The 136,669-nt window shown below is 48.1% G+C and overlaps 10 protein-coding genes and 1 long non-coding RNA gene across 28 annotated transcripts; 6 read left to right on the top strand and 5 right to left on the bottom strand.

Moving 5' to 3' along the window:
• Positions 1-25,310: 25,310 nt before the first annotated feature.
• GP1BA (glycoprotein Ib platelet subunit alpha) lies at positions 25,311-27,927 on the top strand. Its single transcript, XM_090292854.1, has 2 exons — positions 25,311-25,397; positions 25,632-27,927. Exon 2 carries the CDS (start codon positions 25,638-25,640, stop codon positions 27,690-27,692), a length of 2,055 nt encoding a protein of 684 aa, XP_090148980.1. The 5' UTR covers positions 25,311-25,397; positions 25,632-25,637; the 3' UTR covers positions 27,693-27,927.
• A 1,948-nt stretch (positions 27,928-29,875) lies between these two features.
• On the bottom strand, positions 29,876-32,643 carry SLC25A11 (solute carrier family 25 member 11). Its single transcript, XM_090292858.1, has 8 exons — positions 32,411-32,643; positions 31,678-31,830; positions 31,387-31,593; positions 31,120-31,210; positions 30,949-31,039; positions 30,764-30,863; positions 30,632-30,683; positions 29,876-30,496 (listed from the first exon to the last, which is right to left on the bottom strand). Exons 1-8 carry the CDS (start codon positions 32,503-32,505, stop codon positions 30,341-30,343), a joined length of 945 nt encoding a protein of 314 aa, XP_090148984.1. The 5' UTR covers positions 32,506-32,643; the 3' UTR covers positions 29,876-30,340.
• Positions 32,644-32,713: 70 nt separating this feature from the next.
• RNF167 (ring finger protein 167) lies at positions 32,714-37,680 on the top strand. 3 transcript variants are annotated; one of them, XM_090292856.1, is made up of 10 exons: positions 32,714-32,975; positions 33,098-33,600; positions 33,683-33,763; positions 35,031-35,156; positions 35,266-35,353; positions 35,547-35,637; positions 35,843-35,948; positions 36,308-36,401; positions 37,034-37,114; positions 37,191-37,680. In XM_090292856.1, the coding sequence occupies exons 2-10, from the start codon at positions 33,517-33,519 to the stop codon at positions 37,487-37,489; spliced, it is 1,050 nt and encodes a 349-aa protein (XP_090148982.1). In that variant the 5' UTR covers positions 32,714-32,975; positions 33,098-33,516; the 3' UTR covers positions 37,490-37,680. The 3 variants fall into 3 exon arrangements, with proteins under 3 accessions (XP_090148982.1, XP_090148981.1, XP_090148983.1); XM_090292855.1 differs by having other exon boundaries at positions 32,714-32,963; XM_090292857.1 differs by having other exon boundaries at positions 32,723-32,963; positions 35,031-35,104.
• A 643-nt stretch (positions 37,681-38,323) lies between these two features.
• Positions 38,324-41,074, bottom strand: PFN1 (profilin 1). The gene is made up of 3 exons (XM_090292193.1): positions 40,773-41,074; positions 39,134-39,326; positions 38,324-38,532 (listed from the first exon to the last, which is right to left on the bottom strand). Exons 1-3 carry the CDS (start codon positions 40,902-40,904, stop codon positions 38,435-38,437), a joined length of 423 nt encoding a protein of 140 aa, XP_090148319.1. The 5' UTR covers positions 40,905-41,074; the 3' UTR covers positions 38,324-38,434.
• A 1,544-nt stretch (positions 41,075-42,618) lies between these two features.
• On the top strand, positions 42,619-51,014 carry ENO3 (enolase 3). 3 transcript variants are annotated; one of them, XM_090292189.1, is made up of 13 exons: positions 42,619-42,732; positions 44,307-44,393; positions 44,635-44,730; positions 44,900-44,958; positions 45,153-45,222; positions 45,805-45,938; positions 46,947-47,169; positions 47,277-47,474; positions 47,677-47,878; positions 48,299-48,407; positions 48,565-48,623; positions 48,710-49,104; positions 50,494-51,014. In XM_090292189.1, exons 2-12 carry the CDS (start codon positions 44,309-44,311, stop codon positions 48,777-48,779), a joined length of 1,305 nt encoding a protein of 434 aa, XP_090148315.1. In that variant the 5' UTR covers positions 42,619-42,732; positions 44,307-44,308; the 3' UTR covers positions 48,780-49,104; positions 50,494-51,014. The 3 variants fall into 3 exon arrangements, with proteins under 3 accessions (XP_090148315.1, XP_090148313.1, XP_090148314.1); XM_090292187.1 differs by lacking the exon at positions 42,619-42,732 and adding an exon at positions 43,015-43,081; XM_090292188.1 differs by lacking the exon at positions 42,619-42,732 and adding an exon at positions 43,559-43,659.
• On the bottom strand, positions 49,555-53,840 carry SPAG7 (sperm associated antigen 7). 2 transcript variants are annotated; one of them, XM_090292191.1, is made up of 7 exons: positions 53,627-53,840; positions 51,067-51,134; positions 50,753-50,841; positions 50,532-50,616; positions 50,338-50,427; positions 50,081-50,237; positions 49,555-49,969 (listed from the first exon to the last, which is right to left on the bottom strand). In XM_090292191.1, the coding sequence occupies exons 1-7, from the start codon at positions 53,709-53,711 to the stop codon at positions 49,860-49,862; spliced, it is 684 nt and encodes a 227-aa protein (XP_090148317.1). In that variant the 5' UTR covers positions 53,712-53,840; the 3' UTR covers positions 49,555-49,859. The 2 variants fall into 2 exon arrangements, with proteins under 2 accessions (XP_090148317.1, XP_090148316.1); XM_090292190.1 differs by lacking the exon at positions 53,627-53,840 and adding an exon at positions 51,780-52,340.
• On the bottom strand, positions 53,649-69,741 carry CAMTA2 (calmodulin binding transcription activator 2). Of its 11 annotated transcripts, none has more exons than XR_016514190.1 (24): positions 69,661-69,729; positions 68,305-68,393; positions 68,058-68,161; positions 66,939-67,006; positions 66,722-66,857; positions 66,063-66,149; positions 65,666-65,819; positions 65,230-65,364; positions 63,701-64,644; positions 62,946-63,072; positions 61,603-61,737; positions 59,577-59,692; positions 58,756-58,940; positions 58,354-58,432; positions 57,958-58,180; positions 57,458-57,744; positions 56,314-56,510; positions 55,849-56,032; positions 55,572-55,643; positions 55,443-55,463; positions 55,106-55,275; positions 54,863-54,937; positions 54,586-54,761; positions 53,649-53,711 (listed from the first exon to the last, which is right to left on the bottom strand). XR_016514190.1 is itself a non-coding variant. In XM_090292180.1 (23 exons), exons 2-23 carry the CDS (start codon positions 68,333-68,335, stop codon positions 54,698-54,700), a joined length of 3,594 nt encoding a protein of 1,197 aa, XP_090148306.1. In that variant the 5' UTR covers positions 68,336-68,398; positions 69,661-69,741; the 3' UTR covers positions 53,914-54,697. The 11 variants fall into 11 exon arrangements, 9 of the variants coding, with proteins under 9 accessions (XP_090148306.1, XP_090148301.1, XP_090148299.1 ...); XR_016514191.1 differs by having other exon boundaries at positions 53,683-53,741; XM_090292180.1 differs by lacking the exon at positions 53,649-53,711 and having other exon boundaries at positions 53,914-54,761; positions 68,305-68,398; positions 69,661-69,741.
• Positions 69,742-70,129: 388 nt separating this feature from the next.
• On the bottom strand, positions 70,130-77,297 carry INCA1 (inhibitor of CDK, cyclin A1 interacting protein 1). The gene is made up of 7 exons (XM_090292192.1): positions 76,688-77,297; positions 74,318-74,405; positions 72,136-72,249; positions 71,864-71,903; positions 71,396-71,589; positions 70,795-70,960; positions 70,130-70,558 (listed from the first exon to the last, which is right to left on the bottom strand). The coding sequence occupies exons 1-7, from the start codon at positions 76,722-76,724 to the stop codon at positions 70,412-70,414; spliced, it is 786 nt and encodes a 261-aa protein (XP_090148318.1). The 5' UTR covers positions 76,725-77,297; the 3' UTR covers positions 70,130-70,411.
• Positions 76,396-98,170, top strand: KIF1C (kinesin family member 1C). 3 transcript variants are annotated; one of them, XM_090292183.1, is made up of 23 exons: positions 76,396-76,594; positions 78,297-78,417; positions 78,645-78,777; positions 79,191-79,267; positions 79,624-79,803; positions 80,412-80,477; positions 81,085-81,263; positions 81,351-81,462; positions 81,926-82,003; positions 82,152-82,217; positions 82,306-82,381; positions 82,847-82,925; positions 83,132-83,277; positions 84,301-84,470; positions 84,634-84,713; positions 84,840-84,915; positions 89,775-89,854; positions 90,720-90,814; positions 93,803-93,886; positions 94,290-94,476; positions 94,612-94,684; positions 95,336-95,950; positions 96,942-98,170. In XM_090292183.1, the coding sequence occupies exons 3-23, from the start codon at positions 78,672-78,674 to the stop codon at positions 97,623-97,625; spliced, it is 3,309 nt and encodes a 1,102-aa protein (XP_090148309.1). In that variant the 5' UTR covers positions 76,396-76,594; positions 78,297-78,417; positions 78,645-78,671; the 3' UTR covers positions 97,626-98,170. The 3 variants fall into 3 exon arrangements, with proteins under 3 accessions (XP_090148309.1, XP_090148310.1, XP_090148312.1); XM_090292184.1 differs by lacking the exon at positions 78,297-78,417; XM_090292186.1 differs by lacking the exons at positions 76,396-76,594; positions 78,297-78,417 and having other exon boundaries at positions 78,723-78,781.
• A 3,126-nt stretch (positions 98,171-101,296) lies between these two features.
• LOC149997760 (uncharacterized) lies at positions 101,297-107,192 on the top strand. Its single transcript, XR_016514009.1, has 3 exons — positions 101,297-101,395; positions 105,281-105,392; positions 106,780-107,192. It is a non-coding gene; the product is annotated as an uncharacterized LOC149997760 (long non-coding RNA).
• A 16,978-nt stretch (positions 107,193-124,170) lies between these two features.
• On the top strand, positions 124,171-134,982 carry ZFP3 (ZFP3 zinc finger protein). The gene is made up of 2 exons (XM_090291552.1): positions 124,171-124,283; positions 132,678-134,982. The coding sequence occupies exon 2, from the start codon at positions 132,686-132,688 to the stop codon at positions 134,192-134,194; it is 1,509 nt and encodes a 502-aa protein (XP_090147678.1). The 5' UTR covers positions 124,171-124,283; positions 132,678-132,685; the 3' UTR covers positions 134,195-134,982.
• The last annotated feature ends 1,687 nt before the right edge of the window (positions 134,983-136,669 follow it).

The following is a 136,669-nucleotide window of genomic DNA, read 5'->3' on the forward strand; positions in this document are numbered from 1 at the left end:
AGTTTATGTTTAGTATGTACGTGTACAAGGTCTGTCCAGAAAAAGTCTAGCCATTGTTAATATAATAACAGTTTGCAGGACATCGATGTAACCTGGCAGCCGAGGAGAATGGACTGGAATGTGCATGCGTGAACAATGACGACTTCACTGTAGTAGTCGGTGGGGGCGGTAGATACTGTTGAGTGAGCATGTGCACTGTGTGGCCATCACATTCAAAATGACTGAGTGAGTAGAGCAACAAATTTGCACCAATTTTTCATTAAGCTTGAACATTCCTCTGCAGAAACTATTCAGATGAATCAGAAGGCCGCAGCTATGGGCAACTGGTGATTAGCAGCTTCATCACGACAATGAGCCTGCTCATGCATCATGTCTCATGCAGTTTTTTTGTGAAATATCAAATCACTCAGGTGACTCAGGTCCTCTATAGCCCAGATTTGGTGCCCTGTGACCTCTGGCCAAAATCACCTTTGAAAGGGAAGAGATTTCAGACCATTGATGAGATTCCAGAAAATACAGCGGGGCAGCTGATGGCGACTGGGAGAACTGTGTGGGGCCTCAAGGTGCCTACTTTGAAGGGGACTGAGACATCATTGTCCTATGTACAATGTTTCTTGTATCTTATATCTTCTTCAATATATGTCTTTGTTTTTCATATTACATGGCTGGATACCTTCTGGATACAAAAAGCATCAGACTATGTTTACTATTCTGCAACTTTTTGTTGACACTGGCCCATATCAGCACATACAAGTTTTTCTTGTTCTTTTTAACTGCTGCAGTGTTCCCTTGTATGAATGTATCATAGATAATTATCCAGATCCCAATGGATAGACATTTAAGGTGATGACTATCTTGGGTTTTGCAATAACATACTATGCAACAGTGCACATATTTATGCATTTACTTTTGGCATACTTTTGCAAATATAGCCATGGAGTTAATTTCTAGCCGTGAAATTGCTGGGGCCCAGAGTTTATGTTTTTGTTAAATTTTTTATTGATTGATTGATTTTAGAGAGAGAGGAAGGGAGGGAGAGGGAGCAGAAACACACATTTGTTGTTCCACTTATTTATGCATTCATTGGTTGATTCTTGTATGTGCCCTGACTGGGTATCAAACCCATAGCCTTGGCGTGTCAGTACGATGCTCTAACCAACTGAGCTACCTGGCCAGGGCCCTGCATTAAAAAAAAAATTGTTGATACCTTTTTCCAAATTGTTCTTTAAAAAAGCATTCACACCAAGAAAGTATGAGAATGCCTGTGTCCTCCTACCTTCCCCAGCAGAGAACATTATCAAACTTTTCTTTTTTTTAAAGCCTTTATTTATTTTATCTGTTTTTAAATCATAGTTGACACTTAATATTATTTCATATTAGCTTCAGGTGTGCAGCATAGTGGTTAGACATTTCTATAATTTACAAAGTGATCCCCCCAGTAAGTCTAGTACTCACTTTGCACCATAGTTATTACAATATTATCAACTGTATTCCCTGTGCTATTCTTTACATCCCTGTGACTATTTTACAACCACCAATTTGTATTTATTGATTCCTTCACCTTTTTCACCCAGCCTGCAAACCTCCTCCCATCTGGCAATGGTGAGTTGGTCTTCTCTTATCTATGAGTCTGTTTTTGTTTTGTTTTTTCATTTATTCTGTTCTTCAGATTCCACATATATAAATGAAATCATATGGCATTTGCCTTTCTCTGTTTGACTTATTTCACTCAGCACAATACCCTCTAGGTTTATTCATGTCACAAGTGGTAAGATCTCATTCTTTTTTATGGCCAAGTAATATTGCATTGCATATATGTACCACAGCTTTTTTTCCCACTTGTCTACTGAGTGGCACTTAGGTTGCTTTTATATCTGCACTATTGTAAATAATGCTCTAATGAACATAGGGGTGCATAAATCTTTTAAAATTAGCATCTTAGGTTTCTTTGGATAAATACCCAGAAGTGGAATTTGCTGGGTCATAAGGCAGTTTTATTTTTAATTTTTTAGGACTCTCCATACTGTTTTCTATAGTGGCTGCACCAGCCTTCATTCCCACCAACAATGCACAAGGGTTCCCTTTTATTCCACATCCTCGCCAATACTTGTTTGTTGATTTACTTATAATAGCCATATTGACATGTGTGAGGCGATATCTAATTGTGGTTTTAATTTGCATTTCTCTGATGGTTAGTGACATTGATCATCTTTTCATATATCTGTTGGCCATCCCATCTAACACCAAATTTTACCAAACCAATAGGTGAAAACTGCTATCTCATTATTTTGATTTACATGTCTTGCTAAAGGACGTTGAGCTTTCTTTTCAACAGATGTATTGGCCGCATATATGTATCTTTTTTTCTGAAAACTGCTTACTTATATCAATGGAACAAAATAATATTTGTTCCAAGATAATATTTGTTCCAAGATATGAGAATCGGCAATAGAATGTAGATAACATAATACATTAATGTAGAAAACAAGGCTTGATCAAATAAAGGCCTTTGGAACAACTGGAAAACCAATAGTCAGAATAACGAGTTCCCATCTCGCTCCTTCCACTAGGAGGATCAGGTATTTGAATGTAAAAAAGAGCCAAAAAAGTCCTAGAGTAAAACAAGGATGGGTGTATTCATTATCTCAGAGAGAGGAAGGCCTCTCATGTGCCCTGAGGCCCCAAACCAAAGACTATAAAAAAGAAGAAAAAATACAGAAAATGTCTGTAGGGTCAAAAATATAAAACCAAACACAAGTAAATGACAAACTGAGAGAAAATACAGGTAACCCCCATATAACACAGTTGTTAGGTTCCTAACAAATGCCATGTTATGTGAATCCGTGTTATACGAAACAAAGAACTAGTACAAAAAGGGGGGTTAGGTTCCAAAAAAAAAAAATAAAACACTATCATGTTTTTTTAATTAAGAGAAATATCTTTATTAAAGCAATTTTCATCAAAAGTATTACATATAATATGAATTAAGTAATGTTTTCTTCGTCATCACTACTAAGCTCCATTAACTGAATGCGTTTTCTTTTTGACAAGATATCCTCAACCCCTGAACTTTCTTCAGCATTATCTTGATTTCTACACTCTACTTTTTGCAAAAAATCACAATTAAAGTTTTAAAATGTAATTAATACTCCATGGACAAAATGGGTTTAAAATTCCAGTTAATTAAAAAATTCCCCAGGCAAATCTGATACAACATATGCACTCAAATGAAAAATTTGAAATGCGTTCTCTTTTGCTCTTAAAAGCTTTTACCACATTCAATATGGTACGGGGACTTCCCTAATTTTGTGTTATATGGGAGTTTTCCCCAACACTGTAGGCGTATCAGAGCAGAACTGGGGATACATGTACATGCAAACGATGACTGGTCTCATCTATTAATAAAGTGCTCATAAAAAGGTATTCAAAGCTGACAAGATGGTGAAATCATCTTGAGAGAGAGAGAGAGAAAGAGAGAGAGAGAGAGAGAGAGAGAGACAGAAATGGGGGATGGAAGGAAGGGAAGAGAAGGAAGGCAGCTCAGGAGTCCCGTTGGGGATCCTCAGTGCCGCCAGGGAGCTCCCCAACCCGCCGGGGGCAAAGCGTTGCCCTTCCCAGGCCGGGGGCAAAGAAGAAAAAAAGTGTTTCGGTTAATGAGATCTGGAATCGACTTCTCGCTTCAGAACAGAGGAAGACAAGAAAATGAATGGGGAAAGGACGTCTCAAGAGCAGCCAAGAGTCGACAGCACATTCAGGGAAAGTTTCTAAGACGCCCTGGGCTTGGCTCAGAGTGGGAACACGGCGGTGGAGAAGGAAGGGGTGCACTGGGGAGTCAGCACCAGGGAGCCGCTGCTTCTGAGTCCCCGAGAAGATGCTTCCAGTCCCAGGAGAAGTGCTGAACTGCCTCGGGGGCTCCTCAAACAAAAAGAAATTATAAAATGATGCCGTTTAGATCCAGTGGTTCCTACTCCTACTCTCTTATTGACTTTTTACTAATCTTATTTAAAATCTGTTTTGTTAAATATGAGTTAAATAAACTTTTTATTCTGAAGTCTGTAGCACAATGTTTTTTTTTGCTGATGTCAATCAGTTACAGGGAGAGAATTAAAACAGAATCTTCACAAATGTATTTTTTTAGTAGCAATAACTATATGTAGCTCTCTCAGTAGTTTTATCAATGTTTGGGCTCTGCTCAGAAGAAAATGGATTGTTAATTTGTTTGCCTTATATGGAGAGATATCTTGAATGTGTTAATCATTATATTAAAAACAAATCTAGCTGGGGGGAGGGAGGTATATGGGGACTAAAAGGTAATTTTAAAAATACAATAAAGAATAAAAAATAAAAATAAAACAAACTATTAAAAACTGATAAGAAAGGTACATTTTGCACAAAATTGAATTAGGACATTTTCAAATAACTCTCAGTCTTATTGACTTTTAATACTCTTAACTTAGGTATTACATATTTGAAAGTTGCTAAGAGAATAAATCTTAAAAAGTTCTTATCACAAGAAAAAAATTTCTATTACTATGTATGATGATGACGTTAACAAGATTTATCGTGATGATCATTTCACAATATACAAATACAAATATAGAATCATATTGTACACCTGAAATTAAAATGTGGTATGTCAATTATACCTCAAAAACAAAATTTCAAAATAGTATTTATACCGTTAATATTAAAGGTAAGTGGAACTCAATTTTTTTTTTAAGTGAGAATGTAAAATAGACAACCACTTTGGGGAATAAGCAGTTTCTTAGAAAGTTAAGCAGGCATTTCTCCCCTGACCTAGAAATTCCATTACTATGTATGGTATTCCTAGGTATTTATAAAAAAGAAAGGATAATATCTATCCCCAAAAGTTTTACATACAAGCCAGATCAAGGGTTACTTGGTTGGGAGGACTGACCGGGAAGGGGCACAAGGCAATTGAGGAAAATGTTCTCAATCTTGGTAGGGGTGGTGATTACATGGATGGACAAAACGTCTGGAACGGTACACCTAAGAGTTGTGTATTTCTCTGTATATAAATTATTGTTCAATTTAAAAAACTATTAGTTAAAAAATTAAAGTAAGACATAATGTTTAAATGCACAATGGAGGACTACGTATAGGACATAACCTTAAAACTTCCTAAAGGCCATTTTAAGTAATTACAAGGAGCGTTTGCTCTCAGATGCCATGGATTCCACTTTGATGGACTATATCCATAGTTATATACGATAGAATAGAATTCCATTTTTCTTTCACATGTGCATTGTTGCCTTTTCACTCCTTCTAATACAATTGTGGGTGACACACTTTTAACACAGGTAATGTTCTGTGAAATATTTTGCTTGTGACAGCTGGTTTGATCTCTTCCTTGACTTTCCATATTTTCCTTACAAAAATTCCCTTGATACTGTAATGACTCCATTAAAAAAAAACCCTTCCTTTCATATTCTTTGTTGGAATTGAACTATTTAACAAGAATATTCCTCCTGCCAACAATAAGTTAATAAATTAGTGATGGCAAAATATTAGGCACTTAGTTTGTTGTTAATGATTCTACTGTACTCTTTAAACCAAAGCAACATAAGGGCAGATAAATTCACACCTGTTGGGGCTGACGACACTCTTGTACCTTTGAAAGCATCTGAGCTGAATTAGATAGCATGTTGCATATTGATCCAATGCAGTTTTTATTGGAGAAATTTGTTTTTATGATCGCTTGATCCTTTCTATTTAAGGATATGTAAAACAGATTCTTAAGGGAATATGTGATTCAAGTTATATATAATAAAGTATAAAATTAATTTTCCCTCTATGGTTTACATAGAAAAAACAGATTCCTATATTTGATTATGATTCCTTTTATTTTTTAATTTTTATTTTTTAGTCCTCACCCAAGAATATGTTCATTGATCTTAGAGAGAAAGGAAGCTGGGGGCAGGGGTGGCGAAGAGAGGGAGAGAGAAACATTGATGTGAGAAAGAAACATCTTCGGTTGCCTCCCAAACATGCGCCAACCGGGGATTGAGCTGAACATACAACTTAGGTATGTGCCCTGACTGAGAATTGAACCCACAACTTTTTGCTGTATGGGATGATATTTCAACCAACTGAACCACCCGGCCAGGGCTGATGATGATTTCTTTATTCACATCATATAAACACGAGGAAAGGATTTCTTGAGCAAGAATATTTTTTAAAATTTTTTAAGGTTTTATTTATTTATTTTTAGAGAGAGGGGAAGGGAAGGAGAAAGGGAGAGAACATCAATGTGTAGTTGCCTCTTGCACACCCCTAACCAAGGACCTGGCCCACAACTCAGGCATGTGCCCTGACTGGGAATCAAACTGGTGACCCTTCGGTTTGCAGACCTGCACTCAGTCCACTGAGCCACACCAGCCAGGGCTGAGCAAGAATCTGAAACACCCAATTCTCTTCACTTTATCCCAAGACTGGATTTCCTATTAATTTGTTTACTAAAAAGAAGTACTACTTTCCATACACAAAAGGGGGAGGGGGGACTGTCAGTATACAGAAGCAGGAAGAAGCACTGGTAAAGTTAACAGCTGGTGACGAAATGGTGATGAAAGGTCTCTCCTTTCAGTGAGCCCACACTCAAGTAGCTTTACAGGTGAATTCTACCAACTTTTCAAGGAATGGAGTGTCTGTATTTTATACATTTTTCCAGAAAACAGAAGAAGACAAGCCAACTAGTTTTATGAAGTGTTTGTTTGTTTTATTAAGGACAGCACAAGAAAATAAAAATATAGGTCTCATTTGCTTATGAAGATAAACATCAAAATCCTAACTAAAATATGGGCCAATCAAATTTAAAAGTTTCTTGAAAAAGAAGTTGTCCAATCTGATTAAATCAAGCTTGTCTCAGATGTGCAAGGATGATGTGTTACCCCACATTCTCTCTTCCCAACAGAACCCCATCTTGTTGGGAGCAACATGTGCCTGGCCCCAAGAAATGGGTCATAATTAGTCACCCATTTTTGCAGCCAGGAACACCAGGATCTATTTCTGACCAACGACACTAAGACAAATCTGATGGGGGAGGGGGCCTCTGGGAAAGTTTATCCTTCCTTGGCTGGTAAAAGGAGAGTCACTTAAGGTAAAGCAGTTTTGTGCTCCTGCTCCTGCTCTCTCCCTTTCGCCACCAGGTTTATGTCTTTGAATATAGTAACCATCTTGCAACCATGAGGTGACTAACTAGCATGAGGGCAAAAAGCCAGTCTACTGATGACAAAATAGAAAAATAAGCTCCTTCTACTGGATGACACGGTCAAGCTGCTACACCAACCTGAGGTGGCTCATTCCAGAATGCTTGTTAAGGAATTAATACCCCTAGGTTTTAACATACTATTGCTAGTATTCTTTTATGTGCAGCTGACACCATTTCTACCAATGCAAATGTTTTATCATCAGAAAATCTACCAATATTATTAATTACATTAGTGGACTAGAGGAGAAACATCACATGATTCTATGATTTGAAAGAGAAAAAAACAGAGTGCAATGTGTAATTTTAATTTTTAGAAGTTCAGAAAACTAGGTATAGAAACAACTTCTTTAACTTGAAAAAGTCTATATATTAAAAACATACAATCGTGCTGGCCAGGTAGCTCAGTTGGTTAGAGCGTCATCCCCATAAGCCAAGGTTGCAGGTGTGACTCCCCAGTCAGGCACATACAAGAATCAACCAATGAATGCATAAATGAGAGGAACAACATATCCATGTTTCTCTCTCTTTCTCCCTTCCTCTCCCTCTCTCTCTCTAAGATCAATAAAAATAAATAAAAACCCACAATTAGCATATTTAATGATACCCACCCTTAAAGATGGAAGTAAGACAGGATGGCCTCTACTGTCATACTGGGGGACCTGACCAATGTACAGACATAAGAAAATGAAACAAGCAGGATGCAGACAGAAAAAGAAATGATAAACCTGTAATGTTACCTGTGATGAAATGATTACCTTTGTAGAAAAATCTATCAGAAACAATAAGCAAACCATTAGAACCAAAAGGAGAATTAAGGATTTTGCTGGATACACAAAAAACTTAATACTAATAGCTCTCCTTGACACTGGCAATAATCAACTAGAGCTTATAGAACACAAAATATTATTTACAATAGTAACAAAATCAAAGTATTCATAACTTAAGTTAATTAATAATATTTTTTTACATTTATATAAAACTTTTATGGAAAAAATTGAAACTTTTAAAGGACATAAAAGTTCAGTATAAATGGAGAGATGAACTATTTGTTCAGATGGGTCAACTCAATATTATAAAGATGTCAGTTCTCTCTAAAGTAATATATAAGTTAAATTTGGGGGAACTTGATAAACTTATTCTAAAACGTGTGTGACATTATAAAAAGGTACATAAAAAGCCACATCAGTTCTGAAAAAGAAAAGAGGAGTGAGTCACCCTGTGTGATATAAAACATACCACAGAAATCATAGCAAACAAATAAACAACAAAAACAAACATGCAAAAAACACTATTGGTACTTTTCAGTAACTCAAAATAAAAGAAGGAAACTGAATAGAGAGAGCAGAAACAGCCCATGTGCATACAGAACTTGAAATAGGTTAAAGGTAGAATGACATCAGTGGGAACAGATTAGATTAGCAGGTAGGATAAAAGTAACTGCCTCGTTTTATGGAAAAAGAGAAATAAAGCTGTATCCCTACCTCACACCATATACAAAAGTAAACTCCCGATGGAGTCAAGACTTTAAAACAAAAGGTAAAATTATAAAGCTAACAGAAGAAAATCTAGGAGAGTATTTTTGTGATCTTGGGGTGGGATTTTCTTAAGAGACCCAAATCACAAACCATAAAAGGAAGAATTTATGAATTTGAGTGCATTAAGATGAACAATTTCTGCTCAACAAAGTATATCACAGATTCTCCCCACTATTGTATGCCTACTGTTTACATTCCTTCATTTACTCAAAAAATATTCATTAAGCAACATACCAGGCAGTGAAGCAACAGTGAACAAAATGCACAACAGTGAATATGAACCCTGCAGAAACATGGCTGGGCTGGCATTGTTGAGTGAGGGACCAGAGGGAGCACATTCTCCCAAAGTGGCATCTTTTTGGCAAATGTGCAGATAGTATTTTGGCAGGATCATTGTTGAGACAATACTAAAAGACACCAGAGGAAGTGTATAAAAGCAAGGCATGAGACACAGGTGTCTTATTTATTTTTTTATTTACTTTTTAGAGAAAGGAGAAGGGAAGGAGAAAGAGAGGGAGAGATATGGGAGAGAAACCATCAATGGCAAGAGATACATCAATTGGTTGCCTCTTGCACACCCCAACTGGGGAACCTGGGCCACAACCCAGGCATATGCCCTGACTGGGAATCGAATTGTGACTTTTTGGTTTGCAGGCCGGTGCCCAATCCACTGAGCCATACCAGCCAGAGCAGAGGTGTCTTATCTAGTGTGGTTGTTCCTCCCTCAGTCCATGAAGCTGTTTCTACCTCTCAGAGCATGAGCTATGTTTCTGAGTGCTTGCTGTCCCAAAGCTTGCTCTCTAGAGGGGTTGGTGGACATTAAACAATCCATCATAATAGCTTTGGCAAGGTTGTAGAAACTTAGAATAGAGTAAATAATCCAGTCTAGAGAGTTCAATTCCAGGAGGAAACCGATTCACAGCTGGGGACCAAATCCACCACAGCCCCACTGACAGATTGCTCATGCTAAGTTCCTGAGACTTGGGATGGCTGGATTAGCAGCTTTGCCATGCAAACACTGAACAGACACATTCCATTCCACCCGCTGGAACTCAGGATGAGTTCCACAAACACCACTTCTGATTCTAATATTTTTGTCAGATTCTTTTGATTACAAGGAAAAATGAATAAACTTAAATTACCAAAAAACATTTTTCTCAGCCTTCATGGTAATAATTGATTCAGGTAAGAATCATCAACTGATGCTGCAACTTATGCGCCAAAATTTGATTAGGAATAGGATAGTTACATACTATCAAAGTATCTCCTCCCCCCAATTCCTTAGTTACAAAAGGAAATATAAAATCTTGACAGTGGAGAAACATGGTGGATTTCACCTGAATCAAGTTATTAAAGTTAACATCTCTGGTAATGGGTCAGATTAATATAATGTATTTCCTGATATGATACACTAAGAAAGACACACCACTATGTAATATTCCTGCCAGAAAAACATAACCCAAACCCAGATGTGAGAAACATCAGAGAAATTGATGGAAATTCTACATAATTGAGGGATATTTTACATAATTAGTGGACTGTAGTTTTTAAAAGTGTCACAGTCATAAAAAATAAGGAACTAAAGAAAACTAAAGAGATATGGTCCTGGATTGGATCCTGGACAGGGAAAGAATAGCCATAAATGCTATTTCAGGGACAAATGGCAAAAAGGGAACCTAAACTGTGGATTGGATAATAGTATTGCATCAATATTATATTTCCTGACATTAACAACTATACTGCAGTTTTGTAAGAACATGTCCTTGTTTGTAGGAAACACACATTGAAGTATTAGTGGTAAAGGGACATGATGACTCCCACTTACTTTCAAGTGATTCAGGAATAACACTTGAGAGATAAAGTGATAAAGCAAAAGAGACAAAATGTTTATAAATGGTGAGTCTGAGTTGATACATAAAATTAGGATGTTTATTGTCAACTGAAATAAATATACACATTTTTGTTGTTTTTTGTTTACTTTTTCTTTTTTCAACTGAAATAAATGTAGAAGTTTGCAATATAAAGGTAGCAAAATGAACCTGAAAGATTTCTACTCTGAGAAGAAAGAGTAGAAATACTTTTTCCTTCCACCACCACTAAGCACAACTAAAACTCTAAACATATATATCTCTATATCTACCTGTCTTTCTATCTGTGTATATATATATACATATCTATCTATCTGTATGTAAATATATATATATATCAAACATAAGAAGGTGAAAGGTGGAGAGAAGAAGGCTGAAAGGTTAGGGACCTCAAAACCCAGGGAACATCGGGTAATGGTGAGTTACAAGGATTTTCATTTTGTTGTGCACATCCCAGTCTTAGACGTGAAAAAGTCAGCAGGCTGGAAACACCAAGGCACAGGCAAAAAAAGCCTGTTCTCTCAAGCCAAAAGACCAGGAAAGGGATAGCTTAACAAGACAGAAAACTTAGAAAATAACCACTCTATTCCAGCCAAATACCACAGAAAAACTGTGGCCCCACCCACACCCACACCCACAACAATAAAGGCTGAGTGGTGAACCTGGACTTCCACTCTTCTCAGGATATAATGAGGCGCCCCAACATCCTGCCAGGGTGGTTTCCGAGAAGGTCAAGGAAGGAGGGGGGACTTTCACCCCTGCCAGCTGGTAATGAGGCCTCCCACAATGCAGGGTCAGTGGAGACCACGTGGGAGCCCGGATTTCCATCCCAGACTGGCAGTCACAGGCATCCCTCATCACCACCGGCCCCCGGCCCCACCTGCTAGGCTGCTGTCCCTGAGGCCAACCCGAGAGTCAGAACTTGCACTCACCGCAGCAGGAATGAGGCCATCCTGCCCGCGGTAGCAGCGGAGACCATGTGGGAACTTGGAACTCTCACCGCACCCAGCAGTAAGGAGAAGCCCTCACCTCCATCACATATCAACAGAGGCCGCTGTACCCACACGTCAAAAACTGGGGACGTTTACTGTGTGTGGCCATGGAAGCAGCAAGACGGTCAAAACAGGAGACCGGGCAACGCGTGAGCGAGCTGCAGCTGTGTGCCGAGAAGAGCGAGCCGAGCACATCCCGAGCAAGCTGCAGGAGATGAAGAGGCTGGCCCAGGAGAGGGAGGACACGCAGAAGGGCCCGAGTTGTCTGTTGGGACATCTGCCCAGCCTGGTGGCGAGCCCCTGTGCACTGTGGACGTGTGAGGAGGTGGCAGGCCGGGCACGGGGGCTGCCAGCTGTGCTGCCCGGGAGGCCATGCACCGCTCACGCTGTGTCCTCTGCCTCCAGTCTGTTTCTCCCCTGCAACCTCCTGTCTGAGGGCTGGGGCCAGAGGGGTGGGGCTCCAGTGCATGGGGACAGCCAGGGCGCCGTACCCTACCGAACCTACGGTACTGTTTCCTTGGGGGCCACCCACAGGTCTGAGTGGACATGTTCAAGCATCAACTCAGCCAGCCTGCACAGGTGGAAGCCGAACTTGAAGGCGACCTGCAGACTGGTTTTATGAAGGTTTTCCTGAACTTCAGTAGATAACATGCACTGACAAGAAATGACAGTTGGGTGACAGATGAAATGAGAAAGTGACGGCCGAGTCCTGTGGTGCCCTGGGGGCCACTGCAGGGACCTGGTCAGAAGTCACAAGCTTGACACCCCTTTCCTGCCTCCCGTGTTTCTCCTTTTTCTCTGAAAATGTCTTAACAGGAAAGAGTATTTTAGGCCTTTTTGGTTTAAAATAAACACAATTTTAGGGGACTCCTATGAGCCCACGAGGAGGACTGGGAAGTCCCCATTCCCCATTCCCTTGCCCCCCATTCTCCTTGCTCCTACGGGCCCTCGAGTCCGGGAGTTGCCTCTCCCCTCCAGCCCTTCCCCCTTGTTCCCTCAATACACCTGTTGCCTGCTCCCCCAAAATAATAAAGTAAAATAAAATAAACACAATTTTAGCATTAAAAAAATTCATGTCTCCATTGAAGATCATTCATCATAACAGGATTGGGGAATACCTCAAACTGAATGAAAAAAGACAGTCAACAGCTGCCAACACCCAAAGAACAGGGGTGTTAGAATTATCTGAAAACACATTTTCAAGCAACTCTGATAAAAATCCTTTAACAAGAAATGATGAATTGCTTGGAACAAATGAAAAAATAGAAAGCTTCAGCAAAGAAATAGATCTAAAGAAGAACCAAACGGAAATTTTAGAACTGAAAATGTAATAGTTGAAATTAAAGCTCCATGAATGGGCCTGACAACATTATTAATAATAAAACATGTGAGATGGCACAAAGCCATTCTCAAATGAAAAATATAATTTCAGTGGACTTACCAGAAAAGTAAAGAAGGTTGTATTTTCAACTTTTAGTGAACTAAGATTTCAACTCAAGAAGGTAGAAAGAGAACATAAAAATAAGCTCAAAGCATGAGGAGTTATTAAAGGTAAAACAACATTCATCGCCAAATAGAAAAAAAACACAGCAATTGACTAGTACATTTAATAAATCTAGTTCTTTGACTGGTCCAATAAAATAGACCAGTCTTTGGCAAGTCTGATGAAGAAAGAAAGGAAGGGGCAAGGGAAGGAAGATAGAGAAAGAAAAAAGAGAAATACAAATAATAATAGGGGTTATAACTACAGATATGGAGATTTTAACAAATGATAAAAGTATAAATGTTCAAACCTGCAATAATAAATTTGAACAGCCACATTAAAGAAATATTTTAATAGAAATATCAATTACCAAAATTGACTAAACATGAAGAAACAGAGCAATAAGTACAGTAGGAGTAGGAAAGGTATTCAAAAAGCCATTCCCCCCGAAGGCATGAGGTCCAGATGGTTTTATAGGTAAATTCCACCGAACATACATAGAATGGAAAATCCCTATAATATCTACTTTTTCCAGAGAATATAAAAATTTCCAAATTACTTTACAAGACCAGCTTAACTCTGATAACAAAAGAAACAGAAAAAACAAAGCCCCTCAAAACAAGTCAATTGGCCACTCCTATTTTTTTTTCTTTTTTAACTTATGAGGCTCTGTACTTTTTAAAATTAAATTTATTAGGGTGACATTGGTTCATAATAACATTATATAAGTTTCAGGTATGTATCTTTATATTATGACATCTATATATTGTTACATGCCCACTGCCTGAAGTCTCATCCCCTTCTGTCACCATGTATTTGACATCCTTTACCCACTTCATCCTCCCCTTACTCCCCCTTCCCCTCTGGTAACCACTATTCTGTTGTCTGTATGTATGAGTTTGTTTCTGTTTGCTTTGTTTGTTCATTTGTTGCTTTTCATTTTATATCTCACATGAGGGAAATCATTCAGTTCTTGTTCTTTTCCATCTGACTTATTTCACTTAGCATATAATACTCTCAAGTTCCATCCATGTTGTCCCTAATGGCAATATTTTATCTTTTTATGGCTGCATACTATTTCATTGTATATATGTACCACACCTTTATCCAATCATCTGTTGATGGACACCTATGTTGTTTCCATGTCTTGACTATTGTAAATAATGCTGCAGTGAACATAGGGGTGCATATATCTTTACACAAATATTTTCAAAAATCTTGGGTAGGTACTCGAGAGAGATTGCTAGGTGTATGGTAGCTCTACTCTTAATTTTTTGAGGAGCTTCCACACTGTTTTCCCTATATGGCTGCACCAGTTTACATTCCCACCAGCACTGTATGAAGGTTCCTTTTTCTTCACATCCTCTGCAACACTTGTTAACTCTTGTCTTATTGATAACAGCCATTCTAACAGTGTGAGGTGGTTTCTCATTGTGGTTTTGATTTGCATTTCCCTTATAACTAGTGATGCTAAGCATTTAAAAATATATGTTGCTCATATGTATGTCTTCCCTGGAGAAGTGTTTACTTAGATCTTCTGCCCATTTTTAGCTAGATTGTTTTGCTCTTGAGTTGTATGAGTTCTCTATATATTTTGAACATTAGTCCTTTATTGAAGGTATTATTTACAAATATCTTCTCCCATTCAGTTGGTTGCCTTTTTATTTTGTTGACTTTTTGTTATTGTTGTGCAAAAGCTTTTTAGTTTGATATAGTCCCATTCATTTATTTTTGCTTTTATTTCCCTTGCCTTTGGGGTTGAGTTCCCAAAAAACCTACTGAGGTCAATATTCATAAGTTTAATGCCTATGTTTTCTTCTATGTGTTTTATTGTTTCATGTCTTACATTCAAGTCTTTAACCCATTTTGAGTTAATTTTTGTGTGTGGTGTAAAATATCAGTCTAGTTTCATTCTTTTGCACTTGGCTTTCCAGTTTCCCCAACACCATTTATTAAAGAGACTTTCCTTTTTCCATTGTATATTTTTGGCTCTTTTGTTGAAAATTAGCTGTCAATATATGTGTGGGTTTACTTTTGGGCTCTCAGTTCTTTATAAAAATAAAAAATTTTTTTCCACCACTCCACCCACCTTCCTTTGGCAACTATCAGTTTGTTCTCTAATTCTATGTGTTTATTTTCTACATCTATAGGCTTTTAATTCTGTTCCATTGGTCTGTGTGTATTCTGCCAATACCATACTGTTTTTTTTGTTTGTTTGTTTGTTTTTAAGTATATTTTATTGATTATACTGTTACAATAGTTCCAATTTTTTCCCCTTTGCTTTTAAAAAAGAATAATATAGGAAAGGGTGAAGACAGAGAACTTGTATGTATGACCCATCAGCATGGACTGCGGGGCGGTGGAATACCATACTGTTTTGATTGCTGTAGCTTTGTAGTATAGTTTGAAGCCAATACCTCTGGCTTTGGTTTGTTTTTATTTGTTTTTATTTTTGAGTTACTTTGGTTATTCAAGGTCTTTTGTGTTTCTTCAAGACATTTTTTGTTCTACTTTTGATTGCATTAAATCTGTATATTGTTTTAGGTAATATGGCCATTTTAACAGTATTAATTTTTCCAATCCATGAACATGGAGTATCTTTCCACTTCTTCAATTTCTTTCAACAATGTCTTACAGTTTTCTGTGTACAGGTCCTTCATCTTCCTTGTTAAGTTTATTTTTAGGTATTTTATCCTTTTTGTTGAAGCTGTAAATGGGATTTTTAAATTTCTATTTCTGATGTTTCATTGTTAGTGTATAGGAATGAAATACATTTTTGTATATTGATCTTGTATCCTGCAACTTTACAATATAATATTTGCTTATGGTTTCTTTTATTTATTTATTTATTTATTTATTTATTTGGTGGAGTCTTTAAGGTTTTCTTTATATAGAATCATGTTATCTGCAAGTAGCAACAGTTTTCTTCATTCTCATTTTCAACACCTTTTATCTCTTTTTCTTGTCTGATTGCTCCGGCTAGGACTTCCAGTACTATGTTGAATAACAGTGACAAGAGTGTGCATCCTGAAACTTCCAATCAAGATGGAGGCATAGGTAGATATGCTTCACCACAAAAAGAATTATAACTAAACCTCAAAACAAATAACACACAGAACTCTCAGAAAATCAAACTGTATGGAAGTTTAACAAACACGGATATAAAGAAGACACATTCATTCAGACAGGAGGGGCAGAGACAAGGGTATGCGCAGAGAGGCAAGGAGACTTGGTATGGTGCAGAGAGGCAGTGACAGCTGCAAAATAGATAGTGCCACATTCATGTGTGGTGGATAAAAAGCAGGAGGGATACCTTGGGAACAAGTGATCCCAGCCCCAGGCCAGACCACGCAGCCCAGGGTTCCAATGCTGAGAAAATAAATTCCCATAACTACTAGCTGTGAAAACCATTGGGTGTTGGGACAGCAGAAGAAACAGTCTGATTTTCAGGAAACCACTTAAAGTGCCTGCACAGTCTTAGAACATATTCAGAACAACCCGCTCTGGGATTCCGCACAAGGGCAATAGCTGGAAGGGTGTCAGTCACATATGGGGAGTGGGTGAAGTGACTGGAAATGGGGCCAGCCCCAGGAAAACCTCCAGAAGCCAGAGGAAGGCACTGCCCACCCCTCCACAGAGCCACAAAGTGGTGAAGTAGGTTGCCCTGCCCTGATTATTACCTACAGCTCCACTCCACACAATTTAGAGGTGCTTTTCCTACAATAGGCTATGCTACTAAGGCAGGGAGTGAAAACAGCTCTACTTAATACAGAGAAACAAACATAGGGAGGCTGCCAAATTGAGAAGGCAAAGGAATAGAGTCCAAATGAAAGAACAGAACAAAACCCAAGAAAAAGAACTAAATGAAACTGAGATAGCCAATGTATCAGATGCAGAGTTCAAAACACTGGTGATCAGGATGCTCAGAGAAATAATTGAGTACAGTGACAAAATAAAGTAAGAAGTGAAGATTTTACAAAGTGAAATAAAGAAAAATATACAGGGAACCAACAATAATGGGAAGGAAGCTGGAATTCAAATAGTCTTATGGGAACTCCTTTGTAGGAAACTCTCTGCTTTTCTTTTGCTGCTTTTAAGGGTCTCTTTTTATCTTCAACCTTTGGTATTTTAATCATAATGTGTATTGGTGTGGTCCTCTTTGGGTCCAAGTTGTTTGGGACTCTCTGTGCTTCCTAGATTTGTATGTCTATTTCTTTGCCAAATTAGGAAAGTTTTCTTTCATTTTATTTTTTCAAATAAGTTTTCAAATTTTTGCTCTTCCTTTTTTCTCCTGGCACCCCTATGATTCAGATGTTGGTATGTTTACAGTTGTCCAAGAGGTTCCTAATCCTCTCCTTTTTAAAAAATTTCTTCCAATCCTTGTTTCTTCTTTCTGTTCCAGGTGCATGTTTCTTTCTTTCTTTTTGTTCCAAATCATTGATTGGAATCCCAGCTTCCTTCTCATCACTGTTGGTTCCCCATATATTTTTCTTTATTTCACTTTGTATAATCTTCACTTCTTCCTTTATTTTGAGGCCATGCTCAGTCATTTCTCTGAGTGTTTTGAACTCTGATAGGTTGGCTATCTCAGTTTCATTTAAGTCTTTTTCTGGGGTTTTGTTTTTGTCCTTTCATTTGGGCCATGTTTCTTTGCCTCCTCAATTTGGCAGCCTCCCTGTGTTTGTTTCTGTGTATTGGGTAGAGATGCTTTGACCCCATATCTTGGTAGTGTGGCTTAATGTAGTAGGTGTCCTGTAGGGTCTAGTGGCACAGCCACCCCTATCACCCAAGTTGGGTACTCAAGGTATGCCCTCTGTGTGGGCTGAGTACACCCTCCTCTTATAGTTGAGCCTTGGTTGTTATTGGCAGATCAATGGGAGGGTTACCCAGTCCAGTCAGCTGCAAGGACTGGCTGTGACCTCTGACCACCAATCTCTGCCCTCTGTGGAGGATCAGCTATGCAGGGACAGGGTGGTGGTGTTCCAACATGGTCTGTAGTTGTTCACTGGGTGTATTGGCCCTGGGGTTTCCCAGGTGGTGCAGACCAACATCAGCCCCCACCTGTATTTTTCCCAGGGCCACCCTACCTGAGCTATAAAGCAATCTGAGATGGCTGCTACTTGTGCTGGGCTTGGAGATTCCCAGGTGAAGTTCAGCTGTGAATCTAAGCTGGCTGCTAGTAGTGTGGGGCCTAGAGGTCACTGAGACCAGCAGGTGCTTGTTTGATAGGATTTAGGAAGTTGTGAAGTATGAGCCAAAACCAGCCATTCATATGGAAAAGAAGCTTGGGTGGGTCCACATGTTGGGTGGGGTGGAGTCTCTGGGGATCCTCAAGGTGGGTCAAACAGTGTAAGCCAGGTTGATGGAGTCTCAGATATGGCACCAGCTTGCCCACTCTGTGGCAGGAGAGTTTAGAAAAGAGACAATGGCCTCTGCTCACCTTGATGTCAGGCACTTCAGTTTCTCCCTGTGTGCCACTGGTGCCTTTCAAGCTGCTATCCCAGTGCTGGAGCTCAGTAGGTGAGTCCATGTGTAGGTTCTTTAGGAGGAACTGCTTGGGCTCCAGCAGTTTCTTCCACCAACACAATCCCTGCTGGTTTTTGCAGCCAGAAGTTGTGGGACTTATCTTCTTGGCACTGGGAGCCTGGGCTGGGGGGCCTGGTGTAGGACTGTAACTCTTCACTCCTAAGATATCCCTCCAGAATTTTTTTTTAAGATTTTATTTATTTACTTTTTAGATAGAGGGGAAGGGAGAGAGAAAGAGAGGGAGAGAAATATCAATGTGCAAGATATACATTGATTGGTTGCCTCTCACATGCCCCCAACCAGGGACATGACTCGAAACCCAGGCATGTGCTCTGACCGGGAATTGAACTAGCACCTTTCAGTCTGCATGACGACACACAATCTACTGAGCCACACTAGTCAGGGCATTATGGCTTATTTCAAAGTTGTGTTAACCTAGATGCACAGAAACAATGGACGGGTCTGGCTTAAGGCAAAGATAAACATTTTACTAAAATATTATATGTCACCATGACCTGCCCAGTTAGAGATTTATGATCAGATCATTCTGTGAGGTTATTTTCCATAAACCCCCCCCCTTTTTTTTTCTATTCACACGTGGCCCCAGGGTGAGGCCTGGTCCCACCTAGACACCACCATAATTCAAAGCCCTAGTCTTCCCACCATGTCCAGCTCAGGAAAGTGGAAACCCTGAAGCAGATGAGTCAGGGCCCCTTCCACCTAAAGGGCAAAAAAAAAAAAAAAAAAAAAAAGTGAATAAAAAAGAAAACAAACAAAAAAGGCAGATTAAATGAGCCAGAAAGGGGCCTCCACAGATCCCCCTAACTCCCACCTCCACTCATGTGAATGGTGAGAAGACCCCAGTTCCCTTTGCAAAGATGGTCCCTCCAAGCCCAATGTAAGTAGGGGATTTGTGGAGGAGTCCTGGGGTTTGTTCCAGCAAAGGGACCAGCTGAAGTCGGAGGATGAGAAGGCCAAGAAATTTCATCCTGGGAAAGGAGGATTCTCAAGCGAGACTCTGCTCTGAGTCACATGAAAATCTTTGAAAGAGGCAGCCAGGTGTGGACAAAAAATGGGCTCACAATAGAAGTGAGAAGTCCAGTGATGGCAAGGAAGATCTGGTGAAGGTGCAGGGATATGTCTTCATCTCTAGGTGCCACTAGGGAGCAGGTACAGAGAGTCAAGGCTCTGACTGCTGCTCCTGGTGTCCCACTGTGAAGGTCCTCATCCCTGCAGCTCTGGGAGAGAGAACTCCATTCAGGGATACAAGCGGGTCCCTGGCAGTGCAGTGCCATGCAGCAGCTGGCTGGAACCTTTGCTCCAAGGACACAAAGGGTGAGGGGACTGTTAGTCTGCTCGGCCACCATACCACACACATGGGTGACTTAAAACAACAGACATCAGTTCTCACAGTTCTGGAGAATGGAAGTCCCAGGTCAGACTGCATGCCATGGGTTCCTGGTGAGGGCCTCTTCCTGGCCTATGGATGCCACTTTCTCCTATCCTCATAGGGCAGAGGATTAATTTTTGACAGTTTGAATAAAATGTGTCTTGGAGAAGATCTTTATGCATTAGTCTGTTAGCTTCCTCTATTCTAAAGTCCATAAGCTTGGGAAGTTCTAATGAATTATTTCTTCCACTAGGCCCTATTCACATCTCCCTCTCTTCTCCTTCCGGTACGCCTGTTACCTTTATGCTGCTCCTTCTAATATAGTTAGGTAGTTTTCAGAGATTTCTTCATTTTTTAAAAAGAACTTCTAGTTCTCTCTTTTCTCCCTCCTGAGTCATTTATAGGTTTTTATCTTTATGCTCACCAATTCTGTCTTCCATATGGTCTGCTCTAGTTTCAATGCTCTCTAGGATATTCCTCATCTCTTTTATTGAGTTCTTTAGCTCCGGAATTTCTTTTGTTCATTGATTTTATTTCTGAGCTCATTGAACTACTTTTGTGTTTTCCTGTAAATCACTGAATTTCTTTATAACTGCAATCTTGAATTCTCTGTCATTTAAATCACCATCTTCCACGACTTTGGATTTGGTTTCTGGGGAGTTTGTTTTTCTGTGCTCCCAAGTTACCTTGGTTGTTTATGGTATTTAATGGTTTGTTTCTCTGCCTGCACATTGAGGTAGTGAACTTTTTTCTTGTTTAGATACTGTTTGCTCTCAACAATTCAGCAGGTTGGTAGGCAGCGTACTTTCTTTTTGCTGTGGTGCTTAGGGCATCTCAGTTTTCATTATTGGGTGCTGCCAGGGACTGTGGTGGGGCAGGGGAGATAGGTTAGCAATCTTGCAGCTCCACCCCCTTCCAGTAATGGCTGTCATCACTGCTGCATTGTTTTAAGCTTCTTGGTCACCTCTACCTGGCTCTGCCGTGATTCGGAGAAGAGAAAGGAGATGGCCTCATATTACACTCCAGGCCACTGTGTGACGGCTGCACTCTGACTTCTCTGTACCGCTCTCACTGGAGCTGCATTGGGTGCTGAACTGCATCAGCACCCACTGTCCAGTCCTTCCCCCATGCCACTTCCTTTACTTATTTCAATACACCCACCTTCCAATGTTCTGAATCTTGCAGATGCGTTTGTGTGTTGAGCAAGGGATGCTGTATTGAGTTATAGTTGTGGCATGTTGCAAGTTTAACTGGAGAAACAATGGCGTCTTCTTACTCAGCCATGATGTGGATGTCATCCAGGCCACTCCCATTTTCTAACTTAGATGGGAATTTTAAATAAAATGTGAGTGAACCAACCTAAAATTATATTAAAAGAATAATTCATAATGGCCAAGTAGGGTTCATCCCAAGCATTCAAAGATGCATAATTAGAAGGGAAAAAAAGGACATCGACAAGTGAAGAAAGTAAGACACAGGTTCATTTCAGTAGGTGCCAAAGCATATGAATCTCTTCCCTATGACTGTAAACATCCTTCAACTTATAAATCCTTGGAGAAGCAGAACTTGGCTCCTATTACAGAACGTGAAAATATAAGATACTTGCTTTCACTAACCCCCATAGCTCAGTCACAGGCACATGACCAATCAGACTCTCACTAGACTTTGAAGGAACTAGTACCACAAAAGAGTAGCGGTGGTGCCAAGTTCTCTCCCTGCAGCAGGGTGGTTGTGACAACACAGTCCCTGGCTCAGCAGTTGGAGCAATGCAAGCTTCAGTGACCTGGTCTTGCAGCAGGAGCAGAGTTTTGCTCACCAGACTGGTTCTGCAGCCTAGTTCTGGGCACTGTCCTGGCTACACAGTTCCAAGTCTGGTTCTTTAGCCCTCACTGACAAATCTGTGAAGTAGTCAATGTAATTTTAATACATTTCTTTCAGCCTAAATTAAGCAGAACATTTTGTTACTTACAATGAAAAACTCTGATACCAATGGAACAAAAACCAACAGCCTCAGGGCCTTATTCCACATCATAACTTGTCTATATGCAACTTTCCACGTCACTTCCAGCTGTTTGCTGCCTTATTTTCTCCACATTTTTAAAAAGGTTTACCTTTTTTTTAAATTCCTCATTCAAGAGAGAGGAGAAGGGGAGGGGGGAGAGAAAGAGAGAGAGAGAGAGAGAGGAAGAGAGAGAGAGAGAAACATCAATGAGAGAGAGAGAAACATTAATCAGTAGCCTCTGGCACATGCCCCAGCTGAAAATCAAACACACAACCTAGGTATGTGCCCTGACCAGGAATCGAACCAGCAACCTTTCAGTGTATAGGACGATGCTCCAACCAACTGAGCACCTGGCCAAGGATTTTATCCACACTTTCAAATGCTTTTTGCAGCCAGCATGTTATATAAATGGCAAGTCCACAGATTAACTGCATCGGGCTCAAGTGTGAACTCCTTGTTCAGTCACCAGTGGTGAGCAGACAGGGGCTGGCTAATATGGTTGCATGGTGCCCTTCTGGGGGACAGTAGGAAAAACCCTTTAATCATTAGAAGAGGCAGTGGGCCAAAAGACATGGTGGCTGAATGCCTGAAACAGGCACCTAACCTGGTGTTGGGAAGTCCTAAAAGGTTTTCCAAAGGAAGAAATTCTAGGCTGGAATTTTCCATATAAGTTGAGTTACACAGAAGGGGATAAGGGATAAGAAGAGTCCAGGCACAAAAAAGAGAATGGTCTAGAGTGAAGGGTGAAGTGCTGAGAGATGGGACTGGACAGGTAGGCAAGGTTTAGATCACACAGGAGTCTATAGGTCATGTTAAGGATTTTAGACTTCCACCTGAGGGCTATAAAAACCCACTGGTGAGTTTCAAGCAGTGGAAGAACCTGAGCAAATCTGAAGTTCTGAAAGACAACTCTAGTGGAGAATGGGAAGAAGGAAAGTCAAAAGGCTTGGAGACCAGATGGGAGGCTGCTACTGTGAGCCAGTAGAGATATGACACCCTAGACTAGGAATGGTGGCAGTGAGAATTGAAAGAAGTGGGTTTGAGAGAGATTAAGAGGTAAAATCAATGGAACTGGGTGACAGGTTGGATGTGGGGATGAGGAAAGGGAGGCGTTAAGGATGGTCATCAGGGATTTTGTTTGTATTGATTGAATGGCTAGATCAGTGAGTTTTTTCTTTTTCTGTATTTTTTTATTTGTTTTTATTTTTCTTTCTTTTTCTTTTTTGTTTCACTTTGTCTTTTTTTGTTTTTGTCCTTTTGTTTCTTGTTTACTTTTTTGTATCTAAGATGAGCGACTTTTTTTTTTTTTTACTTTTTATTTATTGACGAGAGAGAGAGAAACATCAATTGGTTATTACACTCATTGATGCATTCCCTGGTTGCTTCTTGTATGTGCATTGACCAGAGATTGAACCCTCAACCTTCACATATTGGAACGATGCTCTAACCAACTGAGCTACCCAGCCAGGGCCAGGTAAGTGATTTTCAGCCAGTATGCTGTGGCACACTGGTGTGCTACAAGAATTTTTAAAACATACAATACCTGATTATTTAGTCACTGGCACTGACCTCTTTTTGCTTAGATTGTTAGATGTAAAAAATGACAAAAGCCAACACAACAGTGGTCTGGTGTGAATGCCCTGTCTTGAACCATAAATACATAGGTCATATAATAGAGTTGCATCTTATTGGTCATGTTGCATAGTAAGTTTGTGTCTGATTGGTTAATTCCTTTGTTTTTTAATTAAACAGGTTTCTTTAAAAAAATTTTAATTCATTAATGTTTATTTATTTTTAGAGAGAGGGGATAGGAGAAAGGGAGAGAAACATCACTGTGTGGTTGCCTCTCACTCGCACCCCCAACTGGGGACTTGACCTGCAACCTAGTCATATGTCCTGACTGGGAATCGAACCAGCGACACTTGGTTCGCAGGCCGACACTCAATCCACTGAGCCACAGCAGCCAGGGCTCTGATTGGTTAATTCTTGTTGCCAAAAATCCTTACATAAAAGCATAGGCACCTGATTTTTTAAAAAGTGGCTTTGAGCCCTGGCTGGTGGGGCTCAGTGGATCGAGTGCCAGCCTACAAATCAAAAGGTCACTGATTCAATTTCCAGTCAGGGCACATGCCTGGGTTGCAGGCCAGGTCCCTGGTTGGGGGCTTGCAAGAATCAACTAATCGATGTCTCTCTCACGCAGATCAATGTTTCTCTCCCTCTCTTTCTCCCTCCCTTCCCCTCGCTCTAAAAAGCAAATAAATAACATCTTAAAAAAAGAAAAAGTTGATTTGGAACAAAAAAGGGTAGGTACTTTTTGTTGTTGTTGTTAATCAATCAAAATTATGCCTATTTTTTGTCAAATCGGCAAAAAATATATTTTTGGTGCAGATTTTTAGTAATTAGTTTATGTGTGCCATGAGATGAGAAAGGTTGAAAGCTGCTGGGCTAGACAAATGAATGGATGAGGGTACCATTCACCAGGCTAGACAACACAGGAGGATAAGCTACTTGCAGAGATGATGAGCTCAGTTTTGAAAACATTGTTTTAATGTCTTTGGGACATCCAAGAAGTCCAAAAGGCAGTGGGACATATGTGTTTGGGTCTCAGGAGAGGGATCTGGGCTAAAGTTTTGAGAGTCACTGGCGTACAGGTGGTAGGTCAATGCAAGGGATGGATGAGAATAATCCCGTGTTTGTGCAGCATTAGAAAAGAACAGGGCCAAAGAACCAAAGTCTGGGGACAGGTTAATTTCCCTGAAGTGCAGAGGAAGAGGAGTCCACAGAGATCTAGAAGGGCCAGTCAGAAAAGTAAGAGGAAAATTAGTGTTATGAGTCCCAAGGTAGGGGTGGCCACAAGCGTGCAGGCTGCAGAAATCAAGTAAGATCAAAACAGAGAAGTACCAGTGGACGCAGAGGGGTGGGGGCGGGGGCACTGGCAACCTTGGTAAGAATTGAATTAATGGAAAGGGGGAGTGGGACAAGAAACCAGCTGAGAATTGAGTCGGGTGGGAAGGCAGAGGGAGGTGAGGGTTAAACTTAGGCAACTCTAAGAATGCAGCTGTGAAGGGGAAGTGAGAGTGGCAGCTGGCGAGGTTTCTAAAAGCTGGATGATGGTGGTGGTTGGGGGAGCTCTCCCCAGTGGGAGAGTAGAGCCAAAAGGAGGGCTTGGGGGAAAGTTGTGGAAGGGGGTGATAAGGGCCTGTGTCAGGAGGGAGACTGTTCACTGGGTCACAGGAGTCCCTATCAGGCTGGCGTTTCCTTCCCATCCCCTTCCTCCCCTGCCCAGGCCCTCCCTGGAGCTAGAAGAAGGACGAGTCACACCCTGGAAGAAGCTCTGTGCCTTCTGTGCCTTCGGAGGTTTTTCTGCCTGCCTGTAAGCTGGGGCTGAGGCTGGGAGAGGAGGGGCGTCTGAGGGAGGGAAGAGGGCCAAGGACTCGGAGCTAGCAGTTTAGGCTTTGGGGGGCAAGGGTGGGAGAGGAGAGTGGAGAAGATAGGAGGCGTGGGGGCCAAGTTTCTGGAAAGGATCCTGGAGGCTTCAGCAAGGGCTAGGGCCTGGGGGAATAATGCAGGGCCAGTGGGTGTTCACTCACACCCCCCTCGCCCACAGGTCCCCATGCCTCTCCTCCTCTTGCTGCTCCTGCTGCCAAGCCCTTCACACCCCCATTCCATCTGTGAGGTCTCCCAAGTGGCCAGCCAGGTGGAAGTGAACTGTGATAATCGGGGGCTGAAGGCTCTGCCTCTAGATTTGCCGGCAGCCACAGCCATCCTCCGCCTGGGTGAAAACCCCCTGGGCACGCTCTCCATGGCGCCCCTGGTGTCTCTGACTCGCCTCACTCAGCTGCATGTGGGGGACAGCCAGCTGACCAGCCTGCAGGCTGACGGGGTGCTGACACTGCTGGAGACCCTGGAAATACCCCACAACCTGTTGGTAAGCCTGCCCCCACTAGGAGAAGCACTGCCAGCACTCACTACCCTGGACGTCTCCCGCAACAAGCTGAACTCATTGTCTCCTGATGCCCTGGTTGGCCTGAGACAACTCCATGAGCTCTACCTGCGTGGCAATAAGCTGAAGACTCTGCCCTCCCGGCTTCTGGCACCCACACCCCAGCTCAGGAAGCTCGATCTGGCTGACAACCAGTTGAGGGAGCTGCCCCCTGGGCTCCTGGATGGGTTGGAGGAGCTTGACACCCTCTACCTCCAAGGGAACTGGCTGCGCACCATACCAAGGGGCTTCTTTGGGAACCTCCTCCTGCCTTTTGCTTTTCTTCATAGCAACCCCTGGTTCTGCGACTGCGACATTCTGTATTTCAGTCACTGGCTGCGAGACAATGAAAACAATGTCTACTTATGGAAGAAGGATGTGGATGTCAAGGCCATGACCCCCAATGTGAAAAGTGTGCAATGTGTCAATGTGCCCAGTACACCAGTCTCTGCCTACTCAAGCACAGACTGCCTCCCTTTCACCACTGAGGCTGACCCTGAGACTGACCCAGACTACTCTACCTATGAAGACAGGAGTGACATGGTGCACACCACAAGGGCTGTGGTCACCAACACCAAAGCCCATACAACCCACCGGCGCCTATCTTACTCAGAATCTACTGCTTCCCTACACAGCCAAATGCCCTTCTTACCTCCAACCCAAGGGTTCACTATGAAAGAGACTACATTCCCAACCACCAGAGAATCCATCACAGTCTCCAAAATTCCAGAGCCCACTACTAAACCCACCCCAACCCGGACCACTCCAAAGGCCACCCCAACCCCGACCACCCCAGAACCTACCACAACCCCACCCACCCCAGAACCCACCACAACCCCGACCACCCCAGAACCCACCCTGACCCCAACCACCCCAGAACCCTCCACAACCCCACCTACCCCAGAACCCTCCACAACCCCACCCACCCCAGAACCCACCACAACCCCGACCACCCCAGAACCCTCCACAACCCCGACCACCCCAGAACCCACCCTGACCCCAACCACCCCAGAACCCTCCACAACCCCGACCACCCCAGAACCTACCACAACCCCAACCACCCCAGAACCCACCCTGACCCCAGCCACCCCAGAACCCACCACAACCCAGTCCACCTCAGATCCCACAATCCAGACCATCTCAGAACCAACCATATCTTCGACCACCACAGAAGCTACTTCACTCCCTACATTAGAATCCACAACAATCATCTCTGAATTTGCCGACCGTGCAAAGGTCAGTGGGGTGGCTCAAGGCAATGTAGATAGCTCCAGAAATGACCCTTTTCTCAACCCTGACTTTTGCTGTCTCCTCTCCCTGGGCTTCTACATCTTGAGTCTTCTCTGGCTCCTGTTTGCCTCTGTGGTCCTCATCTTGCTGCTGATCTGGGTCCGGCACATGAAACCACAGGCCCTGGACTTTGGCCAGTCTGTTGCCCTGGCCCCAGCCAAGCACACCACACACGTGGAGCTGCAGAGGGGAAGGCAAGTGGCTGTACCCCGGGCCTGGCTGCTTTTCCTTCAAGGGACACTCCCAACTTTCCGCTCCAGCCTCTTTCTGTGGGTCCGGCCTAATGGCCGCATGGGGCCTCTGGTGGCAGGACGGTGGCCCTCAGCCCTGAGTCTGGGCCGTGGTCAGGACCTGCTGGGTACAGTGGGCATTAGGTACTCTGGCCACAGCCTCTGAGGGTGGGTGATTTGGGGATTTTAGAGGCTCTCATGGGCTTTTTTATTGGGATCTAGCTGGGGTGGGGTGGGAGTAAAAAGCACAAGGTCAAGGGAGGTCTTAATCACTACTTTTCCTTTCTCAGAAGCCTCCTCTTCACACCACAGAAACACTCAGACCCAGCAAATCAGGAGAGGTAGTGAGATGGAGTTGGGGGGGTCACAGAAAAAAGCTCCCAGTGCTGCACTGGGTGGCAGTGGGGGTGTTGCTCAGACCACTAGGTTTATCACTTCTGGGAAGTTTTAGGAAAAAGCAAAACAGCATAGAACATGGCCTCTGTATTTACCTGGGTATTAAAAATTTGAAGCAATTTATCAAGATGTGAGCCAATTGTCTCTGGGTGGTATAGATATGGTTTTCCTTTCCTCTGCTTGGCATTTTCTAGTTTTCTACCATCTTACTATTTGTGTAATAAAAAATAATTTCAAAAACAAAAATTAGGTTCTTTTGGAGAAGGAAGAGTGGCTGGGACACCTGTCCCTAGCATTCCCAAGGCTCCAACTACTCCCATTCTAGTTGCACTACCCACCCCAAAATCTCTAGTCTTAGCATGCACTTAATCTGCACAGTGTGCCCACCTCTCCCCTCCAGGGGTGATGACACTCCAGGCCATCCCAAGCACCAGCTCCAGATCAAGAGCCGGAAGTTCTCTTGAGGTCAATAACACTATGGAGGCCTGTCTATGGCCCACAGTACTTGGGAGGGTGCCTGCTTGCACCTGCAGCCTCAGAAATGCAGCTTTCCTGCTCTGTTCAGGTGAGTGATGAGTGGGACAGAGGGTGTGGTTACTGAACGGTCTGGGTTTCCTCTTCTCAAGCTAGGATGCATGCAAATAGAACCCACTCCTCTCACCTGGTGCCAGTTTCCCACTCTCCCCACAATCCAATAGGGCTCTCTCCCACCCTGTCTCCAGCCCAAACCAAGGCTTGGGGCCCAGAGAATGGAAAGGCTGAGGTTTTTCAGTTCCATGGAGAACCCCTCCCCCAGATGGTACTGGAAGAATCCTCCTAACTTGAAAACCTGACTCCATTTCTCCTGCTTTGAACTCTCCTTGGACAGAGGACAAACTCTTGAGCTTCACAATCAGGGACTTCTGTGCACTGACCCACAGAGCACTCTGGCTTCATCTCTAACAAACGCTTCACCACCTGTGCTCCAGCTATGCAAACATCACACAGATCACCTGCTCCCCAACCCTTCTCCTCTAAGCCTTCGCTCTCCTGTCAGCCAGGAGTAACTCCCTGCCCACTGCACCCCCTTCCCCAGCTAGTTGGCTACCATGCACAGGATTGCCCCCCAAAGCCAGATGCTCGAAGTTACCCAGCAACTGTATACTGCTACACTCCCTGTTCCCCAACTGCTCCTGTGTCATCTCCCCCTCGGCATTTAGACATTCTTAAGTACGAGGCTCAGGCCTCAGGTGCCCAAAGAGGCCACTATGGCCCATGCCAGCACGAACCCAGAGCAGGTAAGGGCCCAGCAGGGATGCCAGGTTGCTGAGCTCCACCTCTTCTACCAGGAACCCCTCCTACCTGCTGTCTTCCTGTCCCCAGGCCTGGCTCAGACTTCCGGCCTCCTACTGCCCAACCCTCGCTCCAGTTGACCTTCCCATGCCTTTTTATGCCCCAAGGTTTTTAGGCTCCTTGAGGGCAGGGGCTGGGAATCACACAAAGATGAGGCAGTCACTCTCCCCAACCTAACCCCCAGACCAAGTCTGACGATAATGTTTCCTCAAACCTCCAGGCTTAAGGGGCCTGACTCCTGTGTCACTTCCTCAAGCTCTGCCTACCCACCCCTGCAGGTCAACCTTCTCTTCTCACTCTTTATTCCCTCCCTCTTTAGGCCACAGCAGTCACCAGACACCAGAGGCTTTTCCTGGGGATTACGTGAGATGTCTTGTACTGACTTGTGCATCTGTCGTGTTCTTGGGGGAGTAGCTGGGAAGCAAGGCACAGGGTCTGGATTTAGGTTTTCCTGACCCCATCAGCTGCTAAAAGACTGATTTATATAGTATTTGCATAAAACTAAGAGGTGCTTTTTCTTTAATAATTTTTCTTAAAAAGTCCAGTTTTTGTCCTCAAGGGTCATGGCTTCTTCGTCCAGTCTCCTCCCCCTCCAGCTCTTACAACTCTTCAGATTTGGGGTAATGTTATCAATCCAATTTATTAATTATGTCTACAGTGAGGTGGAGGGAGAAAAGCCACATCCTCCCACTGCAGACCCTGTGACCATCCTGACAGCTTCTGCCCTCTCTGGTCTCCTTGGCTCTGCTTTGGTTTCCCTACTGAGAGGAGGGCATCTTCTGCTGTCCTGTGTGCCCTGAAACTTAACACCCAAGAGGAGGCTGGAAATTCTCAGAGAGTTTCTCAGCTCCCCCCAAGGCACAGCCAGGGACAGAGAGGCCATTGAGGATCAGGACAAGCAGGCTAAGGTGCAGCAGGGGTAGGACAGACCAAAGTCCTTTACCACTGAGGAAGGAACCACACTGTGGAAGGAAAATAAATACAGGAGCCCAGGGCAGTAGTCCAGGCTCCCAAGGGGGACACTGACTGTAGGAGTAGCAGGTGAGTGGGAGCCCCAGCACACTGGCTCCAGGCTCCTCGCCTGCCTCAGCCACTGAGGAAAAGACGCTTGTAGGCCTTGTTCATCTGCTCCAGGAAGATGAAGGTGAGCACGGTGTGGGGGCCCAAGCGGGCGTAGTAAGGTGTAAAGCCCTTCCACAGGCTGAAGAAGCCTTCGTAGCGAATGACCTTCATCAGCACATCCTAGACAGGCAGGTGGGCAGGACATTGGGACTAGGACCTGACCTCTGGGGCCCTGGGCCTCATACACCCCCCACCCTCATTGTTTTCCCAGGACATCCAATCCTCCAGCCCAAGTCCGCAGCCCTGCTTCCTCACCAGCCCGTTTTTGTATTCTGGCTTCCCGTCAATCATCCGCATGTTCTGGATCCTAAAGGAGAGGAGGTAGAGGAATGAGAGACATAAAGGGGGCCCTCCCATCTTTCTCCAGGCCCAGCCCTACAGACTCACCGGGTCTTGACAATGTCCACGGGCATGGAGGCAGCAGTAGTCACCAGGCCACTGATCATGCTGGCACAGAAGTGGCATAGGATGTTGTCAGAGAAATAGCCTGGGGGACGCAGAACAGGGCGTGGCAATAAGCTCAGAGCTGGCCAGGCCAGGCTGGGAGCTGAGGGCCCAGCTCTGGGTCTCACCTGAGTCCAGTAAGAACTGCTTGGATTGAGAGTAAGAGGCAAGCTGGGCAGCATTGACGACGACTGCCCGAGCCATTGTAGGGATGCAGCCCTGGGTGGGGAGTACGAGAAGAGTCAGAAATGCCTGAGACCTGACCTCAGGTTCCCCAATTCTCCAGCCCCTTCACTTACTCTCCATAGTGTGGGGACCCCTTCCTCCCGGGCAATTCGAATCAGGGCATTAAACACGTTTTTGTAGCCACGGCGCTGGTCAGCTGGAAGCCTAGTGAAAATGCAGGGGGAGGCCAAGCTCAGGACAGACCATCCTGCCCCACAGAAACAAAGAAAGGGAGGCCAGAACAGATAAATGCTCTGTTCTAGATCTAAGATGAAAAAGTTAGTCCTTAAGTCTAGATTCCAAGGAATGGGGCTGGAAGCAGGCTCAGACCTGGAACTCACCGGCCATCAGCAGTCATGCGGATAAGAGCCACCTCGGCTGGTGTTCCTACAAAGGCACCAGTTGCACCTGCAGTCATGCCAATCAGGGCCTTCAACAGAAAGCCAGGAGGTGTACCATCAGCCCCAGTCAGGCGTTCAAATAGCACAGTATAGATGCCAAGGCGAGTGGTGGTGTAAGTGGCCTGGCGTAGTAGACCAGCTGACAGCCTGGAGAGTGAAGGGATCAGTGTATCAGGCCAAGGTCTGGAGCTGCCAACCCACACCCTAACCCCCATCCTGTGGCCCCAATACCCGGTGTAAATGCCCCTCAGCCCTTCTGCCTTAAGGATACTGGTGAGGGCATGGAAGCTGGTTTTGTATTCTCGTGTCTTGGCTCCTTCCCCGCTCAGCTGCATCCGGTTCTTCACCAGGTCCAGAGGTTGCACAAAAACGGTAGCTCCCATCCTGGGGGAAGACAGGGGTACAGTCAAGGGCCAGGGCTCCCATCCTGGGGGAAGACAGGGGTACAGTCAAGGGCCAGGTGTCCCAGCTCTACCAATGCCCCCTGAAGCCTGCCATGCAATTGACTGATATTCAGGAGGTTGGTGGGCATGTATGTCTCTCTGTGAACGGGTCTAAAAAGTCCAATGGTCCAGGAAAAACCTTGCAATTAAAGTGCTGCATGTAGCTCCAAGGGGAGTGGTCAAGCAGTGTACTGGGACTGCATGCAGGCCAACCCATTCATGACCGGGAGGAGCCATACAATGACCTGGAACTCTATACAGCCCGGCAAAACAAAGCAATGAGTTGGGAAATTCAGATAGTCGCCCAGCGGGAGACATGCAATGATCCTGCATGCGACCTAGCAGGGCCCCAGCAACGGGTAAAAATATTCTGGAAGCCCATCAAGGACCTCGAAATACACTGAGGACGGCGCTGACCCCGTGCCGGCTCGATACACTGCAACAGACCCTAAGATGAACTGGGCCCGGTTCCTTGCACCCATCCCTTCCTCCTTTTTCCCATCCCTGGGGCCTGAGCTTACCCGGCCAGGCCCCCAAACAGGAACTTGACCGACTTAGGGGAGGTACGGGGTTTTCCGTCCATCCCGGCGGCCCCGGGACTTGCCGTCGCCGCCATCACTACTCGATGGCCCTCGACACACGGTACCGTGCGCGCGCGGCCCCGCTCGCGCCCAAGGTGACACCTCGCGCGCAACAGGGGCGAGGGCGCGCGCGCACACCCCCGCGGCGCCCCGGTCCAGAGCCAGCTGGAAGCTGCCGCACGCGCAGGCGCGCAGCGCAAAGGTGGCCGGGAGTAAGGCGGAGCTGAAGGGGGAGCTCAAGGATGGGTGCGCGAAGGGGTGTAGCAGATTTAGGAAGTCAGCCCATAGGCGCAGTTTTTACCGAATTGAAATCGCGGGAAAATGGAGAGATTTGAAGATCTCGCGAGATCGAGTTAAGCTAGGCTAGCCCAGAGTGAGGAGGTCTCTCGCGATAGAAAACAGCAAAATTTTAGCGCGTGGGAGGGAAGTGTGGTGAGAACTCTCGCGAGACTTGAAAGTACCGCGGCGGTGGTGGCGGCCAGAGGAAGAAGAGGTTTGTAAACTGGTCAGTTCCAGGGTCCGAGCTGTAAAAGGAAACTGCTAGGTCGTCTTCTCGCACTTCGGTGCTCCCTGAATCTCCGTAGGCATCCCCTCCATCTCTAACTTTTATTTTAAACGTCCTTTTAGAACCGGAAGTCCATCTTCAGCGTCCAATGCTGGAAGCGGCCTGACATTCTTTACCGGAAACCCTTTCCCGAGACCTAGGAAGACAGCCCACCTTTCCGGAAGTCCCACCTCCTTGAGTCCCCCCTCCACCCTTCCGGAAGTTTTTCTGTCACCTGTGTTTACCTCTTCCTTTTCCCGTTTTATCCCTATACCAGGAAAGGAAAGGATACGTTTAGTGTCTCCCTCTTAGGTCCTCTAAACGGGTTCGGTATCACATACCCCCAGCCGTGGTTCTTTTCCCCGTGTCCCCATGTAGCTGGAAAGTGGGACCTGGGGGTGGTTGAACCCCTGGGATTCTGGAGGGGCGGAGAGGGAGCAGGACTCCGCTTCTGCTCCTGCTACCAGAACGCGGCCTCCTCAGACTCTTCCCTCCCGCTGCCATGCACCCTACGGCCTTCCCGCTTCCTGTAGTTGTGGCCACTGTACTATGGGGAGCTGCCCCCATCCGGGGGCTCATTCGAGCGGTGAGTCTAAGGGGCAGGTGAGGAAAGGACGCTGAAGGGGGAGGTTACAGACTAAGAGGGACATGGAATCTTTTATCCGCAGACCTCGGACCACAATACCAGCATGGATTTTGCGGACCTCCCAGCTCTCTTTGGGGCTGCCTTGAGCCAAGAGGGACTTCAGGTGATTTTGCTTTTTCCTGTTTCCCTAAATCTTCCATCCTGGGTAGGGGTTGAGAAGCCATGCCCTTGGATGAAGCTAGAGGTAGGAAAAGAGTCAAGTTAGGAAGTGCATTAGCACATCTAGTGTGGAATCCAGAATGTAGAGGAAGAAAAAGTCTACCCCTAGAACTCTGAGCCCTATGAGGGAGACTGAAAGTGGACCAAGATAAAAGGCAGGAGGAAATGGTTCTTATTAGTAGGGTCTTGGATCAGTTACTGGTTTATATGACCTTGGACAAGTTAATTAACTCTCGGAGCCTTAGTTTGTTTTACTGTAGCATGGGATAATGATAGAAGTTGTCTCAGGGTTATTGTGAGGATTAAATTAGGTAAACAATTTTATAGTATTTCGTCACAGACTGCCACAGAGCAAGAACTGGGACATAGATATCAGTATAGTTGTTTGTAAGGAGGGTAATTGGAAAATTAAAGGGAGGTGTTAAGAAACGAAATACTACTGAGTAAATTTTAAAGATTTTATTGGCTTTATTTAATGATTTATGAATTGGGCAATATCCCATGTAGCAGATAGACAGGAACTCCAAAGAGCTGTACAAACGGAAATACTTTCATAAGCAGGAGGGAGCAGGACAAGAGAATTATACTAGCAAAGAGCTGGTTGATTGTGGCAGTCACTTTTCTTTAGGGAATAGCAGGGGGTCTGTCAGGCAGATTACCTCACTAATGGTGACCAGGTAATTCCATAATGACTTAAGATTCCATTCCTGGGAGAGGCTAAAACTGTAATGAGGTGTTAGGTCTCAGCTTGGTGACATGGGGCTTAGCACAAGTGACTCCATTTTGGGCATGTTGTCTCATTTTTTAACAGAGGGGAGTATGTTCTGTGTGAATATGTACTGGGGAAGGGAGTATGAAACACAACTTAAGATAAAGTGACATGGATGAGTGGAGAATCTAATGTACAGTCATTTAGAAACTGGAAAGCAGAGTTTGAATTAGCTTAAGAGTATGGTGTATGGGTTAGCTCCTCTGGGACAGGGAGAGGGATAATGGGAGGGTCTGGTAAAGGAATGTTGGATATAATTTCATCTTTATAGAAGGCTAAAGAGGTAGACTTCTGACTTGGGTGGATGCTCAAACCGCAGGAATGAGAAGGAAGTGGAGGATAGAGAACATACAGTATGTGGGGGCCAGTATACCTAGTGGGCACTGTGGGGAGCAGGACCTAGGGAGGTGAAATCCAACTGTTTTTTACTTTTCTTCCTCAGGGCTTCCTTGTGGAGGCTCACCCAGCCAATGCCTGCAGCCCCATTGCCCCACCACCCCCAGCCCCGGTCAACGGGTCAGTCTTTATTGCACTGCTTCGAAGATTCGACTGCAACTTTGACCTCAAGGTTGCTTAATGTGGAGTGGAGCTGGGAAGCTGAGGGTTAAAAAAAAGCACCAGGAATGAAGGGAGGCAAGGCCCATAATAGCTCCTTATCCCCTGCTTTGTTTCCCTAGGTCCTGAATGCTCAGAGGGCTGGGTATGGTGCAGCTGTAGTACACAATGTGAATTCCAATGAACTTCTGAACATGGTGTGGAATAGTGGTAAGGCTGGGGGATCTCTGAACAACTGGGTTTTCAGTAGAGCTCAGAATAAGAGATGGTGGGTGGATTAAAGGCTTAGGGAAAAGAAGTCAATCCTTTGGGTGTGATGGCACAACAAAACCAAATGCCACTGTTACCAAAGGATTGGAGTCTAGAGGGTTGAGTCCCCACTGTAATACCCTGATCCCTGCAGAGGAAATCCAGCAGCAGATCTGGATCCCGTCTGTGTTTATTGGGGAGAGGAGCTCAGAGTACCTGCGTGCCCTCTTTGTCTACGAGAAGGGGTAAGTGTTTCCCTCCTTCCCAATCTTCTTCAGCACTTGCCATACCAATCTGGAGCCCAAGCCTCAGGCTCTTCATACTCTGCCTCTTGACTTTCTTTCCATCCCTTTCCATTGATGGGCCTTACCCAGAGCTAGTTACTTGGTCACTCTTCCTTTGTCACTTTGCTTTTTCTGCCCCTCTTGATACTGGTCTTTCTTTTCCTAGGGCTCGGGTGCTTCTGGTCCCGGACAATAGCTTCCCATTGGGTTATTACCTTATCCCTTTCACAGGGATTGTGGGACTGCTGGTTTTGGCCATGGGAGCAGTGATGGTGAGTAGCTCAGGAAGCATAATGGGAAGAGCTGAGGCCTTTAAAACCAGACTGGGCCCTGGCTGGTATGGCTCAGTGGATTGAGCACCAGCCTGTGAACTAAAGAGTTGCTGGTTTGATTCCCAGTCAGGGCACATACCTGGGTTGTGGCCCAGGTCCCCAGTTGGGGGCGTGCAAGAGGCAACCACACATTCATGTTTCCCTGTTATTCCCTCCCTTCCCCTCTCTAAAAACAAAATCTTTTAAAAAATAAAATAAAACCAGACTGAATCTGGGGTTTAGAGGTGAGGATGGTTTGTACTGGATTGTCCAGTTTTGCTCCTTATGGCTGATCTGACCCATCCACTGTGTTTCCCCAGATAGTTCGTTGTATCCAGCACCGGAAACGGCTCCAGCGGAATCGACTGACTAAAGAGCAACTGAAACAGATTCCAACGCATGACTATCAGAAGGGTGAGGGAGGGTAGGAGGGTAGAAGGCCTTTCCCATAGCTTACATGGCTCTGAAGGAGTTTGAGCCCAGGAGGTAAGGGGCAAAGAAAGATGATAGGGAGATGTCAGCCTGAGATGCCAGCTTTCCTTTTTACCTGTATGAGGACAGGGCAAGAACAGAAGATGGGAAGCAAAGATGATTAAATGGAGTATTTGGGGGGAAAGATGAAGGACCAGCCTTTCTTTATCAGGGAGGTAGAACAAAAATGGAAGGCGTAGGGAGGATTTAGTCTTAAGAAACTGGTGAGGAGGGGCCCCTAGGTCCTTAGGCCTAGGAGTCTCCAGTGCCCATAAAAGGCAATAGCAGAAGCCCTGCCCCCATTTCCGCTCCTCCCACTATCTCCATCCTCATACCTCCCCCCCCCAAAAAAACCCACTTCCCTTGTTACCTCTTGCTTTTCTTTGTCCTTTCTAACCCCCAATTCTTCATGTTCTACCCTGACCTTAGCCTGCAAGGCTGTCTTAGCTCTTCCACTGGCTCTATGGAACCAGGGAAAATAACTTGCAAGGTATAGCCCCCCACAGGCCTCCCAGAGTGAGTTCTTGTGCGCCTGGTCTAAGGTGGCTCAGTAAAGACACTTTTCCCTCCTGCAGGAGACCAGTATGATGTCTGTGCCATCTGCCTGGATGAGTATGTGGATGGTGACAAGCTGAGGGTACTCCCCTGTGCTCATGGTGAGGCCCTCAGTTCCTGTGCCCACGTCCCCACTCCACCAGCAGGTACCAGGTATTTCACCTTTCCTCTCTGCAGCCTATCACAGCCGCTGTGTGGACCCCTGGCTCACTCAGACCCGGAAGACCTGCCCTATCTGCAAGCAACCTGTCCATCGAGGTCCTGGGGACGAGGAGGAAGAAGAATCTCAGGGGCAAGATGGTGATGAGGAAGGGGAACCAAGGGACCATCCTGCCTCAGAGCGGACCCCACTTCTAGGCTCTAGCCCCACAGTTCCCACCTCTTTTGGCTCCTTAGCCCCAGCCCCCATTGTTTTTCCTGGGTCTTCGACAGATCCCCCACCCTCTCCTCCCTCTTCATCTGCCATCCTCATCTAATACTCTCATAATTTCCTCCATCCCCGGTGACATATTTTGCAGTCTTTCTCCTTCTAGTTTTCTATGTGGAGGGTTAGGGGGAATTTCTTTCCTTGGTTTCTCCCTTACCCAGCCCCATCCTTTTGAGGGGTTTGGTGCAAAGGGCCTGGGTCTTATTGGGTTAATAAAATTGTTTTTGTTGACTAAAGAAAGATCATTCTCATACAAGTGGACCTCTTATTACCCATTTGGAAAGTTCCTGCCCACCCCCTTTTTTTTGCCATAAAGGGGCAAGGGACTACTGAGACTAACCTGTAGTCATGAGGATAACCCGAGCAGGCATTTGTTATGAGTCAGAGAGGGGAGCCCCACCTACAGGATGACTCAACTGGCCATGCCTTGCCCACAGGCCTGGCCCATTCTCTGGTCTCTATGGTTGATGGCTCTATTCCATTACCCACTAATTCAGCTAGCATGCTGAGGACCTAGGGCTAGAAATGAAAAAGGGCAGGCCAAATAGGCTTGAGGCAGGTACTCAGGTTATGGAAGCAAGCTCCAATTCCTAGACTTAATAGTGCTTTTAGCTCTTCCTGCTCCTAACCCCAAGCAAGGATAGACAGACAAAAGTAACAGTGACTGTCCTCCATCATAACGCCCAGGCTAAAACCACACAGCACCTTGTTAGTAGAATCTTTTTTATTCAGAAAAAAAAAAAAAAAAAAAAAAAAAAAAAACCAAAAAACAAACAAAAAACCAGCAATGACAAAAAAAATTTTCCAACCACACACAGGAGGGGTATGGGTAGGGGGAGGTGTCTGTCCATCCAGCCCCGATCCCCAGCCCATGTGGTTTTGGCAGCAACAAAGGAGTGTAGGGTAATGGCCCAAAAAATAAAAATGGTGTATGTGTGTATGGGAAGGAGAGGGGTGCAAAAGCAGTGGGGGATGGGGGAAGGGAAAGACGAGGTCAGTACTGGGAACGCCGCAGATGGGAGGCCATTTCATAACATTTCTTGTTGATCATACCACCATGGACACCTTCTTTGCCCATCAGCAGGACTAGCGCTGGAGGAAAGAGAAATGAGGCTAGGACCCAGGTGTCACAATACCACCCCTGCCAGCTGTTCAGCAGCTGTCCAGCCCTGGGGGCTGTAACCCAACCTCATCTCCCTCCCCCCCACACACAGGCAGGCTGTCAGTCACCCATGAAACAATAGGGCTTTTCAAAAGGGAAAAAAATCAAGCTAAGAGACTGGAAGCAGAACACTAAAATTTAGGAATCAAAGACTTAGAGACTGTTGATTCATGTGTTCAGCCTAGAAATGGATGTGGATGAGCCTGCCAACTCCCAAGTTTTAAGAAAAGGGCTCAAAAGACAGCTAAGTGCTTACTACAACCAAAACTCTACCTCCTCCCAGAAACACAAGTTTCTCATTTGGACGGGCTCAAGGCAGAAATAATCTTAAGGTAACACAGTTCAACTTTTTTATACTGCAAGATGAGGAACTGAGATAGAACTGGAGGGACTATCCAATGTCCCAGCATTCAGCTGGCTGGGCATAGAAAGCTGGTCTGATCCCTTTGTATTGGGGAACCACACAGAAAGATTCATAGATGCCCATTAGGGATCTTGAAGCTACATCAAGGGCAAGATTCAGAAACTCACTCTTGGCAGTCATGGTGACAGTTATGTTGAAGGTGGGAGCTCCCCCGGTGCTCTTGGTACGAAGATCCATGGTAAATTCCCCATCCTGTAGCAGTGAGTCCCGGATCACAGAACATTTCTGGCCCCCAAGTGTCAGCCCATTCACGAAAAAACTTGACCGGTCTTTGCCAACTAGGACAGCAACCTCGGCTGGCTGTAAGGGAAACCAAGCACTCATAAAGTTAGTACACCACGGTTCCCACCTTCTCCAAGGACACACTTGCTTTTCACTTCTCAGGGGAGCTAGAATCCCGTGGAGAGGAAAGGTGTGTATTATTCGGTCCTTTGTACCTATCCATGAAATTTGAGAAATCCTTACGACCGTTGAAAGTTAGTACACAAAAAGGTCAGGATCCTCAAACCTAGAGAGTGGTAATCAGCAGAGATGACATAGTCTTCTGGAGATTTAGATCCCGTTTAAGAGGGACAGCAAACCCAAGAAATAGGGGGCCAAAAGCAAGTGAGGAGAGTGGAGTGGAATTGAGTGGGGAGCCTTTGGATGCTCAGAACTCTCCTTCAGGAAAGCAGAAGCTAAGAGGGGAAGGGAGGGGCGGGCAAAGCAAGAGAAGCAACTTTGCCCTTATTTGGTCAAAGGATCTGAAGGAGTTGTTAGGGGCCCGGACGCCTGGGTCTCCAAGTAACCTAGAGTTTAGGTCTAGGTATCTATGCCCCAAGATGAGGAAGCAGATCCCTGAGGGCTTTCAGAAAAACTGAAAAACTTTTGAAAGGGGACCGCAGCTAGACCCAGGACGCCAGATCCTGGGTCCAGACACCCCAGGGAACCTTCCCACCCCTCCCCCTTACACCCCAAATCCCCACATCCGGTCCCCTCCCGCCCGGAAATCCCCTTCCCCCCCTTTCGAACTTCCGCTCCCCCTCCCCACTTCCGGGCAGTGTGGACCCAGGAGGTAGTGATGGGGACAGCAGTATAGTTGCTTCTTATTTCTTATACTATCCTATAACTTCTCACAAAGTTCCCCTGCTCCAGGCCCCGCAGGATGGCGGGAAGGGAGGGCGAGGAGACTTCCGGGATTGGTCTCACAGGAATGTTGAATCCACCGTGCAGACTTGGGGGGGTGGGTAAGGCCGCCTCTCCTTCCCCAAGAGTTGGGAGGGGCAGGTAGCCCACACAGGACCGGCATAGAACCCGGGCCACGGTCTCTCCCTCATAAGGAGGAACAATGGTGGAGGAGGCACAAGTTGGAGGCCGGAAGTGGAGCTGGGGGTCCAGGGGTCCTCCAATCCCTTCTCAATCACAATTCCTGATTGAAACTGCAGCGCGTGCCCGCCCCGCCCTGAACGAAGCGGAAGTGGACCGCCGCACCGGGCAGCGCGCCCCTCCCCGTCCTGTGCCCCGGATGTAACGCCCCGTCGCGGAAAGCGGGGCAGCAGGCTGGATGGAAGCCTCCGCCTGAGGCGCAGGACTTAGGGGTCAATTGAGGGACCCTCTTTCGTGCAACCGCCATTCGCGCCACTCCCAGGGCAAGGACCAGGTCACGGCCTTTCGCTGTCCTCCCCAGACCGCACCCGCCCCCACCCAAGTCTCTTCCTCAGTGTCCAAGTTCGGCCAGTCCCTGGGACCGCGAAGGCCTCGCATTACCGTGATGTTGACGAAGGTTTTCCCGGGGACGGCGGCCCAGACAGAGGGCGAATCCTTATAGCCCACGATGGCCGCGTCCTGACAGGTCCCGTCCGCCATGAGGTTGTCGATGTAGGCGTTCCACCCGGCCATGGCGCTGCTACTGGGGCTGCTCTCGGCGCTGCTGCTGGGACCACGGGCTGGGCTCGGGCTGGCGGGCGGGGGTAGACGGAGAGCTCGGGGCACGCGCTGCCGTCCGGACCGCGGCTCTGCTAGCTGTGCAGCAGCCCTCGCACCGCCACTTCCTGCTCCTCCCCCCCTTCTAGATTTTTATTTGCAAAGGGCGGTAGGGGCGGGGCCTGCTCCCCATTCTCTCCCTACCGCCCCCCTCGCCTGCCCAGATACCTAACTTTGCAAATGCAATTTAAAAAATCCCTCCCCCTATTACAAAATTTGCAAAGTTCAATGGAAAGCAATGTAAAAGGATGAAAAGGGGGGAAGCAGGGAGAAGTTAGGGTTAGGGCTCGCCCCACTTCGCATTGACTATAAACTGCAATTTGATATAAGGGAAGGAAGTAAGCCAGAGGAAGAAAAGTGAAAGGAGGAATTAAAGTGTTCGGGGAACTCAGGGTTAAAGGGAACGACTCCCCCTTCCCCCACCTCCGCTGGAGGGAAGGAACGGCGGGCGGCGGCGCGTGCGCCCGCGCCTGCGCCGGGACCCGGAGGGAAAGCGCGTGGGGCGGTTGGGTCCGGTGGCCGGCTTCGCGAGCGCGCGCCGTGGCGCGCCAGACTGGACCGATTTAGAACCTCAGTGAAGAAAGGCAGCCGGGGACGTGTCGCCCGCCGGGCGGAAGGGGCGGGGGCTAGAGCGAGGCATGCGAGTTGCCGTTTCTTCATTCTTGATTTTATTTAAACAAGACAAGGGAGCAAAGGGCAATCTGACATAATACCCCGACCGGTTTCAGAATCGAAGGCGTCCACTGGGGACATTTCTGTCTGTCCCTACTATCTGGCCGGGTGACACAAGTTAGACTTAATGGAGCACACCCCACTCCAGAGGACTATCGCTAGCTGGATCAGCCCCAGTACCTGGCCTCACCCACGTTTCAGCCCCGCCCGTTCCCCGACCAGCACCGCTGTGCCCCTTGGCGCATCTCTGCATAAGTCACTCAACGCTGTACTAGACTGGCGGGTGCGCGGGCGGGCCTATTTTTTCAAAGCGGAAGAATACTAAGAACTTCAAGATTTGCAACTTTTTCAAGAAGGGGAAAGTCTCTTCCACTTTGGGCCCGTTGTTTTTATTTTATTTTATTTTTCAGTAAAACATGCCAACAACTTGTGTGCGAGTGGGTCGCCCGCCGCCAACTGGAAGGGAGTGGGGCAGGACCTGGCGGCCAGTTTAGGTTAACTAGCCGCATTCTAGCTGCTTGGACCGCTTCCGGTCCCTCGCGGGAGGGGAGTCTCCTGGGCGGGAAAGGGCTTCACCTCTCTCATCCTCCCGAGCTGGTTCCTCCGCGGCCACTCCACACTTCCACACTCTATGGGCACTCGACGCCCCCCGAACCCGTGTTCCTCGACAGCCGCCGGGGCTGAGTCACTGGCCCGCCGGGGCGGGGCAGCACTGGGGCACGTGGCGGCGCTCCCCGCCCGCCAGCTCCTGACCTCTGGCCTGCCGCACCCCCTACCCCAGGGTGGAAAATTCCCGGGAGGGAGGGCCTGAGATAAGAGGGGAGGGGCGAGACAGGGGGAGGGATCCTGGGCTGGGGGCTGGAAGATTAACCGTACGGGGCAAGCGGAGCGGGGAGGGGAGCCGAGGAGAGGACCGCGGGAGTGAGTCATTCGGCGGGCGCCGGTCCACCACCGGCAGGAGGAGCTCCCTGACCCAAGCCCGCCGGCCGACCTGCCCAAGCCTTGGCGTACCTCCTCTGCAGCAAAACTCGGGGCGGACCCCGCACTCCCCCCAGAGCTGGCAAGGCAGACAGTTGAGTGCAGAGACCCACTTCCCTGCAGGGGTGCTAGAGGACCACGAGACTGGCCCCAGGCTTTCAGACACTCACTAAAGGCCACCCCCTCCTCCTGTCCATTCATTTTTCACTCCTGACTCAACATCATTCGCTGACGGGCTGGGGCCGCGCCCTGAAACGCCCGCAGTCGGTGGGAAAGGGTCTCCTGACTGACAGTCAGTGCTGTCCCAGCGCTATCAGTAAGCAGCCGCGCCTGCTCCGAGAGCCAATCTAAATTGGTCTCCCTGCCCCCTCCCCCCCCCATTGCTGGCCCGGGAGGGCAGGATGGGGTGGAGCCCGGAGAGACCGCTATGAGGACCCTGAGAGGTGAGACCCTCTCGCTTCTGAATGAGGGGTTCAATTTTAGACTTAAGAGCTTGCCCAGAACCCCCGGCTCCTTCCCCCACCGAGGGCAGAGACAACCCCTGCCTGCCATGTGAGCTGAGCATGTGTGGATGTCAATCCAGCAGCCCCTCTTCCAGGCCCCCTCCCCAGCCTTGCAGGGCTCAAATTACTCCTGGCCTTTCCTAAATGGCACTAGTTCCTCTTTAACCTTTGCAAAAGGGGAATATAATCCTGGGGAGGGGAGAGACCTTCCCCCATTTTGAAGTCCCTTCCCTGCTCCTCCCCAGGGGTGGAATTAAAAGTAGGGGCTTTTTATTGGGGGGACGGAGAGAAAGGACAGGCAGTCATTGACGTTTGGGAAGGGGGCTTTAGGCTGTAGTGGGCACTTGGCTGCCAGTCGGGTGTGGAGGGGGAGGGTAGAGAGGGAGGAGAGAGGCGGGGCTGGCTGGGGGACTGGATGGCTGGAAATAAATGCCCAGCCTGAGAGGAGGTGAGCTGACATTGTCCCAGCTGCCACCTAGACTCCGAGCTCACCCAAAGACCCCAGCCAAGATATCCAGGTCTGGTGAACCTTGCAGCTCCAGGAGATGGGAGTGGTAAAGGGTGAGGGTGGTGATGGCTTGGAGAAAATAAGGGAGATGTCAGCTTTTTCCCCCCTCCTGGGACTGGGGGTGCTTAAGCCTGGAGGAGTTGGAGCAAACAGGATGGAGTGAGTACCCAAGGATAGGGAAATGAGGCTGTAAAGAGAGGCAGACAGAGGTGGATAGAGAAGGGTAGTTAACAACTGGATCCAGGTGGAGAATTTGGGGCCCCCAGGGACCTGAAAAAGACCGAGGAGCAGGAAAATGAAAACCAGAATAATGGCAGAAGATTTGAGGGCTAGGAAGCCATGGAGAACAGATTGCTTGACTAGAAGGGTGGAGGGAGAAGGCATAAATGCACCTTTTTGGGAGAAGACATTCAAGGAGTGGTGGAATCACCGGTTATAAAGGAGAGGCTCCTGGATTCTTAGGATGGGATGAGGGGTGGAATAGGAGCTGTTCTGAGTGGGGGAGGGGGCTGTGCCTGCCTCTTTGGTCTATGACCTTTCTGTGGGATATTTTTAGCTCCAGCACCTGCCTTCTTGGGGTGGGGAAGACTCTTAAAGGGCAAGGGATTTGGGGTTCCTTAAGGGATCAACCATCCACACTCGGCCTCTGTCCTGCAGCCATGGCCATGCAGAAAATCATTGCCCGGGAAATCCTGGACTCCAGGGGCAACCCCACGGTGGAGGTGGACCTGTACACAGCTAAGGGTAACACAGACTCATTGAATTGGTTACCTTGGAAGACCCCAATGCCATCTAGCCTTTGCCCCCCAACTGCCCCACATCCTCACCAGAGCTCTTCCCAGGCTTTCCTCTTTCAGCCTGGCTCCCCTGCTGGGAAAAGCACTGGTCTGTCTGCACTGTCTCTGCCACTGGGCTCAGAGAGGAGGCCTCGGTCCTTTGGGGGTGGGTGGAACTCTTTGTGATCCCTCAGTTCTTCTCATCCCAGGCCGATTCCGAGCAGCTGTTCCCAGTGGAGCTTCTACAGGTATCTATGAAGCTCTGGAACTAAGAGATGGGGACAAATCTCGATACCTGGGCAAAGGTGAGGAAGACCAACACTGGAAAAGCCTGTGAGGGGTGGTTTCAGGACGTGAGCCTACAATGTCTACTTGGGGTAGAGGACTGGAACCCAAAGCTCTTGCAGAGCTGGGGTCTACAGGAAGAGACCTGATTGAATCGGAGATCTGAACCCCCTCCTCCGTCCTCTCTAGGTGTCCTGAAGGCTGTGGAACACATTAACAAGACTCTGGGTCCCTCTCTGCTGGAAAAGGCAAGTTGGAAGAGCCTGCCACTCCTACCCCTGCCTCACCCCCACCACCCCTGCCACCTCCTCCCAAGCAGCCCCTGCTTGGGAGAGACTAATCATCTGTCTCTCCAAAATACCTGCACTTCTTTCTCCTGCACATGCCCTGACTCTTGAGAAATCTGACTTCTGCTCTTCCCTCCTCAAACCTACCCTTTCAGAAACTAAGCGTTGTGGATCAAGAAAAAGTTGACAAATTTATGATTGAGCTGGATGGGACTGAGAATAAATGTGAGTGAAAAAGTAGGGATAGGTGAAGGTATGGGAAGCTGGGTAGGTGGGGAGAGACCATGGGGTTGAGGTCTGGTTAGGATTATTACTGTGTCCCACATTTTGGGGCACACTGTAGCTGGATGGACTTTTATTCATTCCACAGGCATTTCCTGATGCCTGCCCTCTGCCAGGCCTGGACTGGCTGTGGGCACAGATGTGAAGCTGACACATTCCCTTAGGGTGGGGGCGCCCTGAGCACCTCGGGCCACTGGGAAGAGAAATCTGTTAACAACTCTTAATGGCCAGTGGTTTGGAGTTCTGGATTCTTCCCAGGGTGTCCAGAGGGGACTTTTTTTTTTTTTTTTTGGTGAGAATGAGAGAAGAGAATGAAACATCAGTTTGTTGATCCACTTATTTATGCATTCATTTGTTGATTCTTGTGTGTGCCCTGGCCACGGAGAGAACCTGCAACTTTGGCATATTGGGATAACGCTCTAACCAACTGACCTACCTGGTCAGGGCCAGAGGGGACATTTGAGGAGATGACCCTAAACCCTGGGAGAGAAGCTCTCACCCTTTCTTTGTGCTTGTTTCCTTCAGCCAAGTTTGGGGCCAATGCTATCCTGGGAGTGTCCCTGGCTGTGTGCAAGGCTGGAGCAGCTGAGAAGGGGGTCCCGCTCTACCGACACATTGCAGATCTTGCTGGGAACCCAGACCTGGTCCTCCCAGTCCCTGTGAGTACAGATGCCCTGCCAGATCTCCCAATGACAGAATTGCCCCATCCAGCGAGAAGTACATATGCAGCCCCCTGAAAGTTCACCTGCCATACCCAGCTCCAAAGATACGGTTTCCTGAAATGGAACCTCTCCTGCAATTTTGCTGCTCCTTCTTTCCCACAATCCAAACCTTCCCTTAAGCCTCTGCTTCTTCCCCTTGACGTAACGGAGTTCCTTCACATTCCAACCCTCGGCTCAATAACTCCAGCTTCTTTTTCTGCCTTCTACCCCAACCCCCAAATCAGATAGAGAGCTTCTTCATGGCAAGGATCTTGGCATTTTTTTTGTATCTTCTTTAATCCTTATAAAACCAAATTCCCTCTTTATGGAAACCTTTGAATCTAATGTCAATAATAATGTTACAGACAAAGCCTGAACCTATGAACAGCTTTATACAATAAAAGTCTATTTCTCAAAAAAAAAAAAAAGTATTTTACAATTTATTGTTACTTACTAGGCAGACTGTATAAGAGCAAGAGCTCTGGAGATAAGCTTTTGGGTTCAAATCCTGGCTTTGCCTATGTGTGAATTGTGTGATCTTAGGCGAGTTATTTAACCTCTCTCTGCCTCAGTTTCCTCATTTGTAGAATGGGGGATACTAATAGCACCTAGTTCATAGGGTTGTTTTGAGAATGAAATGAGCTAATAGAATCTGTGTAAAAGCACTTAGAGCAGTGCCTGGCCTATAGTAAGCACCATATCAGTGCTAGCTATTGTGTAGCAGGCACAGGCTAAGAACTTTACATTCAGTTTCTCTAATTTTCAGCATAAGATCCTGCAGGGAAATAGGTGGTACATATTCCCATTAGAGAAATGAGGAAAGAGGCTCTGAGGAATAAAATTACTCATTCTAGATAACTCAGCTAGTAAGTAGGGAAGCAAAGATTCCACCTCGACACCTCCTCCCCAACTCTTCTTGATCCCTCATACCTTGGCCCAGGTCTGAACACCCACTCCTCCTCTCAGGCCTTCAATGTGATCAATGGGGGCTCCCATGCTGGAAACAAGCTAGCCATGCAGGAGTTCATGATTCTGCCTGTGGGAGCCAGCTCCTTCAAGGAAGCCATGCGCATCGGCGCCGAGGTCTACCACCACCTCAAGGGGGTCATCAAGGCCAAGTATGGGAAGGATGCCACCAATGTGGGTGATGAGGGCGGCTTTGCACCCAACATCCTGGAGAACAATGAGGGTCAGTGCGAGCAGTCTGAGGGGCAGAACTCCTGGGTCCTCACAGAGGAAGGGGCTGTGGAGATGGGGTGCACCAGAGCCTCAGGTCTTCTCTTGAACTTCTCCTAGCCCTGGAGCTGCTTAAGACGGCCATCCAGGCAGCTGGCTACCCAGACAAGGTGGTGATTGGTATGGATGTGGCAGCGTCTGAGTTCTACCGCAATGGGAAGTATGATCTTGACTTCAAGTCACCTGATGACCCCTCACGGTACATCACTGGGGAAAAGCTGGGGGAGCTGTACAAGAGCTTCATTAAGAACTATCCAGGTAAGACCTCCTCAGGTGTCCCAGTGTACCTTCCCGAGTACCTGGCAACTGCCCAGCACACAGACTTCAGAGCCTCCATTGCCACCAGCTTGGTCCTTCCAAGCCTTAGCACCATTGCAATCTCCATCCAAACCCTTCTGACTTGTCATTCCTTCATGAGGCCCTTGGACCTTTAACCCAATTCTGCCCCATCCCCCACCAGTGGTCTCCATCGAAGACCCCTTTGACCAGGATGATTGGGCCACTTGGACCTCGTTCCTCTCGGGGGTGGACATCCAGATCGTGGGAGATGACCTCACAGTCACCAACCCTAAGAGAATTGCCCAGGCCGTTGAGAAGAAGGCCTGCAATTGCTTGCTTCTAAAGGTCAACCAGATTGGCTCGGTGACCGAGTCCATCCAGGCGTGAGTGCCTCCTGGCCCTGGGGTGCACCATAGCCTTCCTCCACCCATTTCTGCCTATTCCAGCTGCAGCCCTGCCTTCAGACTCCGAGTCTACCTTTCCTTTGGCTCCTATCCCATCGCACACTCCTGATCTCAAGCCTTTGACTAACTCTTGGCTTGACCCCAAGGCTTTGCAATTGTGACATGCCATCCCACTCCCACCTTGTACCATTCTTTTCTTCCTGATTCTGCCCTTCTTCCCACCAGCATCTCCTGAACCCAAGTTCAAGATCAGGAATCTCTCCTTCTCTTCTACTTTCCAAGAACTTTAGTCATCACCTCCCCGCAAAGGGCCTACTCCCCACAACAGAAAAGCCCCATTCAGCCCCTGGCTTTCTGAGGAGGTCCCGTTAGGTCTTAACGGGTGTCCTCTCTACCCAGCTGCAAACTGGCTCAGTCTAATGGCTGGGGAGTGATGGTGAGCCACCGCTCTGGGGAGACTGAGGACACATTCATTGCTGACCTCGTGGTGGGGCTCTGCACCGGACAGGTACTCATGGCTCCCTGTTGTGTTAGAACGAGTTTTCTTGGGGTCCCTAGCCTCCTGCCTCTGAGTTGCATGACACCGCAGGCTGCTTCCTCAGGGCCAGGCCCAATCCCTCCTCCCCAGCCTCATGCAACCCTTAGAATCTCTCTCCCAATCTCAGATCAAGACTGGTGCCCCCTGCCGCTCAGAGCGTCTGGCCAAATACAACCAGCTCATGAGGTACAGTGGGTGCAGTGGGCCTGGGTGTGGGGAGCTGAGGGCCGTTGGGTAAGAAGGGCGCAGCTCTGATTTGGTCTGCCTTCTAGGATTGAGGAGGCGCTTGGGGACAAGGCCATCTTTGCTGGACGCAAGTTCCGTAACCCAAAGGCCAAGTAAGAAGCTGGAGGCCCCAGGACCCCACAGCGTAGATGTAGGCCTTCAACCCCTTCTCACTGAAATAAACACTGGTGCCAACCAAGACAGTGGTGTGCATACTCCTTTGTGGGGTAGAGGAGATGCTGGTCTCTGGACTGGGGAAGACAGGAGGTGAGGGAGGAAAGGGAGAATAGATGTATAACCTGCTTGGACAAAGAGCAAGTTCACATTTTGGAAGGAGGCTTGGAGAAGAAGGTGCCACATGTGAAATGCAGCCGGAGGCACAGATGGAACATGGAACCAGAACAGGAGAAGGGAGGATGGAGAGGCTGGATCAGAACTGCCAGTGAGTTGACGTACAGTCTGTAGTGTGTGCTAGTGTTGAAGTCAAGGGCTTCGTGAGGATGATAGTGAAAACTAGAGCAGCTACCACTTCTACGGAGCTCAAAGATCTAGAACTGCTCTAAATATATGACATAGAGTGACCTATGTAATTTTTGAAATAGCCCTATCAGGTAGTTACCATTATCATCCCCATTTTATGGTTAGGAAACTGAGGCACAAGGAAGTCAAATACCCCACCCAAGGCAACGGGGTTAGTAACTCACAGAGCCAGGATCCAAAACTAGGCTATTTGGATCTAGTGATGTGCACTTAGAATACTATCTCTTATGAAAGCACCAATACTTGGCTATCTTTGTCCTATACAAACAACAATTTAATACTGCTCAAGCTAAAATCACTTCTCTTCCTCTCCAGGACCCACCTTGTATCTCTGTTCAAACAAACCAAGACATTGGGTCAAACAGTGTTTATTGAATGTAAAGTAACCCTATCCCCATGGGGAAGAAAGTTCAAAGGAGAACAGAGAATAATACAGATTAAATACCCACCTGGGCATTCACACTGTCTTGCATACACACATACACACACCACATACATATCCAAGCTCTAACAGTGACAAATCAAACACCTGCTTCCTCCAGCCTAAGTAAGTGATGGCTGTTAGGAGGTGGTTCAGAGGTGGGGCTCCAGAATGGGTTCTAATAGCAGCAGCCTTGTCCCTCTCTGCCCCCGTCCTGCCCCAGGGAGCTGGGGCGCCTAGGAGGTAGGTGGCAACTCTTCCCCACTCTGCCGCAGACGCTTCTTGGCTCGGATCTCATTCATGGCCTCTTCAATGGAGCGTGTGTCCCTCTTGTTGGCCACAGGCACTGGGGGCAGAGGGAAGGGTAGGGAGGGACTGGGACCCCTGTGCCTTAGCCCTCCCCTGCCCATCTAGTGCTCCTCTCCCTTGCCCTCCCCAGTCCCTACTGTGGCCTCACCACAGCCATAGGTCTTGTTGGCCTGTAGCACATGAGCCGCCTCCTTGGCTGCCCCCTTGCCGATGAGGTGGCTATACTTGTCCTTGTAGTTGCTGGGGGGGCTCACCACCACAGGCCCCTGCCGAGCTTCTTCCTCCTCCTGCTGCTGAGCCAGCTCCTAGGGGTGCAGAGGTGGGGCACTGGTGCTAAGGGGCCTGACCCCAACCCCTCCCTGGTGGTGGGCTCCAGGGCTCCAGGGACTGCCAGGAATAACGCACCTTCAGCTTCCGTTTCTCTTCAGCTTTCTGAGGGTCCCACTCCTCTCCACGACGATAGGAGTCCAGCTCTTCATCTGAGGGTGCAAACTCCTGAGGAAGAAGGGATGATGGGGTCGAGGTTCCATATACATGTTTCATCTCATTTCTCTCCCCCAGGAGGGTACAGGAGAGAGTGGGGAACTCAGGCCTTTCACCTTTTTGAAGATCATGACATAGCGACATTCGTCATCTTCCCCGAAGGAGAAGGATGTCAGGCCAGCCACTTCCACCACATCGTGTCTGGGAAAGGAGGACAGAGGGGAAAGAGCATGTAGAGCCATGAGGCCTAGCACCCTCCTCTTGTGGATTTCCATGCTGGGCCTTTCATGCCACCCTGATCACCCTTTTTCTGCCTCCCCGAGTCCAAGACACTTACAATATGCTCCTCTCTATCTTGTTCATTGGCTGAAACTTTTTCTTGATCTGCCCACTGTCTTGGATGAAATCTGACACCTCTTTCTCCATCTTGGGAGAGGGAAATTGGAAGAAGATATGAGATGATGGCTCTGCCCCAATATTCCTTTCCCCAGCTGGGCCAACGGGCCTTTGCCTCCCCACACCTTTCCCAGCCTTCATGCCATGGCCTTGCAGGCTTCATCTCTCTTGAGACATTTAAAAAAAAAAAGTTCTAATTCTAACATATCGGATATCCTTCCTGAGGCTGCCTTTGATCTCTCCAGTTGTTCTCACCCTTTTACGAAACTCCACTTTCTGTTGTTTGTCTTGCTCCTGTAGCTTCTTCAGGCGGGCAGCCTGCTCTGGGGGGTGAGAAATGGCAGCATGAGGCCAGGGGCAGAAGCATGGGTGGGGAGAGTCTGTAAGGCTTCAAAGGAGGTCTGGTGTCCACTGGGAGGTATCAGGCTGGGAAATTAGGGTTACTGTTTATTCACCAAGCATTTATCAATATTTAAACCTGGCGCTGTGCTAGACCCTGGAGCACCAAGATCATTAAGACATAGTTTTGCCCTTCAAGAGCTGTTTAGTGGGAGTAGCAAGGATTAGAATCATGCTTAACCTCATTTCCCAATCTCACTGGGGAAACCAATTAACAAACATTTATTAATACTAACAATATACAAAGAACTAGAAGTTACCTGGGAAGGAAAGGACTAAGCCCTGGCCATAAAAAGTTTATCATCTCATTGTCTACATAGGAAAGGGGACATTATCTAACTTCCTATATTTTGTAACCTCCCCCCAGCGCCCCCACTACTTCTCACTTCTACAGACAGGATGAAGCTGAAATGGCTAATCTGACACCCTTCTCCTTTGGGAGTGTAAGTGTTCAAACTCAGCTGTAGAGGAACTTCCCACCCTTGCATCTTAATGTTGCCTCTCCACTCTTCTGCCATTTCAAATCCTTTGTGTTCTTAAGGTCCACTTCTTCCACAGGATGTGAATACCTTTAGCTGCACTGACCTCTTCATATCTTCCTAATCGCTCCATGCCTTTGCACGTGTTCCTTCTGCTTGAAGTGCTTTTCCTCCTCTTGCAAACTTTGAGATCCACCATGAGTCAGAGTTACTCACTCTTTCCTCAGGGGCCCACACACATTCAGACATCCACTATTACATGTGCTGAGAACTAATATAATTTAACTGTCTGTCTCCCCTAACAGACTACATGCTCCTAGGAGGCAGGGACCCTCTTCATCTCCTATCCAATTATTTTCTGTGGCCCCAGAGCCTGACAGCTTAGGGGCTCTCATCTATTTGACAGCAAGGGCTCTGACCATTAGTGCGTCCCATCGTGGTCACTGAGTGTTTCCTAACTGGTTTGAGCCTTCTCTTTGTATCTGAGGTAGCATAAGATTATGGTTAAGAACATAGGCTTAAGTCACACCTGGGTTTAAAACCCTACCAGTTAGTAACCCCATGACCTAAGGCAAGTGACCGAACTCTGAACTTCAGCTTCCTAGTCTGTCAGCTGCCAGTGCTGAACCCAACCTAGACAGTCATGGTGAGCATGACATAATTCCAATTGCCAGTTCCCATTATGCTCCCTCCTTCAGAGCTTTCAGATACACACCTCTGCCTGCAACACGTTGCTCCCCATCTCACTTACTGTATTAGCTTTTCTTCATATCTCAGCTCACTGCAGACTAAGTTAAGGACCCAGGTAGCCGCTCTAACAATTTTCTTTCAAAGCATTTACCAAGTTGGTTATTAAACTCCCGTGTGATCATTTCATCAATGCTCCATACTATGGGCTCCTGAGAGTACCCCTGGCCTGTAGCAACCGTTCAGTAAATAAGGGATATTTCGGTATTAGGCAGCACTTGATGAGCGGCTTTGAAGGCATCCTGACTGCCTGGCTCCTCTCGAGCGGGTGGGGAGCGGGTGTCAGGGACCGGGGTTGCCCGTGGTCTCAAAGCCCGCAAGGTTGGGGGCTGGGCTCCTCCCCAAGGCAGTCATTCTGTCAAGACTCATTCACATGCCACTGCACGAGCAACTCAGGAGAAGCCTGCGCCCCTTGGCCGCGTCCTAGGCAGGCAACTGAACTCGAGCCCGCCTGCAGGGAAGTTACCCAGAGAACACAGGCGGGGAGCCTACAGCCAATCGGACCGGGCAGAGGCATTCTCATCTCTCCAATCACCACCACTACCCGCCCGAGGATTTCAGGAATGTAAGGCTACAGCTGAAAGGGTTGGAAAGAGACAGAAAAGACCGGGTTAAACCGAGTAGGAGGGGCATAAGGGCATAGAAAGAACCCAACAACCAATTGGAGGTGCCGGGGCTGGGTGGGTCAGAGGAACGGTCCTTAATAGGTAAAACCTTTAAGTTAAGATGGCTAATAGAGGTGAAAGAATTGCGGATGGGCGTGTCCTGGATCCAATCAGAATGGGAATGGGTCGTGGGACACTCCGGCCAGATGGGAGGAGCTGAGTGGCCGAACACGCCCTCCTACGACCCGAAGGCGGGCAAAGAACACCAGGGGTTGGGTGGGGTCGGGGGGCAGCCAACCAATCAGAGCACTCCACTAGCGGACAGGCGGGCCTTTCTGCGAACGGGAAACAAGGACTGAGAGGCCAGCATAGGAAAAGGCAGGAAGCTGGCGCTAGGCTTTGGGTAGCCAATCACCGTCCGCTACCAACAGCGGGCGGGTCAGCCAGCAGCCCTTGTAGGGACGCTGGGGGGGTCTCTGAAGGGGCCTGTGAAGGGTCTTTGAAGAGGCGGCACCGTCTAAAGAAGGAAGAGTGCGGTCCTGAGAACTGGGTGAAGAAAGGCGGATGTTAATTTAGGATCCTCACCTCGGGCCTTGCGCCGAGTCTCCTGGTCACCGAGGCTGGGTGGCTTTTCCATGGAGCTCAGGATGGAGCCCAGTAGGTCCGCCATCTTGGGAGTGACAGAGAAGGGGCGGTGCGTCTTAAAGGGAAGGGCGAAATGCCTTTAAGGCCGGAAACGCGTCGGAGGTCGAAAACCTTGTACTGGTCCGCCCCGGCGCTGATCTGAACTTGGTGTGCCGGGCAGCCTCCCACCAGCCGAGGCCCCGCCCCCTCCCGGCCCTGCCCCGCGCAGACAGAAGTCGGAGGCTGGCTGGTGCAGCGATGTTTAATGGCAATTCGTAGAAATCAAGCCCATGCACAAGTAGAAAGTGTTCATGGAGCCCGCAGGAGGCCCCCGCCGCGCCCGGGAACCACAAGCCCGCCGTGCAGCCCTCTCCGCGGCGCCTTAAATAGATTCTTCTTAATTATACTCTGTATGTTACATATTTACAAGCCCCCTCCCATGGGGGATGGGGCGGGACTCCACAAAGCGTTCCTATTTACAGCCCCCCTTTGGCCCCGAGGTTGGTGGCCAAGAGTCGGAGTGACGGGAGGTAAGGGGGGATGGGGGGGGGTAGGCAGGGCCAGAAAAGGAGGAAACAGACGCAAACATGCGGAGTCGGGTAGGGGCGCGGTCAGCCCTGAAACACGAGGGGCGAGCGGGCAGCGAAGGCAGAGGTGGGGCCAGGCTGATACATTCAGAGACACGTCGAACAAATAAATAAGGCAAGTCAGGGTGAGGCAAGTGCAGGCAGGGAGGGAGCTGTGGCGAAGGGACAGGCAGGGCTCCGGAGGTCACAGCTGAAGATGCAGGTATGTGGGGCGTGGGTCTTAGGGAGCAAGGGTCCAAGAGAGGGGACACGACCCGGAGAGAAGAGGAGCTGCGGGGGTGGGTGGGGGAGTACAGGGAGTTCAGCACTTGGGAGGGGGAGGAGGGTAGAAACCTAGGGACCTCCAAACAAAGTGACAGGGAAAGCTGCCGACAGGGTGCTCCTCCTTCCCCAGAGAGCCCTCTCCCTTAAGACTGCTAGAAGCGGCCTCCAGGGCCGGAAGAGGTCAGGTGGCCAGTCCAGGTTGGGGAAGCCCTTCCAACTCCTGGTTCTGCTTCAGTTCCCTCATCCTGCAGAGAGACACGGAAGAAGTCAGAGGAGACCAGCAGATCTGGGGAGGTAGAGTGATGGAGGTGGCAGAGCAAAATCCAGCAGGAGAATGGATGAGTACCTATGTCGGCAGCGCCGCAGGAATCTCATGATTTTTCGGGCTGCCTGGTCCTGCTTCTTAGTGAGAAAAGAGCCTCTGGTGAAAAAGAAAGAAAAGATGAGACCTCACACAACATTCAGGCATCCCCTGTTTCGACCCCTTAGGGACCCTAGCAAGGAAGGGCAGGTGGCAGGACAATGAGCTGGGTGTCCATGGGCAATGAGCATGGATGCAGTGGGCAGGCACAGAGGGCTGGACCCGTACTTGTTGCGGGCAGGCAGGCTGCCCGTGGGCCGGCGGCGGTAGGAGCGATAGTGCTGCTGGATGAGCACAGCTGCCCTGCGGCTCTGCTGAAACCGCTTCTGCTCATAGTAGCTTCGGAACTTGCTCTGGATCAGGATGGCCGCCTGGGTCATCTTCTTATAGAGTGCAAACTGTAGGGGTAGGGAGAAGAGATGGGCTGAAATGGAGGGACAGAAACCCAAACCCATGAGGGTCACCCCAAGTTCAGCTGATGCAGATCTCTTTCTCTAATCCACACGCTCATGAAAAGGCTTGAATCATCACAGACCACCTCACACGCAGACCTCATGCCTAATACCTTAAGTGCAATCCAGGTCAGCTTGTGGAGAAAGAAGGGGTGTCAGGGTTCCAGCAGCATTCTGGATGCTCTGGGCTGGAATGGGTGATTGTGGTTGTGGGTTATGCTTTAGAGAGAGAAGGGTCTCACCTGCTTGTACTTCCGGTAACAGCGCTGGATCACAGCTGCTGCTACCTCCTGCTGCTCCTTCAGCCACCGGCCCTAAGGGGAAAGAAGGAAGTCTTAGCACCTAACCACCCGACAGACATGTGATCTGTCTTTCCAACTTGCTTGAGGTCCCCTGACCCTTCACCCCATCTGAGCCTTCTCTGGATGACCACTCTCCCTCCCTAAGTCCTGGGAGCCCACAGTCTCCCCTGATTCAAGATTGTGTAATTCATCCCCTGAGACATTCCAGCCTCCTGACCTTGTACTTTCGGAAGGCTGTCTGGATGACTCGGGCTGCTTCATACAGTTCCCGCTGCTCATGATCCGATAATGTCAGCAGGGCAAAATCACTCTCCATCTTGCCACTGGCAGATGCAGAAAGAAACTCTGCCCAAGAAGGTGCTGGAGGGACAGCTAGGCGACCCCGCTCCGAAGACAGTTCGCTGTACGGTGGGGAGAAGGCAAGTCATAGGGAGCAAAGTCCCTCTTCTCCTGCCTAGGGGCTGCTGCAAAGGGAGACACTCCCCGACCCCCGTCCCCCACCCCCACCCCAGCAACAGAGCATGCAGAGCATGATTTCAGAGCTCATCAGCGAGTTCCAATACCCTTCTCAAAGGCCCCTGAGGTCTCTGCCAGAACGGAGCTTTGGCTACGAGGAATCTGCCTTCCCCCTGCCCATCTTCCCTTGAAGAAGAATCTGGAGGTTTTGCCCTAAGCTGGTCACCTGGGAGGGGCAGAGCTGGGGAAATGGTCCACATTCTCTAGGTAGCTGGCCAGCCAGGACATGGTCTCGCTGAGCCCCAGGTTCCCTGTCCGCTCCCGCATTGGGGCTCCAGCCTCAGGCAGCCCCACAAAGCCCTCTCGTTTAATCCGCTCTGGTGTGGCTTCGATGATCTGCTTGGCCAGTGAGATCATGTCCACCTGGATGGAGAAGCTGGGTGAGCCTTGAGGGGTCCCAACTGCCAGATGTTCCTGCCCTGGCACACAGCTGTAGCCTCAGTCCCCTTCCTACCTTGTTTTTCCTCTCACCACCAGATGTGGCCTCAGGGATTGCTGTCCTTTCTAACCCTATCTTTCGTGGCCACTGTTCCAGATTCATTCATTTATACTTACTGGGCTTCCACCTGTGTTGAGAAGTTGTGGAGAATATAGGATAGGAAGAACATACTCCAAATGGATATTCAAGAACTGAGCAAATGAAGGATTTAGCTTTCCAGGCTGACTGCCCACTGTCGCGCCCAGTCTTAGCCATGCAAGCCGACCAGCACATCCTGCCCGCAGGCTTGGTCTTCAGCTTACTGACCACAGGACACGCTAGCCCTGCCTCTACTCCAGGCCAGAAGCCTGCAGCACTTCCTGCTGGCCACATGTAACAGCCTATCTTGTGGAGGGCTCTTAAGTTTTCTGTACTTTCAGTGCTACCCAATTAATCCATTCACCTCTCTGAAGCAGGATTGTGCTCAAGTTCTTGCTGCTACACTTGAAGATTTACTATCTCATCTACTTAATCAACAAGACTTTCTTAGCTTTTACCATGTTCAAGGCTCCTCCTCACCAAAGGTCACTGCCAACCTCTTTTCCACAATCCTCCCAACTTCCCTCCATCACTCTGGTTTCCCAAGACAGATAACCCCTACAATCCAGCTCTAATTGAAGATATTCCCCAGAACTTTGAACCTCTGATGCCTCATGACTTCTGAGTCAGACTCCGATAGAAGCTAAGCAAAGGATTACCTTGCTTGTCCAAAAATGAGGTAAATAGTCCTTTGCCAGACTCAAGTAAGGCTGTTTCATGGACTAGTCAGCCTCACCACAGCCCTGCACCCCACTCTTTCTAGCCCCCCTAATTCCATCAGCATAAGCAGTACCGGGATTACGTTCACAGCCGGTGGGCTGTAAGCTTCCTCTGGAGCAGCCCCAGCAACCGCAGCTGGTGAGGTGGGCGGCCCTTTGGGGTTGGTGGCTTCATAGTCCATGAGGAGTAGGGGGGCCTCCGGGGCACCAGAGGGGAGCTGGCCTGGGACCATCTCCATAATAATCTCAGAAGCAGGCAGAGGAGCTGGGGGAGGACTCCCATCTGGGGCACTAGAATAGGCTGATGTGACAGAGAAAGTGCCGTCTGACAGCTCAGAGGGCGAGGAGACACTGCTCAGACCTGGAAGGGGAGAGGAGAGGGCGAGGGTAGCCATCTGCCATCCCTTGAGTCACAGACCTGCCCTGTCTCTTGCCCTCTCTCCCTGTCCTTGCTAGTAGTGCCTCCCCATTACTGCCTCCTCCCCTCACACTTCCTGTCTCCCACCATTCAGCTCCCCCTGGCCCATCCTTCCACCCACATGCACCTCTGAAAAAGATCAGGGACAACCCTCACCAGTATCTGGACTGGAGGAAGGGGGTGACAGGGCAAGTGGGGGCTCAGCTGAAGCTTCCTGCCTCTGCAGTTCCTCAAGGCAGCGGGCCAGGCGCACATGACCCCGGGAATGAGCCACAGACAGGGGGAGGCGGCCCAGAGAGTCGGGAATGCTCAGCGCCTGTCGGTTCCAACGGAAAAGCAGCACAGCAGCTTCCAGGTGTCCCAGGGCACAAGCCCACATCTGAGGAGAGGGGTAGGGAAAGGACAGGAGTGGGGGGACAGACGTGGAGGGGAGGCCTGAGGCCCTTTCCCCTGGCGGCCACATCGTCAGCCCCTTTCCCTCCCTCCCTCCTGCAGACCCCCCCTTCCCGCTTCCCATTGCCCTGCGTGCCCTCAGGAGTCCAGCATCCTCACCAGAGGGGTGCAAGAGAAATGATCCACGTTGAGCGGGTCAACCTCTTGCTCCAAGTCCAAGCTTCCGGTCTCCACACTTCTGGAGGGTTTGGGAAAGGTACATCAGAGCCCAGTGAGGGGAAAAGTGGGCAAAATGGGAACATCGGAACTGAAGGGACAGGGAAACAAGCTGTCTAGAGGCACCCTAGTTGGTGGGCTGTGGCAGTCAGAGATGAATAAATGTAAGGAGGTCAAGAACCAGTGTAGTCACTCGGGATATTAACATTGCCCCCTACAAATCTTCCAGCCCCTCTTCCTTCCCAGTGACCCCAACTCCCCCCTGGCAGGGCTCCAGTCCCCCTCGGTCCCCTGGCACTTCTATCCCAGTGGCTGCCCAGCCCCCTCCCTGCTACCCCTGCTCACCGCCACTGGCTCAGGGTCTCGATGAGGCGGGCGTAGCCCTGGGCAGCAGCCAGGTGTAGAAGGCTCATGCCCCGGAAGGGGCTTCCGTGGGCCAGACGTTCAGGACCCCTCCAGGTGGAGCGTGGGATCATGCTCTCTACCAAGACCACCACCCGTGCCTCGAACCCTGGCCCCTGGCCTTCATCCTGCAGCACACACACCCTTATGCAGAGAACTGAGCATCTGGTCCTCTGGCTTCGGATGGCCTTGACCATCCCATACCTGTCCTCTCAGCTTCTAATTCTGCCCCCTTCCACGTTTCTCACTCCAGGTTCCCACCACCCAGACCTCTGATGGCCCATCAGTTCTCCCAGTTCAAGTTCCTGGGTGTCCCCCACTCCCACAGCCAACTTTCTCTAGACCCTCTGGCAGCCAGACCTCACACACCCTTGCCCCTGTTGTGCCTCCACATGGCTCAGATCAGCACCATATCCACAGACAGCTTCTCCCCTTCAGAACCCAGAGTTCTCCCCCAGTCTTCCTTCAAAGACTCAGGACCCACAGAGCACTGCGCCCCAACCCTCCTGGTCCCCTCCCCCACCCTCTCCTTCACCTCCACCCTTCTTCAGACCAGAAATAGTCTGAAGCCTGTCATGCCAAGAGGGTGCCCAGAATAGCCACTCTTGCCACAGGGCGGGGGTGGGAGCAGGGTGACATCAGGGATTAGGGAGGAAGGCTGGCTGAGGAGGCCCGGGATGGGAGAGTAAGAAGTCACACACTGGAGCCATTTTCTTTAGGAAGACCCTCCCCCTGTTCACTGTAGACCTCCCTCATGGAAGTACCTGAATTGGAGGCACATTGGGACCCTGGCAGGGTGCCTGCCCAGCTGCTGCAATCTCTGCCATCCGCTTCTCCATCTGCTCCAGTCGCTCCAGTATGGACATCCGGAACTGGTTGTCTGTGGGGGGGAAAGGGATGGGAGGCTTAGGGGGCAGGGGCTGGGGAATGCCCTGAACACCAGAGCTGGACCTATTCCAGGGTCTTGGAGGTGAAGACACAGAATCTTCTTCTTTCCTCTTCCCTAAAATAACAGCGCCTTTACCCACCCACATCTGAAATACAGGCCACGACTCAGTCCTTCAACTAGGGCTCTTAAAGCTACTCACCAACCTAGGACCAGAATCCAGAACCATAACTGTGTCCTTCAGAACACAGACAGTAGGAATTCCCACACAGCATCCAGCCCTGAACTGCTCGATTATACATACACATGCATTCCCCCTCCTCCTAGGTGAACAGTCCTATCAGTTCTCCTTGCCCCAGACACTACCTTTGTCCCCCATGCTGGGGCTGAAGGGCTCCAGGGTCCCTGCTCTCTGTTAACCGCTGCCCAAAAGAGCTCAGGAACTCTGATTTGAAAAGCACCGCCCCCTCCTCCTGGCCCCCCACAGCTGTCCACAAAGAGGATGGTGGGGAGGGAATGTGACAGAGATGAATAGCCACGTCCATTCCTCCTCCTCCCCCCACCCCATGCACAAATACACACGCACATGCACACATCCCAAGCTATATCTGTCCCCTCTTGAGATCACACAAGGACAAGGAGGCGAGGTGGGAGGGGATCGGAGCTATGGAAAAACAAGCACAGAGAACCAGGGTGGAGGTCAGGGATGTTCTGAGATGCCAGGCTGAAGTGGATGAAGGTACAGAAGTGATGGTGGGGAGAAAGGTGGAGAATGATGGGCAGAAACACAGGTATAACAGAGGAGGGAGAGCAGAAAGGATAAACAAGGTGAAGAGAGGAAAGGAAGGACAAAAGAAAGCTAGGACTGTACCAAGCAACAAGGAAGAGAAGAAGAGGGACAAGTTAAGACCCTGGTCCAAAGAGGAATGGAAAGAAGAACGAGGGAGGCGACACACAGGAGAGACGATATGACTCAGATGAGGCAGGGACAAGAAAGAAGGTGAAAAGCAGTCACAGCGGGACAGACAAAACAGGCCTGGGAGACCTGGCGAGGCTGGAAGGTTGGCTGCGGGGCAACCCACCCGCTTTATGAAAGGACAGCTCTGAGCGTGAGGCAGGCCAAGGGCGAGCCGCGAGCTGAGCCAGCCCAGCCAGGCTGAGAGAGAACAGGGATGGAGGGAGACACACTCAACAGGGTGGCAGCGGAACTGAGAAGCTAAGAGGGAACAACAGAGACACCCAGAGGAGAAGACAGAGAAGCGCAAACCTTGAGAAAAAAGCAGGAGCAGAGAAACAGTTCTCAAAGCCACAGGACAGATAACCAGGGAAAGAGACAGTTCTACATTTGAATAAATACACACACATACACATATACGTGTATTCATCTCTGTGTGAATAAGGCAGTATGTTTGTATGAGAAAGTACCCCATGATATGAAAGTAGTAGATATTTACTGAGTAGTTCTATAGGCAGTTTTTATTTTCTACTTTGTGCTTTTCTGTAAATTTCCTATAATAAATCCATCTTTATAGGGGGGGAAACAATAAGAAAAGTGAAATAAACGTGTATATATATGTACATGTATGTATAATATATACACATTTATGCATATCCACATATATTGCTCTAGACTCTGACCCTGCTCCCGCCTCTTGGTCCCGCTTGCCTAAAGCCCATCATCCTTTGCGGTAGAGACGACAGGGAGAGCTGAGGCAAAGATGGTTCCAAATTGACAGGGAAGAGGAGGTAGGGGAAGTTTGTTGCTACATTTAGAAATGACCAATGAAGCAGGAGTTGAGGAAAGACTGGTAAAGGTGGGCTAGGTGGCAGCCACCTGACTGCTAAGGGGTCATGCTCTAAGGTTGTGGGGCTTGACACTTGGGGTCGGAGGGCCAGGTACTTACCATCCAGTGACAACCAGTCAAGCTGAGTACTAGGCAGTGACAGGAATCGGCGGGCTCGATACTCAAAGAGCACAGAAGCAGAAAGGGGCCCCTCCCGCCCGGCCACCTGCAAAGACACCAGCCCCACCTCATGGGCTGGGGAGGGCAGGGTCAGTGAGGAGAGCGCTTTCTCCAGCTCCTCCTCTGGCCCTGTGTTAGAGCCACACGTGGTCATTTCACATCGGGCCCCTGCTGTGGGCTGAGGCCCCTGCCTTCAGTGGCCTTGGAACTAGCTGGGAAGGGGTTCCGTTCATTTGAGAACTTAACACCTGCTATGGACCAGAGACCCCCTGGACTCTGGACCCTGTAGTTAAGGATATTTGTTATTCAGCACAAAGGCCTGGAAGCTGAGGGTCAAAAGACATCTGTACTTATAAACAAGTTGATGGTAGATAAATCCAGAGGTCATGGCCCTGTTACTAAGATGGGGGGAAGGAGAGCTAGCTGTTCACCAATGGTGTCCAATGAGAGCTATGTGCCAGGACTCTTCTTGCCAAACCCCAGCTTCTCGGTTTCATCCCTTTCCATCCATGCACCACTGAACAGTGTGCTGAGATGAGGGGAGGACACATTCACTGACAACAAAGCTGTCAACCTGTCCCTCTGGTGGTCCCTGAGGGTCCTACAGTAAGGCTGACTGTTGAGTGCAGGGTAAGGGGCAAGGGTGGTGGTGAAAGGGCCGACACAAGCCTCGGCGATGGCGTCTAGACCAGTGCTGTCCAACAAAGCTGTCCTCAGTGACGTGGAAATGTTGCCCTGCACTGTTCAACAGGGTAGCACTAGCTACATGTAACTACTGAGCACTCAAAATGTGGTTACTGTGGCCGAGGAGCTGAATTTCAAATAGGCACATGTGGCTAACAGCTACTGTGCTTGATAAGACAGCACAGGTCTAGAACCAATGTCCTCCAGTCCCAAGACTGCTTGGAGGGGACTCACATCTTTCCCTTCTCATTCTCCCAAGAGCCAAGGATTCTGACTTGAAGCCAGAGGCCTGAAGGGACATTAGAGGTCCCTTGGGTCAAACGCCTGACCTTACAGGAGGGGAGGCGCAGGACCTAAGAAAGGAACAGATATATCTAAGGTCACTAGTCAGGTGAGGAGTAGATTTCCTGGACCAGAACCTAGACCTTCTGACACTAAGCCCAGACTCATCTGCCTGCTGGGGGACCATGGAACTCAGCCTCAACTTTGGATGAGGTCTTTGTGCTCTCAGGAATTCCACAAATTTGTTCCCAGTGCTTCTTGGAAGTTCTAAATGCCCATGTGTTGGTCCCTTCCCCCACTGTTCCCAATCCCCATACCGGGACAGTAGCAGCGTAAGACACCAGGCTGGACAAGTGACGCTGGCACTGCGATGTGATCAAAGACACAGGAGTAGTGCTCGGAGGCCTCCGTCCAAGGACCTGTGATGAGCACCTTGACCCCACCCTGCAGACAGAAGCCAGAAGGCCATGGGACCAGAGCTCTGTTTGGTATTCATTCACCCACTCATTCATTAATTCAGACCCTGAGAGAGTAGCGACTATGTGGCAGGCCCTGTGCTAGAATCTGGTGGTACAGGACCCTCTGGGGTAAGGTCAGCTAGTCTGTCCCTCCTCCCTGCCCTGCACCTAAGTCCGCAAGCCTCACCCAAGGCAACGAACTCATTTGCAGATAGCTGTCATCAGGAGGAAGTCCTTTTCTTAGCCCCCCCCCACCTCCGCACTGTAGTTCCTCCTTTCCCTCTCTAGGGCAGCACAAAGCAGAACTTCTCTAATGAGGAACAGTCTTAGCTTCCTAAAGTCTGCAATCATATCCCAGCTGTGTTTTTTCTTCTCTACAGAGTTGCCCCGTTCCTTCCCCGTGAAAGTCACCAAGGGAATGAAGTCCCCTGGGCACGTGGGGGACTCACACAACCATGTGGAAGGGGAAGGAAGGGGGAAGGGCGAGTCAGAGGAACTATGAAAACAGGAAAGGAGCTACACTCTAGAAAAATACAGGTTGGGAGAACTAAGCAGCCATGGTAACTAGGCCACACACCACCTGGTAACAGGAACAGAGGGGCAAGGAGACTCACCTCCGGGTAGGACCACTCCGGGGAGAAGTCTGTGATGGTGCTAAGAGAGGGGGAGAGCTGGGGGGTTGGGGCACGGATGCTTGGAGCTTCGTCACTGATGAGTTCTCCCATAAGGTCTGGGAATGATGAAAGACCGAAGGGCTCCAGCTCGCTGGTCCCACCAGCTCCTCCAAACAAGGCCTCCCCTCTTCCTACCCTGGCCGACGGCTCCAAAGGGGCAGGCGAAGGTGTGGGTGAAGGAGGGGGTGAAGGTGCAGGTGGGGCAGGCCGCTGGGCCTTGAGCTCCTCCCCACTATCATCGTCTTGAATGAAGAAGCAGTTCCCCCTTTTCCCACCTGCTCTTGACTGTGGAGGGGGACCCCGAGCAGCCGCCTGGGGCTCCAGGGCAGCAGCAGGCTCTAGGGCAGGACAGGGGGTATGGGCAGCCTCTGCCTCTGGGAAGTCTGGGCTTACCCCCTGCCCGCCTCCATATGTCTGGCCCCTCTGGGGGCTGTTGAGAAAACGGTCAGGGTCAAAGGCAGGGCTGGGAGGAGCTGGTGGGACAGAGGGCTCAGAGCCTACAACCACAGCCAAGCTCATGGAAGGGTGAGGATCGGCCTGAGGAGCCAAGTGCCTGGTGGGTGTCAAGCCCCCCGTGCGCTGCTCCAGTCCGGTCAGGAGGAGGATTGCAGTGCCTCCTCTTGATGAACCCCCTTGAGAGGTGGGAGGGCTAGGTCTGATCTCTAGGGGTTCTGCAAAACCTGATGAAGAGGAGGAAGAAGAGGAAGAAGATGATGGGGAGGTATGTGCCTTGGGGAGCTCTGGGGGAAGCGGTGCTATCAGTGGAGGGGGGTCAGGGGGATGGGGATGGGGAATAGAGGTCAGGGTTAAAGCTCGGGGCTCCACTTTAGGAGAGATGATGCGGTGTTTCGTGCTGCTGCATTTGTGGGTAAGGCTTCCAGAACCTGGAATGAAAAGAAGAGGGGAGGAGAGAAGGGATATGACACATTTTCTCCAGCCTTCCCTTACTGGAAGCCTTTGCCATTTCCTGGGACACCGCGATATACTGACTACGAGGAATAGTACTTAGTGTGGCCACTGGGGGGCAGCAGAAATACTTAACCTCCCCCAAATTAAACAGGGCTGGAGGAGCCTGGCAGGGGAGAACTGAGGGCTTGGAGAAAGAGTTGAGAAAAAAAAAAGTAAAGTCATAAAAAAAAAAAAAAAAAAAAAAAAAAAAGACAAAAGGACAGAACCAAGGGGGTAGCAATTACGAATAAAGCTAAGACTGGGTTTAGGTGGCAGTGCTGAGGTGGAAGGAGTTGCTAAGGGTAGAAGGAAGATAAAGAGCCTGGGCTGCCAAGACTCAAGTAAAAGGAGCTGGGGCTAGCGTGAACCCAGACGGGAAAGCTTCTGTTCAGTTGGCCCATCTTTCTGGGACATGCAAATCAGCATGCAAATCCCAGCAAGACAGATATCCCCCTCGCTTGAGTATGGCAGTGTGCCTAGACAGGAAGAGAGCTCCAAGATTGGGGGCGGGGGTCACTAACCAAGGCCCCCACTGCAGAGACAGGCATGGGTTCGGGGTGCAGGCTTGGTCGGGTGAGTGTCCAGAATCTGCTGCACCAGCTGCTCTACAGAGAACTCCTCTGTCCCGTTCCCACAGCTCCACTTGATGCCGTGAACTAGAGGAGAGTCGGGGGGAAGTGCTATGGGACCCCCACAAAAGTCCCCAGAGCACCTTGATGGCTCCTTCAAGCACCTGAGATGTTCCAAGACTTCTGGCCAGGTGCAAAGAGGCCAGCAGCTTCAAAACTGCCGGCATTTGTAGCTCAAAGCTGTCACTCACCAGGAAGCCTAGCACCCCTGCAGGAAAGCACCCTCTTGGCTTGGAGGGAAATGGCCACCCCACAGGCTCCCGGTGCCTTTGGGAGGCCCCTGCTTCCACTCTCCCCTTGGAGCGCTGTCCTAGCCCTGCTGCCTTACACATGGGCTTCAGCTGTCCCAACAGCTCCTCCCGGGACCACTTCAGCCACTCTCGACGGTCACTGCTGATGGAACAGAAGATGGGGCTACAGCCCTTTCCACAGTCCTCCAGGGCTGGGACGTTCAGGTAGTGCACAAGGACGATGTCAGGGTTCTGAGGGCACAAGGGCACACACACAGAGCACCATGGGGTCCTGAATCCAGAGGCTCCGCTTCCTAGTCCTCACTTCGTTCCCAGGCACCCCCACAACCTCTTCCCCAATCTCAGGCTCTCTCTATCCCCAACCCCCTATCTTCCCAGGCTCCTTTTCCCACTCAGAACCTAGTCATCCTTTCCGACCTCATCTCCCTCTAAGAGCCAGGAGGAGTGTGGCCCCCTGAGCTCTTGCAGCCTTACCTGGAGCAGCCAGTAGCAGCGCCGATGGAATGTGGGGACGATGGAAGAGTGAACGTAGCAGCCATAGAGACACTGCCAGGAGACAGGCTGGGGTGGGGGGAGGGCTAGTCTGCTCCCCAACTCTTCCTCTGTTCAGTCCCTTTGCAGGAATCCCAATCTTTCCACCAGTTCCTCTTCAACCCTTACCCACTGCCACCTACTCCCCACATCTTTAAAATCCCAGCACCCCAAATCATAGATGAGGGATAGGAAAAGGGAACAGTGGGGCCCGGGCCTTACAATGAGGACCACATTTGAGATAGGGGCTTCCTAGAAATCAAAGGGCAGGGCAAGAACATATCTGAGATAAGGAGCCATGATATGGGGAAAAGAAACCTATGCTTAGAGGTTCAGTACTTGGACCCCCGAGGAAAATGCAAGAGAGGTGAAAGGACGGCATCCGTGTCCTCCAGGGGAGGAACGGCCTCAGGCCTGAAGAGTTGGGACATGGGTGGAAATGGGATGTAGAGGGTGGGCTAAGCTATCAGCCAGCTGACTCAAAGTGAGCAAGAAGAGGGGGTGGTGAGGCGGACGATGGCATCAAGCCCTGGCAGGGTCAGGAACCAGATAAGGGCAGAGAAGAAAGGGCCCGGGGCACATGAGTCAGATGCCTCACTTACCTCCATGCCCTGGACCTTCAGCTTCATGTGGTCCTCTCGCGTGGTCTTCCCATCCTTCCGCTTCTTCCAGAGATAACCATCCTTCCGGTACTTCACCTTCTTGCGGTTGTAGAGGATAATGGAGCCATTCTGAGGTCTGAAGAGGGAAGGGTTGGCCTTGAGTTCTATAGACAGAACCCAGGACCCCTCCCACTCCCACCTTCAAAGACTTTCTCACCTTGTCTTTGGGGCACAGGATAGCCACTCATCATGCTTCTCAAAGGTGATCAAGTAGGACGCAATCTCCTGCAGGAGAGGAGGTACTCAGGTGGGTGTCCCCTTCATGCAGTCTCAGCCTGGCCTCCTGTTCACCCCCTCAGTGTCACTCTGCTGAGTTCTGGCAGTTAGCTCTTCATCATTCTTTGTTTGCACTGCAATTATTTTACTCTCTCTGAATTCCACTTTTGTGCCACTTCCTGACTCGGAAAACTTCAATAGTTTGACACAGCCAGGAATTTCAGATTCCTCAGCCTGACTCCAGGGTTCTCCCTGACCAGGGATCAAACCATCATTTCTACATTCGCACTATTTATACATATTGCACCTGCCATTCCTGCCAGACCGGTCCATTGATTCTTCCCTGAACTTGTCCTGCGCAGCTACCTCAATGCTAGTGCCATACGAGCCTGAAGCGCCATGTATATACCTCTTCATATCTGGAAATCCTAGCCAGCCTATAGATCGAATCCCTTCCCACACCCCCATGGGGCCTGCTGACCTCACTGGCCCTTCCTGCATTTACAACAATAACACACACACATACCTTTTTACTGACAGTTCTCTTCTAATCAAATAATCAAATCAATAATGACCGATCAACCACCAAGTACATACAAAGCACTGGGTGTGGGGAGAACAGAAGGTGTGCAACACAGGACCATGCCCTCCAGAAAGAGCCAGCATCTGGTGGTTAAAAGTAGGAGCTCTGGAGTGAGCTAGATAAACTACAAGGAGTCAGTCAGTTTCCTCCTCTACACCACGGGGATAACAGTGCTTGCTCTACCGCATTATTAGAGAACTAAGTGAGATAACATAGGTCAAGTGCTCAGCACAGTGCTCAGTTTGTAAGAAATACTTCAAAGGTCGTAGTCATTATTTTTACTCAGTTGCAGAGACCAAGAAGCGAGCTCCTATGAGGTGCAGGTCTTTACACCTCTCTTATGATCCCCAAAGAACTCAGAACAGTACTCTGCACTTGGGAGTGTGGACAAACACATGAAGACCCCCCCCACCCATCCACCCTCCTTTAGTTCACCAAACCTTGCTAGGCCCTAATACCCTAAGCTCCTTAGAAAACCTCATTTGTATTCCACCGTAGCCGCTCTGGAGGCAGCAGCGGACAGCGAGGAAGACACTCCAACAGCTTCTTGGGGAGGAAGATCTTCAGGTGGTGGCTGTTCTCTAGAGGGAATCAGAAGAGAGGGCTTAGCATGCTAGCTCAGGGACAAAGAGCTGAGTCCAGAGCACTGGGGTAAACTGAAATGACAAGGAGAGCAGGGAATCCAAGAATTACAGTCACCACAGGGCCTGGATTGTGAACTCACCAGCAACCTCGGTGGTGTCCTTGGTACTCATGGTGAGGGCTCCAGGGGCAAGGTCACCCCGGGCCTGAGGGGCCGGGGGGAGGGGGAGTCTGTGCTGGGAAAAGAGAGAACAGGTCATGGCAGGAGCCCCCACACTTATCCAGGATAAGCAGGATGAAGTGGGAGAGGAAGTACAGAACTGAGTCATGACACCTGGGAAAGATGAGGAGAGGAAGGGGATCGGCTCTGATGTGAGAGGAGAGCCAAGGAATGGGGGAGAGGGAGAGCTCAGACATGGTGCCAGGAACCAACTGAGAGGGGAAGACACGATGGAACAGAGTAATCAGGAAGAGTGGGGTGGGGGAGGGGTGGAGTTGGCAGAGCCGGCGCCCTACAGCGTGGGCCCTAGAGGAGGCTGGGGCTTCGGTGGGGTCAGGTCCTGGGGACTGGGATTCAGGGCATCCAGTCCTCGGAGAACAGCTTGGCAAACAAGAGCCTGGATGCTGGGGTTGGGCAGAAGATCTAAGTCCAAGTGGAGAGCTAGGCCTTAGGAGACACACCCTGAGTCCCTTCTCTGTTTGAATTTTCCAAGAGGAAAGACAGATCTGATAACCGATCCCAACCTCTGCCTCTCTGGTACAGGCTGGTCAAGGCCTAGTACAGTCTGGGCTAGACACCCAGGACCCAGCTTCCCACCCTCCGGACGACGCAGAGGCTGACAGCCCTCTCCACCCCTTACCCACCTCTCCCCCCCGCTCCCCAAACGCCTCTGCCTCCCCTGGCCTCCAGGCCTACCCTACACCATCTACCACTCTGGCTCCAGCCCGACCCCCACCCTCCTCTGGGAACAGATGGGAGCTGCAAGAGGCTCTCAGAGCGGGCTCCGCCAGGTGTTCGAGGATGACGATGGGGAGGAGACCCCTCCGAGCTCGGGTGCGTGGGTTGGGGTAAGGACTCCGCCCCAGGATGCAGGTGCGTAGTCCCTGCTAGGCCGCCTGCGAGGGTGCGGACCGGGCCGGGGGTGGCCCCCCACGGTGGGGCGGTGGTCCCCGGAGAAGCTCGGAGGTGGGAGGGTCCTGCCTCCCGTCCGCAAAGAGGGGATGTTCGGGAGAAACTGCGGAGCAAAGTGCGCGGGCGAGCGGTGGGCGAGGGGCAGCGGGGGTGCGGGGTCCCTCAAGCAGTCCCGTCGCGGTAGGTCCGCGGTGGGGCCCTCCGAGGAGCGGCGCCCCCTGGCGCGGGGGAGGAAGACGGAAGCGGGCCGTGCGGGGACCCTAAGAAAGAGCGGTGGTCTCCCGCGCGGCGCGCCCCGTCCGGGCTGGTGGAGTTGCGCCCCCTGGCGCGAAGGCGGGGAGGCGGGCAAGAGGTCCTGGCTCTTACCTCCCGGGGTCCCGCAGGTGACGGCGGCAGCGGCCATTCTACCCCACACCGACCCCCCCCAGCGACGGCTGACAGCGGCGTCCAACGTCACTGCGCACGGGGCGGGGCCTCCCAATTAAGGGGAAGGGGGTCGGGAAGGGAATCTGGGTGCGGCATGTCGGCAGGCTCCGGGTGGGGCGATGGCGGAGGGACCGGCTGCCAGGAAGTCCCCGAGAGCGCAGCAGTATGGAGGGGCAGGGCTCCGGGGTCACAGAGGCGGAAGCTTGGCCGAGTGGCAGGACCCTGGAGCCGGGAGAGTGGGGCGCGGGCGGCTGTCCAGTGTGGGCGAAGAACGCTGGACTGGTGGGCAGGACTCCTCGAATTTTGGGGACCTAGCCCGACTTGTGGACCCAGACTGACTTCACTGTAGCCGGGTCCTCCCCATGAGCCTCTCCCATCACAGCTCCCGGAAAGAAAGACAACTCCAGGCTCAACTTGTTGGCTCTTTAATGTTAGAACAGAGGAACGAACACTGCCAGGGAGCGAGGCCTGGGGGCAGCAGGCCTTGGGGAGTTCTTGAGATAGGAGCGCGTTGAGATGGGAGGCCGGGGCCGGCGCAGTTAGCGCCTAGTGCAGAAGGTGGGAGAGGAAGCTGGGGGAGGGTAAGGAAGGGGAAGTGCTCTGATGCCAGAAAGGGGGGTGAGGGTCCAGCAAGGAGGCTTGGGTCCTTGAGGCAGCGCTAGCATGTTGAATGACCATGGACGGTGTCTCCTCACTCCTCAGACTGCAACTCCAGCCCCCCGGGGCTGTAAAGGGGGTTCCTACTGGCTGTGACAGTGCTGTAGCTGGGTAGAGAGCTCAGCTGCTGGGAGAGACAAGATCCTTCCTGGACCACGGGACTCCAGGGGGACCAAAGCAGCTGTAAAGATGAGAGAAATTGAAAAAAAGGATGAAAGAATCAAAAAGTATGTCTCTCCAGATTTCCTGGTGCCCAAACCCAGATACCCCTGAGTCTTTGATTCCCACCTGCTTTAATTGTTGTTCCCCTCAAATCCAGCAATTCAGTTTGGCTCTTGGCTTCTGCTGTCTCTCCATGCAAGACCAGGCATTCACAGGACCCTCCCATCATCCCACCAAGCTCCTCCCCAACCATACCTGGGCCCTGCCAGGGGGAAGAAAGTGGTCTTCTTCCCGTGGGTAGGCTGCCCTCGCCTCTTCCAGATGAGGGTGTTCAGTTGTGCCGGGGAATCTACAGCCCGCTTCGCCGGACACCGAGGGCTCAGGTGCAGCCCCAGAGCTGCCCCACTGGGCCTTCTTCAGTCTGTGGAGACTTTAGGCTTAGGAGACAGGTGCCTAGAGGCCAGGCTTCCTCTCTCTCCATTCTTCACCTTTCTGCTCTAAAATACCTCCTGCTGGGACCATTGTCATTTGACTTCTGACTTTCTGCGCCCCTCAGACTTAACTATTTTTAGTTCAAGGATCAGAGGTGACCTCTAGCTCCCCACTATCCTCCAGTTCAATGGAGTGCTTTCCTGTCTTCAGTGATCCAGTTTCCACTTCTTCCAGCTCATGAGGCTCCCCTTCATCCCTTAGCTCCTTCCTTTCCACATTATGGAAACTGCTTCAGTCCCACCAAGTCCATGATTCATTTTCAATCTCTCTCCAATTCCTTCAAAACTCCCCAACCCTTCCTTAATTCAAACCATTCTGCCTCCAAGCCCTGCTTGGCTCCCAGAGCCCAGATGTCTTTCCTTACTCATTGATAATTCTCTGTCGCCTCTTCAGATCCTCCAGGTGGTAAGTGACAGCCCTTACTCGGGCTGGGATGCCCCCAGGTCCCTGCTGCATTCCTGTCAAACATGACCGCCTCCTTTTTCTTCTGCAAAGCATCTCAGGAGGTGGGAGCTCCTCAGGGGGGTACACATCAGGCTGGAAACAACCAGGGGCTCCCTGAGCCAAAGAATGGGGAAAAGGGGAGAGATGGCAGAACTGGGACTCAAAGCGGAACTTGGATTGACATAGGGAGTCAGAGATCTTGGGAAGCCCAGATCACGAAATCAGCTCTGATCTGGAAAACATGCTGACTGACTCACAGAAAGGAGGGCCTGTTCAGTTCTCTGGTTGGGGCCACTAGAAGGAAGGGGTAATAAGGAGAGCTGGTGGTAGGATGGCAGGGGGTGCAATTTTAACTGAGCAGTGTTGAAGGGCAGAAAGTTTGTCATACCAGCAGAAGTGGGATGTACTGTTCTTCCATCCAGGTGGGGCTGTGAAGCACAAAAAGAGGGTTAAGTGCAGAGAGGACACCCCACCCATGTTGTTTCTGTAATGACCTCCCCCAACCACCTACCTGCTTGGCATTAGGAGTTACAATGGGAGCCTGTGGGTCAGTTATTCCCAGGCTAGTGCATATTGCTATAAAGCTTTATGGTTGTTTAAAATTGTATAGCTTCACCTTTGCACCCCCAGTTAGTCTCCATTTTCTCCATTTCTACCCACCTGGGCCTTTGGCTAAGGTTCTCCCAAAACATGTCTCCATAACGCTGGGGCGCCAGTCTGAGGCTCTGGGAAGGCAAGCGGCGGGGTGGAGATCGGCTGACCACCCTGGAACACCTGAGGTGAGAACAAGGTAGGCTAGGGTCCCTTACAGCATCTACTCAACATAGGGATTCAGAGGTCATGTCTTTCCGTGAGGATACGTGGGTCTTTCAGGCCATGTCCTCAGTCCATTTTAGCTGAGGAAGGAGGTAAAGTCCCTGACCTGAAAAGCCACTGGAGCTGGGATGAGGGTGGGGATTGGCAGTTGTTTTAGCCTCAGATCTCACTGAATCTCCAGCTTGTGAATCTCCACAACCAGAAAACATATTTAGGAAGCAGGGCTGTTAAAGAGGAAGGCCCCAGCTACTTGGGTGATGATAAACAAAAGATTCATTTTGGTCAATGTAAGGGTGCAGGACAGCAGAACCTCTGTTTACTCCTGTTTTGTCTCCCTTATCTCAGAAAGACGAATATCCTCATAGGTAGTGAGGGATGTGAAGAGCTGTGTGAGCACAGTGCTCATCTCTTCCAAAGGCTGCAAACTGAATGATGATGCTCTCTTGCTCTCTAGATGGAGTGTCTTAGGTCTTAGGCCTCAGTCCTTTATCTTCTCTGTTTCTGTCTCTCCTTAGGAGATCTCACCCAGGCCCTTGACTTTATTTTTCACCCATAACTTTACTTTTATTTTTTTAAAATATTTTATTTATTTATTTTTAGAGAAAGGGAGAGAAACATCAATGTGTGGTTGCCTCTTGCACGCCCCCAACTGGGGACCTGGCCCACAACCTAGGCAAGTGCCCTGACTGGGAATTGAACCCGCAACACTTTGGTTCGCAGGCTGGCGCTCAATCCACTGAGCCACAGCAGCCAGGACTCACCCCATAACTTTAAATACCACCAACGTGCTGATGACTCCCAAATCTACATTCCCAGCCCTGATGCCTCTCCTGGACTCCAGACTTGCAGGTTCAACTGCCCACTCAACATCTCCTCCCTTGCTTTCCCCATCTCACTGAAAGACACCCCAAATGCTCAGTTGCTAGAGCCAAAAACCTTGTAGGCCTCATTTTCCCCTCACCTCCCATATCAAAACTATCAGCAACTCCTAACAGTTCTACATCTAAAAATACACCCAAACTGGACCACTTCTCATCATTTCCACTCCCACCCGCCACCATATTCCAGCTCATCTTCCCCTTCCTGGACTATTACAGTGGTCTCCTCCTCTCCCTGCTTCCATCTAAATCCCCTACAAACTCACAGAGCAGTGTGAATAATTTTTTTTTTTAATGATCATGTGAATTGATATACAGTTTGAGATTTACTTCAAAATAATCTGAGTAGTAGGAGGCTGGATGGGTGACAATTATTGAAGCTGACTGAAAAGGGTACACTGGGTTCATGATTACTACTTTATGTATTTGTTTGAAATTTTCCATAATAAAAAATGTTGAAGAAAAAAAATGTCTGCTAATGTCATTTCCTTGCTTAAAAACTTGCACTGGTTTCTACTGTCCTTAGAATAAAATCCAAACTCTTTTCAATGGTCTATTAGGTCCTCTGCCTAATTGTCTGACTTTACTCTCCATATTTCCCTTGATCCCTAAGCTTCAATTACATTGGCCTGTTTCCTGGTTCTAAAAGATACCAAGCCTTTTTCTTTCTTGGGGCTTTTTAAAACCTACTATACCTTCTCCCCCCTGGCTCTTATCAGACTGACCCCTTCTCATTTTTCAGTTCTCAATTCAAATTCACCTCCCCAGAAGAGTCTTCCACAATCACCCTATCTAAACTTATGTGCCCATGACATTCAATTTGTTCGTGATATTACACTCCTGTTTTTTGCTGATGGCACCTATCACTAGTTGAAATTGTATTTATTTTGATATTCTGTCTCCTCCTTTTAGAATGTAAGCTCTTTGAGCAGGACCCTGTCTTTCTAATTGCTGAACCCTGGTGCCTAATACAGTACCTAGAACAATGCAGTGTTCAAAAACAATTTGTTGACAAAATTAATGAATGCCCTGAGCCCAGGCATTGAGCTTCTTGTTCCTTATTTCCAGCTCTTTTAAGGAAAGAACCCATGCATGCAATCTTCTCTCCATCCCATCACCATTCTCCCCACTAGGTGGGGACGACTCACTTGGCAAAGGGGATAAGGTTGTCTCCATCTTCATGTACCTGCATGACTAGGCTGGGCTGGGTGGCTGGACCGAGTCTCTTCATTGGTGCTAAGAGGATAATGAAAAATTAATCATTCACTCATGTAATGGCTGTATGGATGGGACCAGTAACATATCTAGAGATTGGAAGGAGTATATATGGGCCCTAAAAAAGGAAAGTTTAAAAGGTATTTCTAGTGCTGGACATTTCTTTTTCTTTTTTCTTTTCAAAGATTTTATTATTTATTTATAGAGAGGAGGGAGAAAGAGAGAGAAACATGGGTCTGTCGCATGCCCCCAGCCAGAGACCTGACCTGCATCCCAGGCATGTACACTGACTGGCAATTGAACCAGCAACTTTTTGGTTCGCAGGCCATTGCTCAATCCACAGAGCCACACCAGCCAGGGCTGGACGCTTCTTCTATTAGCTTAAGATATAGGTTGAAGCTGGAGAGCCCAGGAAATGTGGATGTGGTAAAAGATAAAGGGGGAAATAAAGTTTCTGAAGCCAAATGCATAGAGTAAGTGAAATATACAGATGGCACTTCAGTGACTTACTTGGCAATATGAGGTGATGTAATGAAAAAGGATGACAGGTGGGAACTAGATAGGACAGAGGTATTTGTGGGTTATGGTATAGAATTGGTGGTTGGGGGCAGTTAGAGAACTGAGGGTTGGTAAAATGAAGTTAGGTATGAAATGTTAATGAAAGTTAAGTGTGGACAGAGCAGACGATTGGTCACAGGAAAGGAGGGGGCAGGTGGGAACGTCTATAGGTAAAGAAGCTGGCGAAGTCAGTTGCACAGAGCCAGAATAAGGGGAAGCCGAATATAATCTGAGAGCCAGTAGGGTGGGCAGAAAAGCAGCTAAGAATGATAGTTGGGAGAGTGCCTGTAGGGAGCATAAATAATAACAGAAAAGGCCAGCTGGAAACTTTATCCAAGGGCAACTAAGGATGGGCTGAGAAAGCAGTTAGGTGAGGTTAAAAAAAGAGAGAGAAGAGTACTTAGAGCTGAGTTGGCAGATGGGCTGGAGTTGGGTTGAAAAGGCAAGAGGGGTCTAAATGGGATGTCCTGGGCGCGCGCGCGCGCGTGTGTGTGAGCTGACCTCAGGGGGCAGTTGGGTAGGTGGATCTAAATGGGTGACCTAGATCTAAGAGGACGGAGCTTAAGGAAGCTAGACCAAGTGCTCAACAGTTGACCCTAGATGGTAGTCAAGGCCTTGGAGGGCAACGTGGGTCTGACAGGGCAGATGAGGGGTCAGTCTGGACTAGGGCAGTGGGGGCGTGGTAGCCTGCCTGGAGGGAAGGGCCAGGCCTGAGTGTGTGGCTTCTCCTGAGGGGGCTAAGGGGACCCTCGGCACGTAGACTAGGCGCGCAGCCAGGCCTTTGGGAGCAGCCAAGCCTGAGGACAAAGATGGGAGTCTGAAGAGGGAAGGTGGCTGGACGGGACAGCCTAGGCCCTGTGGGGGCCAGACTGGGTCGGGAGGGGTGGCCCGGGCCTCAGGTGGCGGCCCGGGCCTGCCGGGACTGCCAAACTTGAGGGCCAGACAGGGACAGAGCGCCCGGAGAGCTGTGCCGCCGCTGACCGCACTTGGCCACAGCACCTGAGGCAGCTGCGCCGGGAATTCTAGAACGATAGGCCGGGCGGAGAAGAGAAGCGACGGGGTGACTGGAAAGAGGGAGGAGCCGACCGGCAACGCGCGCCTGGAGGCGGGGCCTGCGCTGAACCTCCCCCTGGGCAGGGCTCGGCGAGCGGCTCCGCCCCGTGAGCGCGCCTCCGGCGGCGGCAACGTGCGCAGGTCCGGGGCCTGGGTTCTCTGACAAAATCAGCCCCCACCTTTCCGGGCTCTTCAGGCGCCAGTAACCCTTCCGAATCCTGGTGTCCAGCTCGCTCTTCTGCGTCCACAACCCAGCTCCCCCACGCCCGCCCGGTGGGCCCTACAGTCCCGAGGGCACTGCCCCTTTAACTGTGAGAGTCGCTCCTGGGCTCTTTTAGGGGCGGGGCGCGCGCGTGCGCGCGCCCGTCTGTTCCCCGCCCCTCGCTCCCGCCCCAGCTCGCGCTGCCCGGGCGGGCGCCGGCCGCTGGCGCCGCTGCTGCTGCCGCCCGCGGGGCGTGAGTCCGCCGCCCGGGGACCCGGCGAGGGGCGGGGGCAGCCCCGAACCGGCCCCGGATTTGCTCCGCTCTCGTCTCACGCTTTCCGGAAAGTTTGTCTCTTTGCACTCTGCCGAGTCGCTCCTGGAGCCCTGCCGCATTGAAGTGAGAGCTGGGGGAGGGGGGTGAGGGAGGGGACGCCCGCGGAGGAATGTGTCGGGCTAGGGGGCGGAGAGCCGGGGTCCTAGTTTGCACGACCTGGCGGGGGCCGGGTGGCCGCGAGAGCCGAGATCATGTGCTGTTTGTCCCGCGGAGGCGCAGAGAGGTGCCAGGCCCGGGGCCGCCGTCGTTCGGCTGATCAGAAGAAAAGGGTCCGCACGGCCTCCCAGAAAGGCCGGGACCTGGGCCTCTGTGAGAACTGCCGGTGGGCAAGGTCCAGGTGGCTGAAGGTCCCAGTTCGGGTGGGTCGGCCCCTTTCCAGCTGCGGCTCCTCCCTGTCCTCCGCTGCTCTTTTACGCTGCATCGGCCGATCCTGTACCTATTCCCTAGTGCCCCAGCTGTACCACCCCATTCCCTGACCCATGAGCCGCAACGGCGTAACCGGCGTCATCATTGCGTGTCCCCACCAGTGTCCCTGACCCCTGTGGTCAGGGTCTGGGGGTCAGGGCTGTTCTTCCTGAGAAAGCCTCTAATTTCAGCTACTCCCTTCCTGTCCTGGGGCACACCAGCTCTCTCATTCCGCGCCCCCACGCCCAGGGCTGGAGAGGTGAGACCCAACCAGAATGACAGGGGTTTGAGGTCCTTTAGGGCTTCAGAAGGGGCCCCCGCATCCCCGATCCCTCTCCACAACTCTCCACCCTGGGTCCGTGGGCGTGGGCGGCTCAGCCTCTCCTCCCAGGGTGTGGGCACCCGATCACCCACATTCCTGGGCTCTAGCCTGGCACCTTCCCCAGAGCAGTGGACGTGCCTTAGCATTAGCTTCAGGCTTGGGCTGGGACATGCTGCTTCCTTTTCCCTTCTCTCCCTTTTCAGGGAGACAGACCCTAAGGTTACCCTCCCCTCCCCATAAAGACACAGGTATTCTGGCTTCCTCCATGGAGGAACCCTGGAGTTGAGGGATGCAGGATGACCCCACCCTCCCCTGCCCATTGTCCTGGATCCTGAGGAGGAAGTGCCGGGGGCTGGGCCAGGAGTTTGGGGCCACAGGCAGGCCCTGTGGATCCCAGTCCTGGGCTTTACCTCCAGCCCTTGGACTTTGCCCATTGGTGATCCCTGCCTCTGTGGAGGTTGTGGGCTGTTGGTGGGAGCTGTTCGCTACTTCTCCCTGGCTGAGCCTGTGGGGGAATTTTAGGGTAGGTTTTATATTTGGGATTTTCTCTTGTCTTGTTTCTCTTCTGGACTCCCAGTTTGTGCTTTTGCCCTGGAGAGCTCCCTGCCTGTTCTCCCCTTTCTGTGTTTGCTGGCCTCTGTGTCTCTCCTTCCTTTTCCTCCCTGTATTTCCTTTATAGCATGACCTCGATCTTGCCTTCACTCTTATGTCTCTTGTTTTCTTGGTGTCTGTGACTTTCTGCCCCTCTTCTTCCCCCTTCCTGCCACCCTCAGTGTCTCTCTGCCCATGTATCCCTTTCTCTGAATTGCCCTCTGTCCAGCCTCTCCTCTATCTGACGTTCAGTACACTTGTGAGTGACGAGGAATAAAAATATCACCATCTCTGCCCTTGGATTCACATTGCATTCGGACACTCCAGAGGGACAGCCATCCCTCCTTTTTCTATCATTGCCCCCCACCCCTTGCCCTCCAGTCATGCAACCCCAAACACATCTCTGGAGCCACAGGTGCCTCCTAACCACTCTTCCCCCACAACCAGGGTTTCCCCCACAGCCCCCGCTGTCGTGGCCAGGCCTCAAGTGTAGGATGGGGCTCTCCCTACGAGGGCCGGTGGCAGCCAGAACTGATACAGCTTCCCTGGTCTGGGGCCAGGACGACAGGTAACTGCGAGCTGAGATACGGCTAGGGAGAGAGGCAGGAACACCTTTGGGAGTCCCTGAAGAGAGTGACATTTGGGAGGCGGGCCAGGGAACTAGGAACTGGGTTCTCGAGGGGTTGGGAAGCTGAGGAAGGGGGATGGAGAGACTGGTTCCTTGGCAAAGCTGGGAAGCAGTGTCTGGGTCCCCCCCAAGCAGTTCTAACCACCTCTTCTGTCTCTGTTCTCCAGCTGAGGAGGGTGGGAGTATCTGGAGCCATGACTGGTGCCTCAGTGAAAGTGGCAGTGAGGGTTCGGCCCTTTAATGCCCGTGAGACTAGCCGGGATGCCAAGTGTGTGGTCAGCATGCAAGGCAGCACCACCTGTGAGTGAGTCCCAGGGTCCTGGCTGGGCATAGGCCGGGTGGGCCAGGCCCACCATGCAGGCTAGTCCCGCTGGGCCGAACCGGGAGTGGGGCTTTGCCCAGCACAGAGCAGGTGCTTGTTGTAAGGGTGGGGGTTGGGGTAGGCTGGCCTTTCCATGCTCCCAGTCCCTGGGAGGGGGAATGTTGGCCTGGAGCCCTCCATTGCCCAATCCAAGGAGGCAGTCTGGTGGGGGCGGGTCCTAGGAAGCCAAAATTAGCTTTGGTGCGGGAGGGGTAGGGAGTATTAAAGGGGAGAGATGAACTAGGACAGAGGAGGGGAGTAGTAGGATGCCTGGATTAGGGGGCTTGTGGGGAGTGGGCAGAGGTTGGGACTATCTGACCTTGGCCTGCCTTTGTCTTTTCTGTCCCCTCAGCCATCATCAATCCCAAACAGAGCAAGGATGGCCCCAAAAGCTTCACCTTCGACTATTCCTACTGGTCACACACTTCGGTGAGATTGTTGGGCTGAGGAAGAGCTAAACAATGAGGGGCAGGGGCTTCTAGGTCCTGGGGAGGGGGCATTGCAGGAAAATAGTACCTCTGGGAGATTGGTTGCGATTGGGGTGGGTAGGGCCCTTAGTTTGTGACCGAGACCAGGATGAGGGAGGCAGAATCTCGTGGAATAATTAGGACTGGCAGGAGATTGGATAGGATCCTTAGGGATGATTGGGACTCTGATAGGGGTGGGGAAGCGCACAGGACCTTTGGACTGTTGTTAGGGGTGGGAGAAAGATTCCTGGGACCTAGACATTAAGGACAAAGTCATTCAGGGCTTCTGCTGTCTTTTTCTGTTCCCTTTCCACCTAGGCTGAGGACCCCCAGTTTGCATCTCAGCAACAGGTATATCGGGACATTGGAGAAGAAATGCTGCTCCACGCCTTTGAAGGCTACAACGTGTGCATCTTTGCCTATGGGCAGACCGGGGCTGGGAAATCCTACACCATGATGGGGCGGCAGGAGCCAGGGCAGCAGGGCATTGTGCCCCAGGTACATGCTGGGACCTGGCAGGGCAGCCAGGGCAGGAGCATCTTCAGTTGCCCCTAGGGGTCTAAGGATTATGGAGCAGAGAGCTAACTCTCTTGAGGCCCTGAGTGACAGGGAATGTGATGGGGGATAGGGGTTGCCTGCAGCTTGGACATCCAGGACCCCCACCAGAAACAGCAAGGCTCAGCAACAAGACCCAAAGCTGTGGCATCAGAAAGCTCTGCTCTGAACCCTGGCTTTACCGCTTACTACTTACCTTGTCTCACAGTCACTTGTGAGTGTGCTTCCCCTATAGACTGGTGTACCACGGTTAATGTGGTGACTATAGAAAAAGCCAGTCGCGGGTAACTTGAGAGGTGGCCATTATTCTCCCTGGCTGTGCAGTGCAGTGGCCTTGCACACAGGCTCTGGAGTGGGGGCGCCTGGGTTTCCTTCCTGGCTCACTGAGTACTAGCTTGTGATCCTGGGCAAGTGTGAGCCTCTGAGGTTGCTTTCCCATCTGTAAAACGGGAATGGCCCTCCTTTAGGGCTGAGTTAGGGCTCAACAGGACCTGGACTGGTGCTGGGTGCCGCAGGCGCTCTGAACAGCAGCTTTTCTGTGTTCCCTCCAGCTCTGCGAGGACCTTTTCTCTCGTGTTAGTAAGAACCAGAGTGCTCAGCTCTCCTATTCTGTGGAGGTAAGCCCAGTGTAGGTGGGCAGTAGGGAGAGGCCATGGTGGTCCTGGATCGGGGGAGAGGGAGAGCAGAGTGATTAAAACCAAGGGCAGTCTCCGAGTCAGACAGCCTGGGATTCCGTGCTCTGCCCGTTACTGACTGGCTTTGAGCAAATGATTTCATCTCCTAGCCTCTTGAGTATGTTCATCTGTGAAATGATAATGGTGGGGTCCCTGTCCTGAGGTCGATGGGAAGAGGGTCAGTGAACATACGCAAAGTGCTTAGCACCATGCTTGGTGCCCAGTAAATGCTGAGTGTACAGTAGGCGAAATCACCTGTTTCGTATTCAGTGGAGTGGAGGGTGAGTTTCACAGCCAGTATTTTGTTAACCTTGTTACTTTTTTCTGTTGTTGAATTTATTGGGGTGACACTGGTTAATACAATAATGTAGGTTTCAGGGGTACAATTCTGTAATGCATCATCTGTATATTGTGTGTTCACCACGCCCAGTCAAGTCTCCTTCCATCACCATTTACCCCGCTTTACCCTCTTCTACCTGCCCCTGTCCCCCTTCCAATTGGTAATCATGCTGTTGTAGCTTGTCACTTCTTACTTGCTTCTCCCACTCAGGTGAGCTACATGGAGATCTATTGTGAGCGGGTACGAGACCTCTTGAACCCCAAGAGTCGGGGCTCTCTACGGGTCCGGGAGCACCCCATTCTGGGCCCCTACGTGCAGGACTTGTCTAAATTGGCTGTGACCTCCTATGCAGACATTGCCGACCTCATGGACTGTGGAAATAAGGCGAGGTGAGGTGGGCCGGTGGAGTTGAGGGAAAGGGAGCCAGACTTACGAAGGTGAGAGGCGGGACCCAGTGACCACTCCTTTCCCCCCAGGACTGTGGCTGCCACCAACATGAATGAGACCAGTAGCCGTTCTCACGCCGTCTTCACCATTGTCTTCACACAGCGCTGCCATGACCAGCTCACTGGGCTGGACTCAGAGAAGGTGGGACCCCCCTGACCCTACCTAGTAACAGGGACGACAGTGTTATGAAATGGCCATGTGTTCTCCTCCCCATCTGTGCTGGGTGTGAGTGCCTTCTCCAGGCTTCTATAACCCCCTGTCCTTCCCCTGTCAGATCAGTGTGGGACAGTCTCCTGTTTGCTTGTTTGTCTTTTTATTGGCCTTCTCAGGGCAGGGCTTGGATCCCATTGTCCCTTGTTCCAGCACACAGTAGGCATGTAAATACCTGTAAATGAATAAATGAACCAATGGCTTAGTAACCAGCTCCTTACTATTGTCTTCATCTTCATAAATTTAATTTCCTCCTGTCCCTGTCTCTTGTCCCCTCCTGCCTTGCCTTTCTCTATCCCTTGCCAAGTGTCCGATTCCCTTGCTGGGTGTTCTGATTTGCCTGCCCTGCCCCACTGACCCCAGTCACCTCCTGCCTCTTTTTTTTCTGGCTCAGGTTAGTAAGATCAGTTTGGTGGACCTTGCTGGGAGTGAGCGGGCTGACTCATCAGGGGCCCGGGGCATGCGCCTGAAGGTGAGGGGCCTTAGGAGGGATGGATGGGCAGTGTTGGGGACTGTGTGCAGTGGTCTCTAATTCTAACCTGGGACAGGGAGGAAGAAGGGAAAGTGGATTGGAGTAGGAGAGGAGGGCCTCATTCCCCATGTTCCTCATCTCTTTCCAGGAAGGTGCCAACATCAATAAGTCCCTGACTACTCTAGGGAAGGTGATATCTGCCCTTGCGGATATGGTAAGACCTGCGGTGGGAAGAGAAGGGACTCTGGGAAAGAGGACACGGGGTGGCCCACCCTGACCCCCTTCCCTCTTCCATTGCCCAGCAATCAAAGAAGCGGAAGTCGGATTTTATCCCTTACAGGGACTCTGTGCTCACCTGGCTGCTCAAGGAGAATTTGGGTGAGGGGCTCCTCCTTTCTTTCTCTTTGCTGACCCTGCCACTATCCTACTAACCCCTTTTGATATATATCTGACAAGTCCTCTTACCATTCTGAGAATCTCATATCCTTTAGTTGTCCCATTGACTGTTGCTGAGATCAAGGCCACACCCTGCTTGCCAAGTCGAGAGCCTCAGCCTCACTAACCTGGCCACGCATGACCCCTCTCTGATCCCACACCCACTGCTGACTTCATCCTCCTCTCACTGATCTCTTGCTGTCCCACAAATGTCTGATGTCACCCTGCCTTTACCCCTGCTCCCTCTAACTACAAGATTTCATGGGTAGCTCTACAACTCTTAGCTTCACCCTACCTTGGACAGTGCCCCTATTAGACCTCTGCCTGGGCACTGAGGCCCCCCTGACCCAGTATGGCTTTTCTTAGGACCCAGCCCAGCTTAAGCTTTCCCCTCCTGTCCACGCATAGGTGGGAACTCCCGCACAGCAATGATTGCAGCCCTGAGTCCCGCAGACATCAATTACGAGGAGACTCTCAGCACCCTCAGGTGGGGCTCTGGTGGGGTGGGGCAGCATATGAAAAGTGCCAGGGGAGCTCAGAGGCTAGTACCTCAGGACCCTGCCTGTGAGACAGAGTTGACCCTCAGCTGTGCCCCAATATTTTAAAACCTGGGAGAGAGAGAGGGAAATAGGCAGCAAATTAAGGTCACCTGGGTCTGGGACTCACCAACCCCAATGCTCCCTCCTCACCCAGGTATGCTGACCGCACCAAGCAGATCCGCTGCAATGCCGTCATCAATGAGGACCCTAATGCCCGGCTGATCCGAGAGCTGCAGGAGGAGGTGGCCCGGCTGCGGGAACTGCTGATGGCTCAGGGGCTCTCAGCCTCTGCTCTGGGAGGTAGGGCTCCGGGCAGGGGCAGCTCAGGGATGCCCCTTGGCTTGTGTCACCCCTCTTCATCTGATCCTTCCCAGTCCTGGGACTAGGGGGGGACCGCTGGTCATGAAGCCCTTAATGTCCTCAGTGACATGGATACAGATACGAAGCGGGACTTAACCCATTTTGACAAAAGTACTTATGAAATATCCAGGGTTTAGTTGATCATAAGCTTAACAGTAATCAATAGTGGAATGTTTTCTAAAATTGAACACTCAGCCTCACTGATACAAACGGTGTTCATTTTAGAGGATGTAGCATCTGTGTTGACTGCGTCAGGTATGGATTCCGCATTCAGTCTTTGGGTCCATCGCATTGAGGGGAGAAATAAGGGTGTCCATTTTGGGGAAGAGAAGAATAAAGTAGACATGATGTTCATCTTCCCATATTTGAAGGGTAGTCTTGCAAAAGAAAAAGCAGTGTAGTTTCTCTCATCCCAGGGAGCAGAATGAGAAACAATGGGCGCCTAATGGAGGCAGATTACAGCTCAATATAGCTTAGAACTAACCTTCTTTCTTTCTGTTGTACTTTTTATTTATCCATTTTTAGAAAGAGGAGAAGGGAAGGAGAAAGGGAGAGAAACGTCAATGTGTGGTTGCCTCTTGTGCACCCCCAGCTGGGGACCTGGCCCACACGCAGGCATGTGCCCTGACTGGGAATTGAACCAGCGACCCTTTGGTTTGCAGGCCTGCACTCAATCCACTGAGCCACAGCAGCGAGGGCAGAACTTTCTGATAGTGCATGTCATCTAACAATGAAGGAACTAACTGTCTTGTTCAGTGACGAGCGCATCATCCCTAGAGGGCAGCAAGCGGAGACTGGGTGTCTGTTTGTTAAGGCTGCAGTAGGAGGGCTTCCTGCTTGGTGGGGGTTGACCAGATGTCTTCTGAAGTCCTTACAGACTGGTTCTCTCTGAGGTCCTCTCTGTGTCTCCCATCAGCTACATCTTTTCTTAGCCTCCTTCTTTGACGTCTTTCTCCCTCCCAGGCTTGAAGGTGGACGAGGGGAGTCCTGGAGGTGCTCTGCCCGCTGTAGCGTCTCCCTCTGCCCCGGTTTCACCCTCATCTCCCCCCACACACAATGGGGAACTGGAACCATCATTCTCCCCCAACACTGAATCTCAGATTGGGCCTGAGGAGGCCATGGAGAGGCTGCAGGTAGGAAGCTGGAGCTGGCCAAGGCTGGGGGCCTGGGGCTGAGGAAAGTGTCGTTCTCCAAAGCCAGGGTCAAAGAGGAATGAGGAATCCGAGGAGCGGTGTAGGCCCCACTGTAGGTGCTTGTCCCAGATTATTCTAATCCCTGTCTGTCTTGTGCCCCCAGGAGACAGAGAAGATCATAGCTGAGCTGAATGAGACCTGGGAGGAGAAACTACGCAAGACTGAAGCCCTGAGGATGGAGAGGTGTGAGAGGCGGGGGGGACAGCTGGAGCCGGGGAAGGTGTGTGGGTGGGGAGGGAAGGTCAGATGCTGCAGGGGAGGAGTCGAGGGTAGTGATGATAAGGCTAACATTTGTCTCCTGGCCTGCAGAGAAGCGTTGCTGGCTGAGATGGGGGTGGCTGTCCGGGAGGACGGGGGAACTGTGGGCGTCTTCTCTCCAAAGAAGGTGAGCAAGTGGTTGGGTGAGGAGGCCTAGGGAGGCCTAGGAGACCCTGGATGCTTATGGAGGAGGGCTGGGGGTGGGAGGGTGATAAGTGCTAACCCTGGTCTCTCAGGTCTCTGAATTATCCCCCCATCATTTCTGTCCCCACTCTGGTCACCTTCTTTCTGTGTGGTTGGGCCATCCCTGCCTTCTCTCTCCCTCCACCTGACTTATCCAGAGAAGCAAGTACTCAGTAAGTGCCTATGGCCAGGAGCCCTAGGGAGCACAGAAGGATGACAGGGTCTGTGCCTTTAGGGGTATTCAAGAGCTGCTTAGAATCTAGGTGTTTATAAACATAACCTCACATTTGTGTGTACATGAGTTTATGCATAGAATTTGTCTCTGGATTCTTAAGAAACTGGTTACAGTGGTTACCCCAGGAGAGGGAGAGGGCCTGGGAGATTGGAGGTTGGTTGGGTAGAGACTTATTCACTGTATACTCTTTTGTATCATTTGATTTCTGTTCTCTGTACATGTGGTATCTACTCAAAAATTAGCTAAAAAATATATTTTTAAAAGGATAACTTGGGAAAGCAAGACTGTAAAGGGGATAGAGGAGGAGGAGGCACCAAACTGTAAGATGTTGAATGTAAATGCAGTGAGAGGTTTAAAGTAGCATCAGTAGAGCCTGGAGATGGGGGGAAATTGGTTTTCTGGAGAATGTGATTTGGAAAGTGGAGCCTGAAAGATAGTCAGGATTTGGGGGTAGAGAGAAGCGGGGAGGACATTGGGCTAAGCAAACACCGGGAAGTGTCAGTGAGAGGGACACACCAGTGCCTGTGATGTGTGTGCTGTGTCGTGGTGCTCAGTACGTCCTTGAGAGGAAAGGAGGAGGAAGGGAGGAAGGAAGGAAGGAAGGAAGCAGTGTAGGAGTGATTAGGCTCAGGTGGAGGCAGGACTGGTATTCCAAGTCTTTTAACAACCAGCAGGGCCCAGGGAGGGACCAATCAGAATGGACAGCCGGCACAGCTGTATGGGCTGCGTATTCGGATCAAATGATGACGTGGAGACCAGTTTAAATAAAACAGGAATTTTCAGTCCCATCGGAGATCTAGCCACGTCTGTCTGGTCCACCCTAAGAAAGCAAGATAGGATCAGGCCCTAAGTCAGATACACTGTGCTTGGGGGAGACAGGTTCATGGGGGCTGCCTAGAAGAGGTGGTGGGTTATTGGAAGGAGGACCGTCCTGGTCAGGAGGCCATCTGGGAGACTGAGCAAGCAGGGATCATTGCACAGGGATCTGAAGAGAGCAGGGTTGGCATTGCATGGCCTAGCACATAGTGAGGGGGTGAGAGAGCTATGGGTGGGTGATAGAAGGTGGCTGGCTGGGCTGGGGACCTGGTCCAGGGTGGGTACCAAAGGCTTTGGGGTTTTTCTGAGTCCCTGTTGGGGAGGAGCTACAGATGGCTTTTACCATGGCTTGCAGCTGCCTTGAGGTACTGTGTACCTGAGGCGCTTCCACCACGGTTGCAGGGTTGGAGGAAAGGCAGAGGGGGTGGAGAAACTGATGAGGTGGGTGTTTCTTCCCTGGAGAGCAACCACGGCATGGGGGTGCCACCTACTGTAGCCCGGGGACCAAGAGGGCTGTGGATTATTTTTTTGGTTTGTGTCATTGTTCTTTTAAAGGTGATATACACCTGAGAGACAGATACTACCATGTCACTCCCGAGTCGGACTGCACAGCCATTCTCGGCGGTGCAGATAGACTCTTAAGAAGCTACACCATCGTCTCTCGAGACTGACGGCTGCCGACGACACCTGAGAGAACCTTCACATAGTGCTGAGAAGTGTGTACAGTGAAAAAGTCTTCTTCCGTCCCTTAGGTTCCCCTCCTAGAGGCAGGCCCCATTATCAGGTTCTGATGTGTTCTTCTGGAGATAGCCTGTGCACACTCCAGTGTGGGTTATGTATAATTGGCGGCAGGTGTGTGTGCATGCAGGCATGTGTACGTGCATACGTGGCCTCTTTTGGAATAGTAGTGGTTGCATATTTTATACTTTGCTTTTTCATAAAACATTGGAGTTTTTTCTATTCTTTTTCACGGTGTCAGGATATTCTGTCCTATTGATGTAGGAGAATTCATTTAGCCAGCTTTCTACTGATTGTCATTTAGGTTGTTTTTTATTTAATACTATAAACAATATTATAATGGATGGTCTTATATATAGGTCTGTTATCTGTAGAAAAAATTCCTAGAAGTGTAGATTTGGGGTCAAATGGTAGCTATGTAGAATTTTTATCTGTTTTGCAAGTGTCCTCCAAAGATGATAATGGTGTCACTTTATACTCCCAAAAGCAACACACAAGAGAGGTCATGTTTCCCCCACTCTCTTCTACTTTTTAATCTCAAGGTGATGAGGATGAACATATTCTCATATGTTTAAAAGGCATGCATGTTTCAGGAGGGAGAGCTGTTAGGCTAACAAATGGGGGAGTGGGTTTGGTGGGTCTGACCTGGGAATGGTGGGGGGGGATTGGGTTTTAGGGGAAAAGCTACAGTTCGTCTTGGAGAGAACCGAGAGCCTGAGGAAAAGGTCCCTCTTTCTGTGATTCCCACCACCAGGCCTTCTTAAATAGGTGATTTTTAAACCTGGCTTGGTGCTCCCTTCATGTTCACAGGGTTGAGGGGAAGGACAGGACCAAACTCTGGGTCCCCCGCCCCCAACCTCATCCTGAGTGCCTCCCTGCTTATCTGCTTGACATATTAGGCTTCTAGGTAAGGTTTCATTTGAACAAAGGGTTCCAGGGCTGGACAATGATTGAAAAGGCCTGCTCTAAATCATGTCCCCTCTCCCGAGGGATAGATCACTTTCTGCTCCCAGAGCCCATCAGTGATCAGTGTTTGCCATTCCTGACACTGCAGTGTTGGGGGGTGGGGAGGCGTGAGGGTCCCATGGGAGAAGAGGAAGGGTGACAGCAGTATTCGTTGGGGTGCCTGGTGGAGGGGCAGACCCATGGATACACTTCATATCCACCATGGCCGTAACGTTGGGATCACCATTCAGGGGATCCCCAAAGAAATGTGGGACCCCCCCCAACTACTGGCCAGTTTTCCCCTACATCGTGTGCCTTCATGCCTCCAGGCTGTTGTTCCAACGCCTCTTGTACCTGGCGTGTGCTTCGTTCTGCTTGTCCGTGTCCTCCTCATCCTCAAAGACGAGACGCCATGCTGCCTTTCCATGAGGTCCTCTTGAACCCCCTGAGCTCCCACAGTCGTTCACTTTATTCACCTTTGCACCTGAGCCCCTCCCAGGATATAGCAGCACTCACCTCCTGGGAACAAATGAGTGAATGAATTAACGAGCTAAGGGAAGGTGTGAAAAGACCAGAAACTCTACTGTGAGGCATCCATTTCCCACTTGTAGCATTGCCAAGTCTTATCTCCCCAAGCTGACTCTGATTTCCTACTGACAGGGCAGTGGCATCTGGGTCTGATTCATCTCTGTGTCCCACTAGCACCTCACAGGGTCTTTAGAAAGGAAGTCCTTAGAGAAAGGAGGCAGAGGGTCTTGTATTCAGTTGGAAGGCAGGGAAAAAGCTTTGTGGAGGAAGTGGCATTTGAGGCAGACTGAGGGAAGTGAGTGATTTTGACAGCTGGGGGTAGGGGTGGGGCTGTTCCAGGTGAGGGAACGTGGGCAGCGTGGCACAGGGGTGGTCAAGGATGAAGGAGGCCTTCTGGAGTGAGTGCTCAGCGGTCCATGGGGTGGCAACACAGAAGGGGAGGGGGAGCCTCAGAAAGGGGCTTGAATGGGTGAGCTGGGGCCCTGATGTGGAGGAGGCCGAAGGATACTAGTGTACAAAGCAGGCTTAAGTCAGGCTGCACGGGTACCAGCCGGAGAGTCTAGAGTGGAGAAGCAAGACACGGCCGTGGGGTGGTAGGAGCAGGAAAGCTGGGAGACCCTGGAGCAGCCCGAAGTCAGGCAGGTCTGCAGCAGGTTGGGCCGAGGGGGCCGATGGTAGGGAGGGAGGCCTCCCCAGCTTGGCAGCAGTGGCATGAGGGGCGCATAGAGGAGCAAGGCTTGTGTATTTCCCAGAGTTGCATGCCTGGGGAGGGCAGGCGTGTCACTAGAGAAACAAGCCAGGAGAAGGTGCTCTGGGGGAAGGGAATGGAATGCGTTTTCCGTGCAGAGTAATGATCAGCCAGTTAGATGGGGGGATTTGGGCAGGGAGCCCTTGACAGGGACAGCACCAGGCAGCTGCTGCAGTGACCCTGGGCCCAGGTGAAGCAGGGCTGGGGCAGGCACTGGCTGGGGAAGAGGGGGAGTCTGCTGTGAAAAATGGATCTGTTTGTTTTATGTTTTTGAATTGAACTGACACTTTTTATTTTTAAATTATAATTGTAAAAGTAGTCCATGCTCCTAAGAAATTAAAGCTGGAATAGAAGGTGGGAAGTACCAGTCCCCTAACCCAATCCCCTCTTAAACTCTCCAGAAGTGGCGAGGTACATTTTGAAGGAAGAAATTATGAGACTTGGGGACAGATGGAACGCAGGGAAAGCAGAGGCAAGGTCAGGTGGATCCTCAGGTTTCTGGTCAAGGAGATGGATGGGTTGAGGTGCCTCTGAAGAAGTAGGGCCTTCGGAAAGGGTTGCTGACCTGGGAAGGGGCAGATGGGTGGGTGTCTTTGCTGGCCCCTTGTATGTGAGGAGAGGGTGGGGTAGGTGGGAGTAAGGAGGGTGGGAGAGTTCTCCGATGAGGAGAGGAGGAGCAGCCTCGGCACTGGAACCTGGGCGGATGTCTGCTGAAGCTTCTTCCCTCCCTCCTTGCGGCGCCCCTCTGGCTGGCTCTCAGGATCCCTCCCTTGATCACCCCCCTTTCCTGTAGACGCCCCACCTGGTGAACCTGAATGAAGACCCCCTGATGTCAGAATGTCTGCTCTACCACATCAAAGATGGCATCACCAGGTAGGGTTTAATCAGTGGCCTGTGGGGCAGCCTTTTGTTCTGAGGTGTGACTGCAGAGGATGACCACACTAGGGACTCTTCCCTGGTGACATCCCTGGAAACACCCCAGATGTCAGGACAGCTGACCACAGCCTTGCTCACTTTTGGAGCTTCCTGAAAAGGTGCTGAGCCTGGCTCCTAAGCACTGTCCTCCCTCACCCACCACTTTGGTTGGGGTGAGATGCCGCTTGGAACCAGATTGACCCAGTGCTTGTGCTGATAGCTTCTGATTCACTGAAGCACAGGAGTGGTTGGAAGCTTAGACCACCACCTTCCTAGCTCTTGGCACCACTGCCTTGGCCTTCCCTGATGGGACCCTCCTTGTGGGTGGAGAATCGTGGTCCCAGCCCCCTGGGCAGTGCCTGTGTGGCAGGTGGCTTCACTGGCTAATGCTAAAGTGTATCCCTGGGGCTCATTGCCTCTGAGGTCACCTCCTAGAGTTAAAGAGGTGAGGATGTCCCTTTCGGTCCCACCACAGATGTTTACTAGCCATCCCTGGTAGAGAGTGAGCCCTCAGGGTGATCAGCTCTAAGGATGGATGGGAGGCCTGCGACAGAGGGTATCCATCTCACTCCAGGTTCCCTTCTCCTCTGCTATGTCACACAGTGACTAAGGACAGGGGCTTTGGAACTGGGCAGACCTGGGTTCAAATTGCAGCCTCACCCCTGCTGGGCTGCATGACCTTGGGCAGGTTACTTTACCTTTCTGAGCCTCAGCTTCCTCATCTGTGAAATAGAAATAATCATGTTTGGCTTATAGAATTGGATGAACTTGTATTCAGAATGTCTGGCACATGCTTAGGAAACGTTGGCCATTGTTTCCCCAGGGTCGGCCAGGTAGACGTGGATATCAAGCTGACTGGGAAGTTCATTCGGGAGCAACACTGTCTGTTCCGGAGCATCCCTCAGCCGGACGGAGAAGGTAATGGCTGAGGTAGTGAGTAGAGTGGCCAGACGAGGAGAAAGACAGGTCCCATGTTTCACATCACACTGAACTGGGCACTGGGTGTGTAGCTATGTAAGAGTAGATAGGTCCTCACCCTAAGAGAGGCTTCAAGCTCATGGTAAGCAGTGGGGGATATCAAGGGCCAGGCTATCTGCACCCCACCCTGAGAGTGCAGACTGCTGCAAAGGCAGCGAGTGGCGGGGGTCCCCAAGGCAGAAACAGAATGCTGGCTTGCCAGAGGGTGCCGTTTTAGTGAAGAGAAAGAAGGTTTACCTTCTTCTTTGATACTTTTATCCTAAAATAGCATCCTGGTCATTTTTTTTTTTTTTTTTTCTGGTCATTTTTTATAAAAAAATAGTATTTATTTCAGTGGGCTATCTACATTTATCCCTGGAAAACCTACTTATCTTATCTATCATCTATGACTGCAATGGTTTCAGAGAGTTAATTGGCTCATGTGTCCCTCTGATTCTAAAACTTTTGGAGATTCTTTAGGCCTCACAAGGCTATATCTGCAAAAGCTTTTAGGCACCACAAGCCCAAAGGGTGAAAGTAGTAGCCTGTCTGACCAACAAAATAATACTCATGTGGTTCAGGGGCATTTCGAGATCACCATTTTGTTCTTGATCAGTCATTTTTTAAAAATGGGATGATTTGTGTTTAATTGGGCCCAAGCGAAGCTGAGCTCCAGCAAACGAGCTGCGCCAGGGGGCAGGTGTTGCACACAAGTGCTTCATCATCTCGAACCCAAGCGTTGTGGCTCACGAATCTGCAAGGAGTGCCTGGTCACATGCTTTTGAGGGCACAGGGACGGGCTATGCAAGGTCAGCACATTTCTAAAAAATTTTGTATTTATTGATTTTAGAGAGAAACATCAATTTGTTGTTGCACGTATTTATGCCTTCATTGGCTGCTGCTCGTATGTGCCCTGACCAGGGATAGAGCCTGCAGTTTCGGTGTATCAGGAGGATGCTCTAACCTACTGAGCTACCTGGCCAGGGCAAGGTCAGCACATTCTTAAAAATAAGAAAAGACACTATTGTGTTGCTTAAAGCTCAGGTTTGAGACATGCCCGTTGGGCTTTGGTTGGTTCAGCAGATTAATGCAGTTGTCCTGGTCTGGTCCAGGTCCCCAGTGGCAGCAAATGCTTCCAGCACTGTGGGCTAGAAGCTGTTGAATCAGTGCAGCCTAATGAGTTATCGCCAAGTTCCTGTTCTGCGGTTACCTCAAGTCCTGTGCTGAGGTGATACCAGAATCATCCAAGGGCCACAGAGCGAGCCCACCCTCAGGAGTGTATTTCGACAGATGACAGACAGGCATGAAAAACTGTTACATCAGTAAAAGCAGCTGATGAATCTGTTCCCCAAAGATTGGGGGCTCTAAACATTCAGTCCAATTGGGCCTCTGTTTTTACAGTCGATTTAAGACTTGGCCAAAGACAGAGAGGAAGTGGGTACGAACCTAGAATAGTTATCCCTGACCCTTGGCTTTGTGCCTTGACCTTTTATCATGCAGCTCAGGTAATGGAACCGAGGCTCTTGGGTTAGGGGATTTGCCCAAGACCAGTCTAGCTGGAAGATGGCAGAATGGTGTTCTGGGCTCTTAGTACAGATTACTGTGCGTTCATGAATGTGGAGAAGGCTGCCCTGGCGCTCGAGCAAAATCCTCTCCCCACCCAGCCCCATTTCCCTCCACAACACCTATCTTTTCCTGACTTTAGATTACCTCCTGATTTACTTGTTTACTGTCTGTCTTACCAGCTGGAAGTGAGCTCTGTGAGAGCAGGAATTTTGGTTTTTATTTCTACTGTATTTCTATGACCTAAAGTAGTGCCTGGAAGATAGTAGTGATGCAGTATATTTGTAGAATGGATGAATGAATTTTGGGCATGATGGACTAAGGGTGGGCATGGCCTGGTACTCATTACAGGCACCATATCCTCTCTGCCACCTTCTTTCTTTGCTGTTCTGGGGCACACGGTAGAGGCTTAGCTCGCTCGCTCTCAGTCTGTCTTCTTTCTCTTCTCCATCATTTTTGCCCCATGAAATGTGAGGCTCCCTTCAGGCATGCACTCAGAACTCACTGCTTTCCCATAATCATTTCTAGTCCTCTGTTGTTTCTAAGCTGAGCTCCTCTCTGCTTTATCTTAGAATTCACTCTGATTTCTCTGTTACTTACAGCATAAATAATAACTCACTTTTACATATTATTTTATTTGAGCTTTCAACCAGTCTGAGCTAACTTCTGTGAGATTTTGCAGCTCACGGAGGTTGGGTGACTTGCTCAGTGCCGCTCAGCTAAGGAGTCAGTCACAGAGCCTGGGTTTTGGGGACATAGGGCTCCCTCTGTGACACCAGGGCATTGCTCCTTGAGGACAGGAAGCTGCCTCATGCATCTTTGTGTCCCAGCAAGCAGTAGGCTTGGTGATTTGTTCACAGAAGCACCTTGATAAATGTCTGGGTTGGGGTGACTTTATCTTGTCCTTTTAAGACAATCATCTGTTTATTGGCTGTGGCTTGAGAAGATTAGTCTGGTGGCATTTTGCAAGATGCATTAGAAGTGGGCTAGGATCCTACTGGAGAAATCCAGGCTTAGCCAGGGATGTTAGTTGAAAAGGAAGAAATGGACATCGGGAAGGCAGAGCTGACAGGGCCTAATAACTAGTTGGCTATAAGAGATGAAGCCCAAAGGATTCTTGTTTGCTAAACTGCTGTGGGGAGGATCGAGGTGGGTGAGGATAGAGCCCGTGCATAGGCTCCTGGCCATTTCAGCTGGGGCTCTAACCCTCCTTCTGCTCTTCCTTTCCCTTGCTGCCTGCCACCAGAGGGGCCATGGCACCCCTAACAGGTACTGGGGGTGGGACTGGGGGTGCATGTATTTTGGGGGGAGTAATGTAAGATGGGAGTATGACCATAATCCCTCTATCCCCAGGGTCTAATCATTTCCTTTCTCTCTCTCCCTCAGTGGTGGTCACCCTGGAGCCTTGTGAAGGAGCCGAGACCTATGTCAATGGGAAACTTGTGACCGAGCCACTGGTGCTGAAGTCAGGTAGAGGAATGTTACAGAGTGAGGGTTCTGGACGTGGCTGTGCACTGGAAGCCCTAGGGCAGAGCTCCCTTGGTGAATCTTAGGGAAGCCCCCAGAAATAAATAGGAAACAGCATGGGGATTTGTAGAAGAAACCAGGAAGGGAAGATCAAGAAGTCAGATTTTGGTTTCTCTTGCTGTCTGGAGAAACAGGAAGAGGATGCCATATTTCTCCAGTTCCCTTTGGGTGGTTCCTGGTGTCAGCCGGGGAAGCCTTGGCAGTGACCAGCCTCAGATGTGAAATAATGAGAGAATTGGTGTCAGGGCCCCAGGGACTTGTGGGCAAGACCCTGCGCACCTTCAGGCATGGGCATGAGTTTGCTGCTTGGGGGAGCGAGTCCACTTTCCCCTCCTCCCATCTCCAGGGAATAGAATTGTGATGGGCAAGAACCACGTTTTCCGCTTCAATCACCCGGAGCAGGCACGGCTGGAACGGGAGCGAGGGGTTCCCCCACCCCCAGGACCACCCTCTGAGCCCGTGGACTGGAACTTTGCCCAGAAGGAGCTGCTGGAGCAGCAAGGCATTGACATCAAACTGGAGATGGAGAAGAGGTGCGAGGAGAGGATGCTGCGTGCCCTGGGGCCCTCTGGGCTGTCCCTCCTGTCCCTGCCTCCTGTTGTTGGACACCCCACTGAGGTGGCTCCAGAATCCCACACAACTCTTCCTCCCTCCCTGCCTAATCTCAGGCTACAGGACCTGGAGAATCAGTACCGGAAAGAAAAGGAAGAGGCTGATCTTTTGCTGGAGCAGCAGCGACTGGTGAGGAGTCTGCTGGGGGCCTGGTGGGGCATGCAGAGCTGATGGCTGGTGGGCACATGAGCAACCAGGCTGGCAGCGTAGCGGCTTGACTCTGCTTTGGGTTCACACTGGGAGCCGGAGTTGGGAGTGGGCGTGAGGACAGGGGTGGGGTGGGGTGGGTTGGGTGTGGCATCTGGGAGGAGCTGGTTGTGAGAGAAATGTGACCAGGCAGGACACTGTGCAGGGAGCTAGATAAGAGTTCCTCCCAGTGGACCAGGGCTTCCCAGACCCCAGTCCATCCCATAGCACCTTTATGGTTCTTACCATGGCCAACTACTACATGTTCTGTTTTTTATTTAAGAGTTTTTCATGTGGACTTACTTTGAAATCTTTAATCTCATCCTCAGCAGTAACACTTATGCAAGAAATCTAGACTTGGGATAGCTGCAGCTTAAACTTACCGATCACTCTCTCGGTGCCAGCCGCGGTTCCCCACACCTGGCACCTGTTAACTCTCAGAGTGCACCTGTGAGAATAGTGTTGTCATTTTCATTGCATGGATAAGCAGAAGTTAAGCACCCAAGGGTGCACGGTTCTGATGGATGTTTCTGGTGTTCAAGGGTGTTGGGATGTCCTTAGCCTTCCCCCTGTTTGCTCTCTCTGTGGCCCCAGTATGCGGACTCTGACAGTGGGGACGACTCTGACAAGCGCTCCTGTGAAGAGAGCTGGAGGCTCATCTCCTCTTTGCGGGAGCAGCTGCCACCCACCACAGTCCAGACCATCGTCAAGCGCTGTGGCCTGCCCAGCAGTGGCAAGCGCAGGGCCCCACGCAGGGTGTATCAGATCCCCCAGCGTCGGCGGCTGCAGGGCAAAGACCCCCGCTGGGCCACCATGGCTGATTTGAAGATGCAGGCAGTGAAGGAGATCTGCTACGAGGTGGCCCTGGCTGACTTCCGCCATGGGCGCGCCGAGATCGAGGCCCTGGCCGCTCTCAAGATGCGGGAGCTGTGTCGTACCTACGGCAAGGCGGAGGGGCCCGGGGACGCCTGGAGGGCCGTGGCCCGGGATGTCTGGGACACAGTGGGCGAGGAGGAAGGCAGCGGAGGTGGGGGTGGCGGTGGTGAGGAGGGAGCCCGCGGGGCGGAGGTGGACGACCTCCGGGCTCACATCGACAAGCTGACCGGGATCCTGCAGGAGGTGAAGCTGCAGAACAGCAGCAAGGACCGAGAGCTGCAGGCCCTGAGGGACCGCATGCTCCGCATGGAGAGGGTCATCCCCCTGGCCCAGGTACGGAGGGCCTGGGCCGGACTCTGCCTGCTCTTCTTCCCTCCTCAGCTGTTCCCTTTCGGAATCTGAACCTCCCTCCAACCCCCTTCCCCTTCTTGCTTTAAAAAATCCTATAGACGTGTAGCAGCTTTTCTCAGTATAGTCTGTGAATTATGTGCCTCAGTCTTTCTGGGCACACTCCAGCTTCAAGGCCTTTCCACCTGCTGTTCCGCCCGCCTAGATGCCTTTCCCCCTGAAGTCTCACAGCTCGCCCCTCACTTCCCTGAGGTGTTTGCCGCAAGGATAACTTAGTGAATCCCTTTCTGGACATTCATTGTAGCCACCCCACCCTGGCCTCCCATCCCCCTTCCTGGTTCTGCTCTCCATCTCAGCACGTATAATTTATATAAAGCAAGTTATGTAATTTATATACTTACATATAATATAAATGATATATACTAAATAGTTTAAATATATAAACTTTTTATTGAAGTATAATATATATACCGTATTATATATTTTTCATAATCATTTACCAACTGTCTCACCCCACTAACATGATGGTGAATATTTTGCTTCCCTTTTTGACTTTCCTATCCCTGGGGCACATCATTTATTAAGCGTTTGCTGAGTGCCTGCTATGTGCCAGGCACTGTTTTAAAAACTTTGCATGGTTTAATTCACTTAATTCTTAGAACAACCCTATGCAGTAGCTACTCTTGTGATTGACCTCATCTTACACATGAAGAGACTGAGACACAGAGAGGTTACAAGCTGAAGTTGCAGACCACACAGCTGTCAAGGGGCAGACCAGGATTGAACTCAGACACCCTGGTTCCTGGGCCTGGGCTCCTAAGCCACTGTTCTTCTAGCTCCCTTATCTCTGAGCCCCTCTGGGGACCCCTTGAGATCCAGCCACGCCAGGGCCTTCTGACTTCTCCCAAATCCTCTGTGCTCAGGAGACTCAGCTTTTCTCACATTTCTTCTTTTCTTTCACCCCCCTTCCTCCCAGGATCATGATGATGAAAATGAAGAAGCTGATGAGGCCACCTGGGTCAAGCCCCCAGGGTCAGAGGTAGTAGAGGAGGAAGCCCCCAGTGACCATGTGCCCTCAGTCCGGCCTACTTCGCCACCTGTGTCAAGCTGGGAGCGGGTGTCACGGCTGATGGAGGAGGACCCCGCATTTCGTCGTGGCCGCCTTCGATGGCTCAAGCAGGAGCAGCTGCGGCTACAGGGACTGCAGGGCTCTGGGGGCCGGGGTGGGGGGCTGCGCAGACCCCCAGCCCGCTTTGTGCCCCCTCACGACTGTAAGCTGCGCTTCCCCTTCAAGAGCAACCCCCAGCACAGGGAGTCCTGGCCAGGGATGGGGGGTGGGGAGGCCCCAGCTCCACTCCAACCCCCTGAGGAGGTTACTCCCCCACTGGTCACCCCTGCCCGCAGGCCCCCAAGTCCGCGAAGGTCCCACCGTCCCCGCAGGAACTCCCTGGATGGAGGGGGCCGATCCCGGGGAGGGGGTTCCACGCAGCCTGAACCCCAGCACTTCCAACCTAAAAAGCACAACTATTATCCCCAGCAGCCCCAACCATACCCAGCCCAACGGCCCCCAGGGCCTCGCTACCCCCCATACACTACTCCCCCGCGAATGAGACGGCAGCGCTCAGCCCCTGACCTCAAGGAGAGCGGGGCAGCCGTGTGAGTCCCACATCCTGGGCAGAGGGGGCCTGCCAGGGCCCCTTGCTAGAAGGAGAGAAGATGCCTGAGATGCTGCTTTCCCAGAAGCCCTGGGGCAGGGAGGCCCTAGAGATGAGAGAAGGTTCGAGTAGGTGCTAGATGATGTGGAGGTGATGGGCTGGAGGCTGGAGGAAGGAAGAAGGCACGGAGTTGCCAGGAGCAAACCAAAGTGAAGGAAGAGTGGTGGGAAGCTGCCTTGGGGCTGCCCCTTGCAGAGGGTAGTCCCACAAACGCTGCTATGGGTGGGGTGGGGCTGGGGTGCTGTGTAGCCAGTGTTTGACTTTTTTTTTCAAGTCAGGGCAAAAGGGAGAGAACGTAGAGTGAGGCAAGTTCTCCCTGGCCCTTGTCTGTCTGTCTGTGGTGGTTTCTGTTTCCAGGGAAGTGTGGTGGGATCATAAGTCATTCCCCTCCCCTTCCAGGCCTCCCGTAAGTGGAGGACCTGTGTGGTTTCTGGTTTGGCTGGGCTCCCATGAGGATGTGGGACCCTTCAATAAAGGATAGCAAACAGTCGGAGCTGTGGCTGGTGGTTTGGTTTTGGCATCTAATGGGGATGTAGATTACATAGGTAAGACGCATAGATCTGAAGTGAGCAGCTCTGAATTTTTACATAGGTGTGCTCCTGTGCAGTCACCACTCGGATTGAAATATAAGAATATGTCCACCTTGGTTTCTTGAATTTTCAGCATCAGGTCTCCGCCCTTCAGAGTGCATGACCCATTCTTTATTTCCCTTTCGTTTTTGCTTACCCAGTGTCTCCACCTCTGCCTCCAACACTACTGTCTGTCGTCCAAGGACAGAGGAAAGCGGGAGGGATGAGGGAGGTGGAGGGAATACAGGTCTGTCAGCACTTAGCTGGCTGTGCCTAACGGGAAATGGCCAAGGAGAGGTTCTGCTTTGTGTAATCACTTAACTGTTGGGACGGTCTCCCAAGCAGCCACAGTTTCCCCAGATCCTGTTCCATCCTGGATGTGTTCACCAACGAAAGTGTTGGTCAGGCTGGCTACACATACTGTTTTCCTCCAGCTTGTTCCCTGCCTTTGGGCAGGCTCCAGGCAGCACCCCAGTAGAATTTTGTCTAAAGACTGTTTCCAAGAAGGATGCTGCCTGCTTGTAATGTTCCGACTTGGAGAAATAAGCCCATGGCAATGCAGTATAGTAATGGTTTTGCAGGTTAGAGTGTATCTTTCCACTGCCTTCACCTTGTCAAGCCCTGGAATCCCCATGTTTTCGTTCTGTTTTTAGGAAAACACTTGCACACACTTGAAAAATTGAGCTGCTTCTCGTAGCTTCCTGGTGTCTGTCTCGAGGTACAAGCAGCCAAACCACAGACATCCCAATTGCAGCCAAACCACAGCTCTGGGCGAGGGTATGATTAGGTTTACTCTTGGTTTCTGTACCCTAATTCTGGCTACCTTTATTTTGGTACCTTTGACTGTCAGGTCTTTAGGGACCTATTCACAGTGATTCAAGATCTGGACTATAATGGATAGTTGGGTGATAGTGTTTACTTGAGTGGTTTATATTCTGGTCAGCGAGACTAAATGTGAGCAAGAAAATGATAGAATAGGAAGTTCTCTGTGGGTCAGAGCAAGCTGAGTGGCACAGTGCAGTGGAGTTAAGATGGGAAAGCAATCATTTAAGATAACAGGTTCTTTTTCTCTAAAGACTTATGTGAATGTGTTTTCTGCCATTTTTATCCATTTCTCGCTTCCAAATCAATCTTTAAAACTGATGAACTTTAGATTTTATTCAGAGACATGCCTACTATTCTCTTATATGTGCTACATGCTAGTATACCATCTTTAACACAGCCCTTTAAAGTAGGTCTTTTTTGGTCTCCATTTTCCAGATGGGAAGACTGAGGTTTGATTAGATTAATGTTTCTGAAGGTCATACAGTTCTTAAGAGGCAAAGTTCGGATCCCAACCCATGTCAGCATGAGTGAGGCCCAGACTTCACTTCTGATGCCCCTAGGACATCAGAGAGCACTTTTCCGTCTAGAACCCATGCTGCCTTCTCATGTTAGGTCTTCTCAGTTATTTCATGAGTCTGTCTCTAGTTTCTGGTCTCTCCAAAGTTGCCCTGTGAAGGAGTGAGAACCGCTATTTGTGGGCCTCCTCCGGAATCGGGGGCAGAAGTCACCCCGACAATCTGCCAGTTTTCTCACTTGCCCAATTTGGACATTTCTACAGTTTCACCCTTGGTTTCCTCAGAAATTCCATTTGATTTTTTTTCATTTTTCTCTCTGGAGGTTTCTTTGCTTTTGTTAGGTATTCATTTGGATTTTTTTTTTTTTTTTCACCTGGAATTTTTGTAGCTTGAGTACATTTTTTTTTTTTTTAAACAGTCTTTCATACCTTTGCTATATTCCTAGCTTCTAATCTGGTTTGGTATGAAATTGTTCTTTCCCATTTAAAGATTTCATGTCAGCAGCTACCTGATGACATTTGGTTTCAGGTGGACTGTGGGCAGGTTCTACTTAACATCCCCAAAGACCCACCACTCCTGCTGGGTCACAGCCTCTGCATCATCATCTGAGCCCTTTGCGTGGAGTCTGACACCTGCTTCCTGTACTGGTAGAGTTGTGGAGAACGCTCCTCAAGGCAGGCTGGCTTTAAGTGTCCCACTGAACCTAACTTGGCTCACAGCCTCTCCCTGTAGCCCTGGTATCCTGTGCTGCTTCCTCAACATCTCTGGCTGCCCTCTTAGGTCGGCTTATTGTTCACCTCTCTCCAAGTCAAAGGTCAGCAGCCTCTGCCTCGTATACAAGTTCTCGCTACTACCATCCACTTCTGTCTCTCTTGGGAGGCAAGAGACCGGCATCATCTGGATATATATTTACTTTGAAGTTCTGGTCACCGGATGGGTGTTGTAGAAACCCTCTCTCATCCCAGAACATTTCCACAGTTGCAGGAGCTGACATTCACCTGCAGTCTCCCTGATAGCCTCAGCAATGAGGACTACCCCCTCAACTCCCCCAGTTTCTCTCTTCTCTCCCCGCCCCCTGGAAGACTAGGTTTTCAGGTCCCTGGGAAGGCCTTGACCTGAACTCTAGCTCCTAGGCTTGTAGCTGGGTTCCTGCCTCATGCACCAGGTGGACTAGCCTGAAAAGTTTTCATGACTGATAAGCTGAGCTTCTTTAAAAATTACCGTGGGAACTGTTCTGGGTGTTTGTAGAGCCTTATCAGCTACAGAGAAGCAGCTCTCCTTTCTCCACGTCCTGGGCCCCATTCCCAACAGGCTAGGGCTGCAATCAGCCTTTGGTGCACACGGGCCTGGGTTCCAGCCTAGTCACTAATTAATTGTTTCTCTGGGTAAGTCACCCTCTCTGGGCCTCAGTTTTCTCTGAAACAGGACAAAGAACCCAACAGAGCTGCTGGGAAGATTTGATTATATAATACGTGTAAAGGAGCTCAAAGTTGGTGCCTTCCTCTTTCCTTGTTTTTAACTGAAAATGAAGTCTTGGGAAGGAAGGGAAGTGCAGCAAAATGAGGTCAGGTCCCCCCAAATGTCAAAACTCCTCTCCAGCTCACCCTCAACGCCTGGCACCCCCTACTCACCACTTCTTCCGTGAGCTCTGTCATTCCATTGTTGTCCGCCAGGAGGAGAAAAGGCGGCTTTTCTTGCGCGTTCACAGCCTAGAGCGCGCCCGCGCGCCCCCGTCAGTCCCTCAGGGCGGGGCGCGGGCGGGAGGTGGCGCGGCGCTTGCCGCTGGCCTTCCTTTCTCTCGTGGAGGTAAGCCAATTGTAGTTGAACTGGGGGTCACAGGAGGGCGGCAAGGGGCCAGGACCTAAGGGCATTTCTTCCTCTGGGACCAGATTTCACGTTCGTTTTCCAGAAGGGTCGCCCTGACTCCCTTCAAGGTTAGCATTGTTTCCCCATCCTGGATGCTCTTGAATTACAAAGAAGGGGAAGAGGAAGGACATTGATTGAGTACCTTCTGCCACAGGAACAGTGCAAGGGAAGTGGACCAACCTTAGGGGGAATGATGTCCTTGTAAGAGAGGAGGTTTTGGGGTCAGCTTTTTTTCCAAACTTAGAAAATACATGAAAGTAGAAGGAAGAAAATTAAAATAATCCATATTTCCTTACCCTCAAAGTATCCATTGGTGCCTCCTGAAAATGTATTCTAAAATGTTTATTCAGCCCCAGCGGGAGTGACTCGGTTGGAGCGTCGTCTGGTAGGCGAAAGGGTCATGGGTTTGATGCCTGGTTGGGGCACATACCTAGTTTTTCAGGCTCCATCCTCTGTGGGCCACATAGGAGAAGGCAACCAATCGGTGTTTCTCTCTCACATCTCTCCCTCTCTTTCCCTTCTTCTCTCTCTAAAAAAGCAATGAAAAAAAAAATGTCCTTAGGTAAGGATTAAAAAAAAAAATTAAAATTTTGTTCAACAGGTATTTATTGAACACCTACCAGTGCTATGTGGGGGACTGCATGGGGAAGAGAATGATGATCAGGAAACAGCTTTTAGAAATCTGTCCAAATGAGCACATGTTAATGTCTTATGGGCAAATCCCATAGCAAAAAGCAGAGAACCACTTCACTAAGAAAGATTTCGGAAAAGAAAACCCACAGAAGAGAGAAGCTGCGGATATGATGAAGGCACTATAATCTGCATTTAAATCTAAGTGCACATTAGAGAATATGTACAATATATAGGGAAAATTAGTCCAAATCTCTGATTTTATTAATTTTTTTTGTAAGGTTTTTAATTTGACTTTTAAAAACAAAATAATATGTAATGTCAATTATATACAAAAGTATAAACTCGATCAGAATTTTAATACTCATGAGGAAAATGAGGCCTGGAAAACCTAAATGAACTTGCTTAGAATCTGGTAGGGTAGGACTGTGACTGGACCCTGGGTCTCAGATTTCCAGCCTGCCACTGTTTCTGTTGTATCAAATGTGGCTCAGGCTTTAAATGAAATTCTGACACTGAGTTTCAGAGAATTCATCTTGGAGGAAAGAAGTATAAATTTAATCAGAACCGGCATTCTCAGATAATAATGAGATCTTGGATAATTCTTACTGAAGAGATCGTCTATAGACATAATAAATAGCCTTTGACTATATCATAACTTTTAGCAGATGGCAAGATCTATATTGAAGAGTAGCTAAACATTTCATAAGTATGGTAAGAAGTCAGATGGATCTTCTTTGTTAAATTCCAGGGAATTCACATTTGAATTAGCTCCTGGGAAAGTTTACAAGTTCCACAGAACCAGCTGGGTCACTCTTGTGACTGGAGGAGCCGCCCAGTTCGCTTTCTGTGTGATTCAGAATTTCTTGATCCACTCTTCGTTAATGAAATGTAGAATCATGAGACCAGGACCCAGATGGAAGCCCTTAACTGCAGCTTGTGTGATAGAGGAAAGAAGGCCTTTTAAGATATCCTTTCGAGAAGATTGTAGACAGAAGACCCAGAGTCGAACCTTTCAGGAGAAATTAGTCGTCAGCAGCCGTCCGTCTCGAGAGACGATGGTGTAGCTTCTTAAGAGTCTATCTGCACAGCCGAGAATGGCTGTGCAGTCCGACTCGGGAGTGACACGGTATCTGTCTCCTCCCGTGTTGAAGCGACATCTTGCGATGACACTGGAGTGTCCTCTCCAGTGAAGCTGAAGCTACAGAGCCTGGGCAGGGTGATATGGAGGGTCTGCTGTTGCCCATGCAGCAGACCCCCCCTCTCTTCGCAGCTGAAGGGTCCAAGGGAAAGACGGAGTCAATACAGCTTGGCTTCAGGTGCGCCGCAGGAGTTGCCGGTGTTGACTACAACGTCAAACCGCCTTAGGGACTCCGGCTCCGGATTTTCTGTCGGGGTTTACTCCCTTAGCCTTTCCGCTGAAGAGGTATGCCGCAAGGCAGCGGAGGTTTTTTGGGGTCAGAGTTTTCCTTCTCTGATGTGCCCTGACTGGAAGATCGAATCAGCGACACTTAGCTCGCAGGCCGACGCTCAATGCACTGAGCCAAACCAGCCAGGGTGGGAGAAATTAGTAGGATGCTATAAAACAGAATTCTCTATTTGGTTTTGCGTCAGAATCACATAAGAAGCTTCTTAGAAATAAAAGTCCCCAGACCCAATCTTACAGCCTCTCCTTTGTAAAATCCTGTGGTTCTCAGGACACCTAGAATGAGAGCCAGTCTCCTTACTGGGCCCACCAGGCCCACAGGATCTCATCCTATCTGCAAGCTTCTAAGCATTTTCCTTCCCAAGTTTTGCATGACAATTTCATGTCATTTAGGTCTCAACCTACATATCATCTCAGAGAACCTTCCTCCTCTTCCTTGATTTCCCCATCAATGTAACACACATTCTTTCTCTCTCTCTCTCCCCCTAGCATATATCACCTTGGTTTTTATTTTTCTTCATAGTGCACGTCTCTATTAGAAATGATATTTTGTACTTGTTCACTTGTTTATTGTCCATCTCAGGGACCACTCTGACCTGTCACCTGCTTTCGTATGGTCTTCGAGCTAAGAATAGTTTTTACATTTTTAAATGGTTGAAAAAAATAAGAATCATACTTCATTATATGTGAAAATTATATGACATTCAAAATTTAGTGTCTGTAAGTAAAGTTCTGTTGGCACATAGCCATGCCCATTCACTTATATAGTGTCTCTGGCTGCTTTCCTGCGCAAGGGCACAACGGAATGGTTGTGAAAGCGACTTTATGGCCCTGAAAGCCTAAAATAATTACTGTCTGGCCGTCTACAGAAAAAGTTTGCTGACCTCTGGTCTATCTCCCTAACTAGGGTGTAAGTTCACTGAGAGGAGTTACCTATTTCATTACCTATTGTATTCTCAGTGATCATTACACTTCATAGTAGGTACTCAAATATTGTTGAATGAATGAACCAATGACACCCTAGAATTTGTGCTTAAACAGAAACAAACTTCCTAGGTGATGGGTAACCAGGCTTGGCCTCACTGCTGAGGGGAAAGGCTAAACCAGACTGAAATGTGGTCAGATTTAAGTCCTCATGCTAATACCAAGTAATGGTGTTTGTTTGTTTGTTTTAATCCCCACCCAGAGATGTTTTGTTGATTATTTTTTTTAGAGAGAGAGGAAGGGTGAGAGGGAGAGAGAGAGAGAAACATTGATGTGAGAGAGAAATATTGATTGATTGCCTCCTGCATGCACCCCAACTGAGGATTGAACTCACAACCTAGGTATGTGCCCTGACCAGGACTCAAACCATTAACCTTTTGGTGTATGGGACTATGCTCCCACTGACTGAGTCCCCAGCCAGGGCCCAAGCAATGGTGTTGTTAATATTATGAGAGGTTTAGAATTAAAAAGACATCATCCAACACTTTTATAGTGCTGATTATGTGCCAGGCACTGTTCTAAGTATTTTTAAAATATTAACGTTGAATCCTCATACTAGCCCAATGGAGTGGTTACTATTATTATTGTTCTGTGTAAGCAAAAGGAAACTGAGGCACATAAAGCTTAAGTAGTTAGCCCAAGCTTCCCCTGCTGTAAGAAGAGCCAGGATTTGAACCATGGTATTGGTCTGCCATCAGGCCTGTACTCCTGACTTAGGATACTAGTTCACCCTGGGCCAGAGGCTCCTGCTGCAGTGCCTGTTGTGAATCATTTATTGTCTTTAGAACTGGAGCTCTGTAGCTGAACAGAAGCAGAAGACTACAAAGGTCTCACCAAGAGAGGCAAGACCCACAAGAAAGGAGTCAAGGAGCAGGCTGTGAACAGTTATTGTTAGAAGTAAGTGTGCCTGGGGTGTTTGTGATTGTAGGATCATAAAAGCGCCTCTTGTGTGGGGCCCTGTGAGGAGTGGATACTTATAGTAGGAAGTGGAAGAACCTTATTTAATGACGAACATCACTGGACACTGTCATGTCGCAAGGTCAAACTAGCTCACATCTTGAAGGTGAGGGCTGACACATCTGGGGAAGAAAGGTCACTGTAAGTCTCAATGGAAAATGCCTCAAACCTTGGTCTTCACCAAAATTTTCACAAAAGAGCAGAAGCTGGGTTACAAGGAGTAGGAGTGGTGGCCCTGGGGAGGGGATGGAGGTGAGGGGATGACCAAGGGTCCAGGACCCTAACTTGCCCTTTTCACCCGTGCACTCCCTGTGTTTCCTGGTGGTCTTGGGTTCACAGTACCGAAACAGCCCTAAGCCGGCCCTGACTGTGTGCCCCAGGGGACGGGCGCGCTTCTCAGAAAAGGAGTGAGTGAATTTCGGGGGCCTGAGGCTATCCTCATTTTGCAGCCAAGAAAAATTATGGCTCCTCATATTCCTTCATGATATCCAGTCCACATGGGTGGGAGGAGCCAGTGGTGAGTTTTCACTTCCCTGATTTTTCACTTCCCCTAATGTCCTTACCTATTAGCCACTGAGTACCTGGAATCCTAGCCAATTGCTATGGTTCTTTTTTTGAAGACCTCACACAGCATAGGAGGGTGGACACAGAATTCTCATAGCCTTATGAGGATTGGGCTGGCCCTGGGGTAGGCACCTTGAAGGTTCTTGATTCATAAACAACTGTGCACGGGATAAACTGTTCTTACTGATTTCAGGGACATATTCCACATCTGTGTTGAAAAAGGTCATCACAGATGACCTTTGCTATCTTCCATCGTTTGCCTTCTACTTGGCAGCAGCCCCTTGTCCTCTCCTCTCTCTCAGGAGCAGTGGCCTCAGAGCTTAGGGAAGGAGGTTAAGCCCAAGTCAGCCTGAATCCTTGTCTTGCTTCTCTTATTCCTCCGTTTCAAACTGGCTCCTCCTGAACCCCTCCTTGGGGGTGTGAAGGGCCACAGTCTCAGCCCTTGGTGTGAGTGTCTCCAGTCCAGGGCCTGGTTTGGGCAACCCAATGAGGGGGAGGGCAAAGCTGAATGGTATAATGTACCTTTAAGGTGGGTTTTACATTGCTCTCCCTCCCCCAAAGACATACTTCTATAGAGCAAACTTTCTAGAAAATAAGTCCATAAATGAGGTGTGATACTCTCCAATTAGAAATTTACAATGCTTAGAACTCAGATCTCAAAAGTGCTTGAGCAGCAGCACTGACCTGTGAGGAGAGCCAGGCATTTAAATCCATCATCTTATTTTATCCTCACCTGAGGACATGTTTTTCATTGCTTTTTTAGAGAGACAGGAAGGGAGAGAGGACAGGAGAGAAAGAAACATCAATGCAAGAGAGAAGCATCACCTGGTTGTCTCCTGGATGCTCCCAGACTAGGGACTGAACCCACAATTTAAGCATGTGCCCTGACTGGGAATCGAACCCACAACCTTTCAGTTACAGGAGGATGCTCCAACCAACTCAGCCATATGGGCCAGGGCTCCATCATCTTATTTGAAAAAATATTTATGAAGTGCCTACTCCATTTTGCTATGTATTTTGGATGACACAAAGACATATTAAATATCTATAAAATCCTACAGGGCCTGGCCCTCTTCTTCCTCTCCTGACTTCTTTCTGGCACTCTCTGCCTCCACCAAATTGTTTGTGGTTCTTTGTGGACACCACAGTATCTCCTGCCTCATGGCTTTTCTCCTCCTTGAAGGTCCTCCATACCTCTTAACCCCTTCGACTGGCTGCTGAAATCTCAGGAGACCTTGATTCCCTCTGTCTGGGTTAGGAACCCTTTCCTTTTCAAGCTTACCCTGGGCACATCTCTACCATTACGCTTACCACGTCTAATAATACATTTGTGGGGTTCGTGCCTGTCTTCTCCCCTTGCCTCTGGACTTTGAGGTTAGGGGCTAAACCTTATTCATCCTTTGAATCAGATCTAGATTTTCCTCTAATGAAGGCTGCAACATAGTACAACAGAGAAGCTGTCATGAGGCTTATGCAATGATAATATCAAGGTAGATGGCATAAATACCTTAATAGTAACATAAATGAGGAAACTGAGGATGCTACTTGCATAAAGTCAATTCTTGGCTTCTTGGCAGCAGGCCAGAGCTAGGTGTTCACCTCCTGCTGAAGGAACCAGCCTGTGGAGGAGTCTGAAACCACATCAGCCATGGATGAATGTATATGCCTCTGTTAGGAAACTTAATCTTGTTCTGCATTATTGTTTACTTTAGGTGCTTCCCTTGTTTCTCCTACTCAATTACCAGCCCCCCCCCCCCCGCCATTTAATTTCCCCCTTCCTGGGAGCAAAGAGCATATTTACTTGTGTAGCTCTCTTATTCCTTAAGTTATGGTGGATGCTCGAATATTTGTTGACTGAAAGAAGGACCCCTTTATCAGTAAGATGGCGTGGCCAACGGTGTGGACTCTGAGCCACTCACTAGCTGTGTGACTCTGGGCAGGTTAAGCTTTCTGTGTGTACATCAGTTGCTGCCACAGAAAATAGGTATAATAGTACCTGCCTCATGGGGTGTGCTGAGGAGGCAGTGGGCACTGAGCCCTGGGCCCGGTGCACTGTAAATGTCAGGGACTAGTCCACTCCTTCAAAACGTGTCAGAGCTGGAAATGCTGCCCTCAGTATTAACACGCCATTGAGTAATGAGACCTTTTTCCTCCCTGGATCAGCTCCTTCTTCCTCAGCCCCCAAATGTGCTGTGCCCAAACCTCGGGTGAGTTGTGAAATCCTTCTGGAGAACTTTATCGTGTCTTAGATACTTGTGTGGATTACTTGGTTTGGGTCTGCAGTTTATGGATGGAAAATTAAGATTTTGTATTTCTTTTCCAGTTAACCATAGAGATTTACTTATTAATTTGCCTTTATTTATTTATTTATTTTGGCAAGAAGGAATGCCTTTAGATGGGTTCCTGAGACCCCACAGAGGTTTCTATTTGGCGGCGTTAATTAGAGATCGATCAGTGTTTTCTTCCAGGATTAATAAAATTGGGCCCTGAGTCAAGTCAAAGGTTTTATGATAATTAAGAGTTTACAATTTAAGTGAACAAAGACAGCTTTCTACACAAAACACTCAAACAAGTGTAGCTTCCTATAACATTCATAGGCTCGAGGTTATAGATGAACAATTCTTAGAATTATGAAAACAACTCTTCTAATATTAATGAGAAGCTATTTGACACTGTAAAAGAGGAAAAGAATCTGAAACCCAGTTTCAGCAGGACAGATCTGAATAAGATTTAACTTACAGTTTATGGCTGCTCTAGTATTTCCTTACCTTCTTTCTTATAGTTCATTTTGAGAAATGAACGCTCATGATAGCCCAGGGCTTTGTGTTCTTAAAGCACTTCAACCTGCATCAAAGGTGTATGGTTTATAGATATTTAAATTCCACAGGGTGAGGAGGATTTTCAGGTCACAGGTGGAGAAGCTGAAGTGAGAAGAAAGGGCAACAGTGGTGTGAAAGGGGCTGCCACCCAGTGGAGGGACAAGGCACACGTTGCTCTGATTCCGATTCTCGGCTATTAACTGTGGCACAGCCGACCCTCTGCCTGGTTTTGCTCCACAAATAATTTCTGTTTCAGAAGCTTTTCCTACTGTAAAGCCCTGGGAGGGAGCTGTGCTTCTTTTCACAGTACCCACATCTGGCACCAGAGGGAGGCTTGCAGGGACAAGAAGCCTTCCTGAGCCCAGCTTTCTTTCAAGGACGGGACAAATTACAGACATTGTTTTTGGGTGTCTTCCCAGACACGGGCTCCTCCACGCGGTACAGGCCGGAGTGGGGGAAAGGAGGAGGCTTCCTGGGCAGGCATCGTTCTCCTCATGCTGTTACTTGTCTCCTTTTAAGGGCATTTATTTAGTTTTTGTTCTCACAAATAGTAAGATGTTCTGTGCAGAACTGGACAATCAGAGGAGCTTCCAGGCAGGGGCATATGCCTGCTTTCTGTGCAGCTGTGAAAGGGGGAAGGGAAGGAGCTGGAAAAGGTGGGCTTAGAAAACTTGAGCTGCTTTTATATGTCCCATAAATGAACGCTACAGTTAACCCTCATCACACACAAGCACTCCCTTACAGCTGAGAGCGGCTTCACAACAGTAACCGCAGAGACTTGTAAGTGAGGACTACATTGCTCCCAAAAGCAGCACTCGGTACTGGGATGCTGAGCCCAGATGCGAAGACAGACAAGCAGCGTGTGGAATGTCAACGCCAGAAACCTCCAAACCTGTAGAGAATTTTATGATTTTATCTGAGCCAAACTGATGACATATGCCAGGGAGCAAGATTGCAAATGCTTCAGAGAATAACAGTTTTGTAAGTGTTCTTTTTTATGCATTTGAAATTGAGAGAAGGTCAGGAAAATTACAAGGAAGTGAGAGAAAGCAGAGTGGTGATGGGATTCCAGGATAGTTGAGATCGTGTGCTCTCTTGAGGGTGGTCCTGTGTTAGAAGGAGGAGTCTGAGGGGCATTTCAAAGGTGTGCTCACCTGGATGCATAGGAACAATGGACAGGCCTTGCTAAAGGCAAAGATAAGCCTTTTACCAAAGAAGTTTCGCACCTGGGGTGTGACTACTCACCATGACTGCCCAGTTAGGAATTTATGATCAGATCACACTGCGAAGAGACTCTACAGAGCCCCCTTTTCACCCACAGGAGGTTCAGTGGTTAGACTCTTTTGAGCTTTAGACATTTGACGAAATCATTGAAGCTATGAGTTTATGAGACCAGAAGAAGCCATCCAACATATTATGTGGCCCCATTTATACGAAGTATTCTTCATATAGGCATATCTAGAGACAGAAAGTAGATGAGGGGTTGCCACGGGCTGGGGTGGGGTGGAGGATGGAGGGTGACTGCTAATGGGTACAAAGTTTCTTTTTGGGATGATGAAGATGTTCTATAATTAGACTATGGTGATAAAATCATTGAATTGTACATGTTAGGGGGTGAAAATTGTGGTATGTGAATGATATCTCAAGCTATTAAATAGAAGCTCTTTCTCCCTCCAAAAACAAAACAAAACAAAAATGAATTCCAGCTCTAAATATAGGTGAGGAAAATATCCTCGTTGAGGATGGAATTATGAAATAGATTGACTGTGGGTTGATGGTTGTTGAATTTGGGTGTTTTTTTTTTCCACTTAATTTATCTTAAAAGGGATTTAATGATCATTTTTTAAATATCACTAAGATATCTCCCCTCAGCCCCAAATCTAATGGTGATTTTCAGTGACCAAAGAGAAGTCTCAGTTCTAAATCAAAATGAGTCTCTCAGGCAAAGGGCAGTTCCCCCTTTGCCTTTTGAGAAAGAACAGTAGGCCCACAAAAGGTCTGAGATCGGGTCCGAAGGCAGGTCTGAAAGGACAAAAGGCGTCAAGGAGGGAGAGAAAGTCAGATTCAGAGTCAGACTAGTCAAGCTTTGCTGCTCTGGGCACAGGTGTGTTCAAACTCATGGGGAAAAGACAGGATCCATTTCAGAAGTTAGAGGCCCCATTTCTCCTCTCTGTTATTGCAGGAGTTTCCGAACCACCTGCACACTGAGGATTGCCCTGGTCCTGGGGGAAATACATACATGCCCTGGAATGCGTGTGTGTACATGTGTGAGCAGGTTGCCTTTGTCGGGAAGGCTTTTCCTTCATTCTATTGGCAACAAACCCCCTCAGTTTTTGTTTGTTTGAGAAAGCCTGTTTTTTTTCTTCACTTAAAAAAAATTGTTGTTCTATTACAGTTGTCCCATTTCCCCCCCATTGCTTTCCCCTGTCCTGCCCATCCCTCCCCCTTTCCTTCACTTTTGAAGGATAATTTTGCAGGGTACAGAATTCTGGATTTGTGTTTAATATTTCATTTCACTCTCTTCTTGCTTGCATGGTATCTGAGAAGTTGGATGTAATTTTAATCTTTGCTCCTCTGTAGGTAAGGCGTTCCCTCCCCACCCCCCGGCTTCTTTCTTTTTCTTTGATTTTCTGTAGTTTGAAATTGATGTAGGTGTAGGGTGTTTTTCGGGGGGAGGGTGGGGTTTGCATATGTCTTGCTTGATGTTCTTTTGACTTCCTGGATCTGTGGTTTGGTGTCTGACATTAATTTTGGTGAAATTCTTGTGTTCCATTCTCTTTTTCTTTCTCCTGATAGTCCCATGACACATATGTTATACCTTTTGTAGTTGTCACACAGTTCTTGGATATTCTGCGCTGCCCCCCCCCTTACCCCTCAGCTCTCTTTGATTTTCAGTTTTGGAGTTTTCTAGCTCAGAGATTCTTTCCTCAGCTGTGCCCAGTCTTCTAATAAACTCACCAAAAACAGTCTTCATTTATGTTACAATGTTTTTGATCTCTAGCATTTCTTTTTGGTTCTTTCTTTTTAGAAAAGTACTTTATTTAATTATTTTTAGAGAGAGGGGAAGTGAGGGAGAGAAACATCAATGTGTGGTTGCCTCTGGTGCGTCCCCAACTAGGGAACTGACCTGCAACCCAGGCATGTGCCCTGACTGGGAATTGAACTGGCAACTCTTTGGTTCACAGGCTGGCGCTCAATCCACTGAGCCACACTAGCCAGGGCTTTTTTTGGTTATTTCTTAGAATTTTCATCTCTTTGCATACATTTCCCATCTGTTCTTGCATGCTGTCTACATTATCCATTAAAGCCCTTAGCATATTAATCATGGTTTTAAAATTCTCAATCTGTGATCATTTCAGCATCCTTGCCATATCTGAGTCTGGTTCTGATGCCTGCTCCGTCTCTTCAAATTTTATTTTGGTATGCCTTGTAATTTTTTTTCTTGGTAGCTGGACATGATTTACTGGGTAAAAGGAGCTGCTGTAGACAGGCCTTTAGTAACGTGGTGGTGAGGTGTGGGGGAGGGTAAGTGTTCTGTCACCCTGTCAGTAGGTCTCAGTTTGTTAGTGGGCCTGTGCCTCTGGTCTGCGAGCTTCTCAAGTGTTTTTCAGTTCTCCCCCTGCCCTTTTGGGTGAGACAGAAAGGCTTGAGCTGGAGTTGGGTATTTCCCTTTCTCTAGGTCAGTCAGGCTCTGCTAAAACCCCAGCTGAAGCTTCTTTTTATTTTTAGGATAGCTCCATTTTGGTACATAAAGAGCTTCTTCATTTTTATTTTTATTTATTTAGTTATTTAGTTAATTCATTTATTTATTAAAATTTATTCATTTATTTTTAGAGAGAGGGGAAGAAAGGGAGAAAGAAAGGGAGCGAACCATCGATGTGAGAGAGGAACATTGATCTGTTGCCTCTGGCACCCACTCCAACTGGGGACCTGGCCCGCATGCAGTCGTGTGGCCTGACCAGGAGTCGAACTGATGACCTTTAGCTTTGCGGAATGATGCCCAACCAACTAAGCCACACCAGTAAGGGTTATTATTATTATTTACAAAAATATATTCTTAAATATACAGCAGGCTCCAAGACAACACTCCATTCTAGCTATAGGTGTCAAGAGATGTTATGATAGAGAATTCAGATGTTAAAACAGGAATGGAATAAAGGATTATTATTGCCCCAGGCACAAGGCACAGCTCACCTTTTGCCAGATTTCTTAATTCCACCTTTGGCCAGGGGGCCCTTCCCTTCGGCCTTGGCTTTTAGCTCCTTGAGTTTCTTCTGCTCCTCTTTCGGCTTCTGCTTGAATGCCTTTTCTGGGTTGGACCCTGAGTAGCTGAGATCAGTCACAAGAGCACTGCATGCCCACATGACTGACTGCAGTAAAAATCCTGAACTCCAAGGTTTGGCAGAGCTTCCCAGGTTGACAACACTTTGCACATGTGTCTCACATCGTAACTGGGAAAATGAAGCGCTGTCCAAGCGATTCTCCTGGCAACAGACATCTGGAAGCTTGAGTCTAGTCTCTCCTGGGCTCCACCCTAGGTGCCCTTCCCTTTTGTTGATTTTAATCTGTATCCTTTCACTGTAATAATCATGACTGTAAGTATTACGGCTGTCTGGTGAGTCCTTCTAGCGAACCATCAAACCTGAGGGTGGCCGTGGGGCCCTCAACATAGATACTCATGCAGGGGGAACCCAAGGAAAGCCGAACAGGAAGACTTCAGATTGTTTTGGATCCAAGGTAGCTGAAAGGACTTCTCCTCTTTAAATATAATTTTCAGTCACAGAACTTTCTTTTTAAACCAATTATAAGTACCCAAAGATAAAAGTTGAAAATCAAAAACCAAACAAAAAGAGGACAAACAGCTATAGTTGCCTATATGCTGCTAATTGTAATGGCTCAAAAGGGATTCCACCAAATGTCAACAAAAGGGTGTCTCTGGACTAGAGACAGGGCAGAGGGCCTCCCTGTTTGATGTTGGCTTTCTTGGAGGAAATGGTGATGGGTCCCTGGTCTTGATGATCAAAGCATCCCTTTCACAGAGGAAAAGACTAGGACTAAATACTTAAGTGTGGTGTCTTACCTAACATTCCTATCATCTCAGAAAGTCTCGGTAATTATAAAAGTAAACTACTTATTGGGAAACAGTGCCTTTTCATGGTGACTCAATAATGATTCATTGGATGACAATACCTTAAACTTCACCCCCACTTGTTACTCTTTCATTTCAGAAACCGATGACCTTGATTAAGACCCACTGGTTACTAGTCTGGTGACTAATTCAAACAGGGCTGGCAGGGCGGCCCAGCTCGTTTCAGTTGCAGGAGCTTGAAGGTCTTCACCTTGTCCTCCCACTCTAGGTGTTCTTGGCTCCTCTTCAGACAGCCGTGAAAGAAGACTGCAATTAATGTCTTTACCACAGTATCGTCAACATTTCCCCCTTCTTTTCTACCTGTGATGCTACTCAGTCTTAAGAGTTTGAGAGTTGTCTTCCTGTCACTCTCCCCATCTTTTCTACTTGATCTTCCATTCTTCTCATTCATATTTTTTCTAAAAGTATTCTTTAAAAACAAAACTAGAGTTCTTGCCCTGGCTGGTGTGGCCCAGTGGATTGAGTGCTGGCCTGCGAACTGAAAGGTCGCCAGTTCGATTCCCAGTCAGGGCACATGCCAGGGTTGCAGGCCAGGTCCGCAGTTCAGGGCGTGTGATTGATGTATACAACAACTGATTGATGTATCTCTTGCACATGTTTCTTTCCCTCTCTTTCTCCCTTCCTTCCCCTCTCTCTAAAAGTAAATAAATAAAATTAAAAAACAAAAAAGCAAACAAAAGAAAAACAGACAAAAAAAACAAACTGGAGTTCTTATATGGTGTGTGACTTAGAATGAGTAAGAGAGACCCAAAATGAACAGTGGCTTATGCATGATTTAAGTTTATTTTTCTCTTACGTAAAAGTCTAGAGGTGGACGATTTAGGGTCTCTGTGGAGCCCCTGTGGTCACTTGGAATTGAGGCTGTTTCTAGCTTCCTGCTGTCTTCTCCTATGGTACAGCCTCAGCCTTCTGGTATAAGGTGGGGTGCCTGTCGTCCAAGCCATGTTCCAGGTTTGTTGTTCTACTTATTTATGCATTCATTGGTTGATTCTTGTTTGTGCGTTGACCAGGGATCAAAAGTGCAACCTTGGTGTATTGAGATGATGCTCTAACCAACTAAGCTATGTTAGGAAAGAAGCAAGCCAGTGACTCTCAAACCAGTAGGAGATAATTAACGGATACATCATGGAAAAGGGGCGAGGAAATGACATTCTGCCGCTCCTCACACATATCTCTGGGATCAAAAGGAGGAAGATGGTTGTCACCAAACACAGAGAAATGGGAAGATGTAGCTAGATAACTTTGCAAATGAGAGACCTATAACTAGATTACCCTTCGTTAATCACACCCTGAGTTAAGTAGGTAATCACATTAGATTGTGAACCCGGAGTAACCAGTAATGGGGAGAAGGAGAGGGGAGGGGGAGCTAATCGCATTACTATAAAACCAGTTTTTTTTGTCTGCTTGGTGCGCATATGCTCCTGGCTGGCTGTGTGCCTGACTCTGCAGACTTGTGAATAAATGCCTTGCTTTGCTGCTCAAGTCCTGAGTCCTGGTGATTTATTGTGAGCATTTCTAACAGCTACCCAGCCAGATCCTTATTTGGTATTTTAAACATATACAGAAGCAGTGAAAACGTTACAGTCTTGACTTTGCTTAGCTAGATCCTTTATATAAAGTATTCTTCATTTTCATCTTTAGCTTGTGTGAATAAATCACTGAGAAAATATATCACTTAAATCTAGTATTGCCTAGTATTGTTTATGATTAATAGTAGTACTCTATGGTTAACAGTATGAGGCTTAATTATTAGAAACAAACCTAGTTACCTGTCATAGTATACATGTTTTAACAAGTCCCTTGATACAGAAATAATTAGGAAAAAAGCCTAGAGGATCGATCTAGATTGAATTTTATGGCTTCACTGACATGTAAACACTGACTTAAGACTCTCTCTGTACAAAGTGGCAGCTGTGTTGGGTGGACACGTGCTCCTTCCTGCCTTCTCATCCTCTTTGCCCGCCACAGTTGGACTCTGATTTGCCGGCTCGTGGCGCCACCTAATGCCCAGTGAGGACACTGTGTCTTCATCCCGCTTTTTGTGCATGATCTCGTTTAATTCTCACCAGAACCCTACGTACTAACGTTATCGCATTTTATTAGGTAGGACACTGAGGCTCAAAGCTCAGGTCATCTTCCCACATGTGCAGAGCTAGGAAGTGGTAGAAGCCCCTGTGTAGTGCAGGGCTGTCTCCAAAGCTCATGCGGTACCAGTGGTTCTCAACCCTGGAGAGCTCTTTTAAAAAGTATCAATTTTTAATTTAATTGATCTGTGGGGAAGCATGGTATGATAGACTGAATTGTTATCTTACCCAAATCCATATGTTGAAATCCTCACTTACAATATGACTGCATTGGGAGATAGGGTCTTTACGGGGGTAATTAAGGTTAAATGAGGTCATAAAAGTGAGGTCCAAATTCAATCTGACTGATGTTCTTTTAAGAACATGAAGAGCCCTGGTCAGGGAGCTCAGTTGGTTGGAGCGTTGTCCCCGATATGCCAAGGTTGTGGGTTCGATCCCTGGTCAAGGCACATGCGGGAATCAACCAATACATGCATGGATGGGTGGAGCAATAAATCAATGCTTCTCTCTCTTTCTTCCTCTCTCTCCCCCCCAAAATCAATAAATTAAAAAAAAATCTTTTTTAAGAATAAGAGATACCAACACTACTCCTGCATAAAGAAAAGGCCATGCGAGGACACATTAAGGAGGCAGCCATCTGCAAGGCAAGGAGAGAGGCATAGGGAGAGAGCAGCCCTGTTGACACCTTGGCACTGGACTTCCCAGCTTCAGAACTGTGAGAAAATAAATTTCTGTTGTTGAAGCCCCCTAGTCCATGATACTTTATTATGGCAATCCTAGCAGGCTAACACACATGGACATCCTTTTTTATTATTTTTGCTCCCCACATAATTCTAGGGTGTATCTAGGTGAGAATACCTTCAGTGATAAGCCTGAAAGAAAACCCTAAGAGAGAAGGCAGTCTTGGATTCTGTGGTAGAAATGGGCTAACAAGCTTTAGAATTCTTGAAAGAATTCAGGTGGTTCTCTTAATAACTCTATCTGTGCCCACATTTTCTTCTTATTCTAATTAATCAACATCAGCACTTAAGATAAATAAAGTATTCTTTCTCATCTGCTTTTCTTTGGTTTTATGACTAGCACTGCCGCAGCATTATGTTGCTCATTGCAAGGGTATATTCTCTCACTTGTGTTATTGGACAAATAACATTTTTGTGGGTTGTTAGGAGACCTTACACAACGTTGATAACAATGTTCCAGGGGTTAATCAATGTATTTCAGGTTTTAATAACCAAATTGAAAATGAGATTTGGTAGCACCTCCTGAATGTAAGTTTAAGGATGCCCATATACCTGTGTGTCTTGGCACATGTTTACTGAAATATTCATTATTAATTCTCTCAAGTGTGAATTTCAGCATCCAGGTGGGCTCTGTTAACTGGATATTGAATTTAAATTGATAGCCTCGTTCCTCAGAGTTGAGGTGACATTTAGATTTAGTGATGCCTTAATACATCAGAATCACCTGGGGATTAAAATATAGATGGCTCTGTTCCCATCCTGGACCTTCTAAACCACAGTCTCCTGAGGTGGGTCCTGGGAATCTGGAATCTGTCTTCTGTTCACCAGAGGATCAGCCTTATAATTGTGTGGTGTTACTGGACACATTTTATGTGATGTTGACTAATTTGAGAGCATATGATATAAAGTTTATTTTATACACAAAATTTGAAATAAACCAATCCCCTCAAATTAAAACAAAATTTCAAGAATCACAGTTTGAAAGCTTGTGAAGGCACCTGTATGCTGTTCACACTCATGTCTCCTTCACTGATAAACAAATGCTTACTTCCTTCGTGAGGATCAGAAGAACCGAGCAGTGGTTTTGATTTGCTTCTGCGCCTCCTGTGGTCACGTTGTGGATTGTCCTGTCATTTTAAAAGATACCATATGTCACAACCAGGAGGCGCCTCAAGAGACTTAACTACTAAATGTAATGTGTATTCTAGATGGGGTACTGGAATCGGAAAAAGGATATTAGGTAAAAACTAGAAATCTGAATAAGTTATGGACTTTAGTTAATAAAAGTGTATCACTTGGCTCATTAATTATAACAAATGTACCATACTCATGCAAGATGTTGACTAAGGGAAATTGACTGTGGGATGTATGGGACTCTGTACCACTTTCACAATTTTTCTATCAATCTAGAACTCTTCTAAAATTAAAAGTTTACTATTTTTTCCAGTTCTGTTTCAAGATATGAAACAGAATTCATCTTGTTGGATGGTTCTAGGTTGAATAGCTAGTCACACAAGCTGAGGGCTAGAACAGACCTAGTCATATCTGAATGTGGTGTACTCTTGTTTTGAGAAAGCTATTCCAAAGAAGCGGAATAGTCCTTTGACTGGTCTCTCTTACTGAATTTATTGGGGTGAATTGGTTAATAAACCTTTGACTGGTCTCTGAGTGGGCTGAAATAGCCACTCTGTGTTATAATTTAACACTTAGGCTTTGTGAAGATAAGGGAGTCCCTGATTTTGATAAAGCTTGATATAATCATATATGTACCTTTGCGTCATGTCTGGTCTCCTCCAGGTTCAGCCCCTATCTACCCTCATATGAACAACCCACATCATATATTAAGAAGTATTTATTAGAATACTGGGAGGTATTATCTACCTACCCAATTTGGAGATGCTTGTCCATCTCCTCCAGTGATGCTGTTTTTTTCTTTGTGGGCTCTGATAATTTTCAGCAATTACCAACTATGACTGGAAATGATCCCAGATTCTTCTAACATCTTGGTACCAAAGATACTGCCTAGATCAATGTGTCCTCCCTTGGATCCAGCACAGTAGGTCAAATTACATACTGTCATAAGTAAGGAAGGGTGTCCATCTAGAATGTGTAACTTTATAAAATTGATTGTTGCTTATCTAGAGGTGCCTACCCAAAAATAAATGCTGAAATATATAAAATAAAGAGATAAAAATGTAAGTTCAGTGAGGCAAGAAAGAGGAAGAGGAACAGAAGCCAAGATGTATTTGAAATAGGTACTTGTAAATATCAGCTCCTCACACTGGTTGCTCACGTAATTCATCCCAATTTCATTTGAGAATCCTCCCCATTTTAAGCTTCCTAATATCAAGATCAACCAACATCATTAACCAACCACCTGGTTGTTACAGTTTTGTTCCCTGACCCTCAGATGCTACATAGAACTTGTAGACTTGAATGTCAGCCAACATTCCTCATCCAACCCTACGAAAAAGTAATCCACCCTGTGATGACCATTGATTTAATGGAACGTAAGGGGTTCTGCAAAGCCAGCTGGCTACATTTGCTCTTTTTACCAGTTTTACCTTCTGCCCCAAATTCTTGACAGTACTCTTAGACTTCTGGGCTAAGGTACTGTTTCTTGCTGCTGTTAAAATTCAAGTCAATCACAGAAGACTTCCGGTCAACATGTACAGACCATCTCTGGTCAGTGCTGTGCTGCAGGTGCAGTACCTGCGGGCTGGTTGGGTTCTTACCACCAGGTGGGGAGATGGAAAATATCCTTACAAAAGAACACAAGCTCCAGGAGGTCAAATTAGCTCAACTGTGAAGAGTCAGAAAGAACAGTAGAGGAGTGGTCAGAGTGAGAGGAGAGGAATCAGAGAAGGTTTGTGGATTTGATTTGTGGAACCAGTTCTTGAAGCAGGGAAGCCAGAGAGGGCTTTGTAAACAATATGAGATATTGGTAAGGGTTGGATTTGTTATTGTTCTTTTATACCATGCCTCAAAGCATATATTTTGCCCATGCGGATAAGACTTCTACATCATGATTTCTTGTATGGCATGAACGCAGCAAGGTCAAGGAGGATCATTTGAGTGACTCATTACTGCAGGGTAGAGTGAGTTTGTTGGAGGAGGAAAGGCAATGAGCCCAAGATAAGACTAGAGAGAGAATTTGTGGGTGTTGGCAGCAGAATTAAGCCTTGTGAGAGGGACCCTGAGGTGGTATCACAGTTATGGATTTCAGTGGCAGTGGAACAAGGTCAGCATTGTGAGCAGGCGCTTTCATAAGCGAAAACACAGGCTGAATAGTGAGTAAACAGAGTGTGGGAGATGGCAAATGGATCACATTAGTGCGAGGAGGAAGGCTGAGTCATAGAGAAGGGATCTTACTGGAGGACTAAATAGTTCATCCAAGATTTTTTGATGGGCCACATGTTTGGTGGGAAAATGACATCATGAGAATAGAATCAGGGGTCATTCTGGCAGTCTCACAGTTTTCTAGTCACATTGGGAATTTGTGTCCTTGTGATGGTGGGAGGCTCTGGGACTTGATTTTCCTCCTATGTTATTTTCTCTAAAAAGAGCCTCAGAAATATTCATGTTGATATTTGCCCTGGGAGGGCAAATAGTTTCTATTCAAATGCTACAGAGAACTTCTGGACTAATTAGTGACAGTAGTCTGAACTTGGGACTCAGTGGGCAGGGGCATGATTATGGCTCAGTGATGTCTTAGACCTGGTGGCAAGTGTGCTGATTATTTTGATTATGTTATGAAGACTCCAGAGCCCTGGTAAGGAGCCTCATATGCTGGGATACAGCTGTCTTCTGCTTTGTCTTCTGATCACTTGCTCCCTTATATATTCTGCTGTTATTTCCAGTGCAACCTCTTCTACCACTTCCAGATTCCTTCCTCAAAGCCCAACACCGCCTTGTACCAGGGCAACCTTCTCTTCTCTCTCTCTTCGCCTGGCCCCAAATCATGGCACAGTTATTAGGAAGCTGAGATTTCTGGGTATTCCATTTTATCCTATGTGAAAGGGGCCATAGTTTCACCTGAGAGATGTGGACCTTGAAGCCACCTTCTAGGTTTAGAGAACTTGTCCAAGAAGGATCTGCTATCCTGGCACAGTGAAAATATGACCTTGCTAGGTGAGGCTCAGAACTGGTCTCTCTGGGCTCCTTGGTATAATTGTTAACTCTAGAGAAGGTGGTTGACGTTTTGTTTTACCTACTTCTTTTACACCAGTGGAGGTGTGAGGGAAACACTGAAGACTTAATTGAACCTGGACTCAGCTTAAGCTGGTTAGGTGTGGAGGTGAGATATGAGTATTTCAGGTCAACTGGTTCTACTGAACATGGACCCCGCATGGCTACTGTTTCTCAGGGACATGCAACATAGTCCCATTTCTAAGGAACACTCTATGGGGTAAAGCTGTGTTCATAGGAAACGGTTAAGGCACATAGACAAGATGCATTTGTGTCACACTGAGTGAAACTTCAGGTGTGTAAGGTTGGCTAGTTGAATGACGGGAAGGAAGGCAGGATCAAGAAAGTAGGATCAAAGATAGTGATCTAAAAAGTGGATGTGAGAAGGTGGGAAGAGGAGAGGAGTTCACAGGAAGAGAAAGCTATCCAAGCCAGTGTCCTTGTGTTAAATCATACCCTGACCCAGAGTTATACCGTAGGCCCTCACTTAACACTGTCAACAGGTTCTGCAACTTGAAGCGAAATGACATGTAACAAAATCAGCTTAATCAATATTAACAAGAGTTAAGCTCCTATGGCATCTCAACGTTATAACAAAATGATGTTGAACAAAACGACATTATTAAAGAACCTGCTGTACACCCATGAGAGAAGGGGTTTTGAAAGACCTGAAGGTTTGCAAGGGGGGTGATTATGGTAATTTATTCCAGAATTCTAACAATGGCCTATACTTACATGCTGTCTGAGATGACATTGAGTGCTGTTACTCATAGTTTGTCAATAGCTTGGAATGTGGTCCATACACCACTGAAAATGTAATTACAATCAGCACCAGGCCCCAAACAGAGTGGTAAACTAATTAGAGAGATGACATGATTTAAAGTATTAGAAATGAGTGTAGCTAGTGCCGGTAGCCCTCCTTCCCACGTGTTCCACAGATAGAAGAGAAGGGACAAGGGTGAACATGAGCAGTATGTCTTTTATTTTTCATATACCTGTCCCTGTGTGAATTGAAGAGGGCAGACAAGGTTCCTACCTGCCATTTTTTTTTCAAGAGGAGCAAAACTGCTCATACTTATCTATAAAAATCAATTCAGTGGAAGTCTTGAGCCTGTCAGGAGACCGTGAAACGTGAGCCCCTACCTAGTCATACATACCCACATACACACTGGAAACGGGAATGGTATTTGTGGATCATAAGCCTTGGTCTTTCCTCAGTAGAGTCATATTGCTCCACATGGCCCCTAAATTGGCTAGTGTATAAAGCAGATGGGTGGGGGAGCCGCCTGGAGGATACAACTTACCCTTTTCCTGTCTAACACACAAGGGCTGATCACATGAAGCACTGTCAAATGTCTGGGCCAGTCATACCCAAACTTTGCCCTCATTAAACACAGATTTTTGAGGCTTAACCCCTAAGTTCCTAATTAAGAGACCACATTTTAAGAATCACTGACTTACGCTATTGGTTTTCAACCTGGTTGGCTGCATGTTAGAATCACTTGGAAAGCTGAAAACAAAACACAATCCCCTCTCAGAGACAAACAAACTTGCCCAGACTATATCTGAGGTCAATTTCAACAGAATTTATGTGGGTGGCACTAGACACCAATATTTTAAAGGTCCCCAAGGGATTCCAATGTGCAGTCTAGTTTGAGAATCACTGATCTAGGCTCTTGAGGCAGATGCCCATTTATGCAGGTACACTAGGTAAAAGTACCTAGTAGAACCAAATGTCCCCCACCCTTGGTTCTGAGGCAAGATACTTTTGAACTCTGGGCATCTTGGGATGAATGTAGCTGGCAATTAATTATGATGGAAATTGACTCCTCTTGGATGACAGCTTGAACAGAATGGAGAAGATTGAAATAGCAATCGTGGAAACTGGTAGGCAAGCTGACTAGGGAAACAAAATGATTTCTGGGGAATGGAAATCATGTTTATCCTGGGACTCATCTCCAAAATGCATAATTTTTCCCACTAGTTATTAACAGCCTGGACAAGGAAAATGGATATTTCAACTGATTTAGGGTTGATGAACTTCCTGGGCAGTTGCAGACAGTAGGGCAAGAGTTAAGGATATTGGTGTTAGAGTGGCTAAAGTGATGGACCTTAGAGTTTAGGGCCTTACCCCAATGATGAACTCAAGAGAGTTTTCTTTTCTGCTAGGTTGTATACTGGATATATATACACAATAGTCTTTTCTGAGAATAGTCACTCTCTTCCCCTTTATGGTGAGGCAAACACAGAAGCCTGCCCCCATAACTGGGGTAGAAGGCGACCCAGACTTGGCTAATCCTACTAACCCTTTCCCCGGAATACAATGATTGGTCCAGGGGTTAGCACCAGACCCAAACAAGGCCAATCACAGTCCTTCTCTGTAACTGGTATTTGGGAAGGGTAGTGTAGTTTGAGGCAATATTAGGTAGGATGGAAGACTTCTTCAACTAGTTACCTTTGAACTGAGATCTGAATAACAAGAATCTTGTGCAAAGAAGAACAGGGGAAGTACAAATACAAAGGGTCCGAGGCGAGTTGGGCCACACTTGTTCAAGACGTAAAAAGGCTAGCATAGAATGCTGTTCCCATTGTCTGAACCGCTCTCCCCCTCACTCTGAACCTGGGTAGTTCCCGTTCAACCTTCAAAATTTAGCCAAATATCACTCCCTCCCTCCAGTACGCTTTCCATGACCTCAGAGCAGGTCTCCCTTTCTCCTCAGCTTCCTGTGTTTACCAGACTCATGGAGCTCAGGGAAGGTAGTGGCGGGATAAAGGATGCAGGTTGGCGGTGCTAAAAACATCCCGTAATCTCTGCCCCGCGTAGAAGCGAAGCCCCCTCCCAATTTCTCAAGCCCCCTTCAATGCTCGGGGAGCGACACCAGCGCGCAGAGCGGCCTGTCAAAGGGCGGAAGTGCGTCCCGGGAGCCGTTCTAGGAAGCCCGGAGGACCCAGCTCGTTAGTGACTCTGGGGCTGAAGTGGGCCTCGGCCGACGCACAGGGCCACTCCGGGGAGCAGCTTTGGCAGGCAGTGATGAGATGGCGCTCAGGTTACGGCGCGAACCCACAGAAGGCAACGCTGGGAAAGGGGAGGAGGCGTAGGCGTGCGAACCACCTGTTTCTGCAGTGAAGTGCGACGCGCGCTGATTGGCTGGAGCGCCGCCTGGGTACCGGAAGTAGCTGATGCCCGTCGCCAGTGAAACCAAGACAACAGCTGCTGGTTCTGTGTGAGCCGGCTGAGCAGCTCCGGGAGCCCGGGCGGAGCGAGCGTGGGGCGGTAGCTGCCTGCGGTGAGACCTCATTCCGTTCCGGCGGGAGGGAGGAGGGCGCTAGGCTCCCGACTTCCCGGCCCGTAAGCCGAGTGGAAACCCAACGTTTAGGCCCGTTCCTGACCGGGGTTCGCTGTGTGACCTTGGACTTTATGGTCAGCTCGGGCCTTCATTTCCCATCGGCACACTGAGGGTGTGAGGCGTGGACCCTGCCAAGGTCCATCCCCACTGCGGTTGCGTGCCTGTCAGCCGCGGGCGCGGAAGGAGCAAGGGCACTCCCTTCCTCAGTCCTGAGGTGGGGGCCAGTGGGAGCTGTGGTTTTCTGACATACCATCCCCAAGTAAACAACGGGGACGAAATGGCGGGGCAATGTCAAAAACCTAGTGCTCCCTTGGCATATTGTGCCTTGTGCCGGCACACAGGATATTGATATTGGCTTATGAGGGTTAGTTTTGGAAAGGAGACAGGTAATAGAGCCTTCTTGATTGTGGGAACCAGGAGGAGAACAGCGGAAAGGAGGATGGTCGTCGTCGTCGTAGTGCTTTAAATTAAATATCATCCTGATTGGGAAAAGGAACTCATTTTTACAAATAGTTTTTATGATCAGCTATGCATCAGACATCGTTCTAGGCTCTTTAGATACAAAATGAATGAAATATCCAGTTAGTCCTTAAGGCTATCCCAAGTTTGTTATGTAGATAAGACATTTACACAGATTCATTTAACAAATATTCGCCAGGTACCTGACTTGTGCTAGGCACTGGGAATACCAAGATGAATAGAAGATCATTCTTGCTCATGTTATAAGGAAGAAAGCAAACATGAAAATAGGCTAATAATACAAGGAGGTAACTGCTACACAATGAAGGAGTTTTAGGGGCAGGGGTGGGGAAGAGAGCAGAAGGGACTCTATGCTTGAGCTAAGACCTGTAGATGTTAAGTGCACAAGGTGGGCAGGCAGTGGGAGTAACCTGTTTGCAAAGGCAAAGAAGCTTCCTAGAATAGAAAGTGTTTGCGCTGCAGGACCCTGAGCATGACTACAGCTTTGAATAGTCACTGGAGAGTGTGGAACAGGAGATGGACAGAGAGACAGGTCTGAGCAGGAGGGCATTGTGAGCCATGTGAAGTTTTTATTCTGTATTTCTTGGGACGCAACGAACAGGAAGTGACATGACATAGTACAAAGAAAGAGGGGAGTGAAATGCTGGTACAGGGGACCAAGAGAGAACCTCCTTTCTGCAGGTGCTAGTGAAGACTGGGCAGGAGGTGATTCTTATACTAGATATACCAGTATCTGGCCTTTCAGAAGTTGAGGGAAAGTATTTGTATCAGTTGAAATGCTTTTGTCTGCAAGTAAGACTACAAACTTAAGCTGGCTTAATGTGAGGTATACACTCTCCTAATTGGAAGACAACAAGTAAAGTGGTTTCAGGACACTTAATCTTTTCATCCTGGCTGTATCTCCCCTCACTTTTCTCAACTCTACCTTCCTTCATCCACCACTTGGGAGTGAAATGGCAGCAGCAGTTGCAGGCAACCATATATAGACATCTCTTCCTGCGCCTTCTCTCAGGATGGCAGGAAACTGTTCTCGAAATCTCCCAGCAAACTTTCTCAGACTGTCATTGAGCCAGATGAAGGCATATGTCCATTTCTGAAGCCATCCCTACTGTTTGAATAGTCACTTGCAAGGGGGATGGTATTAATCTGACTGGGTTAACTCAGCTGGGGTTCACTCCTGGAGCTCTGAGAGCAAGGCCACTGCATACTTTTCCCTCAAATGCCCCATAAAATAATTTGAAAAACTTTGCATCTCCTTCATTATTTGTAAGTTTCATCTTTTGTTTTTGTCATAATTTGAATGGTTGCAAAGGATATTATCTTTGGTGTATTAGACATTTTGACATTTCACAATTAAACCTCTTGCCAGTTTCCTGGATACCTGCCCCTGGTTCCTTGTGCTCACCACATTCTTCACCTTCTCTGTAACCTCCATCTATTAGCACCCTACTCCTCCTTCCCTCCCCCCACTTCATTTGCCTCCCTGTCTCAGTCATCTCAATGAGGTCCTGGCTAATATCCTCAAGTCCCTCACTCCCTCATTCTTCCACCATGCATATCCCCAGATTCCCAGCCTGCTCTGGGGCTGTCAGAAGTGTTGCTGGAGAAAGACAGGAAAGCATGCTGATGGGTTCCTCCTCATTCTGGTGCTCTCCAGCATACTTGTCTCCTAAGGAGGTTCTGAGGGTCTAACAAACTATTGTCTATAAATTGCTTAGCATACTACATAAGTGCTCATCATTACTCTTCACATTAAAATTTTAGTGCATCCTCACTTCTTCCTTATCTTCTTCCCCAACTCTGCACATACTGTGTTGAAGTTAGCATGTTTTTTCTGTTCCTTTATTCCTCCTACTCCCTGGCCTCTGAGGCTTTGCCCAGTGTGCTGTAGTGCAGTAGTCTTTGAACTAAAATACATGGAAGAGGTACACAAACCCTTTCTGTAATGTCTGTGGATGCATGGATTATTGAATGGGACTCAGTTTCTGGATCCTTGACTTCAGTATTTATCTTTGCTTATTGCTGATCTACTTGAAAATGGGCTTGTTGTGTATAGCTTTCTATTTTCCTCCTGTACAAAAGAAAGACATACCTCTCCCTCCTGCCCTTCTAATTCTACTATGGTGTATTATTACTCTGGGGTAGAAAAATCCCTGGAGTACCACACAAAGGGAGAGTTTGTTGAGGAAGTAAATGATTCCTGGACCTTTTATAATTTAAGTTACAATATATGCTTTCAGCAAAATTTTCAAAAGACCAAATCAGTCTGTAGGCTGATAGATTATTTAATTTTTTCTTTTTTTTACTGCAAATTACAATATGGTTTTTGACAGGTAAATTCAAAGGATTAAGTGATACTGCTGTCACAAGAGATTGTTGTAAACTCTGACTTAGGCGGTTTGGGCAAACTCAGGTCCAGTCACAGTATCTAGGGTCAATCTGATAAGCATAACAGGAATGTGATTTTTAACTCAGAAAAGGGGATCTAGTTAATTGTATTATGTCTTCTCTGTTTGTAGTCAGAAGTTTAGGGAAGGATAGGAGCAGTTAAAATGGAGGGTAGGAAAAAAGTCAGAGGAACAACTGGCTATATATCTACAATATAATATTGCTGCTTTACACATGTGTTTAGCTATTTGGTAGACCAGCCCCTGGGTAGGGATGGATGCACCAGACTGAGAGTGGGATAAATTCATTTGTTAATTAACACTGGCGAACAGTGGTTTCCAAACCTTGTGGGACATCAGAATCACTTGGGGCACTTGTTAAAAATACAGATCCCTTGACCACCCCTGTATAGTCTGATTCTGAGAGTTCTGTGGTGAAAAATTAGTGCTTTTTTAAACAGATTTCCCAGTTGATTCTTAAGCATCTAGCCTAGTTTCAGGCCAAGAATCATTATTTAAGAGCCATTCATTAAAAAAAATCTTGCTATGATTGCAAGAGTACTAAACAATTTTCAGTGTTTTATGTGGCTTCTCATGTAGATTTTCATCTATGCACTATAGTCCTTTAAAAGTTTTATTTCTCATTATTAATTAATAGGTGGGTGTCTGGTTTATGCATCAGTATTTTGTGAGTGAGGCTTTCTGAGCCTGCTCTAGGGTGTACTGAAAAAAACAAATCCAGGTCTGTGGAATTGAGGACCCTATTCTGAGCGGCAGAGGTCTCTGCTTGTCATCCCCTGGACTGAGGACTAAGAATGGTCAACTTCCTCCTCCAGTGGCACCTCCATCTTATTTCTCTCCAGAAACAGTTAATTTCAATTTAGAGAAGTGCAAAAGTGAGAAACAGAAAGATAGGAAATTATATATGGAAATGTAAATTTAGGCTCTGAGTCGTGGAGTGTTTCCATGTTAGTATGAGGTTTAATGTGTGGCCATGCCTCTGCAAAATCAACCAAATGGAGATTGGCTTTGATTTATATATGAGAACATACCTATATAAAGCACTATTTAATAAATGACACTAATATTGTGTCACTGGTAGACTGCAAAGCAAAAGAATGGTCAGACAGGGTCAAATTTAGTTAGGGAATACTTTTTGGACTTAAGTTTTGAACCAGATTTGAAGCTGGAGATGGACACATATATAACTTCCATATCTTTATTTTGTTTTACTGTGGACACATGATTTGTTTCATATTGTGTGGTACAGATTTAGGTTCTATGAATGATGATTTTGTAAGGAGCTAGATAGAAAATAAGTAACTGTAGGAGAGATTAGGGTGAAAAGGAAAGGCCAGAGAGGGGGCTGCAAGTGGATAGGGACTGACATATCAGCCTGTGGAACTTGTTCTTGCCTGAGTATTAGAGAGAAATCTATTTAAGACAGTACTTCCCAACTCAAGTGGTACCATGGATGATGAAGATAGCTAAATTCTCCGCAATGGATCCTTACGATTATATGGATACATATTATCTATATTTTTCAAAAATTTCAACAAAAGGGAGAAATCCAGCTTTTGGGTGATCACTCCTTACTCCATGGAAAAGTGAGAAAAGATGCCAAGGCAGGGAGAGTTGAAGATTCCAGGTCATTTTGAGGGGTAGCACAAAGAGGTTCGAAGGCTTCAGGATTTCAGTGGATCAAGTTCCTATCAGGTGTTGGAGGTGGGAGTTTGTGGGGGTCATTACTAGGACAGCACTGAGGAATGAATAGGAAGGTCCCAGTCATCCTGCAGATGATTGGGAGGCTGGGCAGAGAAAAAAGGGCAGTACTAAGGTCACCCCAAAATCACCACTATCCGCTTCCCTCACCACTTGATCCCAGTCTGTCCTGCCTCTCAGGGTGTTCATTTCTTCAGGAATCTCATCTTTCCCATCTTAACTCCTATCCTCAACTGGCACCATCACTCCTAATGTAAACATGTTCAAATCTTTCCCGTCATGGAAAATTCTTCTTTAACCCTCTTTGACCTTTAATGCTACTGCCCATCTTGGTCCTCTTCTTTCATCCAAATTTTTAAAAAGGAAGCAGCAGATCCACTAATCAGTCCACTGTCACTGGCTTCTGTTCTGTCATTCAACTGAATCTGTTCTCACAGATTATCTGTAATGATCTAACTGTCCCAGTAGATGTTTTCCAATTCTTATTCTACTGGATGTCTCAACTGCATGTGACACTTTTTTATTCACTGGCACTATTCTGGTTCTTCTAGTTCACTAACCATTTTTTCTTTTTTCGGCAGTCTTCTCTTCCTCCACCCACCCTTTTATCATTAGGATCCTAAAAGGAAACACATACTTGACTCAGGTTAGGATAATTTGAGAAGGATTTATTTGCAGAGAGGTTAATTATAAATGATATATGTGTAGGCAGGGTGTTGAGGCAACAGTGGAGTGGTTGTAAGAGACGAGAGGCAGGAGAAGTTGTTGGGGAACCCAGTTGTTGAGACACTTGGGTAGGATAGACTCCGTGAGAGTAGTAATGACCTTAAATTGAGGGAGACCATCTGCCCAAGGTGATCTCATAGGAACCAGGAGAGTAAATATCCTGACCTTAAGTATCCTCTCTACTTCCAGCTATCTGCTGGGCCTCCCCATTGATGGAACAATGGCACAACAGGCTAGAGGGCCTGTTGACATATGCTATATAGGTTAGCCGTCTGGGCAGAGAAGGGTGGAGACAAGTAGAAAGATCTGGAAGGGAAGAGGGAAGATAATTGGAGTACCCCTAAATGTTAGCTTTGGCTTTTTAGGTTTCTGTCCTCAGTCTATCTGACAGTTCTCATACTATACTCTCAAGTCTGTATTTCTAGTCCTGACTGCCCTAAACCTTAAACTAATATATTTTGACTGATTCCTTGATACCTTTATATGGATGTTTTGAAATTCATATAGACCAAAACAGAGCCCATCTATCATCTTCCTTTCCGAACCAGCTGTTCCTCCAGTATTCCCAGCCTCAGTGGTACCACTGTCCATCTAATTACTATTCCTCAAATACAGGGAGATTTGGCACCATCTTTGACTCATCCCTATTTCTCACACACCAAGTCTTACAGAATTTGTCTTCTTAAATATTTCTCCAGTATATGTCCTCTTCATTCATCACTGCTGTTGCCATGGTTAGATTTAATGACCCTTTACCTTGATGATTACATCAACCTTCTAACTGAGCTCCCTATGTCTAGGCATACTACTTTCTAGTTCAGCCTCTAAGTGGCCACTAGTGTGCATCTACCTGAAACTCTGGGCTGACAATGGACTGTACCACTCCTTTGCTTAAAAACCATTCCAGAACTCTACATTTTCTAAAGGATAAAGTCACATAGCTACCCATTTCCCTTTGAGAATTACCTTCCATAGTTAATACTTTTACGGATGGGAGGATTATATTCCTCAGATTTGCTATGGTACAAAAATGCATTCACCTAGGCTAAGAACCTCTTCAGTCAATAGATCCAGGTTGCTTACTACCTGAACAGAGGCCAGGCTCATTCTCCTATCATTTGGTCTTCTGTGACTGGGACAGCTAAATTCCTGGGGCCATTGTACCAGCTTGGAATAGGTTTTCCTTCATAAAAACAAACAAACAAACAACAACAACAAAACCTAATGGCTCAAGGAAGGCAAAGTTTATTTCTTTCTTAAATAAAAGAAGTCCAGAGACAGGCATTCCAGGGCTGCTATGGCAGCTCCATGGATTCATCAGGGACCCAGGTTCCTTCCACCTCTGGCCTTGTCATAGGGTATGCCAGTGTACTCATGGTTCAAGATGGCACTCCAACTGCCAGCACATGCCCCAGGCGCAGCATGGAAGAAGAGAGTGAAGAAATGCATCCCCTCAGTCTGAAAGAGACTTCCCCTATGTCCTGTGTTCTTTTATTTGCATATTACTGTCTTTTTGGCCAGAAGTTGGTTACATGGAAATACCTAGCTGCAAAGAAGTCTTGAGAATTTATTTCTTTAGCTAGGTTTATTGATACACTAAATAAATTCATTATTCTGTTGCTGATGAGGTGGGGAAGAATAGACTTGGGATAGGCAGTTAAAAATCTTTGCCACAGTCTTTTAGAAGTTTAAAAGAAGTATAGATCTATAAATGTACCAAGAAAATTCTATAAAGAGGTCAATTACAAAATCACTATTTAAAAATCAATAGCAGCTCTAGCTGGCCTGGCTCAGTGGATTGAATGCTAGCCTGTGAACCAAAGGGTCGCTGGTTCAATTCCCAGTCGGGGCACATGCCTGGGTTGTGGGCCAGGTCCCCAGTTCGGGGCATGCAGGAGGCAACCACACATTGATGTTCTCTCCCTCTCTTTCTCCCTCCCTTCCCTTTGCTCTAAAAATAAATAAATAAAAATTTAAAAAATCAATAGTATTGCTAAGTATATAAATAATAATCAGCTAGAAAATATACAAAACACATTCCAAAAGAAAATGCATAATGAGACATGATGGATACAAGAGATCAGGATGGTTGGAAATTTTGCAAAATTATACTAAAATTTATTTAGAAAAATACAAAAATAGGGACTATATGAAAAAGACTAATGAGAATGAACTTTCTCTAACATTAAACGTTTTGATGAAGCTATAGTAGATTGAACAGTTTGGTATTAGAGAGGGAATACACAGATTAACACAACTGAATGGAGTTTGGAAATTGACCCAGAAATTCACCCAAATATATATGGTTCTTTAGACTATGATCTAGATGACATTTCATATCAGTAGAGAAAAGAAAGTAGTTACTTATAAAATTTACTGTCTGGAGAAAATTAAGCTAGAACCTTACTTCATCTAAATATAAGAGAGCCAAGGATAGTTACTTTTGTACTAGTTATAGCTAACTCATGTTAACTTTTGAATGGGTACATATACAGTCCTCTGTTCTGTTGAGCTGCTGAGCACCAGAGGACTGGGCTCAGGATAGTTCCTCTTGCTACTCATTTTTTGATGACTTTTTCTATAAATCCAAAACTTGTTTGTATTAGTCAATTTTTTTTGTCCCTCCTCCCAGCCTTTTCCATGTACCGTGTATTAATATGGCCACCATTTTCCCTAAATGTTTTTCTTATCAAACCTCAGGCTCTGCCCCAACTCACTGTTAATATTATAGAACTTTAATCAGTATCTCCTTAGAATCCACTTCTTGTTTCTATCCTTAACTCTCTTCCTCTGATAATTTCTCTCTTTTCAGTCAGCATTTGCTGTTGGTTTAGCATGTCCATCACAATTCTAAATATCTCTCTTCTCTTCAACAGCATCCTGTCATTTCAGCAGATACCAAGACTGGTTTTTGAGAGCTGCCAGAGCCATGTCAGAGCTCTATATTCTTCAAGCATTAGCTTCATTTAGATATGATATGATACAGTCACCTTCACATACTTACTCTCTTTCATTTCAGATTGCGAGATGGGGACTGAGAACAAGGAGATAATTCCAAAGGAAGAAATTTCTGAAGAATCTGAGCCACATGGGGCAATAGAAAAACTTCCAAAGGTAGTTCACAAGAGTCATGAGTTTGGAGCCTCATGTGAAGAAGACATGTTGGGGGGGCATTCAGGAGAGTCCACAGAAGAGATTGTGGAGCAGGTGTCTCCTCAGGAGAGAAAATTTGCATCAGGGTTGATTATTTTTAAGAAATCACCCTCAAGTGAGAAAGACCAGGAGAATGAGAGTGAGAGAGAGTGCAATCCCAGCCCAAACCTGATTACACATCAGGGAGATATTACAGCAGAGGCCGTTATTAGTACATTTGCTACCACTGGCCAAAACATCATAGAGAATTTAGAACCTAACAAAACACAGAGAAGTTCTGTTGGAGAAAAACCGCATACATGTAAAGAATGTGGGAAAGCCTTTAATCAGAATTCACATCTTATCCAGCATATGAGAGTTCATAGTGGAGAGAAACCCTTTGAGTGCAAAGAATGTGGAAAAACATTTGGAACTAACTCAAGTCTTCGTAGGCACCTGAGAATTCATGCAGGAGAGAAACCCTTTGCCTGTAATGAATGTGGAAAGGCCTTCATTCAGAGTTCACATCTTATCCACCATCATAGAATTCATACTGGAGAGAGACCTTATAAATGTGAAGAATGTGGTAAAGCCTTCAGTCAGAATTCAGCCCTTATTCTACATCAGAGAATCCACACTGGAGAGAAACCATATGAATGTAATGAATGTGGGAAGACCTTTAGGGTTAGCTCACAGCTTATTCAGCATCAGAGAATTCATACTGAAGAAAGATATCATGAATGCAATGAGTGTGGCAAAGCCTTCAAGCATAGCTCAGGCCTTATCAGACACCAGAAAATTCATACTGGAGAAAAACCATATCTGTGTAATGAGTGTGGGAAAGGCTTTGGTCAGAGTTCTGAGCTTATCCGGCATCAAAGAATTCATACAGGGGACAAACCATATGAATGCAATGAATGTGGAAAAACTTTTGGCCAGAACTCAGAGATTATTAGACATATTAGAATTCATACTGGTGAGAAGCCCTATGTATGTAAGGAATGTGGGAAGGCCTTTAGGGGTAACTCAGAACTTCTTAGACATGAGAGAATCCACACTGGAGAGAAACCCTATGAATGCTTTGAATGTGGAAAGGCTTTTAGGCGGACCTCCCATCTGATCGTCCACCAGAGAATTCATACTGGAGAGAAACCTCATCAGTGTAATGAATGTGCAAGAACCTTTTGGGATAACTCTGAGCTTCTTCTCCATCAGAAGATTCACGTTGGTGAGAAACCGTATGAATGTAATGAATGTGAGAAAACATTCAGCCAGCACTCTCAGCTTATCATACATCAGAGAATTCACACTGGAGAGAAGCCCTATGGGTGCCAAGAATGTCAGAAGACCTTTAGTCGGAGCTCTCACCTCCTTCGACATCAAAGTGTGCATTGTATGGAGTGATTTACAAAATAGGAAAGCTTTCTCTGGAAAAGCTTGAGTCAGACTTAATCATGACCTTCATCCCAAGTTCTCAGATCAAATGAATGGACAGAACCTCCTCTGTCCTACTGATTTTTATTTAAACAATTGGTTAAATAGGATGAGGCACTTTTATGAATTATTCATTGAGAAGTTTCAGCGTACTGAGTTAAATCATAAAAGCTGTTTCAGGCCTTAATTCTCCTCTGTCCCTTTTCCTTCCCTTCCTCCTTCCTCCCCTAGTGGGTCACATACCCTTAGGGGTCTACGTTACCAGCCATCTAGCCTAAATTGTTACTCTTAAGGGAAAATGGAGTAATGTGATTCCATAACTTCCTAAGAATGAGAGTCGACTCATTGAATGTTATCCCCTGAAATCTTGGAAAGTCTTGGTCTAGAAGACAAACTTGTTCTGTTGTCCAAGATTTAGCATTGGATTAATACAGTAAGCTTTTATTAGCTTCAAAATCTATCAAACTTGCTATCAAGTTCCCATAGAAGATGGCAGCACTAATGAAGTGGAAATCTGGGTCATTTCATATCTCCTGCTAGAAGAGTGTGCCATGATGGAGGAAACTGACAGGCAATTTATAGGATCCTAAGTAAAGTCCCTTACAATCTAGAGAGGCTGATGAGCAAGGGCAGGGAATGATAGACATGTGAGGCCAGACTACTCAGCATGGGCAAAAACAACTGTTTAGCAGCTGTTTCACACTTTGGGCTGCTCAGATTCCTCTCAAGAATTCTACTGCATTCACGTTTGGCTCCAGTTCCTGCTGCTGCTGCTGGATCCTGTGTCAGAAAGTAGCAGACAGGACTCTGCAGCTTCACCATCACCAGGCATCTGGCCACAGTGATGAGCCAGGTTACCTGACTGACTAGGGCCTCCTTGCCAAAGCACTTAATGCTCTCATGACCTGGATCCCACTGGACTGATAGGCCAGGATGCAATGGCCTCTTCTCAGTTTGCTCTTGGCCTTGGAATTCTCTTTATTTCTACATGAGTTTTCTGTGTTCTATGTGTTTTTTTCTTTGAGGAAACATCCGCAGTTTTTCATGTGTCCATGTTTCTGAGACAGTGGGTGGGAGTGGGAATTGCACTGATGTGGAGCCAGCAGGCTTTGGGTCTGGTTTTAGAGCTAGACCTTGAATTAAGGCACTTCACCTGCTGGTCCCTAATTTTTTCATCTGTAAAATTAGGGGAGTTGAACTAAATCATCTCTGAAATTTCAACCAACCCATAGTTCTTTGATTCTTTTAAAAATCTAGCTATATAGCTTCAGTGTTCTATTTAATCTCTTCTTTATTACACTAATACTAATCACTAGTATTTATTGAGTGTTTACTGTGTGCCAGGCACAGTACCAGACAGTTTACATTTTTATTTTTACAGCATCTCTTATGATCTAGGTACTGTTTTTAAAAACAGCTTTATTGAGTATATTTTATATACTATAGTTACCTGTTTTAAGGGATGAGTTGAATGCTTTCTAGTTGATTTACAGTTGCACAACCATCAGTGATGTGGGTGCTTCTACCCCAATTTAAAAGATGAGGAGGGGCAGAAGGGATGTTAAGTAACTTACCCATGATCACACAGCTGGTAAGTGCTAGAGCCCAAATTCCAACCACGATGTGCTGTGGCTAGGTGGATTCATTACTGCCTTATTTGAAATCATTTGCACATTTTATATTACTAATTGCTACATGGATTTGAATATAATGGATTAACATCATGTGCTTGGGGGAAAAATTGGTCACAGCCAAAACCCACCAAGTTATGATCTCTCAGGTTCACACCCTTGGCATGAGAAAAGGACTGTACAAATAAACAGTTGATTACACAGTTTCCACATCCTTTCAGGTACTTCTGCCTCTAGCAGCCAAACTTAGCAGAAGTTCTTTGACTTACCTCTTTCTGTAAAGTAATTACGGGTGCACTGTAATCTCAAGTTCAAATTGAACTATACACAGACCATATCCTCACATAAAACCTGGATGTCACCTATTCCTTTAACTTCTGATTTCTGTGTGCGCAGATTTTATTTCCACATTTACCCCTTACTAGTCTTTGATATGGATCCCAGCACCTCTTTAAGCTCATCCCAAAGAATCCCCTCACACAAACACATCCATGAGTAATAATGGACTTCCCTGAAGATGCTGTTGTGTAAGAGGTGGAGAAGTGGGTTCATATCCTGTCATTTTGTTCTCAGAAGTCCCTTGGCCAAACTGCCACTGAAGTTCTTTCTCTTTGTCCTCCCTCTCAGGGCTCACTCACCCTCAGCTCCTTTTTTCTTGCCAGATATCCAATTCTTGCCCCTGCTGAGCCCAGCTTAATTACCTTCTCCCACTGCTTGGCAAAAGAAAAGGTCCTTGGGATATTCATTAGAAGGTAACTTGTGTTGTACTTGAGCATATTCATAAGGGGGCTAGGTCTCGCATTTTATTTCAAGA

The sequence above is a fragment of the Furipterus horrens genome, unplaced genomic scaffold (assembly GCF_987537825.1).
Source record: "Furipterus horrens unplaced genomic scaffold, mFurHor1.1.pri manual_scaffold_11, whole genome shotgun sequence".
In the NCBI taxonomy this organism is placed as follows: Eukaryota; Metazoa; Chordata; class Mammalia; order Chiroptera; family Furipteridae; genus Furipterus; species Furipterus horrens.

Excerpts from the sequence above, each read along its gene's own strand:
- GP1BA (XM_090292854.1), top strand. The coding sequence starts at position 25,638 with ATGCCTCTCCTCCTCTTGCTGCTCCTGCTGCCAAGCCCTTCACACCCC.
- SLC25A11 (XM_090292858.1), bottom strand. The coding sequence starts at position 32,505 with ATGGCGGCGACGGCAAGTCCCGGGGCCGCCGGGATGGACGGAAAACCC. Across the intron at positions 31,594-31,677 it reads CTGAGGGGCATTTACACCGG|GCTGTCAGCTGGTCTACTAC; the intron begins GTATTGGGGCCA and ends TTCACTCTCCAG. Across the intron at positions 31,040-31,119 it reads GGGTCCCCACACTATGGAGA|GGCTGCATCCCTACAATGGC; the intron begins GTAAGTGAAGGG and ends CTCCCCACCCAG.
- RNF167 (XM_090292856.1), top strand. The coding sequence starts at position 33,517 with ATGCACCCTACGGCCTTCCCGCTTCCTGTAGTTGTGGCCACTGTACTA. Across the intron at positions 35,354-35,546 it reads GAACATGGTGTGGAATAGTG|AGGAAATCCAGCAGCAGATC; the intron begins GTAAGGCTGGGG and ends TGATCCCTGCAG. Across the intron at positions 35,638-35,842 it reads CTCTTTGTCTACGAGAAGGG|GGCTCGGGTGCTTCTGGTCC; the intron begins GTAAGTGTTTCC and ends TTCTTTTCCTAG.
- PFN1 (XM_090292193.1), bottom strand. The coding sequence starts at position 40,904 with ATGGCCGGGTGGAACGCCTACATCGACAACCTCATGGCGGACGGGACC. Across the intron at positions 39,327-40,772 it reads AAACCTTCGTCAACATCACG|CCAGCCGAGGTTGCTGTCCT; the intron begins GTAATGCGAGGC and ends TTTCCCTTACAG. Across the intron at positions 38,533-39,133 it reads TGTCACCATGACTGCCAAGA|CGCTAGTCCTGCTGATGGGC; the intron begins GTGAGTTTCTGA and ends TCTTTCCTCCAG.
- ENO3 (XM_090292187.1), top strand. Across the intron at positions 44,731-44,899 it reads ATCTCGATACCTGGGCAAAG|GTGTCCTGAAGGCTGTGGAA; the intron begins GTGAGGAAGACC and ends CGTCCTCTCTAG. Across the intron at positions 47,170-47,276 it reads CATCCTGGAGAACAATGAGG|CCCTGGAGCTGCTTAAGACG; the intron begins GTCAGTGCGAGC and ends AACTTCTCCTAG.
- SPAG7 (XM_090292190.1), bottom strand. The coding sequence starts at position 51,888 with ATGGTGGATCTCAAAGTTTGCAAGAGGAGGAAAAGCACTTCAAGCAGA. Across the intron at positions 51,135-51,779 it reads AGAGGTCAGTGCAGCTAAAG|AGCAGGCTGCCCGCCTGAAG; the intron begins GTATTCACATCC and ends CTCACCCCCCAG. Across the intron at positions 50,842-51,066 it reads AAGTGGAGTTTCGTAAAAGG|ATGGAGAAAGAGGTGTCAGA; the intron begins GTGAGAACAACT and ends CCCTCTCCCAAG.
- CAMTA2 (XM_090292182.1), bottom strand. The coding sequence starts at position 68,579 with ATGTCTGAGCTCTCCCTCTCCCCCATTCCTTGGCTCTCCTCTCACATC. Across the intron at positions 66,858-66,938 it reads TCCTGTGCCCCAAAGACAAG|ACCTCAGAATGGCTCCATTA; the intron begins GTGAGAAAGTCT and ends TTCCCTCTTCAG. Across the intron at positions 66,150-66,721 it reads TGAAGGTCCAGGGCATGGAG|CCTGTCTCCTGGCAGTGTCT; the intron begins GTAAGTGAGGCA and ends CCCCCACCCCAG.
- INCA1 (XM_090292192.1), bottom strand. The coding sequence starts at position 76,724 with ATGATCTCGGCTCTCGCGGCCACCCGGCCCCCGCCAG. Across the intron at positions 74,406-76,687 it reads GGCCACCCGGCCCCCGCCAG|CACCAATGAAGAGACTCGGT; the intron begins GTCGTGCAAACT and ends TTATCCTCTTAG. Across the intron at positions 70,961-71,395 it reads CGACAGAGAATTATCAATGA|ACTGAAGAAGGCCCAGTGGG; the intron begins GTAAGGAAAGAC and ends AAGTCTCCACAG.
- KIF1C (XM_090292183.1), top strand. The coding sequence starts at position 78,672 with ATGACTGGTGCCTCAGTGAAAGTGGCAGTGAGGGTTCGGCCCTTTAAT. Across the intron at positions 80,478-81,084 it reads AGCTCTCCTATTCTGTGGAG|GTGAGCTACATGGAGATCTA; the intron begins GTAAGCCCAGTG and ends TCTCCCACTCAG. Across the intron at positions 84,714-84,839 it reads GAAGCCCTGAGGATGGAGAG|AGAAGCGTTGCTGGCTGAGA; the intron begins GTGTGAGAGGCG and ends CCTGGCCTGCAG.
- ZFP3 (XM_090291552.1), top strand. The coding sequence starts at position 132,686 with ATGGGGACTGAGAACAAGGAGATAATTCCAAAGGAAGAAATTTCTGAA.